Source organism: Leucopleurus acutus (assembly GCF_964270905.1).
Source record: "Leucopleurus acutus genome assembly, chromosome: 18".
In the NCBI taxonomy this organism is placed as follows: Eukaryota; Metazoa; Chordata; class Mammalia; order Artiodactyla; family Delphinidae; genus Leucopleurus; species Leucopleurus acutus.
In genome coordinates, this window is record NC_139160.1 from 77,637,937 (window position 1) to 77,782,115 (window position 144,179).

A 144,179-nucleotide genomic window follows, 5' to 3' on the forward strand; every position below is an offset into this window, starting at 1 on the left:
CACCGGAACTGAGGGAGGACCACCAGCTGTGAGGGCCTCAGATCTGCAGGTGAGAAGCTCCGAAAACCTCCGGCACCTGCTTTCTACCATGAGACGCTGTCACCGTCTCCCTGCTTCCCAGTCCCTTTCACCACAGGTGGCAGCACCGTCACATGTGGCTCAATAGCAGTGCCCGCACAGCTCTGTGCTCAGGCGTTGTGCGTGGTTGTGGACGGTGGTCCTTGATTGTGGATGGTTCTATATGGTTGTGGACGGTTGTGGACGGTGGTCCTTCATTGTGGATGGTTCTATATGGTCTATATGGTCATGGATGGTTGTAGACGGTGGTCCTTCATTGTGGATGGTTCTATATAGTTGTGGACAGTTGTAGACGGTGGTCCTTTATTGTCGATGGTTCTGTATGGCCGTGGACAGTTGTAGATGGTGGTCCTTGATTGTGGATGGTTCTGTATGGTCGTGGACAGTTGTAGATGGTGGTTCTTGATTGTGGATGGTTCTATATAGTTGTGGACGGTTGTAGACGGTGGTCCTTTATTGTGGATGGTTCTATATGGCCGTAGATGGTTGTAGATGGTGGTTCTTGATTGTGGATGGTTCTGTATGGTCATGGACGGTTCTATATGGTCATGGATGGCTGTGGATGGTATATGTGGTTGTAGATGGTTGTACATGGTTGTGGAAGGTTGCAATGGTGTGGATGGTTGTATATGGTTGTGAAAGGTTCTGGATGGTTGCAATGTCTGTGGGAGGTTGTCCATGGTTAGAGATGGCTGCCCATGGTTGTGAATTGTTGTCTTTGTTTGTGGACAGTTGTATATTGTTGTGAGCAGCTGCAGTGGTGGTATATGGTTGTCCATGGTCGTGAATGTTCTCACAGTTCTGGAGGGAGCAGGGTGCATCCCGCCCACTTCAGGTGGATGAGCCTCTACGAACTCTGCATCTCCTCGGCAGCACCTGGGGCCACAGGCTTTCACCCAGAGCAATCTCAATGTCGCTTCACTTCTTAAACTCAAACGGACTCATTCGAAAGAGGTGCAAATCTTGGTCCCTTTCATTTTGCTCCAGGATTTACATGTTGAAATGGAAACTATTATAAACTAATTTCCTTTTATTACAGTTTGTTTTGATTAATTTCCCATTAAGCACGATATTGGTTTTCAGGCGCCTAGATTACTATATTAGCGAAGACTCTCATTCCAGGGAAAGGGAGGTTACAGACTGTTTGTTATAAGAATGGTGGCATTGGTTTGATGGGGTTGTAACTGCGGGTGTGGACGTGTGGCCTGCTTGGGAGCACCAGCTGACAGACTGGGCTCAGGCAGGCAGCTCTGTAGGCGCTCAGTGGAAAACACACTCGCTTTCTATGATAAATAAATAAGTAACCCTTTTGGTAAAGCAAGAAGGCCGTCTACAGTCTGCCTCTGCCCATACCCAGAAGCTGCTAGAGTCATAAATCCACCAGAGGTCTTGCGTTCTGACCCAACCGCACAGGGCCAGCAAACAGCTGGAGCCCTGAATTCAATACCAGCTCTTTCAGAACAAGGGCTCTTGGAGCCTCGTAGCTAAGCCGGCCCCAGTGGCGCTCGTCCTTCGAACCAGGGATCTGCCAGCTGTTCATGGGGAGAGTTGACCAAGGACGATCCAGCTTCTTGCTTAACCCCCACAGCAGTCACTGTTTTCGACCAAATGACAACCGAAGTTACTTCAGAAGTTTCTCGTTAGCCTCATCCCTTGAGGACGCTCCATCTCAGAAACTCCCCTTGACTTTCAGTCTCTCGGACACTCCCAAGGAGCCAGGGACCTTGCCTGGCTGCCAGAGCTCCAGGGTGCAGTGGGTGGATGCTGGGTGGTGTTTTCAGAGGAGGAAATCTTAAAACGCTTCCCGAAGTCCAATCAGTGGGCAACAGGCTGGAATAAAATGAGAGGCCGAGAGGAGAGTGAGGACAGTGGGTGAAGGAGAGACGAGTTCACTTAAATCCCAGTAGCATGGACAGGTCACCGAATGTCCAGAAGCCTTTGAAGTACTTGGCGGGGCTGATGGCTTCTGTGCCAGTGGGGGGCACACCGGCTCTCTTGAGACCGAGAAGCAGGTGGCATCGCCCTTCCACAGCTCTGAACACTCCAGAGTCAGGAGGCGCCGGGAGCTGGGCCAGGAGGAGGTCATCCACCTGAAGGAGCCCGTCCTGCTGGGCCCGGCAGGGGAAGGGTGGGGAGCCAACCACTGCGGGAGCCCCCTGGAGCCCGGGGTTGGTGAGGACTGTGGTGGAGGGGCGGAGGGGCTGGCAGAGTCGGACCCTGACCCCAAAACCCCGGGGGGAGCGGTGCCGGGCACCCACCTCGGAGGGGCCTTGGTGAGCTTCCAGAGCTTCCAAGAATGGCACCTGGGGAGGTGACCGTGACCTCTGACCCCTCCATTGCCCCTACCACTCGGCCACAACACCCAAGCTAACACTCAGGTCCCCTCCTGCCATCTCTCCTACCTCCACCTCCTGCTGCACCAGAGAGGGGAGCCCACCCCTGGACAAGGCAGCTGACGGGCCTAGAGCGGGGCTGGCCCTCTGGGGGTGGGAATGGCCCGGCCTCAGGTCCCAGGTGCACAAGAAGCCCCCGGCCCCCGAAGCTGGCATGGCGACTCAGAGGTCCCCCAAAGCCAGCGGGCTCAGCACGGCAGCCCTGGGCCCCCCGGGGCCAGAGGGCACCTTAGCAACCACCCTTGACGCTGTGTCCTGATGGGAAATCTGGCTGCAGAGAAATGCATCCGAACACATAAGACCCAGCTTTGACTTCCTTCCCTTCAGAGTGAGATAAAATTTGAGATGTTCAAGTTCAAAACAACCCTGTTGTTCAGGTTTTTAATGCAGACATGGCCTCGTTCTGCTCAGTCAAGGTTTTCCCCCTCTGGCGCCACCTACCCACTGAGTCCGTAAAGCGATCATTTGCAAAGAAAGAACCTGTAGGGACTTCCCTGGTGGCCCAGTGGTTAAGACTCCGTGCTCCCAAGGCAGGGGACCTGGGTTCGATTCCCGGTCAGGAAACTAGATCCCACATGCAGGCCGCAACTAAGAGTTCACATGCCCCAACTAAGGAACCCTCGAGCCTCAACTAAGGAGCCCGCCTGCTGCAACGAAGACCCAATGCAACCAAATAAATAAATACTCTTCTTAAAAAAAGAACCTGTAAGCATCCAGCCCAGTGTCCCCACACATGAAAGGACGTGGCTCTGAAGCAGAGCGGTCACTGGGCCAGGGCCAGGTTTGGTCCATTTGGCTTCCCAGGCTAAGGAAAAGGCATCTTTCTTTTTAAGATCAACATTAATTTTAAAATCTCCCTCAATTATTTCAGATAAAAATCTGAAGAGACGTGCCAACAACATCACTGGTCGTTGAATTTGTGATAGATCAGGACAGTGCTTTGGGCAGGAATCTTCCAAACCCGCCTCCTGCTGTCCACAGAATTACGCTCCCTTAGTTGTGTGCGCCCCACGAATATTCAGAGGGTGCATTCACCTCCTTGAGCCCCAGCCGCAAGATTTTCTGTACTTCAGCCACGGCACTGGCCTGTGACCAGCTAAGCGTTTGGCATGAATTTGATCTCAGAATAAAATTAGCCCTGGATTCCCCATTCCAGTGGAAATTGTATGGCCTTCCCTCTCCACTTTCTTAATGGCTCCTTCACTACAAAGCCTCAATTGAATGGCCAAGTTGGCCATCCATAAGATTTGGAATTAGATGTACCGAGCGTAAATCGATAGAAAGGAAATCAAAACGAAAAGGCCAGAATTATTTTTGCAGCTCGCTTTGTGCAAAACAACTTTGCATTGAACCTCGGGGCCACCTGGTGACTCCAGAACAACTCTGCGCCCCCGCTTCAGGCCACTGATGTAATAAAGCAAGTTTTATGAGCAGACATTAATGACAAGGTCTATTAAAATGGGATTACATACCTGGCTCATTCACCTCCAAGAGCTGCTAGATAACAAAATTAGAAAATTCAGAATTCCAAGTGTTTGATTCAGAATTGAAAGGGACGATGCATTTGCAAGGGTTTCAGCGGTCTCTCCATGGTTCCTGACTCAGATTTCCACGGAATTTCACGCTCTTGTGAATTTAAGATGCATCGTTTCCTGGATTCAACAGGGGGAGATATAAGGAAGCCCCTCAGGCTCATTTAGCATTGAGAGGAAGTTATCATCCTCCCTCCAGGACACCTCCCCAAGAGCTCTGGTCGTTCTCCAGCAGGGCACACCAGGTAGGGACCTTCATCCGTCTCTGCTGGTCCACCCTGGTCCTGTGCCTTCAGACTTGCCAACCCTTTATCACATTAGGAAAGTCATTTTCCAAGCTAATCAGCTCTTGGCTACCAATGGCTGGTCAATTATTAACATGTTATCCCTTCCAAAAGTATTTCATCTTACATGGTACCCCCAATAGCATAATATTTTAAGTAAAGGAAGAACTCTCTAATGGTAAAAATCCAACCACCTGAGCCAATGAGAAGACAAGTTTGTGTCTTTATGGTCTGAAGGAGCTGCGTACTGTGTCGCCATCTATGGTTGGATCTGTGAACCGCAGATCCCTGTTGTATTTCCACAGTGGGCAACCGAGCCGTAAAAGAGAGCAGAACTAACTGTTCTATTCTGAACCTTTATTAGTCAAAAGAGAACCATGTCACTTCCACCCTTCCTTCTAGTTCCAAAGCATGGAAACTTTTATTTATTCTGCATTGTTATAAGAAACATGAGTTCTTACTCACAATGAAGCGTAAACTCTGACGAACGGGTGTGGGGATGTGTGATTTCAGGGTGGAGAGAGACAGCAGACCCAGCTGCTTCAAGGCTGTGGTGTTATCTTAAGAAAATCAGCACCTAGAGGCTGTCATACAGAGTGAAGTAAGTCAGAAAGAGAAAAACAAATACCGTATGCTAACACATATATATGGAATCTAAGAAAAAAAAAAAGGTCATGAAGAACCTAGGGGCAAGACGGGAATAAAGGCGCAGACCTACTACAGAATGGACTTGAGGACACGGGGAGCAGGGGGAGGGTAAGCTGTGACAAAGTGAGAGAGTGGCATGGACATATATACACTACCAAACGTAAAATAGCTAGCTAGTGGGAAGCAGCCGCATAGCACAGGGAGATCAGCTCGCTGCTTTGTGACCACCTAGAGGGGTGGGATAGGGAGGGTGGGACGGAGATGCAAGAGGGAGGGGCTATGGGGATATATGTATATGTATAGCTGATTCACTTTGTTATAAAGCAGAAACTAACTCACTATTGTAAAGCAATTACACTCCAATAAAGATGTTTAAAAAAAAAGAAAATCAGCAAATGAGAAAACTCTTTTCACTCATTCACTGCAAAATTTAACAGCAGGCAGCATGAACTTCTCTGCTAAAGTTGATCTTACCTGTAGAACACTAGAGTGACAGAAAGAGATCTCTGCACTTTTTTTAAACTGACAAATTCTACCTCTTTTCTAGAATCTCTGAGTTCTGGGATGCACTTACCGACATGAAGAATAGAAGAGAGAATTTCTATGGGAAAACTTGGGAGAATGGAAACAAAACATGAAAAATTGGTGCTAAAAAAGAAAAAAAAGTGAATGTGTGTGTATATATATATATATATATATGTGTATGTATGTATGTATGTATGTAATAAATAAATAGCTGATGGGATCTGCATGTTTTGAGATAGAACTCAATTCTATTTTGAAAGTGAGGTTCTTCCAGTACCCAGACAATGAGCGGTGATTGATGACCTTTGATATTTTTCTCCAAGAGTGATTTCAGGTTAAAAACATATGTTCCATGTTAAGGTGAAGTTCTCACCAAATGTGAAATTTTACTGCCAGTTCACACATTCAGCCAAAAGTTCCTTTAAGTTAATTATACATTATCTGAACAAGTGTATACACGTTCAGTCTCTTCATATCTGTACACATTTTCTGGTACTTTTGTTCTGATTTTTAAAGAACCTTGACTAATTCACTTTAGCGTGAAGCTAATCCTACACCGTGGAGCTAAGTATAAAACAAGTGACATTCTCAAATGGGTGACAAAAATGAACAGACTGGGGACAATTAAGTCTCATTAGCTGCGTGTTGTCACATTAACTACGGGCTGCGGCACCAATTTTCTCTTCTCTGTCATGGGCCAGCGCTCCCCCCGCTTTTATGGAGCAAACCTCTTGGTGATGAGATGCCCAAAGCAAGCCCTGGTGCAGCTCTGTTCATGTAGAGCCCTCTGGACTTTATTTCCATTGCCACAATCTTAGACGTTCACCCCTCAGGTCTGTTGGTCGCAGCGATGAGTCACTGAAATGGTCAAGCAGCAGAAAAAAGTTCTTTCCCTGGTGCTCAGTCCGCACCGCAGTTAGAGCCGTGGGTGGGAACAGAGTGATTTTATTTCAAGTCATGATTTTAGAACCTTAAAGGCGGTCATGAGACCCAGACCTATAGGATGCCCAGTTTTAATTCTTAGTCACTTAATCCCAACAATCGTAGGACTGACAACTGTGGATTTGTGAACGCACCCAGGGGGATGAACCGTCGTCTGCTTTTCCACAGTGATGGGGAAGAACAGCAGTTAGGCTGAAGCACGCGCATTAGTGGGGGTGTTGCTGGTTTAAAAGCATCTTTAAAGTTTCTTTACCCTGTTTCCCTTTTTGTCTCTCTCTAGTTAATGATGTCCTTTGGGGAAAAAACCCTGCAGTTAAGCTCAGCTAACAGAGGTCCTACTCCATAGTGGTGTGTTTTGCAAGGAGTGGGTCTGGATAAACTTTTCTAGCACAATTTTATATCTAAGCCCTGATGGCTTTTTCTTTGAATTTTTCAGTTAATACTTAATTCTACGTAAGCAACTTTTTTCCCCCTTTCATTGTAAGGTAAGCCCATCCTCAAACAACAGTGTGTTTTGTATAATATATTGAATTTTGCCGAAATTATTTCTTAAAGCAATATTGGATTCTTTATCTGAATTCAAGAGAATGATACAAAACAGAACCTGAAAATGGAAGTGGTCTCAGGGAGCACGTCTGCCCAGACGTTCTAGGCCTGTCTTTGCCATCCTGAGGCGCTCACAGCCGAGCAGCTACACTGACCAGCCATTTTATTACACGTAGAAATGTGTAAACAATCTGATTTCCTGTAACAGCAACACTGAAACACAGTCTTCTCAGAAAACACAGCCCATGAGGAGACAAAGAGGATGAATGAATGAAGAGATGAATTGATGAAAAGATGGTTGGAAGGATGAATGAAGAGATGAATGGATAAATTGATGAATGAATACAGCGGTGTTCTCAGGGGTCCCCTTACTCAGGCAAATCCTCCCTGCTGCTTCCTCAGCAGAGGTGGCATTTCACTTTTCTCTCCCACGCTTAGAATTCCCTGTAGAGGGGTCCTGGGAATGCAGAGCTATTTTGGCCCATTGAGGTCAAGGTTGGGGTCCCCAAACGCAGCACCCGGCACCACCAGCAGCCTCGGGCTGGGCAGTCGCAGGGCTGGTCTGCTCGGACTCGCCTCCCGTGGACCCTCCCCAGGGAGGAAGGGCCACTGGCCACGGCCCACGTGGCCTCCGTGCGAGACCCAGGTCCCTTCCTGCCTTTACAGCATCCACATAACCAGTCCCTACAGTTAATCCGTGAAGCATCAGAACTTGGTGACTCTGACAGTTCATCTTTCCCAGCAACTCTGTTTAAAGCTTTCTGAGGACAAAAGTAAGAAGACAATTATACAGATTGCGGAGACCAGAGAAAGAGCAGGAGAAAGAGAAGCTCGGAGAGACACAACCACAGTGGAAAGTGCACAGCTCAGCAGTTAACAGGGCAGCGTCCCAGCTGATAGGACGACAGCCCAGCACCTGAGCGCATGCACGCGCCTGATTAAACGCAGCCACACACACCCGGAAGAAGGCTGTAAGCTGGGACACGTCTTTGCCAGAAGCAGCACGTTAACCGCTGCTCGTGCACTTCTCCAACTGCAGTCCTTTAATTCTTTCATTTAGAGAACAGTTTACATTATAATAGCCAGCATCACTTCTTTTTAAAACAATTGATTATATGGCTATTGCCAAATTATGGACCCACTGGACATTTTCATAAGTGAAAACAACTGCAAATGTGATTTGAAAATGACCTTTAAATAGGGAGTCTGGTGACACACAGAGGCATGGCCTAAGGGTCCTGGTGCCCCTATTCCGAGGCCTCCCGGGGGTTGAAACATCTCCTCTTTCCTCTCAAGTTTTCTGGGAGCAGAGGTCTGTGGACTTGGCAGCGGGAAGCCCGTGAGCTACAGCCCCTGCTCCCCGCCCTGGGGTCTCTGCCCCGCAGACCCCAGCCCTTGCAGACTGTCACACTGCATCGGAGGGCCACATGCTGGTGACTCCACGCGTTCATTCTGTGGCCGAAAGTGCCTCAAACAAATCTTTCCGGAACCTCAAAATCCTGCCAACCCCACCGGCTCAGCACCCGGCCAGCAAGGAATCTTCCCAAGTCCTAAACATCTCAGAAGCCAAGGGGGTTGGGACATTACCCCCGAGGCCAGACCCAGCCCAGTGATCTCAGCATTAGCCAGAGACGAGTGACCCAGCCCCCCGGGGAGGGCTGTCCTAGTGGGATCAGTGTTAAGAGGCTTGTCTGAGGTCACCACCCAGCACGTGGCTACGCTGGGAAGTCAGCCAGCCCCTGCGACTGGAGCTGACCTCTTAACCCTGGTGCCCATGGCTGCTGCAAACTTGCCCCAGCTGGACACGTGCCCCCACGTTTCACAGAGAGCCTGCACGCTCTTCTACTGCATGAAAATTGGAGCAGACATCTTTTCCCACTAAGCACCACGAAAAGCCCTGGTCGTCACGGACAAAGCAAACATGGGAAGCCTCTGGAAGGTGCAGAGGCAGCAGAGGTACAAGGATCACGAGGCCCAGCCTGGCCGGGAGCCCCTAGTTCGTGGTTTGGCTTATGCCTCCCACCAGGTGCTGGAGAAACTTGGCAGACCTGGAAACACCCACAGATCCATACGAGAAAGCCTGCTCTCCAGCCTAAGGACCGGGAGACCAGTCGGCCTCCCAAGACCCGCAGCGCTTCCACAGTGATGGTTCCACCCCAGCCAAATAGCACAGAGGAAATTCAGGCCCTGTCCCCAGCCTTCCAGCAGAAGTTCAGTGGCGAGTTGACACCCGCACCATCGTGGGGCTGAAAAGAGGCGGCCGGGCCATGTTTGGGGTTGTGGTGGAGCAGGCTGTGTGGGGAACATGGGCTTCCACCCCAGCCGACAATAACACAGTGCACCAGCACAGGGTCAGGAGCCTGCCTGCTCGAGGACAGGCTTAAATGAGATCCAGAGTCTTATAATAACACATACACCACCCACATTTCCATCAAAGACCATCCGCCACACCAAGAACCAGGAAAATGTCCTATGGAACAAGAAAAGAAGCTCAGTAGAGGCCAGCACTGAAATAACAGACGGTAGGATTATCTGATGAGGACGTGAAAGCAGTGACGGTAAGGATGCTTCAGCAAGCATTTACAAACACACCTGAAACAAATGAAGAAACAGAAAGTCTCAACAAAGACATGAACCTTTCAGCAAATAAATAGAAAATACAAAGCAGAACCACCTAGACATTTCAGAACTAACGACTATTGTATATGAAACAGTGTCAGATACAAAGATTGTATCTGACCCACAAGGTTGGCTCAACAGCAAAATGGAAAAGACAAAAAAAACAGTGAAAAAAGATAAAACAATAGACATTCCTCGGGGTCATTGACCATCTCAGCCAGCTGATGAAGAAAGAGTCACACAATCATATCAATTCATGCAGAAAAAATATTTAACGATTCTCCTCAAATTGATGTACAGGTTTCACGCAAATTCCATCAAAATCCAAGGAAAATATTTTGCAGATTTAGACAAGATTATCCTAAAATCTATATGGAAAGGCAAAGGAACTAGACTAGCTAAAACAATTTTGAAAAAGAAAACTGAAGTGGAATTACTCTACCTGTTTTCCAGACTTTTTATGTAGCTTCAATAATCAGGGCAGTGTGGTATGGGTTGGGGCATAAACACATAGATCAATAATACAAAAGAAACAGAATAGAGAACCCAGAAAGAGCCCCACACAATGATGGCCAACGGATTCTCTAAAAAAAGGCAAAAGCAATTCAGTGGAAGAAGAACAGCCATTTCAAAACATGGCGCTAGAGTAATTTTAAATCTTAAGGCAAAATAATGAACCTTGAACAAAACCCGCAACTTATCAAAAAGTAACTCAAAGTCGATCATAAATTTAAACGTAAAGTTATAAAATTTTTAGAAGACAGGAGAGAAGCTTCAGGACCTAAGGCTTGGTGAAGAGTTCTCAGACGTGACACCAAAAGCACAGTCCATAAAAGGAAAAAGGCAATACATTGGGCTTAGCACAATTAAAAACAGCTGTCGTTCTACAGAAGACTTTGTAAAGAAGATTAAAAGACAAACTATGGACTGAGAGAAATGTTTTGCAGACCAAGTGTCTAGCAAAGCACTCATAGTTAAGAATGCATAAAGAGCTCTCAAGATGTAACGGTGAAAACCCCCAAACAATCCAGTTGGAAAATGGGCAGAAGATGTTGTCTGCAGAATAATGGTTCCCCAAAGATACCCATATTCTCAGGCCTGTAATCTCTAGAACCTGAGGATATCTTGAGTTTTATGGCAAAGGATAACTAAGATTGCAGATGGAGTTAAGACGCTAGTAAACTGAATTTGAGGACAGAGATTATCCTGGGTCATCCACATGGGCTGTGTTAGGGTTCTCCAGGAAGCAGAGCGGATGTAGTAGGGGATGTAGGTATATATATAGGTGGAGGTGGTGTAGGTACATATATAGGTGGAGGTGGTGTAGGTATATATACAGGTGGAGGTGGTGTAGGTATATATACAGGTGGAGGTGGTGTAGGTACATATACAGGTGGAGGTGGTGTAGGTATATATATAGGTGGAGGTGATGTAGGTACATATACAGGTGTAGGTGGTGTAGGTATATATACAGGTGGAGGTGGTGTAGGTATATATACAGGTGGAGGTGGTGTAGGTATATATACAGGTGGAGGTGGTGTAGGTATATATACAGGTGGAGGTGGTGTAGGTATATATATAGGTGGAGGTGGTGTAGGTATATATACAGGTGTAGGTGGTGTAGGTATATATACAGGTGGAGGTGGTGTAGGTATATATACAGGTGGAGGTGGTGTAGGTATATATATAGGTGGAGGTGGTGTAGGTATATATACAGGTGTAGGTGGTGTAGGTATATATATAGGTGTAGGTGGTGTAGGTGTATATATAGGTGGAGGTGATGTAGGTACATATACAGGTGTAGGTGGTGTAGGTATATATAGAGAGAGATTTATTTTAAGGAATTGGCTCACACAATCGTGGTGACCAGCAGAGCCCAAATCAGCAGGGCAGGCGGGAGGGCTGGAATCCCAGGGAACAGGTGGTCCTACCCTCTGCTGGCACAAGTTCCTCTTGCCCAGGGGACGCCAGTCTTTTCTTTCTATCCAGGCTTTCAACTGATTGGGTGAGGCCCACCCACAATCTGCTTTACTCAAAGCCCACCAATTTTTTTATTCCTTTGATAACTAACATTTACTGAGTGCTTAATGCGCGCCGCGGGCTCTTCCATGCACTTTATATTTTTATATTTTTCCCTCCTAATTTGAAAACCAACATAACGTAAAATTTACCATTGTAACAACTTTTAAGGGTATAGTTCAGTGGTATTAAAAGCATTCATATTGTTGTTCAATCATCACCCCCATCTATCCCCATAAATCTTTTTTAGAAAAAAAAAAGACATTTATTCAAAGAACAGAATGTACTTAGAATTGTTTGCTTCTAAAAAGCCCATTTTCCCCAAGCTTTAACTTTATGATTTCATATTAAGCAATGAAGTTATTTTACACAATCTAGTTACACAATTTTACAGAGATAGTCCCATGACTCTTTTCATCTTGTGAAACATAGTCTATACACTCTGCCTTCACTCTGCTCCTCGCACCTACCCATCCACTTTCTATCTCTGTGATTCTGACAACTCCAAGGATCTCATATAAGTGCAATCAGACAGTATTTGTCTTATCGTGACTGCAAAGCCCACCAATTTAAACCTAAATCTCACTCAAGACACCCTCACAGAAACACAGCCAGGATAGGAGTCAGTACATGTAGGTACTGTGGCCCAGCCAGAGCGGCCATTGTAATCACAGGGGTCTATAGACGTCGCAGCAGAGAGTCAGAGACAGGACAGGCTTTGAAGATGGAGGAGAAGAGCCACAGTCCAAGAATTGGTGGCTCCTGGGAGTGGGAAGAGGCAAGGAAACAAATTCCACGCAGCTTCCAGAAGCCACACGGCACTGCTGACACCACGATTTTAGGCCAGCGACGCCCGGCTGGGGCTTCTGGTCTCCAGAACCAGGAAGATTATAACTTTATATTGTTTGAAGTGAGCGTGGAGGACACACCTGCCCAGGGTGGGTCTCTCCGGCTTTGCTGTCCACACCCTTACAGGGAAACGTCCAGAGCGTCATTCGTGAGAGCCCAGCTCTCTCTGCTTCGTCTAAATTGGAAGCGGAGACAAAAATGAGGAAAACTGTCAGTTACTGATCAGATCCCGGCAGGGGCTGTTGTTTACCTTCCTGGACCTACCTGGACGGTTCCTGTGGTTGGCACTCTTTGCTCCTGGAGGGTCACCACGGACACCGGTTTCCCTGCCCGGGCTGGTCACTGCAGACTGTGGGTCGAAGTTCTACATCCCTTCATGGTGCTGTTTTCCATTTGAGGCTGCTGGTCAAAGGACCGCACTTGAGTGGAAAGTGTCCAGACCACCGGTCTGTGTGTCATCAGACCATTAATTAACTCAAATGGGACACGGAACCCAACATGCTACCTGCAAATGTAAGCTGTGCTTAAATTCAACATGTCCATGGACACTGCAAACGTTTGCAGTCTCCTCCGTGGCTATCCCTCAAGGTAGACTGCTTTCCACTACATCTACCCAAAGAAAATCCTTAAAGCATCTGCATTAGTTCCCCATAACAGCAATAAAAACATAAAAAAGCCAAAAGATCCCTGGTGGGCCTGCCACCTTTCGGTCCTCCCCGGGTTTAGGGGGCACCGTTGTTGTGCATCCAGGACCACCCCCCTGTGGTTGGAGGACTGTCCACCTGGGACCCAGCCCTGCTCTGGGGTGGACCAGCTACCCCATTCTGAGCCCCACAATCAGTCCGGGATTGGGATATGGGATGCGATATGGCCCAGGCAAGCCAACCAAAATCCTGTGGGATTTTCTCACTGGTGTGAATGGAGCAAGAATCTGAGGGGTGGAGCTGGGAGGCGGTGCGGGGGGACAAGCAGCCTTGTTCCTGCTGAGATGGAGGGGGGACTGGTGAAGGTGGGGAGACAGGCGTCAGCCCCGGCCCCCCTGCTGGCTCCAGCACCTGCTCTGTAACTCAGTGAGCTCCCAGCCTTTTCCCAATGCGCCTCTTTTCCCCGAAGCTGGCTTTGTTGGGTTCTGCCAGGTCTCAGGGTCTGCAGGACCGAGGGAGGACGGGAACGGGCAACAGAAGTAAGGAGAGGGGATCCCCGTCCCCCAAGGCCCCAGGGGTCTCCCGCATCTTCCTGTCTCTGCCACCCACACAGGCAGGACGCTGTTCGCTTCCTGCCGTGATGTCACACACCCTGGACATTCCACAGTGTCCTGGAGACCACGCGGGAGAATCTGAGGGGACCTCAGGAGAGCGTCCTCCTTCCGCAGCTGGAGGAACATGGCGGCTAATACAGGAGTGGCCGTCTTCGTCCTGCTGCTTTGCTGCGGGCAGGGAGCTGAGTTCCAGCCGATAAACATGACCACGGGTACAGTCACGGGGCGTTGCTGTGGGCGGGAGAAAACGGGTGCCTCCCTGGGCTGAGTCAGGCGGGCCATGGCCTTCTCCTGGGGTCCCTCCCCTTCATGCCTCCCCAGATTTACCGTTTGTTGCTGGGGGAATGGAGCAAGTTGAAGTGTGTTCTATGTTTGAAGCTTGTTCAGATCCAATACTCCATGGGAGAGTAGCGTACATTATATATTTTAACTTCTAATTACGGAAAATTCCTAGCTCACCCAAAAGTGGGGGAATCGTGGAAACTCCATCACCCGGTTTCAATCGTATACGTTTTGCTATCTTGTTTTACACACACACACACACACACACACACACACACACACTTTAGTTGTTACAGGAGCATTTTAGCATCGTCCAAGATGTCTTATGATTTTATGCAAACGCCTTCTTGCTAAGATAAAGGCATTTTTCTCTTACATACCTACAGTGTCATTGAAACACTAACGAAATTAACAAAACTCCCGTGCAGGGCTAGTACTGGCCCACACTCAGGCCTCCCCCCAGGTCTCAGAATGTCCTTTACAGGCGGCTGGTTCGAACCCCACCCAAGCAGGCCCCACCTGGCTCCGGCTGCTGTGTCCTGACCTCTGAGTTGAGGAAGGGGACAGTGGACGCGCCCCCCTTGCTGGGATGTGACTCGCTGGCCGAGGAGGCCGCAGGTGCAGACAGGGGCGCGGCCCCCCGACCCCCTCTTCCTGGCAGGAGGCTGCAAGCCCGGGCCCCCTGCTCCCCCCTCCCCTTCCTGCCCCCCTCAGAGGTCACCAAGGGCGAGCTCGAGGAAAGGGGTCCCGACAGACCCCCGGCCCAGCTCCCAGGCCGGACGAGCAGGCCCTGGAGAGTCAGCACAGGGCCCATGCGGCTCCCCTGAGAGCAGGACGTGGCCCAGGCCGGGCCCAGAGTTACCAGGGGGGCGGCCCAGCCCAGCCTGGGTCTGGAGGTCCCCCTGCCTGACCTCGTTACGAAGAAGCTACTGCTTCCAGCTGCTTTCCTGCAAGAAACTTTGAGTTTTGAGGCGCCGACCAAGGATGGCATCCTCTGGGTGCTGGGGTGTCGAAGGGTCTGTGACAGGTGGGGACGTGCCGTCACCCCACACCGCTGGGTTCCCCCGGCTGCCCGTTCCTTTCACGACTGTCGGGCCCCCGGTGCCCGCGGGAGCTGCTCGCACACAGGCTTGACCTAAGCGCTCCTGACGCAGCCCCAAGTCGGTCCGTCCCCTCGTGCAGACAGAGACGTCCGCAGGTGACCGTCAAGGGCTTCCCAGCTCGGTTATCCTACCGCGGGCACAGGGCGGGTGGAAAACTGAGAATGTCAGGGGGAGGAGGCGTCAACAGGCACAACAGGCGAGGCGGCTACACTTGACAGTGCGCTCCGCAAACCGGCCGAGACCACAGAACGTAAATATTCTTCTGCTTGCGCTCACTGGCTGGCTGGCACAATGGCTCCGCTATAATTGGGGACAGACACAAAATGAGAAGAATATTTTTAACAAAGTGCTTGCACGAGCAGCTGTGCCCGTTCGTAATGACTCGTTAGTGTCGCAGCCAAAGAGGACTGTACTTTTGTTTGCTGCGTTTACGGAGGTCAGCACACTGGGAAGCCATTGTCATCACAGCACGGCCCTCTTTATGCCGGTTTCCTGTGTTGTTCGAAGCCGCGGGCGCGCAGATGAGCCGATCGGTATGCAGATTGCCCATCATTAAAACTGTTGGAAAATCAGCGTCGTCCCTGCTTTAGTGCTGGAACTTGAGCGCCTGCAGGCGCCACCTGAACGCTCTGTGCGCCCCGAGGGGACGGGGGCCCTGCCCGGCCGGCCCCTGGGGGCGGCTGTCTGCTCTCTGCTCTCCGCAGGGGCTGGAGGAAGGGGCTGACCCTGACCTTGAATGGAGGACCTGGAGCCGGACACCCAGCCCTAAGAAGAGGGGGAGGAGCCCTGGGCGGTGCTGCCGGGGGGCCGGCACTCAGTCCCCGCCCACTGCCCGGCCCGCGAGGCGGCTTCAGGTCGGCCAGGCCGGGGAAGCCGGCGGCCAGGAGCCCGGGGGCCCCACGGAGGACTGGCTGCCGGCGGTCAGCTCCCCCAGGGGACTCGGACCGCCCGGAATCGCTCGCTTACGGAAGAGGAGCCGGCGGGGCCAGTGCCTCTGCCCCCCGTCCAGAGAGGCACAGGGCAGGTGGCCGTGATGGTGTCCCTTCCGCACGTCACATCCTCAGCCCGCCGGTCATACGGGAGCCGCGTGGGCTTTTTACGGAAGGACGTGCGGGTCCCTCTTCACCCGCCCGGCGCTCCTTCCCCCCGCGAGGGGCGGCGCCAGTGAGCGCGGCCCGGGAGCGCGGGTGTGTCACCTCCAGCGCCCGGCGCGCCACCCGTCCTCACCCCTCCCTCCCGGCGGGCCCCGAGTCCCAGGAGCCCCGTGCAGGGCCCCTCCCCCTCGAGCAGGTGGTCGGCCCCGCAAAAGCCAGTCGGCCGACGGACAAGTCGGTGCAAATTCAGGGAACGTTGTTAAACTATTGGGTTTTTTCCCCCCAGTTTCAGGCACTGAACAGCCAGCAGATTTAAGAAATCTGGATGACGATATGGATACAGGATTTGGTAAGGAGGCTCCTCTTATCACACATCTGGTCCATGCCTGGAGCGGGTGGGTGACCGTCGGTGGGTGTGTCCCAGATAAGCTGGGGCAGCCGCGCAAGGTGGAGCCAGGTGACTTGGTTTGAGGCTGGGATCACGTTCCCACGGCCCGCGCAGGCCTGAGCTGCGGCGGAGTGAGACCCCCTTCAGGGTGCTGCTGGTTAGGACGCGCAGCTCTGGGGCCGGACGGTGGTCAGCTGAGCTCTCGGGGAGAATCCGGCTCCACCAGGTCAGGGAGTGGCTGGGACGAGGACTCACACTTGCCCGGCGGGTCTGACAGTTACTGTAGCGGAGAATTAGAGTCCGACACCAGCACCCGCTCCGTCCGGGCGGCCCACCACCCAGAGCCCCAGACAACCTTTGGGAAAAGGTCAGAAACAATGGAGTCACCGGGATTTCTGATGACTTTCTGGGCTCGGCAAGCTAACCCTGCAGGGGAACTGCAGCCCCTGCCCCGCCCTCACATCCCAGGCGGAAAGTGGAGAGCCTTGGAAGTGGAAAATCCTTGTGTCTGGAAATCAGCCACGGGACCCACATGAGAACAGCAGAGGTGCTGGTTGAGAGCTCGCTGCGCAGCGTCAGCCACCGTCACTGGCGTGTGGCAGAGACTCAGGCAGATGGGGAGGGGAGAGCTCATGGTGGGAAAGGGGGTTCAGGGGTGCCCTGGGGGAGGTGCTGGGAGGACAGCTCAGGGGTGTCCTGGGGGAGGGCTGGGGGGACAGCTCAGGGGTGTCCTGGGGGAGGGGCTGGGGGAACAGCTCAGGGGTGTCCAGGGGGAGGGGCTGGGGGGACAGCTCAGGGGTGTCCAGGGGGAGGGGCTGGGGGAACAGCTCAGGGGTGTCCTGGGGAGGTGCTGGGGGGACAGCTCAGGGGTGTCCTGGGGGAGGGCTGGGGGGACAGCTCAGGGGTGTCCTGGGGGAGGGGCTGGGGGAACAGCTCAGGGGTGTCCTGGGGGAGGGGCTGGGGGAACAGCTCAGGGGTGTCCTGGGGGAGGGGCTGGGGGAACAGCTCAGGGGTGCCCAGGGGGAGGGGCTGGGGGGACAGCTCAGGGGTGTCCTGGGGGAGGTGCTGATCAGAAGCGGCTCCGTGTGATGGGTTAGGGGAGCACGTCTGACTCTCTCGCATCCTGAGTTGGAAGCAGGGAGGAGCACGGGAAGCCATCAGTCACTGATGAGGGCCGGCCGGCCGGCAGGGGGGCGCCGATCCCTGCGGGCGGGTGTTTGGCCTCCAGCGTCAGCTTCCTGCGATGTCTGGGTGGCCAGCTGGCTGCGCTGCAGGGCGCTCACGCAGCGGCCAGAGTGTTTTCTGTTATGTAGGTCATCGTCCGATTGCACGTTCAATATCTCATTTCTCAAAAAGGAAAATTTTAAGTAGCAAAAGGACAAGGTTTAAAACCACAGCGCTTTCTCACCTTGCACACCTGGTCGGCTCATGTCTACCTGAGGGTTCTTCCAGCTACGATTATACGCACAACTTACAGAGGTGTGGAACTTTCCGGCAGCTTTTGGTCTTGGTTTGCCCACCTTTGGGGCGTCCCCAGCCCCCAGCCCTGAGGGCGACTTCGGCCCCTCTCACCCGAGGTTGTCCCTGCCCGCCGGCAGGGAGTGTGTCCTGCTGCAGCTGGGCTGTCACCACCCGCTCCGGGGACCTCTCAGGATGTCTGCGGGTCATGGCGCGGGGGGTCCCCGGAGGCCACCCCAGCGTCCTGCGCGTCACACTGACCGCAGGAGGCCTCGCTTCTCTGCGCTGGTCGGCCGAGCCCTGTCCCCTGCCTGGCCGCCGCGCCAGCCCCGGGTAGGGGCCCTGTGACAGCCGGAGGTCTGTGCACACCTCATCCTGCCCTCACACACGGCTGGATGCCTCGCGACAGAGACCAGGGACCAGGGCTGGGCCGTCCCTGACCCTCCAGCACCTGGACCGTGTCTGGTACACAGTAGGTGCTCAGTAAATGCTTGTGGTTCCCTTGAGTGTCCACTCTTCCCCGTGACCCCCGGTCTAGCCTGACGCCATGACGTTTTCGGGACTTAGCGGTGGTCCTTCTGCACAGTAGCTCCCAGCAAAGGGGCCGAGGCCGGCTCGAGGTGGGGGAGGTACTGCGGAGCAGCTGCAGCGTCCGCTCGAGTAGAGCCCGGGGGTGGGGGGATGGGGGGTGGGGAACCCCGCCCCGCGGGGTCCTTTCCTGTGTCCCCAGCAGCCCCACCAGGAGGCCGCGCCCCTCAGGTCGCCCTGGCCGGCCCTCCAGCTTGTGCCCCGGGGTCCCGGGGGGCGTCCACAGCTCCAGACGTCAGGGCCGCCGCCAGGTCATCGGAAAGAAGCAGGGCTGCAGGTCCAGACGCTCCGCACATCCTGTACCCCCCACCCCGGCTGCAGGGGTCTCAGAGCGCCCCTGGGTGCACACAGCCAGGCCCTGGCCAGGCTCAGGCTCTCTGGGGAGGGAGCCACAGAACTGGGAGAGCCTGGCCCCGTGTGTGGGGCGAAGTCTCTGCTTCCTGTGGTGCTTGCGGGCTTCTCCCCTTTTCGTGTGTCTCCACGTGAGCTGGAACCGGGGCACCAGCCGACAGCTTCAACTTGGCTGGGACTGAGGGGCTCCCGGGACTTGGGACTTTCATGCTGAACCAGGAAAATCAGGGCTTGAGTCAATACAAACCCAGCACGTGGATGGCCAGTCACGTGACCACCGGGCTCACAGCTGGGGCTCAGCGCTGCCGTGTATTCATTTAGCCTCAACCCCATCCCAGTCCATATTAAGTGGTCCCTACATGCCCTGCTTCATTTGAACCTCGTAAAAATCCCGATGAGATAAGCACAGACCCCATTTTACAGACGTGAAAACCCAAGGTTCAAGAGAAACATGTGTAAGAGCACAGCCAGTGAGAGCAGAACCAGCGTGTGGTCCAGGGCTGCCCGACACACAGTCCAGGACGCCTATGTTAGAAGCTCCCTGGCAGAGGTCAGAGGATGTACAGGAAGGAAACCCTGCCGCATCAGGTAGAAATCAGGAAAGATGCTCGTGCCTGCCTGCCGGGGGACGGCTAGAGGGAGGAGTCTCAGAGAGGGGACAGACGGCAGCAGGGGCGGGAAGGAGAATTACGACGCTGCCCGGGACGGGTTTCCAGCATCGTATCTCCGGGGGCATGTTTCTTGTCCAGGGTACCTGGATGATCTCAGGTTTTCAGAACTTATTTAGGGAAGCGGTGGTCTCCCCACCGAGACAAGGTTCTTTAGAAACCAGGTCCATCTCCACGGAGCTCCTTGAGTCCCTGTGTCCAGTCCAGCATTTGCCGCCTGCCTTAGGTCTGCGTAGAGCAGAAGCATGTAGGTAGGGTCTTGCATTGCTGGTTTAACTGTCCTTGTGTGCTTTTTCCAAGATGAAATTCTGGTCCGAGAGATGTTGGAGCCAAATAAATCATCATTTCTTCAAACACAAAGGCTCCCACCAACATCAACAAAGACTCTGACAAAGAAAAAAAGCAAGTACACATTTCTTAAAGCCTAATTACATGTGTTCCTAGAGGTCTGTGGTACATATGCACAATCCCATCATGGTCGCATTCTTTGAGGCCAGCTACTTCTGGGGCAAAAGCAGATGGAGATGTGGATGAAACAGTCGTCCCAAACATCTGCTGTAATCTCCCCTAGACTGGGGAGGTCACACCTAGACAGGCAGAGACAAGTCCCTTTATCCCGGCTGGTCTCTGGGTGCACGTGCAAGAAGGGCCTCGTGCTTGGGATGCAGGTGGCGTTTAGCCACTGCGGGAACCCGGGGCGTACGGAAATAGGAGCTTTCGACCACCCAGCACGTTTGATGCTCACCTAAACCTCTGAGAGCAGGGCAGTGACTACGACCCCATCCGACAGGGGATAAAAGTAAGGTCTGGAAGAGGACTGGCCCGAGGCCCCAGAGCTAGTAGTGAACAAAACAATGTGCTTTCCCAAAGTGCAGCTTCCTGTGGTCCAAATGCACACAGATAAGTCAAATAGCACCCTGAGACCCAAGACGGAGCATTTGACCCTCGCTCAGGAGAGAGCAGCATGGCAGAAATCTACACGCAGCGCGTGAAAACGCATTCAGCAGCAGGGACGTTCAGCATTTTCTTGAAATTTTACATCCAGATGGAAGTTCCAATAGCTCATGGAACATCTGCTGAACAGCTGGGTTCAAGGAGGTCAGATGAAGCCTGACTGTTTACATACTAGGTGGCCAGAGCACGTTTTCAGTAGAAGTTGAAAACTGTGTTAGCATCCCAAGCTAATGTTTTAAAGTACAGTATGGATGAAAACTTTCGCGGGAGTGTACATTTATGTTTTCCCTCATTTTTTTCCCATGCTGTTCATCAAAGATGCAGACCTTGCTGAGAGCTATCAAGTTGGTGGTCCTGAGGGTTACTGTGAGCTCTCAGATATTTCATCATTATCTCCGGACCCTGAGGACGAAATTCTCAATAACGGTAAATGCAGCCTGGCAGGTCCCAGCCCGAGCTCAGACGAGGTGGGAGGACAGGAGGATGTAGGCAGAGACGCCTCCTTCGTGGGGGATGAACAGCGTGGTTGGAGGGTTGGAGAGCGATGCCGCTTCCGCCACCGTGACACCTCCCTGGTCAGGCAGATTTCCTCCCTCCTGGGGACGGAGAAGACAAGAGGTGACTCAAAGACACATTCCCGGGCCCATCGAACGTCTCTGCAGGTGGCGCCCGGGAATCTGCATTTCAGCCCATTCCCCAAACAGTCTTTCCAGTGAGCCGGCGGGCGTCTGGTGTTTGGAAGATTGAACAGGAATAGGGCTGCAGTTACAGTTAATATTTCTAACGCCTCTGGGTGCGTCCCACACATTGACCTGTGCAAATTGCCCAATGGCCAGTGTGGTGTTTGCTGAAAGGCAACTTTTTATTTCTATCATCCTTCTCTGCTATTAATTGAGATTCTGGTTTAAGGAAGCGCTTGCCCTTTATAAATATGTATGTATGTGCATATTTAAATGTTTATTCGTATCCATTCGCACTCATAAATATTTATTCTATCGATTTTAGCATGCTAATGTCATTACTGTCGTGTCCAAATTGCCCCAGATTTGCTTTGGGGAATCCTTCCATTTGGTTCTTCTGTCCTGCTAATGCCTCATCCCTTTGGAGCACTTCCTTACGTTCTGGCACCACAAGTACTGCACCTGCCCCAGCCTAAGAATCTGGTTTCTTTTACTGGAGAACTGAACTTAGAAACCAAAGGTGGCTGCCAGGTAAATTCAGTGGAATAGCATTGCTTCCAGTCCCTCTCGGCAGACAGAGCTGGAAAACATATGAAGACACACAAACACACATGCAGATGCAGACTGAGACACATGCGCACACACACACAGATGCACACGTGCACGCAGACACGCACAGACACCTCTGTGCTGACTTCTCAGCCTCCCTCCCTGCTTTCTTTGTTTCTCTGTATAAACCATGAGTTCACACTGGCACCTCTGGTTCCACTCCAGTATCAATTTCAGGGGCTCTTCTCGAAGCTCCTTCTCGGTACCACTTTGTTAGGAACCTGGCTCCCACTTTCCACGCAGATTTAACTGCGTAGTCCTGGAGTTCAGAATTGCTATCCCCACCCCTGAGAAAATCCAGTCACCCCACAAGAGAACAGTATTTTTCATCGGTCCTTTCATCTCTAAGTGTCATTGTTTTCCGGTGTCGCCAGGGCCATCCTCCCTGCCCACCGGGCACCCTGCATGTGGCTCATTTCTAATACGTAAGGCTCCTTGTTACTGTTTGCTTTCCCTTGTCGGTTCCCTCATCCTGTTAATTATAAATACTTATTTACATCTGACTCTGAAGCATCACTATGGTTTTGAAAGTCACACTCTAGAAAAAGGAACACAGAAACCCCCCCAGTCCATCATCCCACCTGTATAGGGGACCAGTCTCCTTACTTCCATCTTCCTGTGTCTCCTTTTGCACAAATGAGGAGATGAGAGATATTCGTGTATCCCTCCTTTGTTGCATGAGGGGTACACACCATAAATCTCCTCTAGTCTTTTTTTCCACTTAACAATGAAAACTGAAAATCAGTCCACATCCGTTAATACAGATCTCCCTCTATTTTTCACAGCTGCAAAATATTCCACAACGTGTGTAAACCATACTTAGCGCCCTGCTATCTGTCTACAGTGTTTTCACTTGGTTCCAACCTTCTGCAGTTACAAACACTGCTGCAATGAACAGCCTAGTGCATAAGTATTTTCCTATTGTTGGAGATGTATCACCAGGGTAAATTCTTTTTTTTTTTTTTTTCTTTTTTCTGTTTTTTGCGTTACGCGGGCCTCTCACTGTTGTGGCCTCTCCCGTTGCGGAGCACAGGCTCCGGACCCGCAGGCTCAGCGGCCATGGCTCATGGGCCCAGCTGCTCCGCGGCATGTGGGATCCTCCTGGACCGGGGCACAAACCCGTGTCCCCTGCATCAGCAGGCGGACTCTCAACCACTGCGCCACCAGGGAAGCCCCTCCACGGTAAATTCTTAGAACTGGGATGGCGGGATCAAAAAATGAGTGACTATGTAATCTGAATAGTCAGATAATTCTATATTTACACAATAACTTTCCAAAATGCTTTCCAATAAAATTTGAAAATAACATGAGTGTTTCAACCCAGCCTTTTAAAATAAAGTGTGAGCTGAAATGTTCATAAGTATGTAATCAAATGCTCCCCCATGTTTTCTATGTTCTTCATCCAAGAACCCCAAATTGATGAGAGTTACCAAGTCTGTGGTCCCAAGGTTTACCATGGATCACAGCTCTCCTCTGGCCTTGAAGACAGGTCTCGCAACAATGGTAAATGTAACCTGGTGACTACCCCGGCCGGCATCCGCGTGCAGTGGAGGGACGGGGCGTGGGCATTGAGCACGGCTGGGACAGCAGCCTCACCCTCAGTGTGTGCTCACACTTGTAAATTATCACCAGTCTGATGGGGGAGGAGGGTGTTTCTGTCTTAATTTGCAATTTTCTAATTATGAGTGAGTCTGAACATCTCATATTTTAAAGGCCATTTCTTTTATCATTTCAAAATCTTTCCTTTTATCCTTTCCCTTCAGTCTTTTTTCAAGGCTTATTTTTAAAATAGAGTTGGAAACATACAATATAAATTCTGTACCTTGCTTCTTTATGTCATATGATAATGATTTTCTTTTTTTCTTCCAGTTTTATTGAGATAGAATTGATACACAGCACTGTGTACGTTTCAGGTGTACAGCATGATGACTTGAGTTACATACATCACAAAATAATGATCACAATAATTTCACTGAACATCATCTCATTTAGATACAAAATTAAAGAAATAGGAAAATATAATTTTCCTTGCGATGAGGACTCAGGACTTATTGTCTTCACAACTTTCATACATAACTTGCAGCAGGGTTAATTACATTTATCATGTCGTACATTACATCCCTAGTACTAATTTAGCTTAGGACTGAAAGTTTTTACCATTTGACCACCTTCACCCCATTCCCCTCCTCCTTAGCCCTGGTAACCACAGGTCTGATCTCTTTATCTATGAGTTTGTTTGTTTGTTTTTGAACTATAATTGACCTACAACACTACGTTAGTTCCTGTTACACAACACAGTGAATCAGTATTTCTATACCTTTCAAAATGATCATCACAGTAAGTCTAGTTACGATCTGTCGCCACACAAAGGTATTACATAATCGTTGACTATACTCCCCACACTGTACATTTCATAGCCATTACTCATTTAGTTTGCAACTGGAAGTTTCTACCTCTTAATCTTCCTCAACTATTTCTTTTTTCTTATTATTGAAGTATAGTTGATTTACAATGTTGTGTTAGTTTATGGTGTACAGCAAAGTGATTCATTTAGCTAGCTAGCTAGCTAGATAACTAAATAAATAAATAGCTATACATATATATATATATTCGTTTTCAGATTCTTTTCCATTATAGGTTATTACAAGATATTGAATATAGTTCCCTGTGCTATACAGTAGGTCCTTGTTGTTTATCTATTTTATACACAGTGGTGCGTATCTGTTAATCACAAACTCCTTATTTATCCCTCCCCCTCCCTTTCCCCTTTGTTAACCATAAGTTTGTTTTCTATGTCTGGGAGTCTGTTTCTGTTTTGTAAATAAGTTCGTTTATATCATTTTTTTAGATTCCACATACAAGCGATATCATATGATATTTTTCTCTGACTTACTTCACTCAGTATGATAATTTCTAGGTCCATCCATGTTGCTGCAAATGGCATTATTTCATTCTTTTTTATGGCTGAGTAATATTCCATGTGTATATGTACCAAATCTTCTTTATCCACTCCTCTGTCCAGTGGACATTTAGGTTGCTGCCATGTCTTGGCTATTGTCAATAGTGCTGCAATGAATATAGGGGTGCGTGTGCCTTCTCAAACTGGAGTTTTCTCCAAATATATGCCTAGGTGTGGGATTGCTGGATCATTTGGTAGCTCTATTTTTAGTTTTTCAGAGAACCTCCATACTATTCTCCATAGTGGCTGCTGTAATATTTATAAACCTTTGGATTTGAATGCTTCCAGGTTGGCAATACTTCTACAGGTAGTCATCATCCTCAATAACCCCTGCTGGCATTCATGTAAAGTAAGTGCCCAGGAGAAGCAAGGATCTAGGTGTTTAAATCCTGACAGTGAGAGAATGTTCTAATTTCATTCTTTTCCATGTAGCTGTCCAGTTTTCCCAGCACCACTTATTAAAGACACTGTCTTTTCTCCGTTGTGTATTCTTGCCTGCTTTGTTGTAGATCAACTGACCATAGGTGTGAGGGTTTATTTCTGGGCTCTGTCCTCTCTTCCATTGATCTATGTGCCTGTTTTCATGCGAATACCACACTGCTTTGATTACTGTAGCTTTGTAGTATAGTCTGAAGTCTGGGAGGATTATGCCTCTAGCTTTGTTCTTTTTCCTCAGGATTGCTTTGGCAATTCTGGGTCTTTTGTGGTTCCATATAAATTTTAGGGTTATTTGTTCTAGTTCTGTGAAAAAATGTCATGGGTAATTTGGTAGGGATTGAGTTAAATCTGTAGATTGCTTTGGGTAGTATGTCCATTTTAACTATATTAATTCTTCCAATCCAAGAGCATGCGATATCTTTCCATTTCTTTGAATCAGCTTCAGTTTCCTTTATCAATGTTTCATAGTGCTCAACATATGTCTTTCACCTCCTTTCCTTTATTTTCAATCATTCAGCATCACTTTACGTATACAGCATACTACATACACTTGGATCTTGCTTTCTAAGGAGTATTGCCAAAAAGAAAATAATTTAATGCATGAGTTAAGCCTACATCCACTGTAAAATCCTAAGAGTTTCGCACTGATAGAATTTTGTTTTAAAACAAACTGATAACTGTGGGGTAAATCCAAACAAGGACCCCTGGGTGAGACAACAATCATGAAGCAATTCCCGCCTCCTCATCGTCATGCAGCCGTGAGTGCTGGTGGCCCCTCTTGCAGGCGCTGGTCGCCCCCCAGCCTCAAACAGACGTTCCTCCTCCCCAGCCAAACCATCCAGGCCAGTTTCACTGCCTCTGCCTGATGAGGAGTTGGCGGGAAATACTCCCCCATCTCCACCGCCACCACGTTGATACTCGTTCAGTCTTTTTCGCTGCACGAATGTAATGTGTCCTATTTCCCGATCAGACATTGATTCCCCCTCCTTTTGCTCTGCAGGCATCCATTTTTGATTTTTCAGGGCATCTAGGATGATGGGATACCAGGGCCAGGAGGGGTCGGGATGACCCACCAGGACCTGCTAGTTTCCAGGAAAGAATGGATCGGCAGAGGGGCTACACAGCCAGTCAGTGGCTGGTGACATCCTGTTAAGAGGTTCAGCCCATTTAATTAAAGGGAAATGGCGTCGTGAAGCCCACACCTGCAGGGTAGGTGTCTGCAGACTCTGAATGAATGGACGGGCAGATGAATGACTGAAGTGTCCCAGCTGGAAGGGAACACTGAGCCCTGGAGCTCATCTGAGCAGAGGACCGGCTTCTACAGGCATGTGTTTTCTTAACACGGAGAAGAGGCGAAGTCCCATCGTGATCTAGTAACTTCACAAGCAGCTCAGATGCAACCTGACAAGAGTTTCTGCTGTGGCCGAAGGGGCGGGTTCTGGGGTCCGCAGGCAAATCCACCGAGGGCCTCGCCGAGGTGCTCACTGACCTGTCGGGATCAGGCCAGGAAACTGCCAGAGAGAGATCCTGTGGTCACAGAGGAACTGGACTGGAAAAACAGTGGCGAACAAGTTAAAGGAATACTCCTCCGTGTTCACTGAAGGCAAAGGGCAAAGAAAAAGTGGCAGAAACAGAGGGAAGATCAGACAACAGCACGGCTGTAGCTGGAGAGGAACCCGTCTCCGTGCTGGGGGTCAGGACACAGCTGGTCCCTTCAGCCCCGCCTGGTGGGCTGACACCTTTCCACGGGAAGCGGGGCTCCACCAGGCCAGTGGTTTCCAAGCCACTGGGTGGGTCCTGAAATCAATTCATTGGGTTGGCACCAACATCCAGAAGAGAAAAACAGAATAAAAACAATGCACGTGTTGATGAAGCTTTTGTTTCGAGAGACAGGAGGTGGTCACTGGTCACGGGACAAAGCGCCTTCCTAGCCGTGTGGGAAGATTCAAAGACTGAAAGCCGCAGCTTCCGGGATACGCTCACCCTTCTGTGAGTCTGAGATCTGGGCCGTGTGTGCATCACGGGTCTCCTCGCTGCCCTGGCTGGAGCCAGGACCCACCTCCTGCTGGGGGGCCCGCGGGCGCATTCCGTCTACACTCGGGCCCCCTTCCCCGGCAGACGTCGGTGCTTGAGAGAACTGCTTGCTTTCAGCTTCTCATCCTGAGCGAGGATGAGGCCCATTGCCGGCACCTGCGGCCAGTCCATCCGCCTGTGTCCGGAACAAAATAACGCAGACCTGGCGCCCGAACACTAGGAACCACCCGCCTGTCGGCTATGCAGGCAGAGTCCAGACCAAGGGGGGCTGGGCCCTTAATCTGCTCCATGCCCCCTGACCCCGGTTCTGGTGGTTTGCACGGTTCTCGGCTTGTAGAGACATCACTGCATCTCTGCCCCTGCCGTCACCTGGCCTCCGTCCCCGTGCACGTCTGTGTCTGCGGCTAAATTTCCCCTTTTCATAAGGACACCAGTCATGTTGTTGGATCAGGGCTACCTTGCTCCAGTGGGGCCTCACCTTAACTAGTCCCGTCTGCAGCGACCCTATTCTAACTAGGTCACCGTCAGAGGCACTGGGGTCAGGACCCCAACACGTGAACTTCAGGGCGACCCCTGACCCCACCTGCCGGCAAAGACCTTCCATCCAGCGCCCAGGAAATTGTCAAGCCAAGAGGAGTTTCCCCGCTGAACGTTGACTGCCTTTTTTACAAAGTAAAAATAAATACTTCGCCATTGTATTCTGGTTAAGAAGCGGAGTGGGGCTTTGGGAGCCCTGTCTTCTTTCCTGTGTTATTTCCTCCCGTGATGCCTGGGTCCCAGGCACGTGGGGATGGCGCCCATGTCTCCAAGGAGACTGCAAGGGGGGCTCCCAGGGCTGCTCAGGACAGGCCCGCCAGGACGACTGGAAGGCGGTTTGGGGTGATCAAGCCCATTCAAATATCAAGTCCAGCCCCGAGCACCCTCCGAAGAGGCTGTGGCCCAGGTGCGAAGCCACGACTCAGATTCTCCCACGTGTGAGCCTCGACTGACGTGTGCTCAGGTTGCCCGTGGGCCACACCAAGAGCGTTTGCTTTTCTCATCTGTGGGCTCAGAGTTTGTCTCTGCCTTGAGCCTGGTTGTCCTGGGCAGGAACGTGGACAGAAATTCACCCAGCGCGAGATTGCCAGGAATGGAAGTAATAGGACGACGACGTCAGCCCTTCAGCGCCTCCTACTGACAGACGCAGCCCCACCAATCCGTGGGTCCCGGGACCGCCCTTGGGCCACGTGTGGACGGGGCTGGCGTGGCCTCGGGCATCCCCTATGCTGTCTTCCCGCAAGCTCACGGGTGGGCGCGTGTGCCTTCTGCGGAACAGGAAGCTGTTGAAGAAGCAGGCTGGCGGCAGCCCTGACCGCTCGGGTACGAGGCCACCGGGGCTGTCTTGTCTGTTCTAGAACAGTGCAGCAGAGAAAGCAGCTCCCAGAGGTGCCTGCTCCGTGGGAACTCAGACATGCAGACTGAGAGCGGGAAGCGTCGCCACGGAGAACAACGTGGCGGGTCTGCTTTCCAGGTGTGTGTTCACTGTAGAGCCCCGTCCATCTAGAAGCCGGCGGCCAGCGCCCCCTGCCTGCCCCTCGTGACACTGCGAGGACCCCGAGCCCTGGCGCCCCACCGAGATCGGCTCCCCCGGAACGGGCAGGATCCGTCCCCCAGGTTGTGTGGGCAGATTTATCTAGAACCTCCTGCTGCCGAAGATAAACTCACCTCCACGGAAGTGCTGCTCTCGTTTCTGCTCACGGGAGGCCGCCTGGGTGCTCAGCACTGATTTACGCACAGGACCGACTTCTGTTCTTGCGTCGTCTAAGACCCCAGAGTTTGCAGTGATTCGTCTGAACTAGGTTAGAGATCAACCCCATATTCTCTGTAGACAAATGATCACCTAGAAGACAGTCGTCATACGTGTCTCTGTTTGGGGGACTTGGGGCCTCAAAATTGGAAGGAATGAGTCGATTATAACGCCTCCTGAGGACCACGTGTTAGGTTGAGCCGTTGGAAATTCCTGTTTGTGCAGATCAAACATGGTCCAATACCTGCAGCGTCACCGGTCCCACCCAGTCCCTGGTGCCTTCCAGGCCCCCGCTCCAGGGAGGGCTCCCGCCCCTCGGGGTCCCCGCAGGGAGGCACACCCTCCTCTCTCCATCCTCGGTCCCCCAGGCACCCACGCTCTGCTGAGCAGATGCCGGGCCTCCCGACCCTGTCACCACAGGCAGAGCCTTCCCTTTGCTCGACGGCCTCCTCTCCAGACAGACACACAACCCCTAGCACACAGGCTGCCTCACACCCTCTGGGGGTGTGTTCATTTCTTCCACGAGCAGAGCAACCCCACGCTTCCCAGACTCACTGTTCGGGGCTACACTGAACCCACCACTGACCCCCCAGAGACACAAACGTACAGGCTTCGTAACATCGTCCTCATGAGCCAGACCTCGGAGTCACGAGGCAAAGCGGTTCTCGAGGAGGGCTCCCAGGGACGACTCGCTGACGTGGAGTCCAGGCTCCGCGGCAGGGGAGCTGCTCTCACTTCCCTTCCTGGGCTGGAAGAGGCTCCTCACCACTAAGGGGCGTGGTGCCCCCTAAGGGGCGTGGTGACCATGTAATATACCACCTTTCCCTGACGTTGATCATGTTAGCCTAGTCTTAGATTCTTATTGGCATCTGTCATGGTCCAGAGGAATCCAACCTACCCTCCTTCGTCTTTCTCTGCTGAACAGGAGCGGAAATGGAAACGTTTCTGTGGGACATGGGGGCGTGGGAAACAGTGCAGGGTAGAGGCCAAGAGCTGGTCAGATCCTGGCTCTGCCTCTTATTAGCTGTGCAACCTTGGTTAAGTTACTTCACCTCTCTGAACCTGTTTTATCGTCTGTAAGCTATGGAGTTACTGTGAGGATTAAACGAATTGACAGAGGTAAACAACTTGGGGCAGACAGAGTCTGGTTCATACGAAATGTCAGGCGTTATTACAAGACTTTTTGGGTTTTATTAAGGTATAATTTACACACAGTGAAATCCGTCCTTTTTACCGTCCAGTCCTGCAAGTTTTGACAAATACATAGGGTCATGTCGCCATTGCAACGAACAAGACAGAACAGGTCCATCACCCCAAATTCCACGCCTCCATTGTAGTCAATTCCTTCCACCACCCCCAGCCCTAAAAAGGACAGACCTGTTTCCTGTGCCTCTAGCGCTGCCCTTTCCGGAATGCCGTCCACGCGGTGTCGTTCGCTGTGTAGACCGTGAGTCTGGGTTCCTCCGTCGGCCAATTGCCGTGTCGCATGTGTATCCGCCATCGCCCCTTCTCGGTGAGTGACGCTCCGCGGGAACCAGTTTGTTCATTCCTCACCAGCAGAATGACATCCAACCTGTTTCCAGGTTTGGGAACTACAGATAAAGCCACGGTAACCATCTGCGTAGTAGTTTTGGGGTGGATACAGATTTTCGTTTCACTTAGGTAAATATCTAGCGATACGGTAACTATGTTTTACTTTATAAGAAACTGTCAAGATAGATTTTTGCATTGACTAGAAGGATTCGAGTTGCCCTGGGTCCTCCTCAACATTTGACATTTTCTATTGTTTAACCAATTTAATGAGCCTGCAGTGGTATGTTATTGTACTGTTAATTTGCATTTCCCTAGTAACTAGTAATGTTGAGCGTCCCGTCCTGTTCATTTGCCACCTGTATATCTTCTTTGGTCAGATGTCTGTTCAGACATTTTGCCCATGATTTATTAGTTTGTTTTCTTATTATTGCATTTTGAGAGGTATTTGTACATTTTGGATACAAGTCCTTCACCAGATATGTGATTGGACAATATTTTCTACCGGTCTGTGGTTTGCTTTTTCATTTGCATAACGTGGTTTTTCAAAGATCAGGAATTCTTAATATCGATCAAGTCCAATTTATCCATTTTCATTTTATGGATCATGCTTTCGGTGTCGAATATCAGAAATCTTTGCCTAGTTCCAAGTCACAAATATTTTCTATGTTCTTTTCTAGAAATTTTACAGTTGTAGATTTTGCATTTAGGACTATGATTTACGTCGAGTTGATTTGTGTCCGTGACGAAAGGTAGATATTTTGTTTTGGTTTGATTTCTTGCATGTTCTGATGCTCCATTGTTTCAACACCATTTGTTAAACAAACTCAGCTTTCTCTGTTGCGTTGCTTTTGCTGACACTTTGCTCTTTGAATTGCCAGATGGTGACAATCAGTTGATCACATATGTGTGGGGCTATTTCTGGATTCTTTCTTTTGTTCCACTGACGTAAGATCTATTCTTTTTCAGATTTCACATTGTGTTGGTCACTGTATGTTTACAACAAGATTTGAAATCAGGTAGCATGAATCCTCCCACTTTGGTCTTGATTTTCTAAATTGATTTAGCTATTCTGGTTCCTTTGTCTTCCCATATAAATTGAAGAAACAGCTTGTGAATTTCAACAAAAGAAAACTGGGCGGGATTTTGATTGGGGTTGCTACAGATCTGTAGATCACTTTGCAAGACGCTGACATCTTGACATATCCAGTCTTCTGCCCTTGCAATGATTTCGTCTCTTTAGGTCTCCTGTGACTCCCCTCATCAGCAACAAAACCCTGCATAATTAGATTATACATAAATATTTCCTATTTCTTGGTGCTACTACAAATGGTACTTATTTTAATTTCCAACTGTCTGTTTCTAGCATATCGCAATGTGATTGTTTCACACACTGACTCTGTAACCCACCACCCTGATCAACCTGCCTTCAGTTCCAGCAGTCTTCCTGTGGATTCTTCAGGATTTTCTACAAAATTATATTATCTGTGAACAGTTTTGTTTTTCCTTTCCAATATATACACCTTCTATTTATTTTTCTTGCCTTATTTCACCAGCTCTGACACAATGCTGAATGTCAAATAGGAGTGGTTAGAACAGACATCCTTTCATAGCTTAGAGTGAAAACGTTAAGGGTGCTTTTACTAAAAGCTGATGTTAGTTGTGGGCATTTTTAACAGAATCCTTTTATTAGGTTGAAGGAGTTACCTTCTTTCTACTCCTAGTTCGCTGAGCCTTTTGACCAGGAATAGATGTTGAAATTTGACAAAGTTTTTTCCTGTTATCTATGGCAGGCATAGTGAACTTTTTGGTAAAAAGTCAGATAGTAAATATTTTAGTCTTTGAGGGCAATATGGTCCCTGTTGTAACTACTTAACTCTGCCATTGTAGCACAGAAGCAGCCAGGGACAATACATAAAAGAATGGGTGTGGCTGTATGTCACTAAACTTTATTTACTAAAACAGGCGTTGATCCTATATCTTATGGCCCATAAGCCATCGTCTGTCAACCCTGATCTTTTGAAATCATCAGCTGGGTTTTTTTAATCCTGTTCATATGATGAGTCACATGTGATTGATTTTGAGTGCTGAACCAGTCCTGTATTCCCAGGATAAACCCATTTGGTCATGACATAGTTTCTTTTCTATATTTTTGAGATTCAATTTGCTAAAATTTACTTAACAATTCTTGCATCTATGTTCATGAGTGATATTCGCCTCTGGATTTTTCTCCTTCTGATGTTTTTGTCTAGCTTTGGTTTCAAGGTAATAATGGCCTCCTAGAATGAGTTGAGAAGTGTTCCCTCTTCTTGATATGTCTCTAGGAAATGGAAATTATTTCTACCTAAAATGTCTGGTGTACACACACACACACACACACACACACCTCTGGAATTCTCTTCGGACCCCATCTTTGAACTCCAGCTGCTTTGGCCTCTCCCTGCCCCCAACCCCATCTCCTCCGCACATTGAGACCTCTGGGCTCTGCTGTGTCCCCCATCACTGTCTGGTCTGGAAAGTCTCCAGGCAGTAAACTGGAGGAACCACAGGAAACCCTTCATTAGTTTCCCCTCTCAGGGATTTCTATCCTTTGCTGCCCATCTGGTGTATGCGAAATCATTATTTCATATATATTTTTTCTAGTTTTTAAATTACCTTGGGAGGATAAATCTGTTCCTTGTTATTCCATCTTTTCCAGGCATGAAAATTCAAATACTAGGATATACTGACGTGGTTCCATTGGGAATCCTGTAGCTATGAAAATCTCCGCATTTTAGCCCAGAGAGAAGATTCAGGTGACCTGGGAAGAGCAGAGGCCAGAGACCCCAGCCCCCTGGGTTCTTTCCCAGCTAGGTCACCTGCGGCCCCAGTGACCTGAAGCAAAATCTGCCTCTCTGGGGTCTCACCTGTAAAAGGAAAGTAAACATCATTCCCGAGCTTCGTCAGGTGCATTGATGGTCAAATGGAACCCCACGTGCATAGGGACCATGTGAATGTTGTCATGATATGTGCTCCCTTGGGACTCCCAACTCCACAAATAAGCAAATTTAAGATGTAAATTTTTATATTTATTGATGAATTGTATGTTTTTCCATAAATTCCCAGCCTGAATTATCTGTCAAAATTTCCTATACGATTTCCTCTTAAAAATACAGGTGTGGTTTTAAATATTCAATGAGAGGATGATGTTGGTAATAATCTCTATGATGTGGAAAATCCCTGGAAGGACAACACACAGGGACAGGGAGGGCATGACAGCTGTGGCTCCAAGAGGAAACTAGAGTCAATGATTGGAACGGCCTGACTTATTACGGACAGACTTTTTCAATTTAAAAATTGTACCATTAAAAATACAAATGTGGTACTTAAATACAATTTAGCTTAGTTTTTTTTTTTTTTTTTGCAGTACACGGGCCTCTCACTGCTGTGGCCTCTCCCGTTGCGGAGCACAGGCTCCGGACGCGCAGGCTCGGCGGCCATGACTCACGGGCCCAGCTGCTCCGCGGCATGTGGGATCTTCCCGGACTGGGGCACGAACCCATGTCCCCTGCATCGGCAGGCGGACTCTCAGCCACTGCGCCACCAGGGAAGCCCTTAGCTTAGTATTTTTAAAGCCTGAAGCATCTTGAAGGATACTGAAACTGCAGACATCTTCCCTTCCTTGTTGCCAGCGCAGCCAGCTCTGCCTCTGTGATTTCCGGGGTGTCTGAAAAGTCTTCTTGGTCCCCGACACTGTCCCTGACATCCTGACTGTGCCTAAATGCCCGGTTTAGACTTGGGGCTCTGTTGAGATCAAAGTGTCCCACGGGATAGATATAATTTTATGCCATAATCATTACTTTCCTATTAACATTAGCTTTAACAAAAGATTCATTCACTCACTCAGTAACTATCTACTGAGCATCTGCTCAGAACAAGGGGTTCTTTTCCAACAACCCACAGGGTAGCCAACGACTAGTTATTTCTCATGGGTTCAACAAATATAAACGTCTAAACCTGAAGGTTTTTCTTAAGTGTTCCAGGCTGTACTTATATGGGGTTTTGGGAAAACCGAACGGAGGCAGGTCTTCTTGGTGAGCTTTGTGAGTAGGGCAGGTGGGAAGGGCAGCTTCCTGCAGGGGAGCTCGTCCCCCGGCAACAGGGACCCTCGTGGGCAAAAGCTGCCTGAAGTGGCCCCCACCCCTCACGCTGCTCCCCTTTTTTGGCAGCGCGACCAGCGAGTCCCATGCAATTATGCGTGCAAAGGGGTGGACAGGAGGGAGGGTGGAGAATCGCCCTTTGGAGGAGTGAAGCATCTTATAAAATGTGCGTCCAGGACCAAGGACAGCAGCCAAGCGGTCAGGAGCATCGTCCATAGAAGGAAGCAGTGCCAGCACGCACAGTGGACGACACAGATGGCGCTAGCGTGTGCTCAGAGCGAGGAGAGGCGCACGCGAAGCAAGAAGACGTGGCCTCCACCCCGTGCCCGAGTGCCCAGCACGCACAGTGGACGACACAGATGGCGCTAGCGTGTGCTCAGAGCGAGGAGAGGCGCACGCGAAGCAAGAAGACGTGGCCTCCACCCCGTGCCCGAGTGCCCAGCACGCACAGTGGACGACACAGATGGCGCTAGCGTGTGCTCAGAGCGAGGAGAGGCGCACGCGAAGCAAGAAGACGTGGCCTCCACCCCGTGCCCGAGTGCCCAGCACGCACAGTAGACGACACAGATGGCGCTAGCGTGTGCTCAGAGCGAGGAGAGGCGCACGCGAAGCAAGAAGACGTGGCCTCCACCCCGTGCCCGAGTGCCCAGCACGCACTCTCGGCTCTGGGCTCCTGCAAGGAGGGATGTTTCGACAGCCTCACCCGAGGCCATGTCACGTCACGTGCTCTGCGAAATACTGCGTTCTCAGAGCTCGTGGTTGTCTGAAGCTGAAAAGACGTTTAGAATCCTGCCTGAACCCTTCACCAAACCTTGATCGTTACACTTACTGCTCCTCCAGGAAAGAACTCAGACAATGGTCAACATGTGAAACAATCGGTTCCGGACACAATCCTTCAAAACACTGGAAAATCTCCAGGTAAATGGGAACAACCATTTGGCTCTAATAGGGATTCTCTTCCCTGGTGAGAAGGGACGTGAGGTGTCCACTCGAGGGCCCCGCGTGCCCTGAGAGCAGCTCTGGAGGAGCAGGCGGCGCCGTCCCGGGGGCACCAGTGTGGGCACGCAGGGGTCTCCTAGCCCACCACGTGCGCATTGCAGGAGTCCCGGGCCACCTGCGGGCGTCGCCTCCCTTCCCGCTGAGCCCAGAGAGGCCGTGCCTCTTTCCCAGGAAGAACAGGCAGCGAAGTGCACACGCGTGTACAACATGCACGTAGACACACACACAGACGTGCACGCACACCCGATGCCACTGTGTCCTCACGTTTGCCGTGCTGGGGAAATGCAAACTGGGTCTCTCTGGTGTGGGAGGTGAAGCCGTGCTCCAAGTGGGGTTTCCGACCTATAGTGCTTTCTTGGCGAGGCGACTAGAGCACAGCTTTCGGCAGGTTTTTTTTATGCAAACCCATTCGGACTGTGGGCAGGTTGTACCTCTGCCTGACTTGTGGAAAGAGTTCCTTAGGACAAAGTGGGGTTGTCTCATTTCTCCAGAAAGGCGGGTCTGGAGAAGGTCGTGAATCCTGCCTTAGAAACAACCATGGAGAGAGAACTTCTGTTCCGAGGTGCAGACCTGGCAATGGGTTGGTGTTGGGTCTAAAACCCCGCTGTTTTTTTATAAATTTATTTTTATTTATTTATTCTTGGCTGTGTTGGGTCTTCGTTGCTGCGCGTGGGCTTTCTCTAGTTGCGGCGAGCGGGGGCTACTCTTCGTTGCAGTGCGCGGGCTTCTCATGGTGGTGGCTTCTCTTGTTGCGGAGCACGGGCTCTAGGCACACGGGCTTCAGTAGTTGTGGCACACGGGCTCAGTAGTTGTGGCTCGCTGGCTCTAGAGCTCAGGCTCAGTAGTTGTGGTGCACGGGCTTAGTTGCTCCGCAGCATGTGGGATCCTCCCGGACCAGGGCTCAAACCCGTGTCCCTCGCACTGGCAGGCGGATTCCTAACCACTGCACCACGAGGGAAGCCTTGATACTTGGTTTTGACGACTATCACGTCTGGAAAAGATTCCTCACCAGGACACGTAGATCAGAATGAGAAGCGCATCACTGGCTGGACTTCTTCATCGCGTTGGGGGTTAGTCCAACCTGTCGACCGATTCTACAGGGGATTTGGTTAAAGTTTGGGCAGTAAAGCTCTGTGCTCCGTGACCATCAGTTGCTGCTCCAGACCACTTAGAATGTGTTGCATTTTGACAACTCTAATAAATGGGCCCAACCAACCGAAACCCTCCACTTGGAATATCTTAAAACAAGTTTAAAAGTGGATTCCCGGGGCTTCCCTGGTGGCGCAGTGGTTGAGAGTCCGTCTGCCGATGCAGGGGACACGGGTTCGTGCCCCGGTCCGGGAGGATCCCACGTGCCGCGGAGCGGCTGGGCCCGTGAGCCATGACCGCTGAGCCTGCGCGTCCGGAGCCTGTGCTCCGCAACGGGAGAGGCCACAGCAGTGAGAGGCCCGCGTACCGCAAAAAAAAAAAAAAAAAAAAAAAGTGGATTCCCAAGTTTTTTAAGTGTTTAAGCCCAACTTACAAAAAAATAAGGGATACATATCATTCTTCACCATAAAATCCCGTAACGATTATGTAACATTTCTGGATGTTCATTTTCAAAATGTTTTCTCTGCAGAACGGTCACACCGACGGGCACCCAGCTCAGCATGGGCAGCCGGGAGCCTGGCCAGAGCCACGACAAAGACGCCCTCTTCCTCCCACACCTTCAGCCTGAACACCCGCGATCCAACAGCCCTCCCGGGACCCCCTCCCCCTCCAGCTGGAGACCCTTAGCCTCTGCGTCTTCCACCAGCAACGCGAGGACGCTGCCTCGTTATATGATGTTATATAAGACACATTTCTTTTGAAAAGTAGCTGCTTCCTCACTTGTCACTCGGGAGGGTCCCCTCGCGGCCGGCTGCGCGTCTGAACGCTGTTGGAAATGTTTGCTCAGCGGCCACTTCTCCTCAAGGGAAGACCTGAAAATTGGACATTTATTCTTCAGTAAAATCGAACATCTGACTGTGCGAAGGCTCAGCCCTGAGGTTACAGGGCATCACAGAGGACTTTCAGGGCCTCCTCCCATCTCCTGGCAAAATACTGTGAAGATTCCACTACTTAAAGGATAAACTGACGCTTCTGCTTCTGCTTGGGCTGCGAAGGTCAAGTGGAAACGGGGGCAGCCCAGCTCCTTCCCAGGCAGGGCCGTCGCAGGGGCCCATGTGCTGTGATGTCCCGGGAAGGGGGGCAGCGAGGAGGGGGCACATGCGAGACGATGCGAGGCCTGTGGTCCCGGAGGAGCCGTGCCCTGCAGACCCCCGCGGGGCAGCTGAGACGCAGGAAGAGCAGCCTGGAGACCCCAAGAGAAACGCTGGGCCCCTCACTCCCCTGGGGACCGGCGTGTGGGGTCCTCTGTGCCCCTGCTGGGGACACGCAGGAAGCAGGCCCCCTCACCCGCCGACCGCAGGGCGGAGGCTTGTCCACGGGGACCCCTTCCCCCACGTACGGCTGGTGTCCCCGGCACACGGGCGGCATCGTGCCGCGCCCTCCGGCTGTGCTCTCAGGGTTCGGAAAGCTTTGCATTCCCGTGTTTCTAAGCGTCCCTCCTCCTCCTCCGCAGCCCCAGGCTGTGACCCCTCCGGCCCCGTCAGGGGCTCCCCGCTCCCGCCTGTGGTGCCGGGGTCACCGGGGCCCCCAGGGCTGGAGCCTTGGGTGGACCACATCAGGCTTCAGGATGCCCTCAAAGGGCCTGGCGCTCCCTTGAGGGGCCCAGGGGTCAGGCGCAGCTGCTCTGGGCGCCCAGCCTGGTGGGGGGACCCCAGCCAGCCCAGGCCTGCAGCCCGCAAAACAGAGCGGCCTTCCCCCAGCCCCACCCTTCACGTCAGGGCATCTAAGGGAAGGACCGCAGCTCTCCGCCAAGTAGGGTGGGCAGCACAGGCTGCAGGACAGGGCGGCCCGTCAGGTGTGGGCGGAGGCTGAGACAGGCCACCCCTGGTCCAAGCATCCCCGCGGGCAGCGGACCCGCAGGCCCTGCAACGACACGAGCCCAGCTTTGCGAGAGAGGGATGAGCTGAGGGCTGCTCTGACGGCAGAGGCTGGTGCGCACGTCCGGTGGGGACAGATGCAGGCTGTCGGGCTCTCTGGCGTCCCCCGGGGGGGACAGGGTTAGATTTCCGGTGGAAACCGGAGAACGTGTGAGAAAGCCAGTCGAAAGTGCTTGTGAGCAGCATGAATCTGGGCTCCACGCAAGTTGCTACGCGATTTTCCCTGGCTGCATTTTTATTAAAACCTTAAACCGGAATAAAGGCAGAGAGATACAAATTTATTTCTCTTCTTGAAGAGACACCTGGCAACACATCCACAGAACAATATGCATGATCACTCAGTCAAATTTCCACACCATTTGACTCAATTTTCTGGAAAGCAGAGGCACATTTTCAGCGCAGAGAGTCGTGTGTGATTCACGCCCCCTGCGCCCCAAGCCCCTGCGGAGCTGGGCGAGGCCGGCGGGGAGGCTGCGGCGGCAGGGCCCTGGCCCCGAGCGCCTTCTCCAAGCAGGCGGCGGGATCTGACCCAGTGTTCCCGGGGGCCCAGGTCCCAGTGCACAGCTTTAGCACCTGGCGGCCCGCTCTGGCCGGGCCTGGCGACCTCAGCCACCTCAGCCCCTGAACCTGGGTCACCCCGCAAAACCACAGCAATGGAAACACCTCTGGGGCGGCTGGAGGGGAGGGAAAGCGAAGCGCAGGCGCTGCCCGGGAGCCCCGGGGTCCGTCCCAGCCTTCCCGCCCCACACCCCTGCTGCCGCTGCGGTTTCTGTCGCGCTCGCCCCTCACGTGGCTGTGGTGCCTCGTGACCGTGGCTATTTGATCAAAGGGCTCTTTTCCCAACAAGTGGGATTTTCAGCTTGGCTGTGCCCTTCTGCCCTGCAAAGCCTGCAGGACGCATCCTCCCCAGTGACACAGAATCACACGCTGGGAATTCTGCTGGCGACGTGGTCCAAGGCTAAGCCAGCAGGCGGGAGGGTGGCAGGTCCTTCGAGCCTGAGGACGGCCTTCGGCCTTCAGCCTCGGCAAGTGGCCTCCTGCGCCGGGGGAGGGCTGGGCCTGCGGGGGTCCGGGCAGGGGCTTCTCTCCACTGAGTGCACGGCCACAGGCCCGCGGACCTCGTGCGCCGGGCCCTGCACGCAGCTCCCCAGCCACGGCTCACAATGATTACCACCTTCTGGGTGAAACGGCGACCCTGCCCTCCCGGGGCCACGCGGGGCACCTGCCTCCAGAGATGGCTCAGCCTGCAGTGGGCTCTCCCCTCCCCACCCCAGCACGGAGCCCCCCGCTCCCCGAAGCCGCTGCCGACTCTGGTTGGTGAGACCCTGCTCGGGGGTGACAGGCGGCCTGACCCTCCGCAGTCAGCGCCCCCATCTTCCAGGCCCACAGCCCCTCCTGAGTGAGCCCCTCGACCCGGCCCGGCCCGGGCTCCTGTCAGAAGCGACTCCACAGCCCACGACTCAGCCTGATTACCTGATGGCTCCTGAGTCAAAGGGCATTTCTGTCCCCAAATCTAGAGTGGCGTTTTCTAGAGTGGCTTCTACTGAGGAGTCACCTCTGGAGAAATGCTTCAGATAAATTAAAAGCAGGCTCCAAGGTCAAAAAGCTTCGGGCAGTTTCTCCGGGAGATACACATACATCGTCATTTCTGGGAAGCTCTGCAGCACAGAACCTGCTTCAAATTTCTGATCGTATGAATCTTTAAACTGAAGTTAAATGTATATCCTAAGAAGTTCCGACCTTCGCCCTGGGTCCATCTCTGCACAGCCAGCACCCCTGATGCCCCTTTTCTTCTACAGGGACTCTGCACCCAAAGGAATCGGACGTGGGTAAAAACTGAGAGGACGCATCACGCAAGCGGCAAGGGGGGCGTTGCCTCTGGATCTGCACCGGAAGTTGCACACGGTCTGATGTCTTGGTTTCACTGATTCAATAATTCATATAGTGAAGCACGAACTCTGCCAACCCCCAGCCCCCGAACCTGGCAAGTGAACTATGTCTCTTCATAGACAATCAGGAAAGAACCAACACATCGGAAAGATAATCGCTTTTAATTTTCTAAGTTTTCACTTACGCAACATGATAAAGGCAGATATATGCGACTCGATATGACATTTTTACAAAAAATGTCCCCCCAGCATCTGGGCAGTAGTATATAAATATTTACAATGAAAAAATAGGCAAGGAAAAAGGAAATCTTCATGGTTCAAGACAATTTCTTTCCAATGCTTCTCAGAATCTTGAAAATAAAATACTTCATTACCTTTTTTAGTCATCCATATTTACATGTTGATTCAGCTGACGGTCCAAGAAATCTAGGCTTAAGGATGTTTTGTTCTGTGTCACTCCTGCTCTTTTTCTACACTATTTTCCAAGTTATCTGAGAGTAAATTAAATATAAAAATGTAAACTTTGAAGGAAGAGAAAAAAAGAACACGTGTAAATGCACTGATAGAAAGGTCCTTACAGAGGTTAATATTTTACAACACTAAAAACCAAAATAAAATGCTCTCTATATTTCTTTAGTAGGGACATTTGGTTTCAATGTAATTTGATGAGATTAACAAAAATTGCCTCTGAAGAGGAAGCCAAGAAAACAGCAACGATGTTACCATCCTCACTGATGAATATCCATCACCCTAATTTTCTCTAAAAGAAACTGTGGTTTTTTTCAAAAAGTGACAAATATGAATTATATCACGGAGAGCTTAAAAGCCTCAACAAAGTGTGGTATCTTTTAAATATGAAGACTTTGAAAAATAAATTTGAATAGTGCAAGCCAGCCTATTTAACGTAGTGATATTACAAATATATTCAACTCCAACGTAGGAAAGCATGACTCTGCCGCCGCCCGACGCCGGGCTGTCGAGGTTGCCAGGATCGAGGGCAGCAGGCGGTCCCCGAGGATGCGATGTGAGTGTTTCCATGACGACGCCTCCAGCGGTACCTGCCGCCCTGAGGCAGGGCCGGGGCCTCACGTGTGGGAGCTGCGCCGGCCCCTGGCGCCCAGGGACACGCGGAGCCGCGGCTCCCGGGCGCGGTAATGCTCGTTGAAATCCAGCCTGAAGCTCAGGAAGCGCAGGCTCTCATCGGGGCTGGTCGTCAGCAACACCAGGAACTGCTGCACGATGCCCTGGAGAGACGCAGGGGACACACGCCCATCTCAGGTCCAGGAAGGAGCTGCCCACACAACCGCCCCGCCTTTAACCCCCTCCGGGGTTCTTTCCACCAACACCCACCCTAGCGGTTGTCCCTGGGACCAGAGTTCACCCAGTCAAGGGCAGCCCCACGGGGAAGAGATGCTCATTTCCACAAATGCAAATTCACAAAGGTAATTTCATGGAAAAGAACTAACCAACAGATTTTTCCTTTCTGCCGTTAAGTTCTATAAGAATTAGCAAAACAGCAAAGCAACTGGTGGGAAAACATCCTATTTTTTAAATTTTGAATAGATAACTTCAGTGTGACACTTTTCATCTTTCACATGAGTTATGAAAGAGTATTTAATCATACAGCCCTGACGGGAGGACAAACTGAGAACACCAAGAACAGACACGTGATGTAAACCATGGCTCGGGGCCCTGGTGCCTTTGGGGGTGTCGGGCTGCGGCTGCCCCCGAGGGCGGGCAGTGCGGCCACATCACCTCCTCATTGGGGGGTTTGCAAAGACGACGACAGGGTGTGAGAGACGTTCACTCAGCTTTAACAGAACAGAATTCCCAACTGCTTCTGTCCGGGCTGAGTCACTGAGGACACCTCCCATCCCTGCCAACCCCCCCGCCCGTCTCACGTCAGCTGAGCGTCACCTGCTCAGGGGAAGCGCTCGGGAAAGCTCTGATCGGCAGAGAAAAGGTCACCGACACACCCTTGTCCATCCTTCCCGAACTCTCGAGGTGGACACTGCCCCCCACCCTTGCTTCTGGTGGAGCTCCTGGGAGCTGGGACGCGTGCAGATGCATGTATGCGACACTAGTCACTTTACACTGAGCGAACACACGGCCTGCGTGCGTGTGCGCGTGTCACCATCTCTCTGGGTAAGGAGGACTTGGGAGAAAGTCCCTAAGGAACCGCGCTGCTCAAAACTCCGCCAGGGCTTCTCGTGAGCGTGAAACTGAAACATGCCGACGAAGGAGGCCTCCACCTGGACACGTGAGGGCATGTCTTCCCGCGGGGCCGGGCCCAGGGCCGCTCACAAGCAGCAAAGCACGGATGGCTGTTAAGACTCTATATAGTGTTTCAGCCACCGACACAAGGAAGACAGCAAAGGACTTACGTGATCAAGAAAAGAAGTCTGAACGGTAGTGATTTACAAAGATCAAGGCTGTAATGTTAAGTAATGCTGGGATTACATTAAGATTACTTTTTAAAAACTGTATTAACTCTACCGGGAAAACATGTAACCACCACTGTCCTTTTAGAAATCAGCACTTGGACACATTTTAAGTTACTGAGTACTCCTCTGCAGCTGGGCAACTATCTTAATTAACAGCACGAACGTAACCATGAGGCACCCATTTCTGAGAATTATGAACCCACACCACATATAGGACCTGGGTCAAGACAGCGCTTCATCATCAAAACACCTGCCCAATAGATATATTTTTGCATTGGACATAAACCAGTCATTACCACCATTTATGAAACGTGTTTTCAACAGAAAGGTAACAAGAGGCCAATGCCAAAGTGAGGCCACTTACAAAAGGGACAAATTTACCCCTTAGTTATGCAGAAGAGAAATTCAAAACTAAAAAGTGTGAGGACCTTGGGAAGCAAACTAGATGCCTACGGAACAGGGTCGTGGCGTTTCAGTCAGAATTCTGAACCAATGAATACATGGCACGGAAACATAAGTTTTCAAGGTCTGGGGTTCAACGCCTGATTTGTCTAATTAGTTACCAGAACTGAGGGGAAAAACTCTTCATAAAATCTTTTCATCTCTATTTCCAGCACTAACATCACCTTGAGAAACATGAAATCAGAAACCAAACCCTCAAAAGAGACAAAGCAGAGCAGAGCGTGTGGCCTCCGCGGCCCAGCAGCCTGAGGCCCGTCCCGCACGCTCCCCACACACTCCCCGCACACTCCCCGCCTGTCCGCAGAGGAGGGGGCCGCAGAGCCGCGCCCACCAGAGCAGCCACGGGAAGGAAGGGCCACCAGAGGTCGGACAGCACCGAGGGCAAGACTCCCACCCAGCGGCAGAGGCTGGACCGGCTGGAACGACGCCCCTTCCGTCATCTGGCGTCGAGCGTCAGTTACTGTGACGCGGGCGGCACCCTGTCGCTGGACACGCACCTGGTAGAAATGCGTCAGTATGCGCAGCTGCGAGCACAGCCTTGGTATCGACTCCTGGAACTCCCGGACCCTCTGGCTCTCCTGCTCTTCTTCTGCGGCTGTCACCCCCCACTGGCCCTGAGAGGGAGAGAGAAGCAGACGGGTTAGACTCTGGATGGAAGACGCTGGGGGGCGGGGCTGAGGTGCGTGCTAGTGGCGGGGCGCTGACTTCCACCCCTCTGTGTCGCTGGAAACGTCCATGATCTTTTTCTGATGCAAACTGCTCTCTAGCTTACATTTTTCAATTAATAACATACCTCGGAAGTATTTTCCATCAATACACGAGTACACGTAGAACTCCCTCACTGTTCTTAGTAATGTTCACCAGCCCCAGTGTTAACATTCTGTGGCATCCCACAATTCAGATGATTCCTCACAGCTCACCAGTCTTCTGCTACTAGAAACAATGCTGTAATAAACAGCCTTGTATCTGTCTGTCATTTTGTACGTATTTCAGTGCAGATACTTTACGTGTCTGTAAACTGAACCCGACGGTTCAAAGCACCGGCACCCTCACATGTTGCATTAACTCCTGACTTGAACGAGAACGGTTCTTACCGTTTCCCTTAGCCGTGGTGCATGTAAGAGACTGTTCTCAATCACTGGTGCAGCTGACTAGCTGCTTTGCAGCCAGCACACGCAGGAATTATCACAGGATCACTTCTTATCAATTAACATGGTAAATTACATGAATAGACCTCTTGAACCCCTGCATTCCTTAAATAAACCCCAGTCTTGGTGAATTATTCTCTCAATATTCTGTTAAATGTTTCCGCTGTATTTTCTGTAAGACTTTTTCCATCAACACGCACAACCTAGGTCTGGTATAAAGATTCTCGCATCTGGTGTCAACTTCACAGAGCTTCCCAAGCAGGCTCTGGACACTTCCCTCCCTGTGATTGAACTGGCGCACGAGCACAGCGCTCTCCGCTCTCCACGCCGCCGAGGTCCGGCCGCTCCCTTTCCTGTGGCAGAGCTGCTGATAAGCAACTTTGCTCCTTGCTGAGCCACTGCTCTGCCTAGAATTTGCCCTCTGTCCAGAGAAAGCCCTTCATCTCCCTCCCGTGTGCAGGCTGACTTCACGGGTCCGAGCCAGACAGCAGGCGGCATTTCCGCACCGCCTCGGTGTGTCTGTCTTCCCCCCACGGCCTCCCACGAGGTGCCCAGCTTGTTCTGCTCCCCCTGGGCCGGGGACACCCTCCGTCCATGCTCACCCTCATCTCACCGGGGCCCACCTCCTGCTGCCCGGCCGCCTCCGGGTTTCGCTGCTTCCCCAGCGGCTTCAGCGGGCGTCTGGGTGACTCTCTCCCCATTTAGTTCCGTCGGCATGAGGGTTGCGCATTTTCAGAATCCCGTCCTGGGGCTCCGCGGCCTGAGAGACACGGGCCACCTCTAGCGCCCCTCCGGCCCTCCGTCCGTGGCGGGACCTCACCGCAACCCCATCTTCCATCACAAGCTGGCCCTGTCCTCTCTACTGCCTTGTGCCCTCGACGGCAAGCTGCTTCCCTCTGGACAACTTCGGTGCCCGGTGCGTCGTCCGTCCTTTCCACTCTGTCCTGTCTCTTCTGTCCCAGAACCTCCCGACCAAGCAGGTCTGCCCAGACGGCGAGCAGGCGACGGGTCCAGAGGGCAGCCCCAGCCCAGAGGTTACCCAGAGGCCTCTCCTTTCATGCGGTGGGCTTAGCCCCGCTGCCTCTGTTGACAGGACAGACACGTCTGGTCTCACCGTCATCTCACCAGCGAGACGCTTTCCGGTCTCCCTGACGGTGGTCGTCTTTTACCACATGGTCTGTGTTTCTTCTGACAACCAGGAGGCTTCTAAGTCTGTTCAGCGGCTGCCTTTGAAAGGACAGCTTCCCAAAGCGGGCCGTCCCTGTGCTCTACTTCTTCAGACAGCGTTAACCAGCCTGAGCGCGAACGATGAGCGCCCCCTTCTTGCTGCCTGATTTTAGGAGACATTATTTTCACGTCTGTATCTTTTCATGTATGTACACCTGTTTTACTTACTTCGTGAGCTTTAAAAAGTATCTCTTGATGCTGGGTTTTAAAAGATGAAGTAATTACTAAACTTATATTACTTTCTATCCTTTCCCTACCACCTTTTGTCTTTTCGAACACGATTTCTAAATATTCTATTTTACTGTAGTACATACATATAAAAAAGCACAAGAATTCTAAGTGGAAAGCATGATGCAGTGTCACAATGCGGTATACGCGTCACAGCTGGGCTGACATGCACGTTCACATCAGCAGCACAGCGGCTGCGTCCAAACACTTTGTCTTGTACTTGCAGCCAGGTAACGATTTTACATAGTTAAATTCAATTTTGTTTTATAAATAAAAGCTATCCCTAATAATTAAAAGCAAAAATGAAACCAATTAATCTAACTGGGTACTGAGCTGGTGGCAAAACCTTACAGGAATAGCTATTTCAGGGAGGTCACCTTGCAGGAGCAGACACGTGGCTGGGAAATCGCATGGCTGCTGCACTGTGGGGGGAGGGTCAAGATGCCTGTTCTGAGAGAGTGGTGTGTACAGGTGTGTACAGGTGTGTACAGGTGTGTGGGGGGCAGGTGGAGTCAGAGAACAAAGAGCTGGGTGAGCTCCTGCTAGAAAACAAGATTTCCAATTGTGAGACAGAAAAAAGAAGAAAGAAAAGGCCTTTAGCCCTAAATTTGAATTGGACATATTATCACACACGGTTTTGAGAAGTGGGAAGAAAGCAGAAAACTGAGGGCAGGGACTGAAGGAGGAAGAGGCGCCCGGGAGCCCTTGCCCAGCAGCAGCAGTGCAGAACGCTGCGGCAGGGGCGGGCAGAGGCCCCCGACCAGGCGCCCTGGGCCCTCCGAGCCGTCCTGCACAGCCCCTCCAGCCCGCGGGGGCCTCAGGTCTGATGACAGTGCGCAGATCACCCTGCCTCGCGAACGTTAACCACTCCTTGGGTACACTCGCAGCTCTCGCCTCTCCCGCGTATCCCGAGCACGTCTGAACAAACACGCTGAATAACCTGCCTTACCAGGCAGATCTGCTCCGAGGCGCTGACGGGTAACAGTCTGGGGAGTGAGCCTGGGCGCCCCCAGAGCGCAGACTCCCAGCTCAGCGATTCCCCAGAAGGGCAGAGCTCTGGGCAAGTGGGCAGTTTGAGAAACCACGGCCATGGCGGGATTCACTGGACACTTAACAGCTGACATACACCAGCACATGAAAGTGAGGAGCTCCAGGGGAGTCTGTTTGTTTATTATCACTCCCGTTCTACAAACCAGGAAACTGGTCTCAGAGAGGTCAAGTCAGCAAAGGCACAAAGCTGGTGACGGGGTCGTGGCCTGCAGTCTGCCTGGTGCGCAGGCTTCCTGGGCGGGCCCGGCCAGGAGGCCCCGGGGGCCGGGGGTCGCCAACTCTGACATTTCAGCCACAAGCCCCTGCTCCCGGCAATGCAAACAATGTGAGCAGTACACCCATCTCTAGAACACCCTGAAGGCACGACACGCACACGATGCGCTGTGTCCCTTCCAAGTTAACGATCCTCTAACGCAGACTGTAAGGGAATACTCAAAAATAAAACTAATCCAACCGCATCAACTGAACAATCTGTCTGTCACCACCCCAAGAATAAGCATCTTGAAAAAGTGAACGACTGTACAGATTATATCCAATACAAGAAATCCCATAAAGACTCAAACTCATTCAATAAATCTTTGCACTTCAAGGTCATGAAGGACATGAACCACTCAGTAAGGTGACTGAAAACAGCCGACGCGCACAAATCCGGCTCCCACGGGTACACATGTGCCCGCCGGCTCCAGATGAGAGCGACGCAGAGTCGGGCACCGCCCAGCGGAGACACCGACACAGACGAACGTCTCGACACTTGACTGAGGGACGCTGGCAAGAGACCAGAGCTTCCCGTGAACTCTGCCTTCGCTGATTTTTAGAGCTGAGGACAGTGATGGTGCCCGCTCCCTGTAAAGGAGTCCAGAGCCGCTCAGGACCCCAGCCGGACGCGGCTACGACCACAGCCTCAGCGACGTTTCAGCGGCAGAGTCTGCTGCGCTGGCAATCACTGCGGCAACAGCTCACTGTCTAAGCGGATGAGCCCCACCAGCTCACTGTCTAAGCGGATGAGCCCAAGCCCACCAGCACCAGAACCATACCTCGGCTCCACGCTGCTGCTTCTTCTCCTCGAACTGCAGGCGCCTCTGCAGCTCCTCCAGGGCGGCTCTGTAGATGGCATCTTGAGTGTTCTGAAGCTCGATGATTTGATCAAACACGGCCCTCAGCTGGTTTAAAAGTGCCTGGGGAGAGAGGACAAGTTTTTTTCTTTTCATGAACAGAGCCCCCAACACGCTTATTACTAAGTTTTTCAAATAAAATATTGACACTTAGTGAAATTCTCAAGGCGCTCTTTAGCTGTTCATTCATGCATCAGCAGACACTGACTGAACACCCGGTCCTGGCAAATACGCGAATTCTGAATCACCATAGCAACAGCAAGCAGCCAGAGCCCAGGCTCTCGCTGAATCACCTCCCATCCTCACTGAGACCTGGCAACCCAAGGTGCTGCCCGACTCCACAGCCACAGTGTGGAGCGCGCAGCTGCGCCCGCAGCGGGACTGCTCGAGGATTAGAAAGCGAGGGGAAGGGATGGAAACACTTTTTTTTTTTTTTTGGTGGCACATACCAAAACCAGACATGGAGAATATGAGAGAGGAAATTCTTTAAAAAGTATAAAAAACAAATCCTGCAAGGTTTTTTAGAAAAAGGTATCATGCTTTACACCAGGAATGAAAGGATGGTTTTAAACCAAGGGCGACAGTGCGTCTCCCTAATTCACAGGGTTCCTCAGGGCACACACCTACCGCAGGTCATGCATTCTTTCTCTAGTGCGGCACGGAAAGGAGACCACAGCACACAGTCTTGTATGTACACCAAACGATATCCACGCACCATACACATCCTAACCCAAGGCTGTACGGCGAGCACCACGACACCGGCGGAGGGGAAGGGGCAGGGGGCTGAAAGGTACATGATAGCCGACACCCACGGGGCCTTTCGTGGACAGCAAGCAGTGCGCTTGGCTCAGAGCTGCCTGTTCCTGGTGGGGCCTCAGCCGTAACACAAAATCAAAACAAAAGCTGGAGACGACTTTTTAACGAGGATTTATTTCCTCTAGTTTGTTTCTTTATTGTAGTCAAATAAAAATTGACTATTTTTGGAGCTGGGGTGACTTACTGCTGTTTACTCCAAGCTAAGAGTGCAACATGTGCTTCTGCTGTCAGCAATCTGTTCAGACAGGGCGGCGACGGAAGTGCCTTCTGTGCTGACACCGGTTTGCGACAATTTAGTGTGACTCAGGATTTCTCTCAAGAATGCACAAGCAGAAATTACGAAAATGTACACACATACCTGTCACAACCTCCAACTTCAAAATTACGTGTATCAAACAGCCTTGTTTTTCTTACTAAGTGACGTAAGAAAAATACATTTATGTCAATAACAGACTGCCTTAATTTGTTTTATATATTGGGTTTCTTAAAAAACCCTCCAGTGATTACTTTAAATAAACCATCAAATTGAAAGTAAAACCCTCAGCAGACGGACCATTTCAGAAAAGATCATTAAGGCCTTCAGCAAACGACTCCTTCCATGAATTTAGCCAGGACCAACTCACACGTAAACATTTCCTATCATGAGAAAATCACGTTACAGGCGAAAATATTTTCTCGCTTGGATTCTGTTCATCCCCGTAGACATCTTTAGCAGTGAGCAGCGTGGCCTCTAGCTGTTTACAATGGAACTTCCACATGTGCAAACGGGCAGAGACACCGCCACTGGCAGGTACGTGTGCTCCTGATTCACCAGCTTGGGGACAACCCCCAGCCCTTCACACGTTTTCTAAAAAGCATTAGATCTAACGATCGTAAATCTCCCTGCAAAACACACACACACAAGATGACTTTTAATTGTTTAAAAACAGTAGCAACTGACATGTGCCAGGCACTATGGTGACGGCTTACGAGCAGCACACAATTTAATTCTCACAAATGTAGGGAAGAGAGAGGGGTGTCGTGCTCTTTCAAAACACGGGAACGCCGGGGTCAAAAGCTGAGAAGTAGGACGGAGCCTTAGGTCCACCTGCCCGCAGTGCCCCGCGCTGTGCGAGTGGACAAGGACATGGTGGCAGCGAACGCCCGCAGCCCATCAGGTCGGGCCCTGGACACTCATCTACCCGGACTGAACATGAGCGTGTCAGCAGGCAGATCCCTGACAGGACCTGCCCACAGCGCCAGCCTGATACAGACGAGGTGCAGTGATCGAGGCTGAAAGCCCTGAGGTGTGCGCTTCCTAAGTTCTCCTTACGCTCCAAGTATTTTAAATTACTCCTGTGCCACTGTTTCAATATATTTATAAAACATTCTATATAGAAGCATCTTTGATCTGAAGCATCTATAAAGAAGCACACATGATCAATAATTCTCTAATAATGAAATCTGGCATATCAAAATACCTGTTTTCCCAGCCATGGATGGCTAACCAGATATACTAAAAAAATCAGACAAGTATAGCTGATTCACTTTGTTATACAGCAGAAACTAACATACCATTGTAAAGCAATTATACTCCAATAAAGATGTTATAAAAAATGATTAAAAAAACAGCACTAAGATACAATTTCTCAGCTATCTATCACACTGGCAAAAATTTAAAAGTATGACAACATGTTCTGTTGGCGAGGCTGCAGGAAAACGGGCTCTCACGCACCTGCTGCTGGGAGTGCAAACGCACACACGCTTCTGGCAAATATCTACTAAAGCGTCTACTAAAAAAGAAATCAGACGAAACAGCGTGTTCCCACAGAAGGACCCCTGCAGCGGGTGGAGGTTTAGTGGGAAGCAGCCCTCTGCAATCCTGAAACGTCTTTAAAGTCGCACATTTAACGTCAAAAATGTACTTGAAATTTTGCTTCCTACTTTACATTTGTCTCAAGTGAAAGCAAAGTGTTCCTTATTTTCCCAGATCTCTGAATAAAATCTAAGCTCCGGGAAGACTTGCCACATGGAACATGCAACTTTCAGCAGGGCCTACAGGAAGGAGTGTCAGCAAACAAGCAGGGGTTTATCCAGACAGCCTGTCCTGACTCTGCCGCCAGAGGTTCCGGAAGGCCTGGCCTCCGCCCACACCCCCTGAACCGAGGGATGGGCTCTGAATGCTTGTTCTCGCACTGCCATCCCTCAGGACGACTGCCCCCTGAGCAGCACGCAAGGACATCGCTGCCACCCCAGGAGGTGGATGGGCGCCACCAGTCTTCATCCTTTCATGCCCAGTTCAAGGCACGTTCTCACCGGAGCACTGCTGCTCCAACCCTGAGGGGAAACATCACACTAACAGCAAGACTGTCCCGGCTACCAGGGCTGTGGCCGCACCAGGGGACGAGCCCAAGGGAAGGACTGGCTGACCGTCTGTTCTCGTCTTACCCTGGAGTCGGCGTCCAGCAGACAGCGGGAGATGACGGTGTCCAGGAAGGCCTCGTGCGCGGCGATGATGTGGTCCAGGTCCTGGGCCTGCTGCACTTTGTTCCAAAGTTCATCCCAAGAGCACTCAAGCACCTGGAAATGACGAGAGCCTGAGGGAGGCGCTGACGCCACGCTGGCACAGCACCTTCTACGAAGCACAGCACGACGGCCTGAGACAAGATGATCTCAACCAGAATCGAGGGCTGATTCGAACGTACCTCAAATGTAATGTAATACTGCATCTGATGGATGAAATGGACCATCTCGGAAGCCAGAATGTGACAGTGGTGCAGCACCCCAGAGAATTCTGCAAGAGAGCCAGACACCGCCGTCGGACACCAGCACAGCCTGCCCTCCTGGCCACCTGCAAGCTGTCTTCCCCCAAACGCCCTCACTTTCACTCTCGACCCCTAAAGCAGAGTCCATCTCTGTGCTATGTAAACACGTACTTAGCCACCCAATCACGCAGTGACAGATTACTTTACGGAATATAAGGATCTAACAAGAAATGGCATAAAATGAAATAACTGTATTTGAAAAGTAGAGAAATTCTGTTTTACAATGATGCAATATCTTGAATAAATATAAGCTCAATTTTATGGTTTCTTTACAGTCAGTCAGTCTGCCTACTGTGCGTGAGACTTTTACTATTCCCTAGCTATTTGGCGACAAAAATGACATTTCCTTAAGTACCGAATGTGACCTTGTCACCTGAGAGAAGCATGAACTTGGAGGGGGTGGGCAGGGCCCAGACTCCACTCCTGTTCTTTGTGAGATTATAAAACCAGGAAAAGGCTGGAGGGTCACCAGGGAGCAGCATTCTCTGCTTGGACTTTTCATTTTTGTTCAGAGACTCCGCTGGACTATTATGGGATACTACTGTCCCTGAAGGCTCCATTGGGGGAATGACTTTAATATGGGTCAGACTGGACATATTTCTGTTACCGCTCCAAGGGCCTTCAATTAGCTACCTGGATAACTCACTTGTCGCTGCATGCGGTTATCTGAGAAATCATTCTTGTCCCTTCCTCAAAGAGTAATGACGGAGCGACGTATAAACAGGTGTGAAAAAAACAACAGTGGTGCTGTATACTTGAAAAACTACTGCTTTCTACAGGCTGAGGACTAAGAGACACTTGTGGGGATTCCGGCTTGTCTAACAGGCCCTCCTCGGCCAGGGAAGAAACAGCACGGCCACCTCAGAAGATCGGCACAGGCTCCAAAGCCTGCCGTCCCCCGTACCATCAGGAATCTGCAATCCATGAATATGGTAAACGTTCTTCTGAAAGACAGCTATAAGCTTCCTATTTCATTTGTAAGTCCAGAGTGAAGGATGTACTTTTCCTACTAAAACCATCAGAGGGGCTAAGACTTCTAGTCTAGCACTCAAAGTCTATTTAACTAAAATGACTTTTCAATGTAAAAAGGCGTAAGAACATGCTGTTTTAAGCCATATTCATCTGCATTATGGTTTAGGTAAGCTTCTCAGAGAAGTAACCCCAGTGTGCAACTCCATCTGGGGTTTAACCAGAGCTGGAATGGCGGGCTGTCGCCCCCCCCCCCCGACGCCAGGCAGTCCCCCTGGAGAGCCGTCCGTGTACATTCAAACATCCCACAGGCATGTTTCTTCGTAGAGCGGCAAAGTTCCATGAAACGGTCTGTGATACGAAATAGTCTAGAAACCCCGCGTGGAAGGGTCTGTTTGTTTACTGTTCTTCATGTCATCACAGACCTCAGGTGGAACTTTCCCAGAAGCCCAGCGTCTCTGCGGCCTCGTCCAGCACAACCTCACCACTTCCGAGGGCACGGCTCTGCCCGCACTCACAGCAAACGGGGCAGCCTGTTTCCCAGCCTCGTGAGACGGGTCTGCAGTTTACACTAACCCAGCCTGACATTTTCCCACCAAAGAAAGTTTAAGATCGCAGGCAGAACGGTAGGTCTCATCCCGGCTCCCGGCGGATGACGTGAGAACGCTGAGCGCTGCCCGGGGGCCTGGGTCAGTGCAGAGGCAAGAGCACATCTGCGGCCACTTGCCAGCCTCCGGCTCCAGGACAATCTTCCACACATCAGGGAAGAAGTGCGACTCCAGGTTTCACTGCTCTGTGCAGTCTGGGTCTCCTCTAACTATCACCTAAGCTGAAGTCTTTTCCTCCTGCCCAGATCTGTCTTGGGCTGCAGATCCATTTACCCTTAAAAACATCTCACACAGGTGAGCCTGACCTGGCAGCCCGGCCCCGCTCCTCCCGCAGTGCCCGGAATCAGAGGCCCAGGGGTCCACCCTGGCCACACCTCCCACCCCACGGCTCTCAGCCCTGAGGCTGCAGGCTCCCCGGGCTGCGTAACGCTTGCACACTGTCATGGTGGGCCAGTCTGCTGGCCTCCAAGCTCAGCCCTCGGGGCGGAGCCTCCCTGGCCCCTGCTGCACTGAAGTCACACTGGCTCACTGGGCCTCGAGGCCCTTGCACCTGGCCCAGCCCCCCTTCTGAACACACTCTTCTGCCGGCCCCCGGCCCTCCCCCACTCCCCACTCTTCCCGTCTAACGCACTCACCTCCAGATGCCAGCCCGGGAGCCCCTCCGTCCTATGACACCACCTGGTGGTGGTCTCCCTCCCATACTCCCACAGCACCTGGTCTTCCCCACTTCAAACGACGACCAAAGCGCTCTAAGTGCCTGCTGACACGTCCAGCTTGCCTGCGAGACAAGATGCTTCCTGACCCCAGGGACCTTTCTGTCACATCCACCACTGGATACCAAGAACGGGCAGCACCGAGTAGGCCAATCGTTATTTACTGAATGAATCATTTCGATCCTCAAACTTTAAGGAGACAATCTGCATCATCTATGTCTTGACTATTTCACTCACATCCTTTTCAAAAGGTTTCCGTGACCAAAGGCAAATTTGGCAACAATGGTAAAATGAGTGTTATTTTCTTCATAGTCTTCAAGTACTACCAAATGTATTTTCACTCTAGAAAAATTATCTGTTCTCCAGTCTGAAGGGAGCACGGAGGACAGCATCTTTAATGCACCCTCCTCCTAAGATAAAGCCTCTGAGAGTGAAGGGGCCCGAGGGCACTGCCTCCTGAAAAGGGATCTGGTGAAATAACCCACGGGTAAAGCCTGCCATCCCTCTACCACCACAGTGCTTCCCTTCCGCACGGGAGAGAACAAGCGCTCTGAGCTGACAGATTCGGAACTGCTCACTGCCCAGGTAAGGCTCCAACGACTATGAACCCAATTGATACGGAGACTGAATTCACAAGGTATACTTTGGTCCTTTAACTCCTAAAAAATACAACTTACACCTGAAACAGCCCTTGAATCTCTTTACCCAGAACCTTGAAAATACACTTAAAACATACTTAAAATAGAAGTACTTGTGTTTTTATAATTGAACCACAAATAACCATATAATTCTAAAACTTCCAAAAGCAAAGCAACATTCACCCCGAGGTCCAATAAATACATAAATACAGGACATCTCCCGCTGGACTAGCGTGGCGGCAGACAGCTTTACAGACACCAAGAATGACCATCTCCCCTCCGGCAGACTCAGGTGTGAGACGTTAGACCTGTCTGCAATCCTCTACTGCCCCTCAAGGCTGCGGGAGGGACTTCAGGGCTTTAAAATACACCAGCAGCTCTCACAGGCTTGACCGTGTGGTTTGGACATCTTTCCCAGAAGCTTCTGCCCAACTGGAGATGCTGTTGTTAAAAATTACAAAAGTTTCTTTCCAAAAAATACCCTAAAACAATTTATTCACAATTTCAAAACCACCTCCTAAAACTTTTATCTACAGCTGAAGGGATGATATTTAAAAGTGACTTCACCAAATTACCCATGAGATTCATTTCTCAAGGCTATGGAGTCAAAGGACGTTGGTAAGACCCTGGGTCTTTCCTGTCTCCTGGGTACAAGACCTCTGGTCACCGGTCAGGGCCTCCTGCAGACACCGTCTGGCGTCCTCTGTCTACCAGGCAAGTGTGAGGACACCTGTCCACGTGGGGCTCCCCGAGGGGTACTGGGCTGAGCGCTGCGCAGATTCCATCCTGGCAACCCTTGAAGGCAAGTGCTGCCAGCCAGCCCCGACCCAGACGAGGCCTCTGAGGCAGAAGACTAAGAACCAGCCCGAGGCCACAGCCCAGAATCCGGGCAGAGCGCTAACCACTCAGCTTAGCAGTCTGGCAAACAAGAAGAGAACACGTCACAGGCGTGTACTCACTGAGGACTACCTACTCACCCACGTGGACAGAAACGACAGACACAAAAGGGAACTTTCAAAGAGAAAAACATCTACTCATCTTTGGGCCACCGTTCCACTAAGTCTAGAAGCCAACTGTAAGATGAGTCATTATCATGTCAATCACCAAGAAAGGAGAACAAGCCCCTGCCAGCGGGGGGCCGACCACTTCCCCTACCTCCTCCTCCTTCACTTTTATTTCCAACGAGGACCAAAAACCAGACTATTTTAACACCATTCTTTGGGGAGGGGAAGCTCCATGCACTCCCTGCCCCCAGGACACAAAGGCTGAGAAAGAGGCAGGAAGCTCATTTACCTGTAGTTCTGTATTTGTCTATTTCATCTGTTAAATGTTATCTGAAATACACATTTAGTTGCCACTAATAGCAACAGTTTTTAGATTAACTGAATCTAACAAAAGAACTTCCATTTCTTTTTAAAGGAAAAAAATCTTTAAACCATTTCAGATCAATAATCTTTTCTGTCTAGCTAAATGGCAAATATATATAAAAATGGGTTTAATCGGCTTGGCATACCATTATCAAACTCTCTTGCTCTGAGCAAATCATTTTCAGGTGTAACTATTTACTCCAAACAACCTATTTTGATGAATATTATTAAAATTATATCTGGGATGATGATCATGGGTACTGTGTACATGACCAAACACACACATGCATATGTGAAGGACTCCACGGGCTGCTTTCAGAAGCATTTTCTGGAATCTTCCCATATTTTTGCCTCAGATTTATGGTTGGTGGGAAATTTCTAAATCTGCTGTGTTAAAAAGACTAACTTCCTGGTTGATCTCTGTTCATCAAGTTGCCTGGCCGTTAATAACTAAAACACTTCCTTATAAGTTAAAGGTAAGAAGGCTGCACTCCAACAGAAACATGGGCAAAAAAACAATTTCCTGAAAAAACAAACACAAATGACAAAAGAAAGTGTTTACATTCAAAGATAATTTAAAAAACATTAAAAGGAATTAAAATGAACTTCCAGGGAATTCCCTGGTGGTCCAGTGGGGAAACTCCCTGGTGGTCCAGTGGTTAGGACTCCACGCTTCCACTGCAGGGGGCATGGGTTCGATCCCTCCTCAGAGAACTTAGATCTCGCATGCCATAGGGTGTGGCCAAAAAATTTTTTTTAATTCATACACAACAAATAAATAAAATGAACTTCCATTTTCACCTATCAAATTGACTGTTTGAACATAATATCCAACAACTATCAACCAGTGACAGCTGCGCTTACGGGGATGTAAATTAAATTGGTACAAACTTTTCAGGTACAAACTTTCCTGAAAAGTAATCTGACAATGTGTACCAACAGAGTTAAAATATAAATACTAAGAAATAAAAGTATTAGTAAATGTACAGTAAACCTAAGATTCGTACCTGTTAACCCAGCAATTCCATTTCCAATTCACCTATTCTAAAGAAATATCCAGAGGCATATAAATATATATTTACACAAAGCTTATGGCATTATTTATATTAGTGGAAAAATAGTAAAAAAAAAAAAAAAAAACCACAAAAAAACTATATGCCCAACCGAAGAGAAAAGATAAAATGATATGTCCACAGGAAGCAATATTATGCTATTAAAAATATTTTAGAAGAAGTTTTAATGACAAGGGAAAAGGCTCAGTGAAAGAAGCTGAAACTGAACACGATACAGTAGGATCAAGTTATGTTAAAATTACACAGAAAACTGATCAAATAAATGCATTAGTTATCTTCAAGTAGAAAACAAAACTCATTGCTGACTATTCAAAATAAGAGAAAAGCCAATTCACATAGACATTGCTGATCCAAATCAGAAAAACGTATCAGAACCAGCTAATACTTAGATCTGTTACAGAGCTCAGATTTCCCACAGCTAAAAATAATACAGTTGTTGGGCTTCCCTGGTGGCGCAGTGGTTGAGAATCTGCCTGCCAATGCAGGGGACACGGGTTCGACTCCTGGTCTGGGAAGATCCCAAATGCCGCGGAGCAACTAAGCCAGTGAGCCACAACTACTGAGCCTGCGCGTCTGGAGCCTGTGCTCCACAACAAGAGAGGCCGCGACAGTGAGAGACCCGCGCACCGCGATGAAGAGTGGTCCCCGCTCGCCGCAACTGGAGAAAGCCCTCGCACAGAAACGAAGACCCAACACAGCCAAAAATAAATAAATAAATTTATATTAAAATAATAATAATACAGTTGTTTATTTCGAAAGGAGAAGAGTGATACAATGACAAATATCTGCACTGTGCTGAAATGATCTCGATCAGACACTGAGGAAGATGAGACCCCTGTGCTCGCAGGGAAGGGGAGAGGGCAGGCCCAGCGGACACCTGGCAGGCGCACCGACCGTGTGACTTCCGACCGCGTGACTTCCGGGGAGGGCGGCAGAGGCAGAGCCAGGAGCCAGCGCCTCCGCCCTCATCGACTAGAAAATGGACGCTGAAGGCATATTTACCATTCACAACCACGAGAGGCTTTCAAAGAAAACGCCCCCTCTTGAGTCCTTCTCAGCTACTTCAGAGGGACCCTACCATTAATCGTCTCGAAGTGAGTCCGGAGGAAGCTCGGCCAGGAGCCTAAGAGCATCACGACCACTCGCCGAGTCCCGCCGGGAAGACAGAAAGCCTGGACGCCAGTAAACCTGTGATTCCGCGTGTTACCACGTGGACAGGTGCCCACCAGCCCCCAGCTTCTGGGGTGTCACAGTTCTGGAACTCTGGGAGCTGCCCAGGGAGGAGCCTCGACCTAGTCAACAAGCAGAGCTCATGCAGCCTTTCTGCAAACAGCTGCTCCTCTTTTAGGAACTGCTTTCACCCAAGCATTAACAGTGTGACCGTGTGGTTCTTCTCTGGAGACATAATTTGTTGAAATACTTTCTCAAACGTTTTGACCAAATCACTTCCAATATAAAGATTTCAAAATTATTCATAATTCAAGTCACTCAATATTTATAACATTAAAATGAACTTGGGGCTTCCCTGGTGGCGCAGTGGTTGAGAGTCCGCCTGCCGACACAGGGGACACGGGTTCGTGCCCCGGTCCGGGAAGATCCCACGTGCCGCGGAGCGGCTGGGCCCGTGAGCCATGGCCGCTGAGCCTGCGCGTCCGGAGCCTGTGCTCCGCAACGGGAGAGGCCACGGCAGTGAGAGGCCCGCGTACAGCAAAAAAAACAAAAAAAAACAAACAACAAAAAAATGAACTTGACTACATGACATGAGAGTTTTATTATAGCTTTTAACTGTAAAATATTGTAAAATCTTCCCATGTCCTGGTTTATGAACCAAAACGATATTAAAGCAATTCCCAAACAGACTTTAATTAAAACACTTAGTGAATTTTAAATGAGCCAGTGATTTATTAAACAGCTTTCTTTCCTTAAAGATTATTTTTTTAAAAAAATTAAAGTACATATATGAACACTACACGATTCTGAAAGAAACTTCAATGTCTAAAAAAACCTAACTTGACTCCATTTCTTTTCCTGATCTGCACTGAAGTCAAGATAAGCATATTACAAATGAGCCTCTTCACAAAAGACAAATCCAAAAGCACAAGAAACCACTTTTCAATTGCGTTAAGAACACTTTTGTTCTTGCGAAGCTGCTAGAAACCAGGGGCCAGGCGGGGACACGCCCTCTGCTGGGGTTTACCTGGCATATTTCTCAGGAGCTTGGCGTTGCACATGTGCCCCTTCCGGATGTCAGTGAGGATGTACTCCATCCGCTTGGCCCTCCAAAGGAAGTTAAACACTCTCAGGTAGTGGCTCATACACTCTCGAGTGAACACCTGGAAAGAGCAGAACACAGGCTGACAGGATCCTGTGAGGTGAGGGTCCTCCCAGGGCAGGGCTGTCTTTTTTTTTTTTTTCCTTAAACAAAAAGCCAGAGAACACACAACCAACTCTAACACGTTCTAAGTAGTATGTAAGCAACCATCACAGCACACTTTAGGAAAGCGTCATCACACAGCAACCACGCTGATCGTTTATATGTCGGAGCACATTCAACGGACCTGATGTACAAAAGTTCAGTGTGGCCGAAATTCCTTACAACTATGACCTGTCTTGAGGGGGACATTCACATCCCACTGCATTCACACAGGGAAACAGCACCCACAGGACATGGTCCCTCAGTCCATCACTTACTGCAGAATAAAGTTCGGAGGAACATTCAACAAATAAGCTCCTGACACCTCATGTAACACCCTGGAGACCAAGGGTAGAAATACATGGATCTTATCCTGCCCACTGTCAAAATGACATCTGTCCTTCCAAATCCTTCTTCACAGAATTTGTAAGAATCTAAAATAACGCTGTGTTATAGAAGACCTAACTATGTAACTAAGATATGTACCCATTCTAATTAAATTCTATACAAAAAATGACAATCTCAATGAGAATAGAAAGGAAATAGAGATTAATATGGTAAATTAAACAGGGAAATATCAGGAAATCCATTTGCTTCTAAAATCTGATTCTAAAACCATAAATCTTTAAGTAAAACAGCCCTTTTTATCTTTCTAGTAACTTCTGTATCCAACTGCACAGAATTTAATGTGATAGTTAAAAATTATTTCAATTTCTAACGCTAGTCTGATTATCTGCAGCTGTATAATAAAATGGTTACAGGTACAGCCACTCCACTGAGAACATGCCAACCCAGGACATATGCTGACCCTGGGACTGGAGGGCAAAGACCGGACAGGGAAGAGGCCACTCCCTGTGTGAGTCCTGAGCAGACTGCACCAACCAATTACAAGACCTCTTCTCCTTCCAATCCAGCCTCTCCCGTCGGACCATCAATGCACTGGAGTCGGCAAGGAAATTGACACCTATTAGCCACAGGCAGGGATCTATCTTAAATTTCTTTTTAAATACATCTATGATATAAACTTATTTTCTTGACTCTACTAGAGCTTTTAAAAATCTAAAATCTTGAAAATATAACATTACGTGATCAATTATTTATGCACAAGGTATGCAATGCATAACTTCGATACTCTCATAAGATGTGCAAAATCATACAATAATTAAGTAACCGTGTATACAGACCATGCTCAGTGTATCTATCACTCCAGGCACCTACATTTTGTGAAATAATCGATGCAGCTGCCTTCACTATGGTATCATTTATTCTACGAAAAAATAATATGTAATATATGCAATATTAACAAGTAGATAATATGAAAGTTTCTAACATAAATAATTTGTTAAAATATCCTGTTTTATACATTATAATTACTTAAAACTATTTATGACGTACATCTAAGGAGAAAAAACTAATTTGAATATGACCAAAAATTAAGTCTGAGCCCAGCTGTCTATTGAAGATGTAGTAGCTTTGGTCTGGTAAAATTTAAACAATGGGAGTTTCCGTGTGAAAAGCCTGCCGCAGTAGCTACCGCCTCACAGGAGACAGGCAGGGCCTCCTGCAGAGCAAAGCTGTCAGCCCAGAGGGGATGCACGAGGGCCGGCTTCGGTGCAGGCTCTCCAGCAGATGGGCGCACATCACCCCTGGAGGGGAAGGACAGCCATGGACAGCCAACTCTGCAGAGACCGCTAGGGAGACACAGTAGAGCCAAATCACACTACTTCTTAACAGAATATTTTCCCAAGAATTAGAAGAAATGCATGTCCTTCTTCAATATTTCAGATAAGAAAATGACTGAGATAAGTTCAAAGAGATACCTTAGTCAAGGAGAATTCACTCAAGTCTGAATAAAGAAAAACTGAGCACTAAAGAGGGCATTTTAATTGCAGACACACAAGAGAGCTGTGCTGGTCAATCCTTTATGACCTGGGAACCATTCAAGGAAACAGAGCTTTTCTTTAAACACAGTGGAAGAGCGCCGTGAACAACTGCGCAGCTATTTTCTCATCAGCTCAAATGGATACTGAATATCAAATTTTATCCAAGGAGTAAAAATACAACGCCACTAAAATACTTTATAGTTCCCTTCAAATTATCCTAAATTAGTCACTACAGTCCAAGAATAATGGAACAAAATGAATAACCCATTTGTTAAGTACTTGCTGAAACCTATGATGAGAACAAATGATATTAAGAATTCTTAAAATAATCCAGCACTTCAGCACTCGTTAGCGACTGGTGCACACACACATGCACACGCACACACACGACTCTGGCTCTGATTCATTCAATGGACGCATCGGGGATGCAAGCAAGCACTTCACGCGGAGCTCGAGAGAGACCGACTCTGAAGCAACAGGGACGTGCAGCCACCCAAACAGCTACGACGGCGCCCAGCGGGACCTTACGGTTGCAATGGGCCCATCGACGTGGTAATCCAGGCTGAAGACGTCCCAGCCGGTGTCACCTGGAGAGACCTGGGAGCAAAAACAAACACACAACTGCAGGGCTTCCCACCACTGTGAAGCTGTCGAGTCCTCAAAGGAAAGGCATTAAAATAAAGCCCAATTTTTAAAAACCACTCAGCAGTTCTGAGCGAGAGCTGCCTGAGAGCAGAGGAGGGCATCTTTTTCCCACTCCTGTGCCCTCAGCATCTAGACAGACAGGCACATATGAGGTGCCCTGCAAATATTCTGGAATAAAGAGCGTATTTTTAATGAATATTGTAAAATCAGTTTTAACATTCATCAGCATTTTCTTAAATGACAAAAACCCACTGCCTTTTGTGTTCCTAATCCATAAAAGTAAACATTTTTTAAAAACCCACAGGTTCTGCTAATGGTCCTTCATCATAAGTAAGCAAACAGTGTATTATGTTTATGAAATACTCATTCCCCTAAAAAAAGCCATCTTCTCTCAACTAAAACTAAACACCTCTGTTTGTGATCAATGCTACTGCGATCTGTCACCTCTGTGCCCGGTGTCGTCACCAGCAGCAACAGCGGAGGTGACTAAGCACCCACGTGGCCAGGCCCCAGGACAGAGCTGCACGTCCCCTGCCCGCAGACCTGGCGGCCCTCTGTCAGGAGGACACAGAGGTGCAGGGACCCATCTGAGGCCAGCCAGGCCACCGGACAGAGATTCCGACGCACGGTGGCCAGCTCCCCCCCACCAGAGCGGAGCAGCGTGGAGCAGCGAAGAGAAGAGAAGAGAAGAGAAGAGAAGAGAAGAGAAGAGAGAAGAGAAGAGCAGAGAAGAGCAGAGAAGAGAAGAGAAGAGAGGAGAGCAGAGAAGAGAAGAGAAGAGATAGCAGAGCAGAGAAGAGAGGAGAGCAGAGCAGAGAAGAGAAGAGAGCCGAGCGGAGCGGAGCGGAGCAGCGGGGCCTCAGGCCACACGGAGGGCGCCAGCGAGGAGCCCCGGGTGGGACCAGAGCTGCGGTACCTCCAGCAGCCTCACATCCAGTCTTCTGAGGGCCTCAGGGCTGTCAAACTGGGCGTTGGTGGCTCTGACAGCTGTTTCAAGAATTCCAGTCAGGTTGTGTTGGTACAAAGTCGTAGCCGGACGGACAAGCTCTGGTCTTAACAGAGTTTGGTAAAAGCAAAAGAGGATGTTACTTGGATTCTCAATGCGCTTCCTGAAAACTTCAGACTATAGAGTTCAAGTGACAAAACCTAACAGGACAAATGGAACCGATACAACACGGCAACAAAATGACTGTAAAATCTGAATGCTACAGAATTAACTATAAATAAGATTTCATCAAGTATTTTGGGGAGCAAAACACTTCTTTAAAATTAATTTTGATTCAGCTTAAAATTGAAAATCCTTAAGTGAGCCACGCATGTTAAAAAATACAGTTTTCAAACTTAAGCCTGGCCTACAGTAGCCTGAACTACTGTAACTTCCTGTACAGATCCAATGGGCAGAAAGGACTAGATTAAATCAAAACAATTGGCTGTGTGGACACCATGATTCTAAAGGCTAAAAACTACTGTGTTACCAGCAAACACTTAAGGGTTACTGACATCTGCATTCCTAAATATGAAACTGACAGCTGCGTTCCTAAATATGAAGCTAACATTTCCGAGATCCGCCCCAGGTGTGCACAGGGTGAAAAAGGACCAACAACGTCAGTGTCGCTCAAATAAATCTGAGGCAAGCTAGAGACTGATGACATTCCCCTTTTAAAACCGGAAACTTAAAACAGGCCTTTGAGAAGAAATAAATTTTTCATTTACTATCAAGGATGAGACACTCTAATTATTAAAACGCAGCATAAGGCAAACACGGGTAAGTCAGCTAAATGATGCGATCTGCAACACGGCCATGGCCTCTGAACGTTCACGAAACACCTGCTCTCCTCCACCCCAAACCTGCACACTTGGCCCCCACCCCCTGGGCCACTGAAAGAACATCTCCCCCTAAAAACTCATCTCCACCCACTCCCCACAGGTGCTGCCCTGGGACCAGTACCTAAGTCACCAGTGACCCCCTTCCTTACAGAGAGCAGAAAGGCTCCTTCAGGAAGTATAACCACCAAAAATTCATGTTCAGCAGATCATCAACTCTTTCATGAGCTAATACCTCAGACAAGGTTACCCCTGAGCCTGCTTGCTATGTGTGCCCCCAAAACTCAATCGTCTTTCGTACTGAAGACGGCCTTCTGGTTAGAGGTGGAACTACGGAGTTTCCGTGGCTGAAGCGGCTTCTCAAGTGCAGTCCCCATGCCGGCAGCTTCCCCTCGGCCGGGACCCTCTAGGGACGCACCGTCCTGGCTCCAGCCCAGAGCCACGGAGCCGGGCTCTGCGGGCAGGCCCGGCCATCCAGTCCAACAATCCCTGGAGGGGATTCCGACACACATGGAGTCTGGGGACCAAAGGCCTGAGACACTACTGGACTCACACAGGCATGACTGAAGTGTCCCAAAGGCAGCGCCAAGAAGCCACATGTCCAGTCCTAGGCGCCCGAGTCCACGCTGTGCCCACCCTCAGCTGCCCGGGGCCCGGCTGTCTGCTACAGAGCTGGCCCTCCTGTCTCTATGGCAGGAAGGAGGGACACACACTTCCTTCTAGAAGGGACGGTGCCAGGAGGAACGTCATGGAACTAAATGGAAGGAGCAGTCGTATTTGCTCCATGGAGTTGTTTTGCTCTTTGGTTTTTTAGCAAGAAATAATGTACAGTAAAAGCATGGAGGAAGAAGTTCCATCTTGAAACATACATTTTGCTTCTCAGACTACTCTCAAACTGAAGCTGAGCTAACCGACCACACCGCGCACCCCTCATGCCCCTGCTGGCCGGTGCCGGTGCCCAAGAGGCGCACGAGCCCCGCGAGCGGAGCGCAGGACCAGCAGAGCTAAAGGGACATCGGCCTGACGATGCGACAATGTTCTCTCCTCGGATTTCACCTTCCCAACGTTCTGTGAGACTTCAACACATTTCCTCTAATGTCGCTTATTCTTTTAAAGAGAAACTGTAAAGCTCTTTATCGTGCTGAAATCTACTGCACGTCTACAAAAAGAACCCTCAAGAGCCTTCTTACTTGAGCAAGTCCATTAAGTGCCTGATGAAGTCTCCTTGACCGAGCAGCAAGTACCGCCGCATGGCCTGCATGTGGTCCAGCAGGCTGTACTTCTTATTCAGAACATCCAGTAGGTACTTGCTGGTCTCAAAATAAGCCGCGTCGATTTTCCCCTGAAATGCATTTTCCAAATCTGTGAAAAAATCTGCAGCTGTAAAGAACAAAAGGGAAGAGTACACATACGTACATAATCTGCATCTTACGAGGAGGAATGAGACTCACACACACAGAGTCACTCTACACCCGCTCACAGCTTCGCTGACAGCCGAGGGCGTGGTCAGGAGGGCTTGTTTGTTCTTCAGAATAACGGTCCCATTAAGAAAAACCTATTTCAGTACTGCTGCTGTTCTAATTATACATCACTGCGGAGAAACTAAGGTGTCCACAGTGAGGAAAATGTAGTTTTCTGTAGAAGCGGAGGTCTGATGGTGCAGTAATGTGAGGACGCCAGGCGCCGAGCTGACCACGGTCATATTGCGGGGATGGGGGAGGGGGAGGGGCAACATACATTTCTGTTGATCTACGTCATTTTAAAAATGTCCATATCTCCCCCCGGAAGTGTTCTTACTGTACCAGTGTTTGATTCAGGAAGGGTTTTCACGCCAAAGAAAAGGTCTGATGCCAACCAACGGCAGCCAAAGCGCCTGTCAGAAGACACACGACCCAGAGCCTGCTGGCCAGTCTCTGTTCCACATGCTCCCACAGGAAAACATTTACCCTTAACTCTCTAGGCTCACTTTTAAATTTCCAAAATTTTCCACATATGAGAAATATAAATGTGACTTTTCCCATTGCTTTTTGTATCATTACCAGCAGCCTTCCCGAGTCCGCATCTCCCATCCTCCCAGCGGTACTGACAGCCAAACAACCTTCCTCCACAGAGGGTAGCAGTGGAGGGGGCAAGAGCGGCCGACTGAGGCCCAGCGGTCTCCTGCACACCCGCCACGTGCTGGGCGCTGGGCGCTCGGTGGTGCTGGCCTCCCCCGCGGGTCTCCACAGCAGGCCGGGCACGGCACTCGTCCTCCCTAAGTGCTATCTTCTCCGGCCACTAGGGAAGCGTCGAAAGGCATCAAAACAACTCTTCACCTGGCTCTTCCTCCTTCTGCTACCTCTTCAGCACAGGTGTTTCCAAAAATTCTGTACGGGGACCTCCATATTCTAAGAACTAACCTGGCATCTCTGAATCCCTAAAAAGTTTACGCAGAATAGTGCGTGTCAAACACACCTGAGACGGGGAGCCAGAGGGGTGAGAGGGAGACGTGTGTGGCCCGCGGCTGCAGCCGCCGCCTCGCTCTGGAGCCCTGGGGCCCTGGCCTTAACCGCATGGCGACACAGCTGCAACCACATCTCCCGTCAGCCCTGACCTTGCTCTGGATTTTCAGTACAACTCCAGCACATTCTGGAATCTCCCCTAGCGAGTCCTCTCAGATGCTGAAAATCAAGCTGGGCCCAAAGGAACACAAGAAGGTGCTCAGCATCACTAATCATCAGGGAAATGCGAATCAAAACCACAATGAGACGCCACCTCAGGCCTCGCAGAAGGGCCACCATCGAAACGTCAAGAAGTCACAAGTGCTGATGGGGGCGTGGAGAGAAGGGAGCCCCAGTGCAGCCACTGTGGAGAACAGCACGGCGGTTCCCAAAAAAATTAAGAACAGAACTACCACACGACCCAGCAATTCACATCCAAAAAGGAAATGAAGTCAGGATCTCAGAGGAATCTGCACTCCGTGTTCACTGCAGCATTACTGACAAAAGCCAAGACATGGCAACAACCAAAGTGTCCACGGACATATGAATGGATAAAGAAGATACAGTGTACATATCCAATGGAACATAATTCAGCCTGAAAAAAGAAGGTACTTCAGCCATTGGTGACAACGTGGATGGACCTGGATGACATCATGCTGAGTGAAGTAAGCCAGACAGAGAAAAGAAATACTGTATGATCTCACTTACATGTGGAATCTAAAATAGTCAAACTCATAGAATCAGAGCGTAGAATGGTGGCTGCCAGGGACGGTGGAGAGGGGGAAACAGGACGGTGAAGGTCCAAGGGTACCGAGTTTTGATTATACAAGATGCATAAGCTCTGGAGACCTGTATATACCAAATGGCACAGTGTCTACAGCTAGCAGTACTGCACTCTGTACTTCAAGCACGTTATCTGTACACCTCATTTCATATATCACTTTCTACCATTTACTACTTATTGATTTTTTCACTTTTTTGTACGTTTAATCTCCATTCCTAGATCACAGTTCATGAAAAGCATCATCATGGTGAATTCATACCATCTCCCCTATAGCTACCACAATGCCTCACACAAAATAAACTTGAATGAGTCAAGACAACAGTATAAGTAACAAATGTAGCCAAGGCCCGACAGCTGTCTGTGTAAGTCAGCCACACAGAGAATACATGAAATTACTGAGGATGTGGCAGGCAGCAAATGGGGGCAATGGCAGAGAGGACAGTAGTAAATGAGGGAAAACCACAGAGCGGTTAACACGGTGCGGCATTCTGAATACATAAACGCTGGGAATCCACGCTGATTTCTGAACAAGTCTCTGAGTGCATTAGCAAGTGTTTCCTTTATTTCCTTACTTTGGCATACTGTCACTACATCATAAAAAAAGTAACACAAGTTACCAAGGAGAGTAAAATAGCCACACCTAGTTATTGTTTAACTGTATAAGAAAGGAAATTCAAAATTTACACAGTAATAGATATTTTATATGTGTCACACTGTGTATTAAGGTATCCTGGATAATAATTCAGAAAAGCTGTCAGTCCTATTGAACGAAACGTACTTCAAGCAATATATAGCACTGTCACCAGCACCATCACCAACGTCACCCCGACATCACCACTATCACCACCACCACCACCATCATCACCACCATCGTGCCATCACATTATCACCACCATCCCTATCACCACCGTCATCGTCATCATACCGTCCTGGGGTGATTCTGCAGACTTGGTCACAGCTATCATCTTTGTAGTGGGCGTCTGGTCATGACAAACTTGGTGCAGGAAATTTATTGATTTTCCTATCAAAAGGACCTAAAAAAAAGGAAAATATTCTAGTTACCTTTATTCAAAATTAAAACAATCAAACATCCAAGCACTACAAATATTCATAAGCAACAAATTATTCTATTGACTAAAAACTAAATAATAAGAACATCTGGGATAGTATCAAGTGAATTCCAGGAACTGAAAAAATTGTTATTAACAAACACATATTAATGCGTTGAGGCAGTCAATTAACATATACTTCACCTCAAGAATGTAAATCCTAACATGCCACAAAACTGTAACTGAAGACTGGTTTTGTCACCGGATGCAGGTAAATACAGCATTAGCACATCACAGTCACAGCAGTCCCACCCTACCTTCCTGGACTGGTCCATCGTCATGAAGGATGGGATCATTGATTTCCTCAGGGTGTACTTGTCGTGCCACAGCCGGTCTGTCTTCACTGTTGGATCTGATGCTACGAAAAACTGAAAGGAAAGAGGCAGTGAAACATTAAAAAGTGATATTTATGGCGAAATATTAGCTAACAGCAACATCAAGAAACAAGTAATTCTAGGAAGCAAAATTCTCCAGATATTGGGAGGCTTACCATTTATACAATAAATCTTATTTTAAGAGGCATTTTGATAGATCCCTCTAAATGGAATCACTTATTCCCCACTTTTGAAAACCAAAATATAGTGAAAATAAGATAAGCTTTTTCTTAAAGACATGTGGTCGCCCGTGTAAATATAATATCAATCACAGCCTCTGCTGTGTACATCATGGATCTGAGTGCGAGGCCTGCCTAATCCACACGGACTCTTCCCACCACCTTAGGAAAGGCACGCAAGCCTCTGGGGCTGTTTGAATATTCAATTCAAGCCAATGCAGAGTCTTCCTCTCCTCCTTCCACCAATCAGCAGCGTCTCCTCCTGCCGCTGTGCACCGCCTGCAGAGGCCCCAGGTCCACCCGCAGCACTGCAGGAAGCGACCTTCGCGTGGCGCCCTCCCCCAGAACCACTGCGCTCAGAAGCTTCCCCTGTTCACTTCCTCCCCGTCCCTAACCCCGCCCCGCCGCCTGTTCCCTGACATCCCAAAGGGCACAGGTGTTAAGGAGGAAGCTAAGCTGCTATGGTTTCCAGCTCGTTTGCTACGACACTGAGGCCACTCTCCTTTTTCAGTCATAGTCCTAACAGACCTGTGCTTTTATTTCTATAAACTCGATCTCTAAAAGCAGAACTGCTGAGTCAAAGTAATTTCTAATTTTTATAAACGACGCCAGATCTCCCTTCCAAACGGCCCTGTCAACTGACCCTCCCACCGCAGGAAGCTCCACACTTCTGCATCCTTGCTCGGTTTGAATTCTGCCAATCAGGCAAAATCACGGTTGCTTGTCCTGTTCTTTCACTGACAACAAAGGAAGCTGGGCCCATTTTCATAATGCTGATTACCACATGATTTTCTCCTGTGAATTGTCTTTTTATATCTTCATCCCATCTTTCTACTGTCTTTTTCTTACCAATACACAGAGGCTCTTTGTTATATAAGGCAGAGTGACCATTTGCGAATCATTAGGAATTACAAATGTTTCCAAGTTAATGATCTGCCACTGTGTATGGTCTGCTCCATGTTTTGTCTTTTTCTTTCTGGGTCATGTTGGTGACTGTCTTCCTTTATGGCTTCTGGGTCTCCTGTCTTCCTAAGAGCTCCCATCCTAGATTACGGAAAGATTCTCCACTATTCTAGTAAGCACACTGGGCCCTCCGTATCCATGGCTGGGGGCATCCACGGATGCAGAGCCCAGGGATGCGGGTAGGGTGGGCACCACACCACTTTACACAAGGGACTTGAGCATCTGCAAACGTTTATCTGCGAGGGTCCTGGAAACAATGCCCCATGGATACCGAGGGACAGCTGTATTCCCGCTGCACTGTTTTAGTTCCTTAGATCTTCCATCCCTGGACACAGTACACACTGGGGTCTGTTTCCTTCTGGGCTGCATTTTCTCTTTACTGGCCAGGCCAGCACCCTTTCCTCTGAGCTAGCGTCCTCACCAGGAGCGATCATTACAGTCACTTACATCGAAAGATTAAAGGGAAAAACTGACTCCACCAAGAGACGCTGAGGAGTGTCTGATAGTATGTTTACACCCGTCCACGGCGACTAGTTAGATGGACTGGAGCGCATCTGGTGCTTTGATCCATCTCGGTTACTATCCCTCCCGGCGTCCCGTTGCCCATCCTGGGAGGGCGGAGTGCCTTGAGCTGACGCTGCATCCTTCAGACTCCACGCAAGGTGCCTTCCCTGCTGCTGGCCTGATCCAGGCTCTAGGTTCCTAAGCGTTCATTTCTCCCCCGACCTAGAATCAGCTGCTTCTCCAAGGAGCCCCAGTCCCTTTTAGGGAGAAATGGCATTTGGACCACAGTCTGAGTACTTGGCAGTACTTTAAGTCAGCAGCTGGATGTCTGAGACGCAGCAATGGCCACGTTACACATGGCAGCTCGGTCCTCCCACTGGACTGTAAGATCCATTGAAGTCCTAACATACCTAAATGCCTTTTTGTTGATTTTTACGTAAATTCCAAATCACCAATTGGTGAATAACACACAACCCTGGCTACAAAGGTGTGTCTGCAGATACAAAATGGATTTAAAGAATTTTTAAAATATTTTTAGCAAATATATAGCAATACAAAATTAATAGTTTCCTAGCAAAAAGTAAATAACCAAAATAAACCTAAGGAAGGGGCTTGAGAAACAGAGGAGGGAGGGAGAGAGAAGACTCTAAAAAGAGCAGTATCTGTAGAAGAAATCAGAAATGTAAACTGCTATCACTAAGACATGGGGCCTACTAAACTGTAAAAAAAGGTATCTTTCTTATATTATTCTAGACCACAGAAGAATGTGCGGTACCTGTTTATTTAATGAATCTCGTTTAACACGAGCTAATCCTGATAAAAATAATGCCCCAAATGGAAACTACAGACCACCTTCCTTTGTGAATACAGATGAAGAAACTCTGAGTGAAACATTATCCTTGCGTTACTGGAATAAAGTATTTTGGGGCACAACATACTTCTAATACACACTAAATGTGTAAAAATGAATTACAGAATATTATCATGTAGTCATTAAAAATGAAGTATGGGAATCCCCTGGCAGTCCAGTGGTTAGGACTCAGCACTTTCACTGCGTGGCCTGGGCTCAATCCCTAGTCGGGGAACTAAGATCCCGCAAGCCACGTGTCATGGCTGGAAGAAAATTAATTAATTAATTAAAATGAAGTCTGTTAACTATCAGAAGCCATTCTGAGAATCTGACAAAAACTACAGATTTTCTTCCCAGGAAAAAAATGCTTATATCCACAAAATGCACAGTTTTATGTGCTATTCAGGAGTTTCAGAGATCACATTTTATGAAGTCTTGGTATAGAAGAAGAAGGTTTAATGGCATGAAATTATTTTCTTTATTTACTTCAAATAAAAATAGAGGTTACAGGACTTCCCTGGTGGTGCAGTGGTTAAGAATCCGCCTGCCAATGCAGGGGACACAGGTTTGAGCCCTGGTCCGGAAGATCCCACATGCCGTGGAGCAACTAAGCCCATGTGCCACAACTACCAAGCCTGCGCTCTAGAGACCCCAAGCCACAACTACTGAGCCCACGTGCCGCAACCTACTGAAGTCCACGTGCCTAGAGCCCATGCTCCGCAACAAGAGAAGCCACCGCAATGAGAAGCCCGCGCACTGCAACGAAGAGTAGCCCCCGCTCGCAGCAACTAGAGAAAGCCCGAGAGCAGCAACGAAGACCCAACGCAGCCAAAAATAAATAAATTTATTTTTAAAAAAAAGAGTTTACAAAATACTATGCGTGGTATGATATACACACACATAAAAATATATAAGAATACACTGTAAAAAAGGGATATACAAAAATATTAACAGAGGTTATAGGTTCATGATGAGATTCAATAAATTTTAATTTTCCCCTGTGTTTACATACTCAGAAACGTTTTAATTGCACATTTTTAAATCAGAAAAAAATACTGTTCAAAAGAACTGAGTAATTCAAGCCAATGAGTGAACATATGGTACAAGTAAGAATTTTTTTAGAAACACTGTTTTCCCAAGGCGATCAACTAAAAAAGACTTTTTTTTCCTGTTCACAGAAATCTACTCCCAAGGGTAACTATTAAAGGAAACAAAATTTCTAATGATGTTAGGGTCTTATATTTGATCCTTGTATTTGATCCTAGATGGTATGGAGCCAGTTCCCTTTAAGTAGGCATCTGAACAAATGCCAACACTTTTATCATCATGAGGATGAGACTGCTACATTTATTTCCAACTCATATTCTTATCTTTAGATATCAATTTAAATTCTGAAAGTATTTATTGATATTCCTTTCTTCAGTTTTTAAATTTATATTCCCTTTCTAATTTTAAACACATAACTAATGACTGCTTTCAGTACTATTATAATGAGGCTATCACCACTTTAACATAAACTCAAATCAGCCCTGATAGAAACTGAAGTGTCACAAGCTCACCATGAACAATCTAAGAGGTTACCCAGTCACCACAGTGTGTCCGCTCTGTGGCTTGCCATTCAACAGATTAGATTAACTGCATATAAATTGTTATTTATCTGTTATTCACTTAAACAGAAGAGCTAGTTTCTACAGACAACACACTAATTTATTCTGATAGTTGGAGTACAGCTGGATTTTTATCAGTATGAACAATAAGAAAATTTAATTTAAAAGATAAAGAACTCAGGCATTCAGTCACCTTTAGAAGTTATGAAAGCATCACTTCATCCGAGGGCAAAGCAGCACTCAATCACCTACTGGCAAACATCTAGACGCAAACACCGAGAGACCTGGGCATACTTTAGGATATAATTAATCTTGCGAAAAATATAGCTACGGAGGAAAAGAATCAAGGTCAGAATATAATTGCAATATGCTTTTATTTTACTGATGCACTTTCACTTAAGGTTCTTTAATTTTCACCACTATGTCAAACACAGAAAGAAGTGAGGGAAAAATAAAGCATAATTGAACCATGATTTCTCATGAAGTGCTGGACGAATGCCAAGGTCTTCCTGCTAAGAACAGAAATAAAGAGGGTAATTTCCTCAGCAAGCGACTTATCTTCTAAGACCAGATCCATTCATTCAGACCACAAAGGACCCCAACTTCAACAGGTCAACAGGCAGGCCGCCACCAAGAGACCCCGGCTCTGGCCACGCGGAGAGAAGCCGGAGGCTCTGGACCAGGGGAAGGCCCTGGAGCCGACCAGGCAGCCTGGCAGACGACAGCTTTCAGGGGCGGGCGTCAAAGTGCCGAAGCGTAAGACAGGTACACGGTCAACCTTTAAATCCAGTAATTCCCAGCAAAAGTGTAAGCGGAACAAAGTAAGGAGAGGGCTGAAGGCGTCCAGAGAGACAGTCCAGAAAGCAGCCCCTGCATTCTCTCTAGTTAGTGCCCCGACCTTCCGATCCGAGGATGCAGGTTTGGGAGCCTCAGCAGAGCGTTTCAGCTAACACTTGAAGCAAGTGGAAAGCAAGAGTGCTGACTTTCAACTTTTCCCTTATTTTCCTGTTCCTAGTTGAAGGCCCCAATCCTTTATAGCTCTGACAGGTTTATCCAAAAGGCAAAAATATAAAACAAATTAGCATTGAGCTATCATGTTCTTACCTTGAACACACTGGCGTAATTTGTTTACCTCTCAGTTTACAGGGGGGAACCCACGTGAGCCACTAAATGTCTCACGATAGAGCTTCCCTGGATAGTCATTGTAGCAAAATGAAAAACTCTGGTTTCCTTTTACAGTCCTACTCTGTAAGAACCAAAAATAATTCGAAACTTCTCCCCAGACACTGCAAGCACTTTCTACACTAATCATTCAGTGCGTCTGTAAAATCTTTTTTTTAAACTGAGGTATAGTTGATGTACATTATAAGTTCAGGTGTACAACATATTGATTCACAATGATTAAAAGTCCATTTACACTTATTATAAAATACTGGCTATAGTTCCTGTGCTATACAGTATATCCTTGTAGCTTGTTTTATACATGACCAATTGTTCCTCTTAATCATCCACTTCTATCTTGCCCCTCGCCCTTCCCTCTCCCCGCTTGTAACCACTAGTTCGTTCTCTACATCTGAGTCTGCTTCTCTTTTGTTACATCACTAGTTTGTTGTATTTTTTAAGTTCCACATATTAGTGATAGCATACACTATTTGTCTTCCTCTGACTTATCTCACTTGGCATAATGCCCTCCGAGTCCATCCTCGTTGTTGCAAATGGCAAAATTCCATTCTTTTTATGGCGGAGTCGTGTTCCATTGTGTGTATATGTACCTCATCTTCTTTATTAATTCATCTGTTGATGGACACTTAGGTTGCTTCCATATCTTGGCAATTGGAAATAATGCTGCTATGAACATCGGCGCGCATGTACCTTTTCAATTCAGTGTTTACGTTTTTTCAGGTATATACCCAGGAGCGGAATTGCCGGCTCCTATGGTAGTTCTATTGTTAATTATTTTGAGAGCCCTCCACAGTGGCCGCGCCAATTCACACTCCCAGCAACAGTGCCCGGGGCTCCCTTTCCTCCGCGTCCTCGCCGACGTTTGTTATTTCTTCTTTTTGATGATGGCCATTTCTGACAGGTGTGAGGTGATATTTCACTGTGGTTTTGATTTCCATTTCTCTAATAATTAGTGATGTTGAGCATCCTTCCATGTGTCTGTTGGCCATCTGTATGTCTTCTTTGGAAAAATGTCTATTCAGAGGACATCTGTAAATTCTTACAGGTCTCTAGTCTTGCCTGCCTTTGCACTTCATCCTAATACAAGATAAACAAAATAAAAGCTGGATACTAATCCCTGCACCACTGGACTAAAGGATCATATCTTTTTAACAATTAAAAGAAAAGTCCGGTCTTCCCTGGTGGCGCAGTGGTTAAGAACCCACCTGCCAATGCAGGGGACACGGGTGCAAGCCCTGGTCCGGGAAGATCCCACATGCCGCAGAGCAACTAAGCCTGTGAGCCACAACTACTGAGCCTGCGCTCTAGAGCCCACAAGCCACAACTACTGAGCCCATGTGACACAACTACCGAAGCCCGCGCACCCTAGAGCTCGTGCTCTGCAACAAGAGAAGCCACCACAATGAGAAGCCCACGCACCGCAATGAAGAGTAGACCCCATTCACCGCAACTAGAGAAAGCCCGCGCACAGCAACGAAGACCCAACGCAGCCAAAACTTAATTAAGTAATTTAAAATAAATAAATAAAATAAATAAAATGAAAGTAAAATCCCAACTGGTGGACGCAGAGGCAGTTTTAATGACGCCACAGAAATAGCAAAGCTCAGAGGCCACCTGGAAGTTTTCTTTCAGATAAAAGGACTGAAAACTCATCCTTGGGCTGCAAGTCAGTCAAACCCAGAGGCAGCCAAGGTGGGACACTGTGAGTCGCTCTGCAGCAGGAGGGGGAGAGAAAAGCCTCCCGGGAACCAGGTAAACATGGGCGTTTCAAAGAGCTTCCTGGAAGGACCACAGGATAAAGCCACGTTACACAGGAAGTGAGCTCTGCAGAGCCGTCAACAAAGACTGACAGGAGCTGCACGCAGGGAAGTTACTGGGGAGGAGTGGACGGCGGGCCAGAGAAAGCAGGTCCAGGAGCCCCACCAGGCAGACAGGGGCAGACATGGCCCCGGCCCCACTCTGGTCACATCCGCCAGTGAAGCCATCTGGCCCTGGACTCTTCTTTTCTGGAAAGCTTTTTAGAGCACTGATTTATTCTCTTTACTTGTTATAGGTCTATTTAGATTTTCTATTTCCCATGAGTCAGTTTGATAGTTTGTGTTTCTACGAACTCTCTCAGGTTTTATCTGGCAGAATGAACAAGCTAATTCTAAATCTATATGTAAGTAGAAATGTGCAGAAACAACAAGGACGATTGTGAAAAGAGCTGCTCCCACCAGATATCAAACTTTAAAGCTATCTTTAAGTATTACTGACAAAGAAATAGCAAACCGAAAAAAATAGTCCAGAAACAGACTCGGGTGTAAACGGGAATTCAGTGTAAGATAAAACATGGCAAAACCAACATCTGGAGAGCATCCGTGAAGCCTATGATTCTCGGTACTATTCTTACACCTCTAAGTCTGAAATAATGTGAAAACAAATGGTTGAAGAAAAATAATTAAAGGAAAAAAGTGCAATTACAGATACAAGATATCCAAATGTATAAACCCATCCCATGATTCGACTCTTAAAAAGTCAGACAAATCCACAGGACAAATGGGGAAACAATACAAACAGCAATTAGTAGGACAAATAAAAATAACCGATGCACATGAAAAGCTGGTCAATCTCACTAGTAACCAGTGAAACACAAATACATAAATACCATAGGAGACGCCACATCTCATACATTAGATTAAAAACACTTTTACTCAGGTCGGGTAACATGAAGTGCACACAGGAAGGAGGAATAAGCCGAAGGGGGCGCATGGAGTGTGGGGACCGGGAAAGCCACCCAGCGCTCGGGACGGAGTCAAACCTACAGCTGTGCCCTCCCCGCAGCCGAGCCGGCCCATCTCCCAGGACTGACTTCAGAGAAGCTCATAAACACTCCCAGGGAGGCGCACGAAGTGGTGCTCGCTTTATAATGTGGGCGGGATTTAAAACTGGAAGGACACAGTCTGTTCGGGTAGGAGAGCAACACGTTGGGCAGAAGGGCCGAGCCCAGGCAGCAACAGGTGCGGCCCAGCCCTGCACAGGGGCCCACAGGGCACCCTGGGGGCCTCCACAGCACACGCGCACACGTGGGTGCCGTGTGCGCCCCCAAAGCACAAAACAGTACCACCTACGGTCAGGTCTGCCTCCCCGGTTGCTTACGTGCAATTTCACCCGCGAAAAACTAGGTGCAAACAGGAGCCCAGCCACGTGGCCCACAAGAACATCCCCACAGACGCACCTGAAACTGTCCTGCCGCCTTCACCCACGCGTTCCAGCAGCCATGACCGTCCATCCTGCCTCCACCCAGGCCCACAAGCTAATACCAGGGCTTTTTCAAGGTCAATGCCATATTTACTCTAGAATTTGCCCATTCCTTAACCGTTTAATATGTGTTAGAAACTGTGCTACAGCTTCCACTTAATTCCTATCCTTTTTTAATGTAACATAATGACAAGGTTTTTGAGTGTGATGCCCCTCACTCTACTTTTTGTCAGAGTCTGGTTTTTACCATATGATTTTGCATAGCAGTGATTTTTAGGGACAAATATGTTACATTCTGGGGGAACTAACTGTATTTCAATAGGTACATATACACATATACAGATAACTTGTCTCATTAAAATTGTCAGCACCACAGTTAACCAGATGAGTTCAATTCACCCAGTAATGGTGCAAAGCACGAGAACACGTAATACCCCCCCCACCGCCAGCAAAACCGGACTGAGACGGGGGACCCCTCGTCCGAGCTTTGCCGCCAGCTCGCTGCTCAACAGGGACTAGCGATCTGCCCTCGCTGAGTCCCCACCGCTCAGACGGGGGCGACGATTTCTCACTGGCCAAGTGCGGCTCTGACTGAGGCAAAGCAGGCCAGGCAGGCCAATGAGGTGCGGTGGCACCGCTGTGAGGAGGAAATCATTTCTGGAAAAAATCAAGAAAGGGTAACTGCTCCCACGCTCCTCAAAGCCGCGCCTGAGAAGGGGCCGCGTCCCTTACTTCGTGGTACGTGTCCTCAAGCTCGCCGTCGTAGATCCACCGGTAAAGGAAGCTCAGGACAGGGTGCGACACCAGGCTGAGGATGTGCTGCACCAGGGACCTCATGGAGGGGTCCCCCGTCTTGGTGTAGGCGTGGACGGCTGAAGCCAGCTCACCTCCCTTCCTTCCTGGGGACACAGCAGAACATCCACATTGACGCTCACGGCAGAAACCAGCCACTGAACACTAGTGCAAACGGCCAAGTCAGAGATAAAGTGTCGCTGCTCTCTTAGTACCGTTTGGACGCAGAAGCAGCGGCCAGCACGTGACGGACCAGGAGCCCAGAGGCCTAGGTTCTACCTGGGCTTCACGTGAGTCAGAGCGCTTCACGTGACTCTCCACGACCTCCATGGAAAACGTGACTCGAGATACGATCGAGAACACAATTCTTCACCTTCTCTTGACTGAGACCCACATCAAGACTCACACTTTATACCGCAATCCGATACACAAATAGGCATATATAGAAAACAAGAGTTTTACAAACAATACTTACACTTTAAGATTTTCTATTTTTTCCTTTTTAAGGAAAAAGATTTTCTTATTTTTTCCTTTTTCTCTTTCGGTAATAATACACTGGTCTCAACTCATTAAACTGATGTCATAACCCATTAACTAACTGGTGGCCCTACAGTTTGAAAACATGGCCCTGTGTTAATAGTGCCCGGTGTCCCAGGAGCACAGCTCAGCATAAAATATTGGGAGTGGCAAAAACCAGATCCAACAGTATAAGCACACGAAGAGTTTCCCATGTGAATAATTCTGGAGTTCGTTAGATTGCATAAAGTTTGTTTTTTTTTTAACAGCTTTATTGGAGTATAATTTCTTTACAATGGTGTGTTAGTTGCTGCTGTATAACAAAGTGAATCAGCTATACACATACATATATCCCCACAGCCCCTCCCTCTTGCGTCTCCCTCCCTCCCGCGTCTCCCTCCCTCCCACCCTCCCTATCCCACCCCTCTAGGTGGTCACAAAGCACCAAGCTGATCTCCCTGTGCTTTGCGGCTGCTTCCCACTAGCTCTCTATTTTACATTTGGGAGTGTATGTATGTCCATGCCACTCCCTCACTGTGTCCCAGCTTACCCTTCCCACTCCCCATGTCCTCAAGTCCATTCTCTCTACGTCTGCGTCTTCGGATTGCAGACAGATTTTAAGGGAAGGACTGATGTACTCTGACTTTAGTGAGATCCCTCTTGGCATGTGTGCACAAACAGAGACAGAGCCAGTTGGCAGGTTATGAGGACAGGGCATGAAGAAGGCCCGGAGCGGGGACCCCAGCGCCCCAGGGAGGGCAAAGCCTGGGGGCCTAGGGAGGAGCTGGAGGCGCCAAGACCAAGAAAGGGATGGGGGTCAGCAGGAAGACAGTTGGGGGGCTGCCGGTAGCTGGAGAGAAAGGAGGCATTTACTCACTGTATTCGACTCCTTTCTTCTTTTGAGGAAGGTGCCCCCCACACCGTGCCCTTGGAGTCAGTGGCCCCGAGAACCATCCCGCGGGAGGGGGGCAGCGCACGCGCAGCCAGAAGGGCAGGGTGGTCACCAGCCCCCACATCTCACCTGGCCCTCCCACCCCGAGGGGGCAGGGATCCCCAGTGCCCACGGTTACAGATGAGGAGAGACAAAGGGCTTCCTGGCCAAGGGAGCACACACAGTGAGAAAGATGCTGAGAAGCAACTAGAAACACAGGCTGAGAGCCCAGGGGAGGCCCCACCCAGACACGCAAACAAGGGAACTTGTGACGCAGCTGCTGAGCCCCGACGTGGGCCAGAACCTGGGGTGGAGTGAAGCGCTAGGAGAGGCTGCTAATTGAAAGACGAATAAAAGAGGAACAGAGATAAGCAGCTGGAACACCATGGGCCAGAGGAAAAGGCGAAATCGCTGAAAACTAGACCCCGCCCCCTTCCCCTCAAGGAAGTCCTGAGCCTCCAAAGCATAAACACTGGGCTGCGAGGGCAGCTGGTCATCCTCCCTATAATCTCACGTCTATTAATTCGTATTTAATCAGCATCCTTCCGGCTGTTAAGCATACAAAAGGGGCAGGCACAAAAACAAACCTCGGCGACATTCCCTAAAACCTGCTTGGAAATAAAGCAAAATGACCTTGGCAGTGGTCCACCAGCGCCGCCAGGGTCTTCAGTCTTATCTTGGGGTCGTACGTCCAAACCAGGAGACGCCGGAGCGTTAAGCTACTCTCAAGGCCCATATTCACACCCTGATCATCTTCTAACTGTAGCTGAAAAACAGGAAAGACAGAATGTGTAAGTACAGGTCACCAAACAGGCCAAGCATGTCTTAATCCATGTGAAGTAGACACGGGGAAAGGATTATCCTCATAAAAATGAAACAGAAGGTCCCTCTGAGACAGTGACAGTTCCTTCAAGCTACAAAGGAGGTCTGTTTCAATGGCAGACAGGACCCTGAAAATTAGCAATGAACTGACTCTAGGACACACTGAAACTTTACAGATATCCAATCCTTCCCAACAGGATTATCAGATTTTTATCTTTCAAAAGTAATGTATGAAGAAACTTAAAAATTCTGTATAGTGGCATTTCCTAACACTTCAAATCCTGAAGAAATTAAAAATAAGGTATTTACCTGGGAATGTAAAACAGAGAGTAATCGGTAGTATTCTTTGAGTTCCTGGTGCAACGCAGCACAAAAGCTCTGTGGAGAAAGGACGGAGCACAATTAAAGTAGGACACGGTCACTGCACACGACGGTCACTACACCGCAACACACGGGGACCTCGCAGGACGACGCCTTGAGACAAAGTTCGGGTGTCCGCGAAATGAAAGTCTGCTTCTGTCCACAGTCCCCACGCAGGTGTACCCACCACGATATACGCATTTAATAGCATCCGGAAAGGGCTGTCCCTCAGCGTGAGCTTTGCAGGAGGGAAGTGGAGAAACACAGTGCATTTTTCATAAGCTAAAGGGCATTCACTTTAGACACTGATGCTTTATTTTCAGATTACGTCCCTTCTAATTTTTTTCATTGAAGTATAGTTGATTTACAATCTTCTGTTAGTTTCAGGTGTACAGCAAAGTGATTCGGTTATACATATATATGTATACATCTATATTCTTTTTTTTGGACTCTTTTCTGTTATAGCTTATTACAGGATACTGAATATAGTTCCCTGTGCTATACAGTAGGCCCTTGTTGTTTACCTATTTTATATATACACAGTACCGCGTATCTGCTAATTCCAAACTCCTAATTTATCCCTCCCACCACCTTCCCTTTGGTAACCACGAGTATGTCCTTAATGTCCTTGAGAAACCTGTCTGTCCTTCGCAGGTTCTGTCGCAGGTTCTCCTCCTGCAAATCCCTAGCCTTAGGCCCAGAGTTCATTCCAGAGTAACAGGAGTATGTGAAGGTCCTTCTGATACCTTTTCAGAATTTGAGATTGAAAAGGTACAAGGCAGTTTTTAATAATGTGGATGGTACAACTCCCCTCACCAAATTGGGGGGAACTGGCATGGAGTTGCCAATTTAAAAATATCACTAGTGAAGCACGTTAGAGAACATAAAAGAAACATTAAGTGTCTATCAACAGATGACTGGATAAAGAAGATGTGGTGTGGGTGTGTGTGTGCGCGTACATACACACACACACACACACACACACACACACACATACGCAATGGAATATTACTCAGCTATAAAAAAGAATGAAATAATGCCACTTGCAGAAGCATGGATGGACCTAGAGATTACCATACAAAGTGAAGTCAGTCAGACAAAGACAAATACCATATGATACCACTTCAATGTGGAATCTAAAAATAATACAAATGAACCTATTTACAAAACAGAAACAGACTCACAGACAGAAAACAAACGTATGGTTACCAAAGGAGAAAGGGAGGGAAGGGAGGGAGGGATAAACTGGGAGTATGGGATTACAGATGCGCACTACTATAGTGAAATAGAGAAACAGGAATTTACTGTATAGCACAGGCAACGATATTCAATATTTGTAACTACAATGGAAGGTAATAAAAATACATACATATATACGTATAACCAAATCACTCTGATATACACCTGAAACACAACACTGTAAATCAACTATCCTTCAATTAAAAAAAGGTTTTTTTAATTGAGAGAATCAAGTCAAAGGGAAAATACACTAAAATATGTAAAGTGACTCATACATGGTCAGTGTTGCTAAGTATTCATTAAACATTTTTAAAAATCGCTATATTTGATTATCTTTGTCACTATCCACTATGTTTTCTCTTTTCTTGAGTTGACCGTGACTGACACAGTCCATTTTCAAACCTTCTTTATGTAAAAAGAACCCTCTTCAGAATGCCTTTCTTATAAGATTCTAAGGAGATTAAGCATTTCCCGAGGTGAATGTCACCCCAAAACCCCACGTGTCTCCGTAACAAAGAACATACCTGGCCTACAAGTCCAAATGAACGGTCTAGGCTCCTCTGGTCAGTGTATTTTCTGATTTTATTATGTAACCATCCCAACTCAGCAAGTCTGACTGTCGTATCCCTCAAAGATTTATTCAGGTTTGCCTAAAAAGTAAATATATCCAGAGTTTAAAATAAAAAAATTTTAACACTAGGATTTTAATTATTATTATTGTTTTAACCACTTGTACTTTTATAATTCTTAGGCTTCAACATAAGAAACTTAAAGATAACTCATACCCCAGCACTCAAGTGAAAGCAGTGAGACTCTAGGGAACAAGCAGCGTCACAGAGCAGGCAGAGAAGTAAGACAGCTCTGAGCAAGTGTGAGGCTTGCGTCCCGCCGCCCCAGGAGTGACTGGCCGGGGTGCCGGCGTGGCAGGGACAGTCTGTGGCATCAGTGGCCTCACGACTCGGCTAGGAGTCGCAAAAGGACAGAGGGTCAACAAGAAGGACTGTGGGAAAGGCAGGTTCTGGAAGACAGAAGCAAAGATGCCAGGATACCTGGCCGTCAGGTAACTTGGGCACCACCGCCACAGGAGGAAAGGGGGCAACGCGCTGAGGATCAAACCAGGGCGCAAACCAGGGTTCCGTGGTGCAGGCTGACCAGGACTCCCGAATCTGCACGCCAGCCCTCGTGACCCTAGTACTGCCTCACAAACCAACCGTGCCTGCCTGGTCCTGATGCCATCTGTCTTGACTTCTGAACACTTCAGACGGGGTTTCAGTGACTGTACCTTTCCCTCCACTTTGTAACAGTTGTCAGCGTTGCTCATCTTGACATTTCTGCCGTCTATGCCCTGGAAGACGTACAGAATATCTCTGACTAGGGCTGCCTCGGCAACTTCCACAGCACCTGTAACACGGTTTTTACAAGGTGAAATAAATCGCACAACACAATTCGCTCCAGGTAATATATTTGCAACCAGAACAAAATTTAAAAATTAAATAAATGAGTTTAAGATGAGAAAGAATATGAAGTTATAAGAAAAAAGGATTTTCTGAAAATGATATGGAGATCATATAATTTCTCTTCCAAAAGTCTTTTAAAAAGACAAAGCAATATGTGGGAGTTTAATATATGATCAAGGAGCAGCACAAACCAATCACAAAAGGATGGATAATTATTTCATACGACGTTTAGAAAACTGGCTACACAGCAAGCACGCAAACCTGGTTCCATCTCCATCACCATGACGAAAGGAGTTAACATAGCAGAAACTGATTTATGATTTCCACAAACCTTGGAACAAAAGCTAACTCAGAATTCAGGTGTTACCCAATGTCATGACAAGAGGCAAAGCCCACAGATCCAAGGTCTCAGTGGGAGGAGACACAGTGAGAGCCCAGTGGGGTCAGGCTCCCACTCCAGGCTGCAGTCAGTTGTGGCGATAATGGTCTATAAATATCGGATTGCAGCAAACCGGGCCTATCGTCACTGGGGAAGGGAGAGCAGACCCAGGAAAGCACTCAGCAAGGACCTGAGGGGTGGGCGGCTCTGGGGAGGCACAGTCAGGGTGACAGGGCGGCAAAGCCAGCCTGGAGGACTGAGGCTCCTGAACCCCGTCACCAGAACGAGAAACCAGGCCAAGGTTGTGAGTGTTTAAAACAAGGGGTGCATCCCTACTCACCACCTGCATCCCCTTCTCTCCGTGGCCTCGTCACATTGCGAGAAACAGCGCTGGGGACACCTTTCGAGGTAGTGGTTTGTAAAGAAGGCTGGTTTGCAGTTAAAGTCCATGCAAGACGTGAGCTCAGCTGCTGTCGAAGACAATCTCCCATGCCCGGAGCTGGGTGAGACTGTCTGAAAGAGGAAGGGACCGTCTGTGTCTTCAAATGCCCGGCTCTTCACGGAGGACACTGAGACAGCCGAAGACACACCACCACCGCGCCCCCGTGTCCCAGCGACGACGCCCAAGGCCTCCTGGGCTCCCGCAGTGGCTCTCGGGCTCTTCCTGCCACCTCCACAGACTTCTCAACACACAAGTCACAACCTACTGGACTTTTCTTTACAAATACATAACACACACCACCCAGCTAAAACCACTTTGAGATTCACTACTGGTTTTACCCTGAAAGTTAACATCTTTCATCCAGTCAACATTGTTGAGTTAAAAAAATCTGAAACACTGTCCCCCTTCCGTCCTCCCTGTCCCTCAGTCTTCACAGCACTTGATACGAAAAGAAATGTCATAATCTGCAATTAGTTTTAAAAATGCACAAATATAAAATACAAGGCAAAGGCACCTCCAAGGTCAAGACAGCTTCTAATAGTTTGGAGAACATGTCAAAGCTGCTCCCTGAAGATGCAGGAAGCTGACAGCTGATTTCTAATGACATGTTTTGACAACCGCAACAAAAATAGCGCTTCCTGGGACCGCAAAATACAGAAACGAGGATCTCAGTGGCACTACTGCTTCCAAGTGGTGAGCTCTGGTTTTAACTGGTCGAGTAAGAGAGGACAGAAAAACCTGAAATGGCCCTGACTTTTCCCTATTTTTGACGGGGGGAAAAAGTCATCAACAACACTAAATTAAAACTATGTTTTTGAACAGTCCTAAATTTAAGAAAAAATTCTAAAAGACCACTTCAGTTCAAAGTTGTCTATACAGCTTTTTCTATATCATGACACTAATTATTTCAAATACTTATTTTAAAGGTGAAAATATGAACATCTGTTTATTCTTTTAGCCAGAATATGAGTTTAAGATGAAATTTTGGGATGTATTGTGCTGTCTGTCTAAAATACTAGACTCCATTTATTCCACACGTGTGGTACACACATTCTATCTTCTGATAACTTTAACAAAATCTGATTAAGTCGCACAGTGACTTATAACTGTATTGCGCTCATGTGGAAAACGTCATTTGATGGTAAATCCTTGGTCACTGTTCTCCTGGAAAAATACCCACTTTTTGACATTTTAGAGCACAGTCTGCGTTAATGGGATTTCTAGGAACGTGCGTGGAAAAACACGCAGGAGAGCAACGTTCCAAGTCCATTCCGGCACTGGCACTCGCTCTATTCTCAGCCATGGGCTCTGCGTGTAACCGGACGTGACAGCACGTTGATATAAAAGCACCGTAAGGTGCCACACTCCTCAGTCTGAAGATCTCAGCACTTGAGGATGAGACAGCTTTATCTTATGTTCCTGACATTTTAAATAACTGAGGAAGAGAACAGCACACCTATGAAGGGGACAACGTGCACTGAGAGAAGTACGAGAGCCCAGCAAGAGCCTGTCGCTCAGTTACGGCCAGAGAAGGCTCTGCACGCCGTCGCGTGAGCGGGCCCCCTGCTATAACGGGCCTGTGCCTTAACAGGCGGGAGTCGGCCCAAACCCTTCACAGTCAGCTAGGACTAAACGCGGGAAGAGCTCCCGTCTGAAACGGAGGGAGTGCTTGGAAGGGAACATCCTAGATAAAGCACCTCAGACCCGGCGCCTAGAACATCCCTGGCACATACGAGGCTCTGGAGGTCGTTTCGGTGAAGACGAAATGCCTGATTAAAGGCCGAGCACGCCCCACTCCTACTGTGTGAGGACTCCCGCGCGCGAGCTGGGTTACCCCGGGAGGAGAGGCTGAGGCGTCGGGGTCGGGCCGCTGAGGGCGCACACGCCGATGCTGCTGACGCCGCTGCTGCCCAGGCTGCCAGAGCTCTGGGCCGGCGGGACGCTGCGGTCCTGGTAGTTCAGGGGCAGGGTCTGAGGCCTGGCGTAGTAGTAGGGCGTGGAGTGAGCGTCTCGGGGTAGCGCTTGAGCAAACAACGTGGCATAGCTAGAAACCTGAAAATAAAAGGCGTCACGAATATGGGTACGAAATTACAGAACGCTTTCCCACACCCGCAAAGATAATTTACATTCAGACTTTGGTTCTATTCTTGTAACTGGATTTTGTGCAGGCAGACCTCAGAAATATTGTGGGCTCAGCTCCAGAGCACCGCAATAAAGTGAGTAGTGAGACAAAGCAAGTCACACGACTCTTCTGGCTTCCCAGCGCGTGTAAAAGTTATGCGCACACTATACTGTAGTCTACTGAGTGCAACAGCGTTTTGTCTAAAAGCAATACACACACCTTAATTTAAAAATACCTCATTGCTTAAAAATGCTCACCATCGTCTGACAATGTAAAGTTGCCTTCAACTTTACACACCTTCAACTTGTAAAAAATGCAGTATCTGAGAAGCACAATAAAACGAGATGTGCCTGTATTTATTAAACGATAAATCAGTTATTATAGTTTTGAAATATGCCTGAACTGATAAAGTTCTGGAAAGTTTCCTGAATCTCAAAACTCCCACATGGTCTGATAACTAAACACTTTACTCAGAAACCAAGCAAACTGAAACTCAAATAATTACTCAAATATTTTTAGAAGTCTGGCATTATTATGTAATGAAAGAATGCTCATTACTCAGACTAAGGCTTTAAAGGTCAATATGACTCTTTCACCCACATTCTTCAACTCTCTAAACACTCAAATTTCTGTGGTCGAGCATCTTATTACACCAGACTCTCTGGGACTCCGGGCGGCAGCCCAATAGCTCTTTCAAACACCACACAGGTCAAAAACTGAACCCACTGACAACAAACTTTTCATGGTATAAGAGTAATTAATGTTCATCATGATATCTGAAAGCCCAAGAAAACCCTAAAAGGTCTTCTAACCCAAAGAATAATGAAGCTGTGCTAATATTAATAACTTCACAGAATAAAAATCTGAAAACTGATAGTTTATACTCTATTTAACCAGACATTGTTATATTTGAAGTAATAACACGATTCTCAAGAAACATCTTGAGGAAACACAGCATACTGACTAAAAATGCCCTTAAAAACAAAACAAAAAGAAAGAAAGAAAAAGAAATCTCTTGACCCTCGTGACTGCCCAGAAAACTATACAGAATTTTTTTGCTTTTCTCCTACTATTTTCTTAAGTATGGAAGCCAATTCCTATCAAAATTTGGTATAACTGTCCCAGCAAAAGACACTGTGCTTTAAACAGGCATCGAGGTGTGAAAACAGAGCCTCTCACCTTGTTAGGCTGCTTGCGCGGATCTTCACTAAGGCTTAGCAAGAGGTAGAGAATTGACCATTTATTTTTCAAAACTCCCTGTTTAGAAAGAAAACATTAAAAGAACAACTTTGTACTAGTTCCCAATTTTATCTTCCTCTCTCCTAAATTACCCTTATTTCCAAAATAGAAAAGCATTTTAAAATTCACCTGGTAACATCAAACCTAAATTTGTTGATTTTTCAGGCACTACCATAGTGCTATCCATGAGAAGGCAAGAGAACGTTCTCAAGAGGTCAAGACCCTTGGAACATTTAACCCCCTGAAATCTAACTCCGAAGTCCCAATGCGAACATTTTTTCAATTACCCTATTCCTGTCTAACGGTATTTCCTCCCTGAAATAATTCTTGTAATAACCAACTTCCCAAACACAGTGATTATAAGAATAATACCATCACAAAATGTGTGAATGCTTTCCCCGCCGTAAGTCCAATTTAAGCCATAAAAAAAGAGTATTAGGAAAAAAGAAAATAATTCCGAAGTATAAGACGTAGGTCTCGGCATCATGCACTCTTGGGAAATTCAAGGTTCTGAAGCACTTAGGTGTCAGGATAACTACGCCTAGGTTTCTATGTAGGGTAATTATAATGATTTCATTAATTTCCAAACATGTATCACTCCCCCCGATTCACAACCGTTAACAGCAAGCAGCCCGCCCTCGATACATTTTACCCCAAATTTACAGTGCATTCCACTCTATTCCTGGATTCCTACCTTTCCTATGCATAGGCTAGAAACTATAAATACTTTATTTACAAAACAAATTATGGGGCGGTTACTCACGTTGCACAAGTTCTTCATTATATGTATAAAATATTCCTAGAAAGTTTCTTTAAAGAATAAGCTCATTCCAGGTATTTAATTGATTCACACAGAATTTTTCAGAAACAGCCAACTCCCCAGCTGGGACAACAGCAAGGAAGAAAGAGGCCAGCCCTGACCGAGGCCTCAGCCCAGTGGTAAGCAGACGTTCGGGCAAATACACTTTGGTATCATGAACTACCCTTCCAGACACAGGAGGATCGCTCAGTGGTCCAGGCTCACAAAAGGACCCCCCGAGGAGACGTGCATCTCTCAGAAACAGAGACGTGTGTCCCTGCAGCGCGGCAGGAGGGGCTCACTCTTCCCTACCCTGCCTGTTCCAGGGGAAGCCAACCAGAAGCAAGGGAGCCTAGGGGCTGCGATCCACACCCGTCAGCACCCCGGAGCCCGAAGCAGCAGAAAGGGGGAGAGAACAGAGCTGGTGGGACCACCAGAATCAACAACTCCAGCAGCACACACGTTTCAGATGATTCTAAACCACTTCAGACCCTGTTGCCTTAGACTTTGAAACTGAAAGGACCTCAATTCACACATAAAACGTTAAACGCTGCGCACACACCGAATTCTAAATGTGGAAGCGCGTATCAGGTCCCCGTAAGCCCTAGAGGAGCATGGGAACAAGCGTTGCGCGCGCAGTTACTTCGAGCGGCGCGCACCCCGGCCCACCCCTCCCGAGGCCCCGGCTCCTCTCGCACAGCCCCGCCTTCCTCCCCCCCCCCCCCCCGCAGCCCCTCCTCGTCTTCAGCTCTGCCCCGCCCGCCATGGTCCAGCTTCTACCCCAGGACACCCTGCCCACACCTCTGCTCCCTGGCTCCCGCCTGGGGTCTAAGGACACAATGGCAAACGGCAAAGGGCCCCTCGGACCTGCCCTGGTGCCCACGGGCACACTGCTGGAAGGCCCTGACGGGTGGGAGGGAGGACCAAACACCGACCACGGCTGTGGTTCCAAAGAAGCAGACGTTTCAGCAACAAGAAGGGACGGCTCCCGCCGCTCGCTAACGTCTTCCACCACGCTTCAGCCTCCAGCCCTAGGAAGCCGGCTACTATGTAAAACATCGCCGCTTTAGGAATAAGCATTTGGTGTTCCAAACTGAACTGTGGGAAACAGCCATTTAAATTAGAAACGCCTTAAATATGTTTTCGCCTAATGGCCGGTGTTAACAGACATAACAGCTCTTACTGATGAAATCTCCCTTTGGGGATCTCAGGAAGGCTAATCAGCATTTTGGGAATGTGACATCTGATAAGCAGATCTTGGTAATATTCAATGCACAAGTGAAATTGTTTTTAAAAATAGAGAAAGATTAAGAAAACCAAATAATACAGCAGTTTGAAACTACCTGCCTGGAAACGACTGTACAAAAAAAGGTTCCTCTTTTTCTTTGGATTTTATAATTTAATGTTAGATTATATTCATATTGAAAGGTTTTTTTTTAATCATATCTCTTGCAAGGTCATTTCTTAACTTCATAAATATCATCAAAGATGGAAAAACGTACTTAAAGCAGTGAATCCAAGTAAATCCAATTGAATTAAGGAATCAAAATGGTCAGCAAGTAAGGTTAGGCTTCTTTTTAGGGGCACAACAGACGAGCAAAGAGGAAGACTTGAAAGAACCACGAGTGCTACCACTGGCAGCATCAGGCACTGCTCCGTGATGTCACCATCGCGAGACTAACCCGGGATTTTTGAGCAAAGCAGTAAACTTCTCAGGATTTCACTCTCTTCTCTGTAAGAGAAGGGAGACGGCTACCTAGCTGTCCAGCTTCCTTTATAGTCTGAACCACAAAAATCTCCCCCTAGGATTCAGTTAGTTTACTGGAGTAAAGGCCAGCAGAGTCTTTTATAAAAATAACAGGTTAGACAAACCACTCACGTGCAAGGATCAACATCCAAGCACAAAATGTTCAAATCAATTTTTTATTTATTTACTGTGACAGTAATTTACTGTCACTTATTCACAGTAACAGCAGGAATTGCACGTGATGAACAATGAGATGCACCAACAAGCTAAGCCTCTGCTGTCGTGTGTAGACAAGTCAAAGCTTCTGCTGACGTGCTTCCTCCCAGGGACGTAACTAAGGCTTCGGTGACAGCTCACTGCCCAGGAAGTCTGATCGCTTTCTCACTGCAGCTTCATTCATCTTTAGAAGCAATTTCACATTCAACCCAGCTAGAAGCTACTTCTAACACCGAACGTCTTTGAAAAGCAAACACTATCTAGAGTTGAAAGCCACTACCCAACACACGTGACCACGTGCTCCCAGCCACACTGACTGCCTCGCCAACGGCAGAGCAGCTTTCAGACACGTGCGTGATACCTGTGAGTGAAGCTTCCTGTGGAGTTCTGAAAATAATGCAGCATCTGCTTCTCTTCTCTGTCGGGTAACTGGAAAGTCAGAAAATGAGCATGTTAATGACACACACCAAAGTTTATTCTTATGATACTATTTCACCATTCACAGTAATGGATAACTCTGACGTCTGCAACGAATCTTGAGCTTAAGAATCAAAATAACCAGGCAACGTCACTTCAGCTCCATAAATTTCGTCAGGTCACTGGATCTGAGATTTGTAAAATATGGACAAAATTAGGCTGGAATCAAAGAGTTTATGTGAAAATTAGCTAAAGTAACAGAAATGATGGGATTTTTTTAGATCCTATCTATAAATAGTAACAAACCGCCCAGTGAGGCAAAGTACCATGAGTTCAGCTAGTTAATAAAGGCCACCTGGAGGGAGGGATGGGAAGTGAAAACATCTCTGGGATCCTAACTGCAAAAGGCAATAACAGAGAAGTACCCCATTCATGACAGTGTGACTTAAAACCACACCTTCTAAGCATTTTCGTTAATATATACGCAATGCTTCATCTTGCTTTGGTGTAAGATATAATAGTCAGTTACTGTTTCAAAATTGAAATCGAAACACCTAAGGGGCTAATCTTCACCCAGGAATTCGTTCCATGCCTGCGTGTCCCCAGGGCTCACGGCCACAGCACACTCTCTAGAAGCCAAGGGAACCAACGAGAAGCTCACTCGCCGCTCGGCTCCGTGAAGGAGGACGTGGGCCTGGGAAGAGACGCTCACCCACATCCACCACGCTGCGCGCACCGCCTGTGCACAGATGCCTCTCCGAGGCATCCCGTTGCAGCCGAGAGCGAAGCGCCGCCCTCAGAAGCTGGCTCAGGGGATCCGTGTCTACCCACCCCAGCGTGGCAGGACTGCCTTCTTACAATCTCATCAGCCAAGCTCACTTAGTTTAAATGCTCGAATTCTCCTCTAGAAAGACAGTGACTGACTTGACAGCCAGTACCTTTTCACACTCATCACCTAGGAAAGGGTCCCCGCATCATGTACTGACCATGTGGCCCAGCATGTCTCTATGGACATGCCAGAGGCCGCTCCATCCTGATCAAGCGGCACCTCCAAGTCTCCCTGTGCAGAACGGTAACTCTCTCTTTAAAATGCACTATTACAAAACGCATTCAACAGAATGAATGCAGCTAAAAATTCAATATAATTTACTTTTACATGTTATTTCTACAGAATGGGACTAATGCTAACTCAGATATAAAAGTCACAGGACAATAAAATATAGTAAATGATATTAATAAAAATGAACACAGAATATTCACCCCAAAAATGATGTTTTATCTAATGGACTGCTAAATAAAGCAAAACAAGCCTTGAGTTACAATGTACCTCACTTACCAATGTGAAAAATGAAGACACCGATAGGTGTGAAATTTTGTCACACACGAGCTTTGCAATTTGTGCCAATATAAAACATACTAGCATTTTATATAAAATGGCAAGTTAACATTTTTGTGCTATTCTAGACAGCAGAACTACCATAACTCAGCTAATCTAATTCACCAAAAACAATCACCGAATTTCAAAAATATTAAAATGTAAAAACTAAGTCTAAGAATGAATGAAAGATGATAGACCACTGGTGACCACTCCATGCACCACCACTGACACCTCAACCACAGCTGGGCCACGTCAGGGATGGGGACTCGGGCTGGAGGCCCAGGAGCAGCTGCGGACACCAGGTGATAATGGGCAGAAGAGACGCACCGCGTCTACACAGCAAGCCTCATTTCAAGGGTACAGAGACTACGCAGAACAACAAACTGCACACGGTTACAGCTTTCTTCTTAAAAAAGGACCCTTCAGGACCCACCCAACAACGTGGCTGCCAGTCCTGTAACTCTGAGGACAAACTATCTTCAGCTACTCCAAGGATGTGCAGTGCTCTCACCAGCGGGCCTGGATCTGGACATCCATAAAGGGCGTGGTCTGTTAAATGCAGTACCCAATGGTTGGGGTTCCCACTAATGATCTAAAATGTAACAACCATCAGGGATCAAGAAGCGAGTACAATGTTCTCAGGCTCAGTTTTACAGACAAGAAAGGAAAATAGTCTCTACAGTAGGCTAAACAGTCCGTCCCCCCACCTTACACAGTACCTACATGCCAGGTAACCCCAAGATCTGAATCATCCCAGTCCTGCGCTGCTCACCAAGCCTCCCCCAGACCAAGCCGCTCACACGCCAGGGCCTCAACCCTACCCCCGGCTGCCACACCACCCAGCTCTGAAACAGGACATCCACCCAGAGCCCTGGCCAAACAGTTAATAATGCAACAGCTGAGGCAGGAAACGGTGCCGTGAGGAGCTACCTCCGAGAAGGTGGCATTAACACTTGCGACAGCCCGTTTCACCTGGGCGGCTTGAGAGCCGGGCCTGCAGGGAGAACGCACCTGCTTTCTTAGGTGCCAGGCTGCTGCTTAGGTGGCTGGGGCCAGGCTCTTTAGTCTGGAGAACTGTGAGGAAAGGGACCCAGCCCCTGGGGAAGAACCACCCTCCAACCAGGACAGGGGCGGCTCTCACATGTGGGCCCTGGTGCTCAGAGCCCCTCCCTCAGATGCTGCTGGGACGCACAGTCGGGGGCTAATACTTGGAAAGCTTCCTTCTCTAAGGTAACAAACACTGTGTATGAAATCTTTCAGGACCATCTCAGAATTAAAACATTCAACAGTAAGCTCTAAAGTACTGCGAGTTAACTCACTGAGTTGTTTTAACTGCCAAGATAATACCCTCTGTCAAAGGGTGCATAAGATTAAATACTTATCTTATCACAAGATAAGCAGCAAGTTATATGAAGTCCTTTTATCTTTCTCACATTCTTAACCCAGATTATGTTGTTATAATAGTATTTAAAACAACCCCCTTCCACTATGTTCTTGTCCTTATTTTTAATATATATTTTTATATATTTGTAATAGTACCTATAATTAAAATGTGCTTGGGAACTACATATATACATACAAAGAAATACATACATATATAAAGAGATACACAAGTATACATCTCTGTGTGTGAGTGTGTGTGTGTATAAACTTAAGCTTTGACAAGTTTAAGAATGCAACACATGATAAGAAGAATACGTACGTTCTTTCTTGATTTTTTCAGCTACTAGAAATTCATCTCTTTCAACAGTTGGGGCAAAGTTGCTGCCAATAACTCGCACGGCATACTGGAACTGCTGGGCCACATCGGCTGAAAGGCAAATAAAAGGAGGCAAGTTATCACCATCACATTACGTTGTGATCCCCTGAAGCTCCAGTTCAACACAGCGCACTGGGCATGTGCATCTACCGTCCACCTTCCCCAGGGCTTAACTGAGAGGACGGAAGAGCCATAAAGAGGCAGAATGAATGACTAAATGAGCAGAATGACAGTTTTACAGACAAAGTGAGGGAGACAGCAACACAAAGTCTGACAACTCCTAGGAGACAGAAAACAGACTGGACTGATAAACATAAAAAAAGGAGCAGGAAAAGCGCCAGCCCAAACCATGGCACCTGCTCAGCAGAGCCTACGAGGAGCCAGGGCTCACGTGCACACACACACCAGGACTGGCGGCGGGCAAGCAAAACGGGCAATAACGTATGAACCATGTGTGCACTTCCAGGTAAAGAGGGTGGCTTAAACACAGACACGTGCCTCCACGCCCTTCAAAAACCCCATGAAACTGAGAAAAGGGGATCTTGTTTTTTCTAAGGCATAAACCTACAAGAGCAAAGAAAACAAGGCAGATCAGTAAACCCTGTTGACTCGACTTCTAAAAGTGGATCCCACTATGATCACTCCATAGCCACTAGCCCATCTCAACAAGTCTCCTGAGTAGCTGGTGACCTACTCCTCCTTTTGCCCCTGGAGTGAATTACCCACACGCAGCCAGGCTGATCCTGAGGAAGGCCTACAACACTGGGCCCCTTGCCACCTGCCACCTCTCCTGGCCCAGCTCACGACACACCAGCCATGCTCTGCTGTCCTGCCCTTCCTTGAGGACGCCTCACTCACATCCAGCTGAGAACCCTGACACACCCTCCCCCACCTAGCTCCTCAGACCGCCTTCCCACCTCCAGCACACGTACACGCGCGCGCACACACACACACACACGTACACACACACGCACGCACACACACGTACACACACACACGTACACACACACACGCACGTGCGGAGTCTTCCTTAAACACCACTGCACCACAACACAGAAGGTGAGTGTATACACGGGGGAAAGGAGCAAACAGAAGTAACTCACACGGTTTCTGTGGAGTCACAGGATTAGAGGGGAGACCTTCTTCCTCATGTTTTCCCACTTTAAAAATTTTCTACACCAAGTATACATTAATTTTATAAATATTAAGTGTCACTGAACATCACTTATTTAAAAGGAGTGTTTGTATAACTATTTTAGTTAAAAGTTATTTTTGGATTACCATGATCCTGAGTTCTACAAACAACAGTTCATTAACAACACACCTGAGGGCATGACAGAAAAATCCCCACTCTGAAAGTTTCATAAACTTTTGAATTTTCTCCCACCCAAAATTCAAACCTCCTCAGTGCCAGACACCCTCCTCTTCCTTGTCTTCACATCTTCTCCACGCCTCTGTACGTCTGCCACATCCCTCCCGCCTCTGCAGCCACACTGCAGTTTCCCTATCTGCCTGCCAGCCAAGTTTCCAGTCTATCTTTCTTGTTGATGAGAGTATTTGAAAAACCCATCAGCTATTTCTTAAACCGAATCCACCTATCTTGTGCTTCAAAGGTGGACGCACAGAATCCAGACCGTGAAGGAAGTTAGCAGAGGCAGTCATTCTCTCTTTAATAGTGACTATCATCAAAGATTACAATGCAAAGTGTCAAACAACGCCAACCACAAATTTCTCCTTTAACACCCCCAAAACAGCATTCAATTTTTAAAGTATAAGTAAACTCAATCAGTAGTTCAATGAATAATTGCAAAGCACCTACTACGTGCCAAACAGTAGAGGCCCTAAGAATAGAATAGACAAGAAATAGTGGCTAACAAGGCAGCCTTTGTGAGAATACAAAAGAATGAGGCCAATACACAAGGTAATCAGACTGTGACAAGAGCCACTAAGAAATAGGACATTACGACGGCAAATAACAGGGAAGACTGCGTGACACAGGCTGGCTACGCAAGGCCCCTCCGAGGAAGCGACCTTTAAGACAGGCAGGAGCCTGCCAGGTGAAAAGCCAGAGACCCAGGTGGAAAGGACACAGTAGTGGGATTCAGGGCTACTCAGGACACTGTTCCTCAAGGAGGCCAATGACACTGGATTCTAAAATCCAAATCATCAAAGCCAAACGCACTCCATCAAGAGTCCCAGACAAGGAGGCCCACACGGCAGCTCTGTGATGATCTGGCTTAACCCAAGACTAAAAATAGGAGTATTCAAATTTTGGACCACAGAGTACCGGAGCACTCTCGCCTCCAATCTGCTCTGGGTATGTGCCAGGGGTGGGCGGTTTTCAGGAGCGGGGAAGGGGAGGTACACCCCCCGCCAAGCCTCCCACGGCATTTCTTTGAGAAGCAATGGCACCAGTGAATTCAAGGATATGCTGCCTGACGAGTGCCAGAGAGCCGCTGCAGTGCTGCTGACACACACACTTCCAGCCAAGCAGGTGAGAGGCCACCCCACAGCAGGGCCACGGCTTTCCCGCCTCTACTCAGCGGCAGGAGCAGGAATGAGTGAGTTCAAGACAAGACGCTCCAGGATCAGAGGCCTGGGCTCCCGGCGTGGCCCTGCCCGCCGCAGCCGGAGGGCAGCGGGCCGGTACTTCACCTCTCCAGGTCTCAGGGACCTCGGCTCTAAAACGAGGCCACTAGGAACCACTGCCACCTCCCAGAGGGCGCGCAGAGCGTCTGGCACACAGCAAGGACTCAACAAACGTTAGCTACCTTTCTTATTATTAACCTGAAAATATCATTTAAATGTACATTTTGTCTAGCACAGCCATCAAAACTACAACTCAACACAGCACCCCTAGTTTTTAACTTTAAGCAAGATAATGGGGTCTTCATCCTGTAGGTTACAGACAGGCAACAAAATCAGCCTTCAATAGAAATGACCCTCTGGCTGCAGGGTGGGAGAGAAACTGGGAGGAGGTGCAAAGCCAGGGCCGCGACACCGTGGGACCACAGGATCTCAATCCGACATGAGAAGGCCCAGAGAGCACGCAGGTGTGGGCCCAGGAGGTTTCAGATGGAAGACAGCTGCCTCTGCATCCTGAAAGGGTTATTATCCACACGTTCAGGTAAAAGACAACCACTGAACTTCAAGGTGCACAAAAATAAGCAAGTCCCCAGGAATGACAAAAACTCTACAGTCGTGTGCTTCCCAGAGATTCAGAAAGTGACGGAGGACAAACTGTCCAAGTCGTAAGTTCCTGCCTTCCTGCACCTCTTCTACCTGTGGGCTTGTGCGCACGTGACATTGCTTTCGTAAAGGACAGGCCAACAGGTCAGTAACCTGAACCAGCAATCCCCACCTCAGACACAGGTCGGAATGACTGTGTTCCAGACGCCAAGCTCCAACAGACACCGCCAGGACCAGTATCTCTGGAGATGGGTCCACAGTATTAGTTGTGAATAAGTGCCACATTTAGAGAATTCAAAGTGAAAAGACGTAACACTGCATACAGTAAAGTCCTCCCCCTCCACTACTGTCTGGCCACCAGCTCCTCTCCCCAAAGCAGCCAGTGTTACCAGGTTCCCGTGAGATCACATGCTGATCTGTGATCAGATGACTCTGATCACAGCGCTGGTTGAAAAGCAACGCTCTAAACGAAACCAAAATAAAACCATTGCTCTAGTTTGTGGTTCTCACACTTTCTGGTCTCAAGGCCCCTTTACACTTTTAAGATTGAGGACCCCTAAAAGTCTTTCATTTATGTGGGTTACATCAATCTATACTTACTGTATTAGAAACATAAACCATGATCATTTTTAAATACTAATTCATTTTAAAATAGCAATAATAAACCCATTAAGTACAATTTTCAAATGAAGCCTAAACCTTTAAAATTTCAATATACACATTAATAAACATTTAGAGTACATTTTAACATACACATAATAAGTTTTTTTTCCCACATAATATGTTTTGATGTATATTTAATACACACTGATTTTCCCCAAGGTAAAGACTACACTTTGTTTGGAACTTCATCAAGAACTCTTCACAATTTTCAAAAATCATAAACCCCACAGCAACACCACTTGTGGTCCACAAACCAAGACGGCATCCTTTCCCTGCCTGCACCATGGCTCACGCTGCCCTCACAAAGCCGTTCCCAGTCAGGGCCATCGTCTGACCTCAGTATGTGGGCTACTGTAGTCCTACCTAAGCGTTTGTGCTAAAACACTTACCTAACAAAAACTCCTGTATTTCTTCTTAATCTCTAGTGAGAAAGAGGATTACAAAGTATGAAAAGGAATGTGGCCTCTGGCAGAGCTGAAACACTATAACATCAAGTACATTGTTTCCAAAGACAGAAATAATGACTATCCAAAGATATAATAATGAGTAAAATGTTCTCCAGGAGAGGCTCAAGGATGTGGAGAGAATTCTGCTCTCACTGACTGGCACTGTGTGTTTCAAACAAATGCACAAGTGTTATAAGCTGGGAAAGGTGGGAAATAATGGTTCTACTAACTTTATAAGTGTCAAGCATCATTATAGCTAGGTGCTTTGCTTCTCAAGGTCCCTTGAAGCTAACTACAAATTAAAAAAAAAACTTTATGAAAAACTGATTCATATGAAATTCACATTAAAGGTAACAAGTGTCTATTATGCCTCAATTTCACAGTATTAAAAAAGCAATATTATAAAAGCATAAGGCCAATTGTTTGTAAGCTCACTAGAAAATGTAGTTAATCAAATGTTCTACTAAGTTAACAGATAAAATACCCACCAATGAGAAGAAAATTTTTTTAAATCTCAAACACTGTAAAGGCAGCAATAACATTGCTCCTTTGTTCACTAAGGAAGAATAAATTAAAACAGACCAAGGCAAGCTATTAAAGACATATATTCTTCAGTAAGTAGTAGCATAATTTGGAATTACGAAAACAACTGTTTGGCAATCCTAGCTGTCCAGAACAGAATAAAGAGAGCATTGTTTTAGTGGACTTTGTGATATATTTTACTCTGAGAGGACCCCTCAGGATCTCACAGACAGCTTATTTACTTTTTTTTTCCTTCCAGTTTTATTGAGATATGACTGACATGCATCACCGTATAAGTTTAAGGTGTGCGGAAGCCAATTTACTCTTAATTTAGACACAACTCTACACGGTGCAGAACTTTCTGGAAGTTTTTCAACCTCCTGGAATGGGTGAAACTAAGTCAATCAAAAGGAGCCTCAAATGTTAAAAAAAATTTGAGAAACATGATGACACCTAGCAATGAATGAGTGGTCTTCAAAGTCTAGTTGTGACAATGGAAACGGATGAATGTGTGGTTTATCCCCGGAGGAAAACTGAGGGCCCACGGGTGTAACGCAAACCCTGACTTTAACATGAGTGAATCATGACCAACATCAGTTCCCTGGTGTCTCCTATGATCAGAAACATCAAATCAGAAAGGCAACTCAGACACACACAGAAGAGCTGGAGATAAAAACAGAAAACAGCCAGGCCCCGCCCTCCTCAAGACCTTGGCACAGGTGTTCCAGGGCCCCTCCCTCTCTCCACCCAGGTCTCTGTTTAGGTATCCTCAGCTTTCCCTCAATATACCTTTACCCTGGGCTTCCCTGGTGGCACAGTGGTTAAGAATCCGCCTGCCAATGCAGGGGACACGGGTTTGATCCCTGGTCCGGGAAGATCCCACATGCCATGGATCAACTAAGCCCATGCGCCACAACTACTAAGCCTGTGTTCTAGAGCCCGTGAGCCACAACTACTGAGCTTGCACTCTAGAGCCTGTGAGCCACAACTACTGAGCCTGCGTGCTGCAACTACTGAAGCCCATGTGCCACAACTACTGAAGCCCGTGCTCTGCAACAAGAGAAGCCACTGCAATGAGAAGCACGTGCACCGTAACAAAGAGTAGCCCCGCTTGCAGGAATGAAGACCCAACGCAGCCAAAAGTAAATTAATTTTTAAAAAAAGATTAAATCTAGTCTAATAACTTGTAAATTAAAAAAAAAATCCCTTTACCCTACTTTATTTTTCATCACAGCACCACTAAACAACATTATAAGTTTACTGATTTTTTTTTAATAAGGAACGTTTCTTCCACTCTAACGATGAGAGAAAACCTTCTTGTTTTTCATTTTTATTTATTTAACTTTTTGGCTGCGCCACATGGTATGTGGGATCTTAGTTTCCCCGACCAGGGATCAAACCTGCGCCCCTGCATTGGAAGCATGAGTTTTAACCACTGGACTGCCAGAGAAGCCCCTAAGTTTACTGATTTTATCACATATCCTCCACTAGAATGTAGGATCTATGAGAGGAATTACCTGTCTCTCTACCTCTGCATCACCAGCGCCTAGCACAGTGCCTGGAGGTGGGGGGAGCCCAAAGATTTCTTAGATGAACAAAGAGAAAGAGTGAAACTTCAAAAACTGGAGCAAGAACCGTGTGAAGTCAGTGTCATTTAGCAGACTGACCAAATAAAATTCATCTTTTTGCTCCTAAGACCATCAAATAAATTATGTACGCTAATCATGAAAAGTCAAAATGCAGTCTCAATTCTTTAATTTTAAGTCTCCCTGCAAAAACTGCACACTTTCTTTCCCACATTATGGTGCTCAAGGAGTAAGTAACCCAGTTGCTTCAATTACCCAAAAGATCCCTTCGTAGTGCATCCCCTCTTCCCCCCTCCATCCCGCCAAAACAAACATCGAGAGACGACAAACTGTGCCGTGTTCTACGGTTCCAGAACTACACAATGGCTTGACCTACTGCACGGGACTGGTCTGGTAGCAGGACTCGCCATGTGAACCCTGCAGAAATGGTTTTACATCAAAAGCAACCAACCCTCAGCCCTTCGTCGAAGGAAAACGTGGCAGGTAACCGTCAGAGGCACCTTTGCATGATCCTCAAATCCGCTCCTTTGCTAACGTTAAGGGGAAACTGTGTGGCTCCACCACCCGGACCCCCTCCGCGGCGTCGCCCCCGCGCAGTCACGGGCGTGTGACCCGGGCCAGCCCGCCGCACTCTCCATCCGGATAAGCACGGGAGCGCCCGCCGGGCCCTGCGGCCGGAGGAGGCGGACGCGCGACGGCTGACCGTCCTCCGGGTTGCACCCCGGCACCGCGCCGGGCAGCGGTGACTCAGCCGCCCCGGGGACCGGCCTCCTTCCCCCGCCCAGGGGGCTGCAGCGCCCGCAGGCCCGCCAGCCCCGACCCCGCCAGCCCCGGGGACGCCTCCCAGCCGCCCGGCCAGCCCCGCTACCTTCACTCCTGCCCAGGATCCGGCAGCACAGGTTCTGCAGCAGGACGTTCGGCGACTTCTGGTCCGGGGTCGCCATCCTAGCCCGGGGCTGCCCGCGGGGGCCCCGCGAAGCCCCGGCGCTCGCCCGCCCCGCCCCGAGCCTGGCGTGCTCCGGAGGCCCGGCCGCCCGCGTCCGCCCCGCGTCCCGCGGGCTCCCGGGTCCCCCACAGGCTAAGGGCTCGCGGACAGCGCCGGCAAGAAAGGCGCCATTTTGACGGAACCCGCCGAAACGCGGGCCCCTCCCACAATGCCCCGCTTCTTCCGGGCGCTCGGGGCCGCAGGTGCGCCTGCCTAAGGGTTCCTCCCGATAACTGCGGCCCAGCCAGTAAAGTTCCGGAACCAGGCGCCCCAGCCGCTGGTGCTCGGGGTGCTCAGACCCACAAACGTCCCCAGGTGTCCTCGAGGGTCAGGACGGCACCGACCCCCAGACGTCCTCAGCAGAGAGTCAGGACGGCCCCTGACCTGCTGTAAGAGTGGAGGGTGCCCTGCAGCGCTTTCACAGTACATAATTTTTTTTAAAGGATCATTGGTTCTACTTACACTTTGGGTGGAGAAGTCTGTTTATAGAAGTACAAGGGTTTTATGATTTTCGACACGTGGCTGACCATCGACACTGGCCACATTGTCCAGCTTTTCATAAGAGTGCTGTTTGGCACCTCCCCACACCCAGCCCCAGGTAACTAGTCAGTCAGACAAGAGCGAGAGAAGGGGGCAGGCTCGACCACCAAAATGTGTTGCATGGTCACGTGTGGCTACCTGGGGAAAAGGGCTGGCTGATGGCAAGACTTGGGGAAATTAAGCAGCTGCTGCGGTTAGGGGTAATGATGGCTACAGAGAGTACAGGGTGGGGTGGACTGTGCTGGGGTACATGCGGAAACCTAGGGTCCTTGCATTTCTAGCTAGAGGCTCAGCCATAGGCAGAACCAGAGGGCGTCTATAACAGCCCTAAAAGAAATCTCTTATTCTTGTACCTGCTAAGTCATCAGAACTGAGGACCAGACTCCAGTTATGATGCAAGTTCAACACACAGTCCTTCCAAGTCTCTCCTGTTAAGGGTGGATGGTTAATTGAGAAGAAGTGGACCCTGAGGTTTGAGATGGAGACGTTTGGGTAAAACGTGAAAACCCAGGTCACCTGAACCTTCTTAAACACAGCAGGAAACCCCTCCTCGTGTGTGTGTGTGTGTGTGTGTGTGTGTGTGTGTGTGTGTGTGTGTGTGCAGAGTCTGGCCTTTTCTCCATTTTCTGAAGAATCAGGTTGGCTCTTCTCAGCAGCAAGTGAAGCAGAATTCCAAAGGACTCAAGTCATCCTAAAGAAGGAGTGAAAGAGTGGACAGAGAAACAAAAAATCAAAGAGGACAACAGAAAACAAACTTTTAAAACAGTGTGCCTAAATCCAACCACTCTAATGACGGCAACAAGTGTTAATGGATGAAACGCTCCATTAAAAGGCCAAGATTGCCAGAATGAGTGAAGGAAAAAAGCAGGACCTAATTACAGGTTAAGACATATTTTAATATAAAAAGTTGCTAGACAGTAAATGGGTGGAGAAAAGATATACCAAGAAAACAGTGAGGATAGCAAGGCTGGAGTGGCCACATTAACATCAGGTAAAATAGACTCAGAGACGGGGAGTGTCCAGAGACAGAGAAGGACATCTCGTGCTGATAAAAGGGTCAGTTCCTTAGGAAGACACAACTGTAAATGCGCATGTGCCTGATGACAGACCCTCAAAATACATGAAGCCAGAGGGACTTCCAGAGATGATGGGTGAGGATGCAAGCAACTCCTTTTCACCAAAAAAAAAGCAGAAAACTGGACCAATTTGCCAAGATGAACCAAGCCAGGGCACTGGAAATCAACCAAAGATAGACCACAAATTGGAAAGCATTCAGTCTTGAAAAAATGATGGAGCTTCTAGGGAGAAAAATGTGCATCTGTGGTTTTCTTGCCAGGACTGTTCCAGTCCCCACCACACAGCTTGACCCAGGAGAGCCCTGGTACTCCCAGTGCACGGTGGCTGCCCGACCATCAGCTTTGGTCCCAGAAGGGGTGGGTTCAATTTGGGGCAGGAGGTGAAAAGCCATGGCTCACCAGCTAAAGGGGGCTTGGTAGGAAACGAACAGGGTGACACTCCAGCTACAGTAGCCCAAGGTTGGGGGCCTACTTGGTACAAGTGGCAACCCCGCCAGGATTTTAATGCCGAGTGTGACTTTTGTCACCTTGACTAGCCATGGTGCCCAGATGTGTGGTCAAACATTGGTCTAGGTGTCTCTGTGAGTGTGTTTTGGGATGAGATTAACATGTAAATAGTAGGCTTTGAGTAAAGCAGATTGCCCTCCGTAGTGTGGGTGGGCCTCACCCAATCAGTTGAAGGCCTGAATAGAACAAAAGACTGACCTTCCCCAAGGATGAGGGAGCTCTGCCAGCAGGCGGCCTTCAGACTCGAGCTGCAGCATCAGCTATTCCCTGGGTCTCCAGCTGAAAGCTCACCCTGCAGATTGTGGAATTGCCATTCCCACACTCATGTGAGCCAATCCCTTAAAAGAACTCAATCTCTTTCCCTCACTCTAGATAGATGATAGTGTAGAATATAAAACAATGAAAAATTTTCATCCACTTAAAGAAAAAAAAGAAATAAAAATGAACATAGAACAGGAGGGACAAGAGAAAACCTATTAAGATGGTATGTTGAAACCAAAGTAGCTCACAAATTACATTAAATATAAACGCACTAAGTCCACAGAGGTGAAGAACAATTCTAATCACATCCCATCGAGGCTGCAGTCTATTGACTGGATGTCTCACTGCTGGTGTGGACCTTGGTCAGCTGCCCTCCAGTGGTGTTCGTACAGTTACTCCTTTTCTCTTTCCTTTCTTGCTCTTTGGAAGAATGTCACTGTGCAGCCCACACCTAGGGAGTGGGTAGTTATGGTCCCCTTCCCTAATTGTGGGGTATCTACACAGATTTATGTAAAATTTTTTGGCATGGAGATTTGTTTATTCTCCCCCATTTGCTTGTTTTTCAACAATTTACTTATATCAGTATGCATTTGTGGGTATTTATTTTTATACTTTGGGTCATAATCCAATAATGCATCACTTATTTTCTTGCTCAAATTGTTCCAGCCTTGGCTCTTGGGAGCTGTTTCAGCTGGCTCCTTGGACACTCCCTCATGGCCATGAGTTCTTTAAAAAATAGTGAATAGACTTAATGGGTTTTAGTATCTTTTTTTTTTTTTTTTTTTGGCTGCACTGGGTCTTTGTTGCTGCGTGTGGGCTTTCTCTAGTTGCACTGAGCGGGGACTACTCTTTGCTGCGGTGTGTGGGCTTCTCACTGCAGTGGCTTCTCTTGTTGCGGAGCATGGGCTCTAGGCACACGGGCTCTAGAGTGCAGGCTCAGTAGTTGTGGTGCACGGGCTTAGCTGCTCCGCCGTAGGTGGGATCTTTCTGGACCAGGGCTCGAACCCGTATCCCCTGCACTGGCAGGCGGATTCTTAACCACTGCGCCACCAGGGAAGCCCAGTATCATTTTAAATTTATAGAAAGTTAAGTAAATAGTACAGAAAGGCTCATACACCCATCCACCCCAGGCACAGCTTCCTCTATTATTAACATTTTGCATGAGTGTGGTATATCTGCTACAATTAGTGAACCAATATGGACATGATGTTATTAACTAAAGTCCGTAGTTTATGTTAGTCCAGTGCTTCTGGGTGGTGGGTTATTGTGGTAAGACAGCGAATTCTGTGGTCAGGTGCCCCCGTCTCAACTTTCCTGTAAAACGGTGAGGCAGTCATGTGGGATACCACGGCAGAGAGTTTCCACATCTGGGTATTCGCATTCCCTCCTTCCCCATGTGATCTGCTGCTCTGTCTCACTCCTCCTTGATATGGGCTACATTTAAAATTCTTTCATATTCTATCTCTTATGTCACATTTGATATCGTAGGAAAAAACCCATTCAAGTTGCCTCAATTGGAAGCTTTGTGATTAAGGGCCTTCAGTACCCAACTCAGTAATTATAAAGACCGGTAATGATTGATTGACTAAAACTAGTGAACAGTCTTTCAAATTACAATGAATTTTTAAATTGATATTCACTTTTCTTTTTTGAGACCATAATAATTTACTGTTCTGACATCAGATCAACAGAAAGAAACTCCAATTAGACTTTGAAAACTCATATATTTCAGGAACATGTCATTTAACCCTAGTAAGTGGATGGATAAATTACTTTAGAAGTCAGGAAGTCTTTTGAGCCACTGTCCTTTCTGTTATCTTGTTTTGTGAGTATGTAGTGTTTCTTCTCATACTTTAAAAAAATTGTAATCAGTTTTCAAAGGCTGACATCTGACACAGCTTTACTTTTCACCAGTTACTTTTACTTTTCACACAGTCCTTTTCACCAGGACTGAGTATTACCTTTGCCCTTCTCCCCGGCTTAGGAAGCAGGAGCCCCTACGCCCCTCTTTCCTAGCATTGTTTTTGTCAGAGTTCTTTTATCTTATTTCTCAGGTCTATATTTACAGGTTTTGAAGTATATCACGTTTTTTAGTATGGTGTTCAACCGGCACGTTGCTTCTTTGATTTTAAAAGTATTTTCAATTAATTTTTAAAACACTATTTTAAAAGAATACAAATGACTTTTCATAATGGGGATGAAATATCCTTGTTTGGGTACAAAATTCTGTGACTAGCATTTCCATCCTGCCCTCATCTCTCCCCTCTGACCGTGGATTTACCAACTTTACCTTCCCAGTTTACTCATGATCTGGTTGAATGTTCTTATGCTGTTGTCTGGGGGTGGCTGGGAATAGGCGGATTCTCTTGGTAGAAGACTGAACAGAGTTTTAGAGATTCTTCAAGCCTAAGCAGAGCCGTTGTGAGGAGGAAAGAAAGAGAAGGTGCACAGTGGGGCAGGCTGTCCGCGTAGCTGGTGGGCTGCGTCTGCAGTGCTCAGCACGTGGTGCTGGCGTCGGATCTTTGGAAGATAGAACCTGCCTCCGGGACTAGGGACCGGACGCCCTTTTCGAGTCAGGTTAAAGGTGACAGCTGGCCTGCCTCCTGCGTGGGTCCCTCCGTGCCCTGTGCCCGCCCCTCACCACCCCAGGCACGTGAGGTGGGCTGAGGGTTCCTCCCCTCCCGGGGCTGAGAAACCTGGGTTAAAGCCCTCGCCGGCCCAGGCTGGCCCTAGTACAGTGTTCGATTCCACGGCAGGGTATACCCCGTGCCCCCAAAGTCTGTGAAGCTTCTGGGACCCAGACCGCCTTTGTCCATTCATCACTCCCAGGCCCTCGGGGCCCATCCGCAGGGGCTGCGGGGGTCACGATGTCCACCAGGCCACCACGGCCACCTGGCCCAGCATTGCTAGGTTACAGAGCTGCCGCGATCTGCTCTTTGTGTGCAGTGTGGACTAGCCCATCTCTAATCATCACAAGCCCAGTCCGGTTCTCCCCGTTGCAACCTGAAGTTATCGATCCCTTGTCCAAGTTCACGGCCAGGGTCAGACCCATGATTCAAATCTGGGTCACAGGACCCCGAGACGGTGCGTTTCAGCCGCTCCTCCAGACACTCGTGATCACTGCTGAGCTGCTCTCCGGGGTCTTCAGCCCTTCGGTGCTAAGGAATTTGAGGAACGCTGCAAGGAGAAATCTGATAACGCCTTTGAAAACAGAAATTGATTAGTTTTCCAGATGATTAGAGCACTTCGTCCCCGTTTGCTTGAACAAATGCTTCTCCGAGTTAACAATGGGCAGACAGGGAGCCTCTTTGAGCCTCTTCAAGGAGCCGTCGTGGCCGCTCAGGTCTAACACTCTTTCTGCCGGGCTCGGGGCTTTGTGCTCAGGGATTGATTTGAAGCACGTGAATGACTGGACCGCTCGCTTATTTCTATAAATATCTATCCTATGTTACCTCGGCAGCGACAGAATTCAGCTCATCTCTGCATCGTGGAAAAAGACATTTGCTGTTTGTCACGTTTTTATATTTGCTGTGCCTCAGACGACAGTGGGATGGACCCGTGACCCATCATGCACACCCAGCACTGTTTGCTCGTTTTACATAAAATTTGCTTGAATATATTTTTAAAGACACAGCTGGAATATATCAACACAAGGCGAGTCTGTATAATATGAAGCACAGAATCAAAGCCAAGAAAATCCCCCCATCTTGTGTCTTACACATTAACTCTTTGTTTTTTAACATCTTTATGGGAGTATAATTGCTTTACAACAGTGTGTTAGTTTCTGCTGTATAACAAAGTGCATCAGCTATACGTACACATATATCCCCATATCTCCTCCCTCTTGCGTCTCCCTCCCACCCTCCCTATCCCTCCCCTCTAGGTGGTCACAAAGCAGCGAGCTGATCTCCCTGTGCTAACACATTAACTCTTCAATTTATACCAATTACACTCTCCCACAATCCCTTGCTGCCATTCACATTCAGTGTATAATGTAAATATAAAATTACCGTGTAGATATTCCCAAGGCAAGGTCTGCATTCTAAAGTCTCCCTGTGCACAACCTCAACTTACAGTTTAGGAGCAACAGACTTAACGCAAATTGTAAATCAACTATACTTCAATAAAAAAATTGATTAATTTTTTTAAAAATGCAGCAGCCTTACTAAAGCAGAGGAACAACACCAAAACCAGAGGTGGATGACCTGACGGCCCCGGTCCTTACGCGGGCGGATCGCCTAACTTCTTCTTGCCTGCCTTCTGATCTGAAAAATAAAAGCTGCAGCATTTTATTAATTTCAGATTCTTGTTCAAAGAACGGAGTGGATCACACCCTGTACACTCTGGCCTTGCCTGACCGTGACACCTCAGGGTCCCCCATCAGCCTTCACAGAAATTGCATCCCAAGAATGGCTGCAATATCTTTGTAGCTTTCAAGGCTATCTTTGTGTTATAAGGGGGTTGTTTAAGAATTTTCTCCCCCTAAAACCGGGTCTTTCTTCTTTGGGGGTGATTTTATTTAATTACTAATTCTCTATGTTTGGTAGCTTTGTTTTGCTTTGTTCTTAAACTCAGAAGCCGTTGAGAATTCAGTATAACAATCTTAAATGTTAATAACATCCACAAACGTATCGTGCTTAATTTTTTATCCTTGGTTTATAAAATGGGGTCAAAGGTAACATGTACATGAAGGAAAGCAAAGGAGGGAGGAAAGGAAAGAGATTTTTAAAAATAATTTATTTATTTTTGGCTGCGTTGGGTCTTCGTTGCTGCACGCGGGCTTTCTCTAGTTGCGGCGAGCGGGGGCTACTCTTCGTTGCGGTGCACAGGCTTCTCATGGTGGTGGCTTCTCTTGTTGCGGAGCACGGGCTCTAGGTGCGTGGGTTTCAGTAGTTGTGGCACGTGGGCTTAGTAGTTGGGGCTCACAGGCTCTAGAGCGCAGGCTCAGTAGTTGTGGCGCACGGGCTTAGTTGCTCTGCGGCATGTGGGATCTTCCTGGACCAGGGCTCGAACCCGTGTCCCCTGCGTTGGCAGGCAGACTCTTAACCACTGCGCCACCAAAGAAGCCCCAAGAGATTGACTTTGCTCACTTTATATCCAGAATTTTGTTATGCTGGCTCTGCTTCAAATCGACACTCCAACTCTCTTGTTTTAACTGTAACTGTAACTTTAACCGTCCACCTTCTCTATTCAGATCAGTTTCCTCCCTGGGATCTTAAGAGCAGATTTCTGGGCAAAGACGTCACTGCTTAAGCCCTATTTCCAGAATTCCCAAAAGCATTTTGGTGGTAAAGTGATAGGATTTCTTACTGTCCTGTGAGAAAGCAATCCAATCATTTTCAAATGCTTTGTTCTAATTTCCACCAGGTCTTATCAAGTTTTACCCCATTTTCCTTAGTGTCTTGGCATTATGGCCTCTTATTTTCAATTTATGCATTCATTCTATCTTACTAAGGTTTTCTTTTGGCATCTTTTAGTTGGGGAGATGGCCTTCATATATTAACTTACGAAATTGTTTTTATTTAATGGCAGTGTTATATATACACAATTATTTTAAAATAAACTTTTTTCTGCCCCCAAGATAACAAATGTACATGGGAAAAATTGAGAAGCGACAAAAATACCTAAAGGATAAAAATCAGGCATAATTGCACCCATAGGGACAGCCCCCATTAATTTTTTTCCCCATTAATGTTTTAGCGTCTATACACCCAGTCTCCCTCTGTGTGTGTGCACGTCCATATACATGCAATTGTACTACACGTACTATTTTGTGACCTCCAGTTTCACTCAATATCACATCTTGTGTTTTTCTGCATCATCAAATAGGCTAAAGCCTGACCATTAATGACTACAGAATATCCCGTCACAAGGATGTGTCACAATTTATGTGATTGAGCTCCCTCTTCATGATCCTGGATGTCCTGTTTGTTTGCACATGTTTTGTTATTATATGCAAAGAACATTAAAGCCAATAGAGACAGCTTTGGACCGCAAACACTGGCTGAAGTCCATTTGTAAAGCCATCCGTTTGGAGCAGGCGAGCACTCTAAGTCTTCATCAGAGCTGTTTCCTTGAGGGTGACGTTCTCTTAGCCCATCTCATCAGAAGTTAGAGCGACCTGGGAAGGATTCCGGCCTTTCCACCTCCGCTTGGCCCTTCACAGATTTGACCAGGCAGTGCCACGAGGAAGAAAGGGAGCAGGGTTTGGAGCCAGACGGGAGCTTCCCATCCTGGCTCTGCTGTCAACGGTCCATGTGGCCATCGCAAAGGCACAGGCACACTCGAGTCATGGCTTCCTGGTCCGTACAGAGGAGGCAGGCACACTGCGAAGGTAAACATACTGCGAAATGCTACACAAACTGAACCTCTTAGTGACACGGAACAATGTCTCATTATACCTATGCTCCTAACCAGGAGCTACAGATAAGACAGTTTGCCTCACCAAGCCTCCCTGAAGTGGAGGTTATGATCCCTATTTTAGAAATAAGGAGGCTGAGGCTCAGCGAGGTTGAGTGTTTTGCATAAGCTCACACAGCAGTAAATGGCCAAGCAGGGACTAGGATTCATGTCTCTTCCAGGCTGAGGCTGCTTCTGCTATTAGCACATTACCTAATAGTAACTTTGTAATAGAAATTTGGATTACCAATTAGAATGTAGTTTTGAAATCTCTGTTTGATTATTGATGGTCTATAAAATGCATTAATACTTCTTTTTTTTTAATTTTTAAATTTACTTGGTTGCACCAGGTCTTAGTTGCGGCAGGCAGGCTCCTTAGTTGTGGCATGTGAGCTCTTAGTTGAGGCATGCATGTGAGATTTAGTTCCCTGGCCAGGGATCGAACCCAGGCCCCCTGCATTGAGAGCACAGAGTCTTAACCACTGGGCCACCAGGGAAGTCCCTAAAATGAATTATTAGTTCTTATTTTAACACTATTTAAAAATTAGGGGGACCGCAATGAGAAGTCCACACACAGCAACAAAGACCCAACACAGCCAACAATAAATAAATAAATATTTATTTATTTTTAAAAAATTTGGAGATAAAAACTCAGTACAACATCGTGTGTTAAAAAAACCTTTGCAGGAATTCCCTGGCAGTCCAGTGGTTAGGACTCCGTGCCTTCATTGCCGTGGCCCAGGTTCAATCCCTGGTCAGGGAACTAAAATCCCACAAGCTGTGCGGCGTGGCCAAAAAAAAAAATCTTTGCCAGTTGACATCTACTGTGTCAAAGCTGCTGTCTCTGTACGCTTTTTAAAAGCAACGTTTTTTTTTTTTCCCCAGTGAACACTGTTTCCTTCCCAAAATTCCCTGGTGGGTTACATGGAAATTTAAGCTTCTCTGTATCTTGTTATCTAGCTCCTGGGAAATCATTTGGAATTCTTGCTGCAAGAAGTACAATCAGAAATATTTTGGAAGATAGCATTCAATACATTTGATGCAGAAATCTGACAGGATCACTAGGTGGGGAAAATGTGCATTTGGTTTAGAACTTTCTCAGCTCTTCTCTCCATTCTGTAAACCCACAGAGGACCAGAGAGGAATCCCCTCTTCTGCCATTAGGCCCTTCACGACTTAATAGCGCCAGGTCACCAGTGCCCCGCAAGGGGCCTGGGATGGGCTATACCCAGGTAATCAATCAGGAGAGCGAGGCCAGGTGACGCTGGTCACTGCTGGACCGTCCTCCGAGTGCCGGCCTGGTGCTGCCCTCTGCTGGCCGGATGGGCCGAATTGCTCTCCTGAGACCCGGGAATTGCAGCTTCATCCCATCAACTGGTTTTAGAGAATAAACCTAGTAAGCATTGTATCCTTAACTTTTCTATCCTGGTCCACAGTCTTTGCCTTACTGCAAAAAGCGAATCCGGAGTGTGTTTTTTCTGCATCAAACGAATTAAATGCTATCTTCAAAAATGGTGTTGAAAGAGTCTGTCTCATTTTCAGAATGCTTGAGACTGTTCCATCTGCCATCAGTAAGAGAAAGTGGGAGACATCGAAGTGTACCGCAGAGTCCTTCAGAAAGACTGCGGCTCAAACCCTACCACCAGGTGTGTGACTCAGAGCAACTTATTTCTTCCAGCTTCAATTTTCTAATTTTCAAAACAGAATGAACATATTCACCTTGCCAGACTTTGAGAGCATTCAACAAGTTCATGTTAAAAAAAAACCCAACCTGGTAAACATTTGAAAATTACAGCTTGTAAGGGAGGTTATGGAATGTCTACTAGTAGATTTCAGTATTTGAATTTTTTCAAGATTACATTAAAAGGACCAACAAAGAGATTTCGTTTTTATCACATGGAATCTATTTAAAAATGAAACTAATTCAGCATTACACATATGTATTAAAAATTAATCAAAGATAATTTGAAAGTAGCCAAAGGCTTAAATATATAAAATGATTTCAATAGTCGTAACCAGTGAGCAAAGGCGTGGTCTGTAGAGATTATTGACTTTATCTACATGGTACACCGGTCACTGTCAAGAGCACTGCTGTCCACTTGAATCACATGAGACAAAAATGAGATCACATAAATAAGGTGGAATCCCTATAACCATGTTTTCAATGTGGAAAATTAACTCATTTGTCAGTTACTTAAGATTGTGTTGTCTTTCGTCTTACTTGCTGAAAGAAAGCATTCTGGCCTCAGAGCCTGAAGCCCTGAATTTGAATCTGAGTCTGGCCGCTGGGCAAACCCCTCCCAGATGCTGGAGAGCATCTCTGAGATGGACGCATCTTAACCCAGCGACCACAGAGACCTCACCCCAGCAAGCCATTGCTCCCTGGGATACAGTCAAACTGGCCTCTCTCCTCCAACCCCAGAACTTCTCATCTGCTTCCTCTTTTCCTGGCCATGACTCTCAGCCATTCCTTTGACTCTTTGTTAACTTGGACTTGGTGTCTTCCATGCTAATACATGGGGTAGAAAATACATGTCCACATTGAATTTTCACTTTTCTAATTACAAAGTGAATACATGCTTAGTAAAATTTTGAACTTTGATGAAATATAAGCAGACCAGAATAGCATTGAAAGGGCCCTGAAAACTACATTGTCACTGGAATTACAGGTCTCAGAAGCAGGCTAGGCCTTACACATGAAACATAACCAGAAGCACTGCCTGATAAAACAGGAGACTTGAATAGGATCAAGATAAGATACTGATGAAAGAAATCAAAGACAAGGAGCTTCCCTGGTGACACAGTGGTTAAGAATCCACCTGCCAGTGCAGGGGACACGGGTTTGAGCCCTGGTCAGGAGGATCCCACATGCCGTGGAGCAACTAAGCCCGTGCATCACAACTACTGAGCCTGCACTCTAGAGCCCATGAGCCACAACTACTGAAGCCCATGTGCCACAATTACTGAAGCCTGCTCACCACAACTACTGAAATCCATGCACCTAGATCCTGTGCTCCGCAACAAGAGAAGCCACCGCAATGAAAAGCCCTCACACATCAACGAAGAACCAATGCAGCCAAAAATAAATAAATAAAATTTATTTAAAAATTAAAAATTTTTAAAAAAGAATATTAGGTGATAAAATGTATTAAAAAAAAGAAATCAAAGATGACACAAACAAATGGAGAGATATACCATGTTCTTGGACTGGAAGAACAAATATTGTGAAAATGACTATACTACCCAAAGTAATCTACAGATTCACTGCAATCCCTATCAAACTACCAATAGTATTCTTCACAGAATTAGAACAAAAAATTTTACAATTCATATGGAAACACAAAAGACCCTAAATAGCCAAAGCAATCTAGAGAAAGAAAAACGGAGCTGGAGGAATCAGACTTCCTGACTTCAAACTATACTACAAAGCTACAGTAATCAAGACAGTATGGTACTGGCACAAAAACAGAAATATAGATCAATGGTACAAGAGAGAAAACCCAGAGATAAACCCACACACATATAGTCACCTAATTTATGACAGAGGAGGCAAGAACATACAATGGAGAACAGACAGCCTCTTCAATAAGTGGTGCTGGGAAAACTAGACAGCTACATGTAAAAGAATGAAATTAGAACACTACCTAACACCAAACACAAAATAAACTCCAAATGTATTAAAGACCTAAATGTAAGACCAGACACTATAAAACTCTTAGAAGAAAACATAGGAAAAACACTCTTTGACATAAACCACAGCAAGATCTTTTTTGAACCACCTCCTAGAGTAATGAAAATAAAAACAAATAAACAAATGAGACCTAACTAAACTTAAAAGCTTTTGCACAGCAAAGGAAACCATCAAACAGATGAAAAGAGAACCCTCAGAATGGGCGAAAATATTTGCAAATGAAACAACAGACAAAGGATTAATTTCCAAAATATACGAACAGCTCATTGGGCTCAATATCAAAAACACAAACAACCCAATTAAAAAATGGGCAGAAGACCTAAAGAGACATTTCACCAAAGAGGACATACAGATGGCCAAGAGGCACATGAAAAGATGCTCAACATCACTAATTATTAGAGAAATGCAAATCAAAACTACAATGAGGTACCACCTCACACTGGTCAGAATGGCCATTATCAAAAAATCTAGAAACAATAAATGCTGGAGAGGGTGTGGAGAAAAGGGAACCATCCTGCATGTAAATGATACAGCCACTATGGAGAACAGTATGGAGGTTTCTTAAAAAACTAAAAATAGAACTACCATATGACCCAGCAATCCCACTACTGGGCATATACCCTGAGAAAACCATAATTCAAAAAGAGTCATGTACCAAAATGTTCACTGCAGCTCTATTTACAATAGCCAGGACATGGAAGCAACCTAAGTGTCCAACAACAGATGAATGGATAAAAAAGATGTGGCACATATACACAATGGAATATTACTCAGCCATAAAAGGAAATGAAATTGAGATATTTGTAGTGAGGTGGATGGACCTAGAGTCTGTCATACAGAGTGAAGTAAGTCAGAAAGAGAAAAAAAAAATACCACATGCTAACACATATATGTGGAATCTAAAAAAAAAATGGCTCTGATGAACCTAGGGGCAGGACAGGAATAAAGATGCAAATGTAGAGAATGGACTTGAGGACACGGGGAGGGGGAAGGGTAAGCTAGGACGAAGTGAGAGAGTGGCATGGACATTTATACACTACCAAATGTCAATTAGATAGCTAGTGGGAAGCAGCCGCATAGCACAGGGAGATCAGCTCAGTGCTTTGTGACCACCTAGAGGGGTGGAACAGGGAGGGTGGGAGGGAGGCTCAAGAGGGAGGGGCTATGGGGTTATATGTATACATATGGCTGATTCACTTTGTTGTACAATATAAACTAGTACAGCATTGTGAAGCAATTATACTCCAGTAAAGATGTATTTTAAATAAATAAATAAAAATAAAGGTCAGCTGAAATGTTAAAAAAAATAAAATTATAGTTAGAGACTTCATTCAACACCATATTCTGTGATATAAATAGAATTTCTAGACAGGAAATCAGTGAGGATATAGAAAAACTAAATACATTCAACCAACAGAATCTAACATTTTTAGAACACTGCACCCAATAATAGCAGAATACACGGTTTTTCAAGGACCAAGATAAACAATAACCTTAACCTAAGTCACAAATTTAAAAGTATTGAAATCATACAGAGTGTGTTCTCTGACCAAATGGATTCAAACTAGAAATCAATAACAGAAAGACAACAGGAAAATCTCCAACATGTGGAAGCTAAACAACACACTTATACATCATCTTTGGACCAAAAAGGAAGTCTCAAAAGAAATGTTGAAAATATGTAAACTCTAGGGAGATGAACCTACAGCATGTCAAAATGTGTGGAATGCGGCGAAAGCAGTGCTGACATGTAAGCGCTTAATCAGAAAAGAAGAAAAGTTTCAAATCAATACGTAAGTTCTCAACTCAAGAAATTAGAAAAAGAAGGCCGAAATATATCCAAAGAAAGAAAAATGAAAAATAATGATAAAGGCAGTAATCAATACAATTAAGAACATAAAAACATCAAGAAAGTCGATGAAACACAAAGTCAGTTTTCCCAAAAAAAATCAACAAAATTGATGAACCTCTAGAAAGTCTGAGAAAGATAAATAGAATACACAAATCAGCAATATCAGGTATAAAACAATAAATATAACTACAGATCCTGGGGTCATTAAAGGATAAAAGGGGAATTCTGTGAACAACATGCCCTCATACATATGACAACTCAGAAGAGACGGACCAATTCCTCGAAAACCACAAACTACCAAAATTCAGCCAAGATGAAATAGGTAAGTTGAATAGATATATAACCTTTTTTAAAAAATTGAAAAAAAATTAAATTTAATTTAATTTAAAAAAACAAGAAAAAAGGGCTTCCCTGGTGGCGCAGTGGTTGGGAGTCCGCCTGCCGATGCAGGGGACACGGGTTCGTGCCCCGGTCTGGGAGGATCCCACATGCCGCAGAGCGGCTGGGCCCGTGAGCCATGGCCGCTGAGCCTGCGCGTCCGGAGCCTGTGCTCCGCAACGGGAGAGGCCACAGCAGTGAGAGGCCCGCGTACCACAAAAAAAAACAACAACAACAACAAGAAAAAATTGACCTTGCACTAAAAGCTCTGAAAAAGTAATATCCAGATCCAGATGGTTTCACTAGAAAATTTCACCAAACATTTAAAAAATGGTTACACAATTGCCTCTAGCAAACGGCAGAGAAGGGCATGTTTTGTGAACCCAGTACAACCAAATGTCATCCAGGATATATAAGGAGCTCCTACAACTCAATAGCAAAAACACACAAAACTGATTTTAACGTGGGCAAAGGACCTGAATAGATGTTTTTCCAGAGAAGACATGCATAGGCCAACAAATACAAGAAAAGCTGCTCACTAGTCATCAGGGAGATGCAAGTCCCACCACAATGAGAGACCACCTCATGCCTGTGAGAATGGCCGTCATCAGAAAGACAAGAAATAACAAGTGTTGCCAGGTATGTAGAAGAAAAGGGAACCCTTGTGCACTGTCGGTGGGAATGCAAATTGGTACAGTCACTATGGAAAACAGTATGGGGGTTCCTTAAACAATTAAAAACAGAGCTACCATGTGATCCAGCGATCCCACTTCTGGGTATATATCCGAAGGATCTAAAGGATATAAATCAGGATCTCAAAGAGATACTGCACCCCGTGTTCAATGCAGCCTTATTCACAGTAACCAAGACAAGGAAACGACTAAGTCTGCATCAACGAATGAGTGGACAAACGATGCTTTTCGGCCAAGAGAAAGAAGGAAAGCCTGCCATTTCCAACAACACAGATGGAGCTTGAGGGCATTGTGCTAAGGGAAATACGTCAGACAGAGAAAGACATATACTGCATAATCTCACTTATTTGTGGAATCTAAAAAAGTGCAGCTCATGGAAACAGAGAGAAGAATGGTAGTGGCCAGGGACAGGGGGACAGGGGGAGCGGGGTGGGGAGGTGGTGGTACTCAAAGGATACAAGCTTTCGGTTGTAAGAGGAATAGGTTCTGTGGATCTGATGTACGGCATGGGGACTGAAGTTAACGATACTGTGTCGGATATTTGGAACTTGCTAACACAGTAGATCTTCGTTGTTCTTGCCACACATACACACAAAAAAGGTAACTGTGTGGCGTGACGGATGTGTTAACTAACCCTGATGTGGTAATCATTTATATACATATGTATGTATCTCATCACGCTGTACACCCTAAACTTACACAGTGTTATTGATCATTATAGCTTAATAAAACTGGAAAAAATGAAGGATACGCAAAATGAGGCAAAAATATGTCCTTCTGATTTATTTTTATCATTTAGAATCCTGCTGTCTCAACACACAGCTACAAGCTCCTTTCTATATATATATAAAAAAAATGTGACAAGATATTTCAAAGGCAGGAAAAAAGATGTCTTTTATTTTAAGTTAACGAGCATTACCTTACTCAGGAAGTGTCCTTTCTATCTACCTCAAGTTCCTTTTAGCATCTGGTAGAGATGAAGAGAAAATGGTACTCTGATATTAAATCAATATCAAAGCAGGATAGAAGGGCTGTTTTATATCAGGTTTCCATTCGCCAGCGTTGGCCGTGTGATAATTCTCAGAAATGGTGCTGCGGTCCCTGCCAACAACAGACTCAAAAGTGCAATTTTGGCAAAATAAATAAAATGATGGTTAAAAAATGATTTTCTTCTGCAGTGATCTCATAGGTCACACCATTGTAATCAAGGACGCATTTCTTGCAAGTCTTGTAGAATACGTGGGAGATGGTTGAAAAGAAAAGCCGTTGTCATATTTTTCAATGATGTAGAAAGAGGTGAAAGAGACAAGAGGAAACCGGAATTCACCGTGTGCCTACCAAGTGCAGGTGCTTTACGTAGATGTAAATCACCTTCCCAGAAATGCCCGAGAACGCACTAGCCAACACCGTCTGTGGTTCCCAATCCCAGCTGCGCGACTGCGTGAAGAATTCTCCGAAACCCTGTCAGGATCTCTGGGGCCTGGGCGCAGGATGGGTGTTTTGTGTGCAGCCACGGCCTCCCCGCTGGGACAGCACAGAGATGAGTCCCATCCTCCATGGAGGCCCAGCGCCACCTGCTTCTCCTTCTTCGCAGGGCTTTGCTCTTAACCGCCTCCGGGTCTCCATCCTTCTTTTTAATCTCTGACTCCTGTTTCACTAAAGAAGAGCCTGCCTGCCTCTGGTCTGTGTACACCTGCTGTGCGGTCTCCCTAGCTGTCAGCCCTGACCCCGAGTCCTGAGCCCTGACACTGCAGCTATCTGAGGCCCACACCTCCCCAGGATGGCTGAAGCCAGCCTCTAACGTCACACCATCTTCACCTCACCCTGCCGTGTCTGGGCACATGGTTGATATTTCATCGGGAAAGCAAATGCCAAATGCAACTGAAATGATAGCAATTTTCTAAAACTCAGCACTCTTTTGCACTGTGGACACTTCTGTGGAGCTGGGGAGAAGAACAGCTGCCTGGTCTACCTCACGGGGTTGTGAGGAGTAGTCCGTACAATCACCGCAAAACGCTTTCCAGGTGCTAAGACGCTGAATCACTGAGTAGCAGCCACCGCTCCCGCGGACAGGCCTCAGGGCGGCTTGTCACGGGCGGGTCCGCGTGTGCGATGCTTTCCCAGAGCTCTTCCTGTCCTCTGGCACCCTGGTCCGGGTCCCGCATCACCTCCTAGTCGCCCAGGTCACCAGCCATGTTCAGTTCTCGCCCAGTGGGACTAGTCCCTTTCCCTGGAGTCAGGACAACTGTCCTCCCACCCCAGTCTGTGGAGCTCACGCCTCCCTGCTCTCGCCTCCTGCAGTGGTTCCTGCCCCGTCAACCACCCCTTAAGGCGTAGATCGCCCAGGTTTTCACCCTCCGTCCTTGTTTAGCTTTTACGACCTATGTATACAGAGTATGTTCATTCCCCCATCCACCAGCTCCGGGGTGGAGCTGTGCTTCTGGGCGTCAGAGGAGCCCTCGGGAAGGGGTCTCCGGTGCCGGAAACGGTCAGCGCAGGGCTGAGGGAGCGGGGACTGAGTCCGCCCTCTGCACAGCACCCTCACCTCCCAACGTGCGGCTCATCCATCGGACCGGGAGCTCCTGGAGGGCAGAGGCCACGCTTTATTAATACCTGTGTCCCAATACCGACGTATTGCCTTTCAATAAGTATTTGCTATGAATAAATAAATGAATGCTGATTCAATATGATTCAAAAGGCACTTAGGGGAAAGACCGTTCGTGAATCATAAACATTTAGAGGAAGGGCCAAGTAGGAAGCATATGTGAGCACTTCAGGAGCCTAGAAAAGGCAGCTTTTCCCCTCATTTTGTCCTCGTGAGATGACAGAAGTGATGTCTGATATTCATTACTTTGGCAAATAACCAATAACTTGAAAATTGTATTTCTTCAAATCAACAAGGCCTTCAATCTGCCTCAAACGCATGCAGTTTCCTTGGAGAAGGAGGCAGCCTCTCCCCACGAGGTCCCTTAAAAGTCATCGTCACAGCACCCCAGGGTCCACCCGCCCAGGGCGCCGTGCCCTCGCAGTCATGGCACAAGGGCTACGTCGTGGGCCACGCCAGCGTTCTCACAGCTGCCAGCAGATGGTGAAAACCCCGCTTTCCTCCATGGAACTGTGTGTCTCGATCGCCAGTTCATCTCTTTGAGTCCTCTAAGCCTTCCTAGTGTTAACTATAGGATCGGGAGTTCCATGAATTTACTTATTGTGAAAAATTAATGCCTTCTTTGAAAAGTAGTAAATTTGTCTCTTCCAAGTTAAAGGAAGCTTCCCCCATCCATGTTCTGGGCTCTGGGTTTAGCAGTCAGGCTTTTCCCTCTGCCTCTGGCCCTCACAGTTTTACAGAATTCAGTCTTGCCCTTGAAGGCCTCCTATTTCTGTCCTTCCAGCTTACTTTTCCCCAAGAGGTGACTACTGACACTGGTCTTCTCTCAGTACTTCTCATGCTTCTTCTGTGCCTCGGGCTGTAGTGTCTGAGCTTTTCCCGGCACTTCTAGAGTGGAGTTAACGCGCTTTGTCCTAGAGGATGCTGGAGTTGTACATCTACCTCCAGTACCTGTGTGGATGACCTACAGAGTTTGGCTGTTCTCATAAACCAGTGTCTAGAAGAGACCAGACAGAGCATTTTCCTTCATCTGAATCACCTCCACACGTGCAAACAGATCACATACGAGCTCTGGCAAAGCCCGCCCAGACTTTTCAGTTTTCCAAATGCATTCGGAGTTGTACCTTCCTTACTTCAAGTGGCGGCGAGACCGCGGAATCACGGAGCTAGGAAGGACCTTGACCATCACTCGGATCCACTTCCTGCCCCTCGGAAGGACCGATTTCACCTGCCTCAGACGGGGGAAACGAATCCTCCCTTTAAAGTGCTTCAGCGAAGGTGACCCCACATACTCGCCCAGAGATGGGTTCTTGCCGGTACAGCTCCTGCCTGGGACCTGGACTCATCAAGCCCGTCCTGAAGAATCGTTCCTTCCAGGACACCTCCCACCCGCAACCTGAATCCAGGCATTTATTCCTCTCCTCCTCTGCCAGGTCAGGGCGCTGAGCTGTTGCCTCCTACCCAAGCCCAGCCGCTGGGGGCTGCTGGCCACCCGCGTCCCACCCGCCCCGTCTGCCTTTGTTGGAAGTTACCCAGGGCTGAACGACGTCCACCACCCCTCCTTCAGGTGTGAGCTCCTCTCTCAGGCCCCCAGATTTGGGGAGATGCAGAGGGACCTGCACCTCCCTGCGGGACCATCTGTCTCCTTCTGAAAGCGGAAACAGACTAGAGAAGAAGCCACGAGGAGCAGACCCAGCCCCGCTGGGGGAGAGCCAGACTCTGCTCCTGCAGAGACGGGCCAGAGCCTTGCCTGCTGGGAGCCGGGGCAGATGCCGGTAAATACGGGATGAATGGAATGCGTAAATTCCCTTGACTCAGGAATGTAAGTTTCAAGAGTCTCATGAAGCATTAAGATCTCTAGTTGCTCTGAATGGAGGAAGGGACAGAGCCTATTTCTAAAATACGTTGTACAGATGATATATTTTCAGAACTTTCAACATAATAAGATGGTGATTTGTTATTTGTTGATTTAAGTGTATCACCTTTTATGGGGCCCAAGGAACTTTTCGACAAATAACTAGAACAGAGCCAAAGGCAGTAAAAAAGAGGAAGGGCACTGTTATCCGCTCTCTGCCCACGTTTAGTGGACATGTGTCTGTTTCCACGCGCACTGCTCAGGAACAGGAACAAGCCCATTTACAGCCACTGAAAGGACCCTGCACGTCGGGCACCGGCTTCACCCCGCAGTCGTCCTGCCCGGTGCCCAAAGTATTAGGCGTTTGTCCCACTGGTTTCTGATCTAATCTGCTCAGCAAGTCACTTATAAGATTATGAAAGACCTCAGAGAAGACTGAGCCACGGAAACGAGGCGTCCCCGTAGACCGCGTCCCCTTCCCGAGTTCACGTTGAACCTCTCCATCCGAAGCTTTAGTCCCTTTCCTGTCCCGCCCCTGCTCCCCTCAGGGTTGAGGAGTGTCACAGAAGAGGGGGGATTGGAACCAAGCGGGTGCAAAATCCCCTCCGTGTCCCCTGTTACTTGTTTGTAGAAAAAAAGGCTTTAGTCCCCTAGGCCTTCCCCGAGTTCCAAAGAGAGGATTCAGCAGTTAATAGGACAAGAAAGTCACAGGCCTCCTGGGTCCTTCTGAAGGGACAGAGATAAGACACTGATGCGTATCTCTGAGTTGTGCTCTAGAAACTGAGAGCCCCACCCAGGTGGAGGATGGTAACCACGTGCTGACCACACGCGCGTGGACCCCGGAGTGGTTGGGACCAGAAGGTTGAGATTCCCGAAACGTTACCTGCTGCCTCACCACCAGCCGACCTGAAGAAGGTCCATGAGCTGATCACACACCCTGCGACCCTCTCCCCCTAGACTGTCTTGTAAATCCCTTCCCTGAAAGACTGCAGGGATTCGGGCTTTTGGAACATGAGCTGCCGTTCGTCTTGCTTGGCGCCTGACCTTGCCGCAAACTCCCGCGGTCAGAGTTTGGCTTTTTGTGTTGCAGGCACGTGGACCCTGGCTCAGCTACAGCCTCACACATTGGAGGAAAGTATGTCATGTTCCTCATCCATCCATTTAAACGCCGACCTTCTCAAACTAGCTCCGCAAATGAAACAGAATCGTGGAAAACCACGCCTTCGTCCCACAGTAAATGATACGGAAGGAAAAAGTGGGATAGAAAATGCCGTGTGTGTGTGTGTGTGTGTGTGTGTGTGTGTGTGTGTGTGTGTGTCAGAGAGACGGTCCTCAGAGAGAGATTAAAGTTCAGTCCAGAGATTCTAAACGACTTTATTTGGGAAACCTGCAAGCTTACAGATTTGCAGAATCAGCGCAAAGAATGTCCAAAAAGCCTTTGTCCAGACCCACTTATTGTGAATGCTTTGCCCCAGTTGCTTTGCATTTGTGTCCGCTCTCTCCCTGGCACGTACGATCGCGTATAAGCACGCGCCCCTTCCCCTGAGCTGTGTGACTGTGGGCTGCGTGCGTCGCCGGCCCTCTGCTTCGGCGCGGGTTTCCTTAGACTAAGGACCTTGTCTAACGTAACCACAGAGCAGCCGCCTCAACATCAACGCGATGTTTCTATCTAGTCTACTGCCTGTATTCCAGTTGTGTCGCTGGCCACATAGCGTCCTTCACCCTATTTTCCCTCCAAGACAGGGTCTCTTCCGGGGCCACACGTTGCTTTCGGATTGCTCGTCTCCTGGTCTCCTGTCTCCGGCCTTCCCGTCTCTTAGGGCGCGGAAGCGGAGAGCTTTGGTCACAAAGCGGCAGACGGTTTGGGTGGGTAATGTACACGGCCCGGGCCCGCCCCCTCCAGCAAGGCAGACCCAAGGGCATCAGCAGCCCTCAGCTGGTCTCCCCCAACTTGTCCCTGGATTTCCACACGTTCTTTCCGTTCCCCAGGCTGCTGGGCAATGCCTGCAGGCAGGCGCGGCTCATCCCAGGCCCTGGACAGCCTCCGTGTAGCCTTCCTTTTCTGCCCTGGGAGGACAGGAGTCTGGAGGAAGAGAAAGAGGACTTCAGGGACCCCATAACTCCCACCCCAGGCCCAGGGAGGCAGCACTGACGATGCCATTCCCAGTGGCCGAGGGTCCGGAGAAAGCTGAAGGGCTGCGCAGTGGTCCCACGTCACTGCCCTGTGGTCTCCGCGTCCGGGGGTCACTGACTGAGCGGCGGGAAATGCACACCTTGCTTTGGGCTTGTCTGAAAGGCCAGGTAGAACCGTGGGGCCTCTGATAGATGAAAACCTCCAAAACCTGTTTTTAGGTAACATGTAAGCACTTTCAGGCTATCTGAATGCTGGGCTAAATCCAGATATTTCAGAATTTGGACATCTTCAAAGGAACAATGAAAACCCTGGAAGCGTTTTGGATTACGACAACAGAACATGAGTGCCTTTTTTAAAGTAAAAAGAAATGCTTAAGGATCAACATGTTTGAAAGGAGAATTGATCTAGCTGATACTGGTTATTCGCTCCAGGGGGATTCCAAATACACTCTGTCCTTAAGTTTTTCTGATAGAAAAAAAATCAACATCTGTTTCAAAGATCAGATCCTGTTTTCCTTAATTTAGCATTTAAATTCCCATCCTTTCAAGTGGGTCCCTTTCTGTCTGCGGCGTTTGTTTCTCATCCGTGCACCCCGCTAGCTGTCTCTGTCAAGCCTGTGCTCACAGTTTGTCAACCAGTTATGCAAATTGACTAAGTTGCCAATCCAGAATTAGCAGAACTGGGTTTCCCTTTTTATTTTAAGACTGTGATGGCGCAAAGACACAGCAGCTGTACCGTCAGGATGCTTTCAGCCGCGGTGAAGAGAAAAACCCACTAAAGTGAGGGCGCTGCATCACGGGCAGGTCCGAGGCCAGCTGGGTGTGCGGCGCCCACTCTTCCCAGCTCTGGGATCCCGGCTCCCCGCAGCGGGGACGGCGGCTGGACCGGTCCATTCCCGGGCTGGGGGCTGCCCGTTCCCTCCCGGAGGGAAGGTGGCGGTTAGCACGTGCAGGGGCCCGTCCAAGGCAGGATTCTCACGAACTATTACAATTTCCGTGTCACAGGCGAGGAAACCGGGAACGCAGAGACGTCCAGCGACGTCAGGGTAGAGCCGGGGTGCGAACCCCCCGCGGCCTGGTTCCCCCGCCGCTGACCACGGTCTGCCCCACCCGAGTCCATGCGTGCACAGGGGCGATGCACTCGTGTCATCCCCACGGGGCACAGGCCAGCACACGATGCTGTCATACTGCCCCCGCCAGCCTTCTGAGCTCCCCGGAGTCTGCCTGTGGCCCCAGCTTGCTCCCAGGGCACCAGGAAGCCGGGGCCAAGTGCTCTGGGGTCTGTCGATGACAACGGCCCACGTGGGACCTCCAGCCTCATGTGGCCACTCCCTCCTTGAGACCCATATCTCAGGGGCCCAGAGCCCTGTGAGTCTTCCAGGGGGAGGCCTGGGAGGCTTCAAGCAGCCTTACGGCCAGCCTGAAACCCTTCACCAAACTCAGCCTAAGGGTGCTTCTCTCAATTGGCACGCTCGGTTCCAGCGAGAAGCACCGCCTCTTAAGAAATATGGGAAACATGGGAAAGGCCCCAAAGGAGAAGCCGAAACAATTCAATGCTGCTTCTGCCACCAGCACAGCCAGGCTCTGTCACGTAGCAACAGACGAGGGCTGCTGCAGGCCGGCTGCAGAGACCCGGCCTTTCCCCTCCCCGCCCTGGAATCAGAGGAGCCCCAAGGCCCCAGAGGAGTTGGCTAGATCCCAGTTCCCCTAGCACGGCTCACACTTGACACGTCGTCAGCCGCCTCTGCTTCAGGAAGCTTCTGCCACTAATTAACCCCCAAAAATCTCATGGAGAAACCGGGTGGAGTCCTGTAGGAGCTCTTGAAACACTTCATTCAATTACAGGGAAGAGCGGCAAGCCCTCGGCTAAGTCCCTGACCCGGTCAGTTCCTGGAGAAGGAGGCTGGCCGGGCCACTCGCTCCCCCGTGCCCCTGACCTGCGCTGTGTCCGTGTGATGACCCCGAGGCTGACCCTGAGCAGACGGCAAGGACAGGCCGAGTCTTCTTCCTTCCCCTGAGGCTATCTGAGCCTGCGCTCTAGAGCCCGTGAGCCACAACTACTGAGGGGGCCTTCCAGACCAGCCTCGGCCAGGGCTCCACCACCAGGCTTCTGAGTCCATCCCGGTGACTCTGCTGGGAACACGGGTGAAAAGCCGTGCTCTGAATCTTTGTCTTGCAGGTTGGGGTAGGAGCATCTGCTCAGTTCAAGGAAGCACCGACGCAGCGAACCCCTAATTTGTACCCAGGTCTGTGTGAGGTCCGAGCTGCCCCGGGATTCTGCAGCACTTGGTGTGGCCGTAGCCTGGCAGGGGCTTTGTTACCTGTCCCCAGGTAACCCCAGGTGGGGCCGAGCCCAGGAGCCGCTGTGCCCGGCAGGTGAACATTCAGACTCCTCCTATGGGATGTTCCTGGTACGTCCACCGCTTCAGCCGCTCCAGAAACCACTTGTGCTGCGAAGGGGCTGGAGTTTCGGGAGGGGCTGGCTCCCGAAACAGCAGAGTCGCCCTAGCTTGATGTCAGCACATCCATGCACTGTGCTGCAGCCCCAAGCTCACTCTTTCCTAGAACCAGCTTCCCTCTCGTCCATCCTGACTTTGTTGCTGAATCAGCACAGCATGAAAACGCAGTCACGTCAATTAATTGCTACTTGATGTTATGGCCTTGTAGGCAGGTGGCATCCACCCCATCAGATACGTGGCCGTGGTCGCTTCGGATAAAATTACCCCAGAGGCAAGAATTAGGTGTAGCAGCCCATCCTCCCATTAGCAGCCTCTACTCTCCATCCATCTCCCACAACCTGGGGACCCCAAATGCTCCCCCTCCCCGTTCTCTACTTTAAAGCTTAGCTCATTTACCTCCGAAAGTGGTAAAAAGCAGATACATTCATTTTCCTTAAGATATAAGTGGATGCGTAAGGCTTAGGATGTTTGCTTTCTTAGAGATGTCTCTATTCCACTAGCAAAGGACCTTAAAGTGTGAAAGTTAATTCCCCACCATCTCTCACATTCTGCACATCCTGCAAGCAAGGCAGCAGCTGCCCTTATCGCCACTAGTTCTCCCAGAACGTCCGTGCAGCTGACAGCCTTGGAGGAGAGCAATGGCCGGGCGCCCTGGAGCGGAGGGCAGGCGTGCTGACTGCCTGCAGCAAAAGATGCATGTTTCCCGAGCCCAGGGACCCACTGTGCGTGCAGGCCCCCGTGTCCCCCGTGGGGCTTGGACAAGGGGACCACACAGCCACGCCGATGCCCCTGCTGCCTGCAGGGCCAGGCGTCACCCAGTCCTCTGTCCCCGACGGGGGTCTCCTGCCTCCTGTCAGATCTGTGGACCTGACGGGCTAACATGAAAGCTTGCATGTAGGGTAACACCTGGTCATGTCACGGTTCTGGGCGCTGTATTCCTACGATGGCAAAAGAACTACAGCAAGGCGTGGTGACACAGGGAAACAGCAATTTAATAAGTGAAAAAGTAAGTCCAGAAACACTACGGAAAGGGCAAGACCCTTTTTACAAAGTTAAAAACAATCACACTCACACACATACTTTTTAGAAATACACACGAATGCAAAACCACAGAAAAATGAAAGCAAGGCAACAACGAACATGAGATTTAAGACGGTGGTTGCCTGGGATGGGAAGCGAAGGGGCTGGCATGGGGCAGGGTTGAGGTGGAATTACACAGTTCAAGGTAGGTTATGGTACAAGTTCTAGCTTTGTTTGGGGTGTGGGTTTATAGATGCTTATTACATTATCAAAGATATCTAACGAGTAACTCACCCACCATCCATTGGCCAATGATGAAACGTGCTAATCCAGCTTGTACACCTGAGTCTGGTTAGATAGGGATAGACAATACATTAATTAAATTAATAAATGGATGGGTAGATGGATGGATGGATAATAAATAATGGAATAAAACTTGAGCCCCCCAAAATCTTCCTCACTGAGGTGGTACCTGGAAGATGAAATGAGAAAATATTATGGGGGACATTGATTGAAAACAACTGAGAACTGGTACCACTGCAGAATTGTTTTTACACAAACACCAATGGTATCAACATCTTATACTGTGGAGGCCAAAGACATCCTTCAAGTTCCCACTCTAGGCCTCCCTGAACTTTGCTAGGTGTCCACATCGACCCATCTGCAGCATTAATTGAACTCCTAGAAAAGTATTCCAGGGCTTCCTCGTGGTGCAATGGTTAAGAATCCTCCTGCCAATGCAGGGGACACGGGTTCGAGCCCAGGTCTGGGAAGATCCCACATGCCGCGAAGCAGCTAAGCCCGTGCACTACAACTACTGAGCCTGTGCTCTAGAGCCCGTGAGCCACAACTACTGAGCCCGTGTGTCACAACTACTGAAGCCCGCATGCCTAGAGGCCGTGCTCCGCAACAACAGAAGCCACCGCAACGAGAAGCCCGCGCACCGCAACGAAGAGTAGCCCCCGCTCGCCACAACTAGAGAAAGCCCGCGCGCAGCAACGAAGACCCAACGCGGCCAAAAATAATAAATAAAAATAAAATAAATTAATTTAAAGAAGAAAAAAAGAAAAGGCTTCCATTTGGGGAGCGGCCCCCTAGAACCCCAAAGGTGCTGAGGGAGCCCAGAAACAACACAGAGCTGTGGTTACTGGTCCCTGTGGAGCATCGCTGGGCCACGGGCGGGCGTAGAGGAGAACCCAGGCGCCCCGCACGGGACACTCAGGCCGAGACGTGAAGCACCCTGGCGGCAGCTCTGAGCCCGGCCCAAACCCACTGGGGCCGCCCTGCTGACCTGCCTGGTCCAGGCGGCCCTGAGCGTGCTCTGCATGTCAATGCCTTTCTTAGGACCTGACCCTTCGCCCGGATCCCCCAGCATGGCTGGTTTCCTCCCCCAGAGGGGCACTGCCTGTGCTAACACACTTGGAAAAAGGATGCAAATTTACAGACTTGTCTAGGTCTCCGGGCTTGAGGGCAGCCTTCCAAGGGGATTTTCCTGAAAGACAGAATTGTCCTGGGCTGAGAAAGGCTTGCATGGTCCCCTAGCAAGGAATTATGTGTGTGGCTTAATATTACTTCGTAGGAAATAAAAGAATGACCATCCGAAAGTGGAATTCCGAGACCCAGGCGACCCAGAACCTTGTGAGAGGCTTCGCCGTCAAGGAGGTTTGCATCCTCATACGAGCCTCCACTTTTCTAATCTCCCCATCAGTAAAGGGCAGACGCGGTCCCTCCGTGCGCTGAAATGCTGCGCGTCTGTGCTTGGACATCACCCCTGCGCCAGACAGGCGTCGCTTCCCGGCCCCTGGAAGAGGAAGACCGCCTGCAGCAGGGGCGCCAGCTCCTCTCCTGCTCTTGCACCTGCGAGCTTGGAAGAGTCACTGAAGCTCCGGAGGTCATTGTTTTCCTTCTGTGGCCTCCGGTCAGCAATACCCGCCCCACCAGTCGGGGAAGGTTCAAGACGTAATGTCTGTGAAGCTCCTGACCTCATCGGAGAAGAGTGCTCTATGAATCCAAGGAATTAAAAATAGAAGTGAAGCCAGCAGACGTTTAATCGAGAGGGCAGAATTTCCCGTGCAGCTCAATACGCTGGACACTCACGACTGAAGGTGAAGGACAGCGCTCTGACGCGGGGCAGTGGGTGGGGTGACGGCGAACGAGGCATCAGGAGCTGGCAGCGCAGCAGGCAGGGCCCGGCTGCCCGGGAGAAGGCCTGTTCTGCGGCCAAACACGCAGCTCTCAGGAAGGGTCATGGCCGCCCGGAAGGGTGGTTGCACTGAGCACCGGGGGGTCGGGACACGGTCCCAACCCTTCCCCAGACCCCGAGCAAGCCTCCCCCTGCCTGAGCCTCATCCCTCGGGGGAGGGGTGAGCAGAAACTTCTCAGCCTCCACCCAGGCCTGCGATGCTTTTGCAGCAAGGATTTGGTCAAATCCCTTAAGCATCTGGGGTCCAAATCCTCCTGCCTGGGAGGCAGTGGCGCACGGACGCCAAGAACCTCGACCCTGGAGCACGGCGGCCTTGGCCTGAAATTCAGTTCTGCCACTTTTAAATGTTCTCCCCAAATTTTCTTATGAAACGTTTTAAACTCGGCAAATCTGAATGAGTCGTCCAGTGAACGGCCCACCGCCTAGACGCTGTGCAGCCACCGTTTGATCCATTTGTCCTTCTCCCCACGCCTCCTTGCTATTTGTGTATTTCAAGTCAAAGCTCCCTGACGGGACGGCAGCCCCTCGTCAGCCCAGCTCTGCCGCACCTTGGCCGTGTGATCTCGGGCCAGGCTCAGCTGCTAATACTGTGCTTTGTCAGATTATTTTCATCGTAAATGGTTTCAAATATAGGGGACATTTGAAAAAAGTAACCCATTGCCCTTAACTATTGCTTTTTTTTTTTCTGATCCATTTCATGCAGGCGTGGTGGCCATTCATCCCCAGTCACCTCGCCCTGTGTCTCTCACACAAGCCAAGCCTTCCTGTCATACAGGGAACTCCATCCATCCTGTCCCAAGGCCTCTAATCACAGAACCCGGTCAAGATTCACGCCTTGTGTTTTGTTTCAAATGTCTCTTTTGTCTGTTTCAATCTAGAACGGCCTCCCAAAATGTTCTCCCTCCTTTATTTACATAATATTCTCCCACAAAACATTCATTTCTCTTCCATTAAGAAGCACACACGGGCTTTCCTGGTGGCGCAGTGGTTGAGAGCCCGCCTGCCGATGCAGGGGACACAGGTTCGTGCCCCGGTCCGGGAGGATCCCACATGCTGCGGAGCGGCTGGGCCCGTGAGCCATGACCGCTGAGCCTGCATGTCCGGAGCCTGTGCTCCGCAGCGGAAGAGGCCGCAACAGTGAGAGGCCCGCGTACTGCAAAAAAAAAAAAAAAAAAAAGAGAGAAGCAGCACACAGACCCCTCACCCCTTCATACCGTTTGGGAACTCAGAGCCAGTTTTACTTTCAGGTGGAGAAGGATGTTCCTCAGACACGTCTACCTTCTCTAAAAGTCAGGTGGCTTCCTTCTTTTACTATGAAGATCCTGCTTTCTCGTCATTTTTTTAACCTCTAGACCCTCAGAACAATTAGAAAAGGAACAACAACTCGTGTGAACTGAATTCACAGGTTGGGTCTTCTCCACAGAGTCTCCGTTGCTGCTAAAAATAACTGACTCTTGAAATTGGATTGGATTTTATCAAAAGTATCTTGACGCCTCTGAAATGCATCCTGTTTAAGAAGCAGGTCGGGAAGCTCTGGAGTCAGTTGTGTGAATGCTACTATGCACTTTATTGAAGTTGGAATTTGCCTTTCATTACCACGTGCAAGTCTTGCACAAAAGCTAAAATATAAACACGTTCTTTACCTGAAGGGAAGGAGTCCTGTTTAAAATTGGTACAAAGTGGCCCGATTGAGGCTGTGCCGCCTGGCTCTGGCCCAGCTGCTCCAGAAGAAGGTGCAGACCCGGCCCCCCGACCCTGGCTGGGGCAGTAACATCCTCAGCCCCCTACCCGGCCCGGTCGGCGTGGGGTGCAGGGCTGGGGCATGGCGGTGCGGGAGGTGGCTACGAAGCGTCACCCAGGACAGAAGTGAGGTGGGCGATGTTTCTTCTCTGGGCTCCTGCCTCCCTGTCATCCTCTCCTGAACCCTGGACCCCCGGCCACCCTTCCCCCACACACAGAAGGCCTCGGCCGTCCTGTTCTACCGTAAGCGGCGTCCAGGCCCCGACCTCACAGCCTGCCTCAGGAATCCCATCACGGTCCTTGGCGGTCAGACCGGAGGACAGTGGCAGGTGCTCAGGGACGGACAGTGTGCCCCCAAAGTCACGCCCAGCAGGAGCCTGTGAATGCGGCCTCACTGGAAACAGGGTCTTTGCAGACATCATCGAGTTAGCTGAGGTCACCCCGGGGTAGGGCCTGTCCTATAGTCCAACAGGACTGGAGTCCTTATAGGAAGAGGGAAACTTGGACACAGACACACAGAAGCCACGTGAAGACGGAGGCCGAGACTGGAGAGCTGCACCCGCAAGCCAAGCACTGCCGGCCAGCCACCGTCACCGGGAGCTGGGCGAGCCCGGCCCCCCGACTCCCGGCTTCCCGACTCCGGCCCCCAGACTTTCTGTTGTGCCAGCTGCCGGCCGTGGTGCTTTGTTGGCCCTGGCAGCCACCACGGGAGGTGTTCACGGCCGGTAAAACTGCCCTTCTGATGGCGGGATCATGGCTCAGCCCCGAAGGGGACATCCCAAATGGTGACAGCGTAGAATCAGCCTCACGCCAGGGAGGGGAGGGTGGGGTAGGAGGGCCTCGGGGGCCCCGGCCTCACCTGGGCTTCAACAGGAGTCGGAGGAGGCTGCCTCACGTCACTCTTCTAAGCAACTGTGTCAGGACGGCCAGGTCAGCCCGAGGAGTCACACATCTTTCTTTCCAAGTGAAGCTTAGGCAGACGTGCCTGACGTGCCCCGCCTCCCCGCCGAGGAGACGCGCGGCCTGGGAGGGGGCAGCGCACCCCACCACCCAGCGGAACAATTCAGTCACTTTTCAAGGATGAAAGGTGCTGTGTGGGGTTTCTGGCTGGTTGTTTTTCCAGGTCAAATAGAAAACGCAGCCAAGCCCGGTCACGCGCCCTGGGCGGGATCCTTCACATCCTCAATAACACCAAAAACACAAAAGCTTTCCCGCCACTCTGATCTCACTGTTTACACACTAATAAGGAGAAGCACAGGACACAGCACTTCGGTATAACCACACCGCTTCTTCCTCTTTTCAACAGAGACCCCACCGATGCCAAACTCTTTGGCAACTCGTTGATTCAAGAATTGGCAAATGAAGTAACCCCACCCGTGTTTTTAAATATGTGGACCACTTATATGTGGAATCTAAAAAATGTGATACCAGTGAACTTACATCCCAAACACAAATAGGCCCACAGACATAGAAAACCAACTTATGGTTACCAAAGGGGATAGAGAGGAGATAAATGAGGAGTTTGGGATTAACAGGTACACACTACTAAATATAACGTACATAGCCAGCAAGGACCTACTGTACAGCACAGGGAACTCTACTCAATCCTTTGTTATAACCTACAAGGGGAAAGAATCTGAAAAGGAATAGATACATGTATAACTGAATCACTTTGCTGTACACCTGAATCTAACACAACATTGTAAATCAAGAATATTTCAATTTTTTAAAATTATTTTTTAGAAAAGGCAGAGAAGAAAAGAGCCTGGAGAAGTGTCTCCTGACTTTTCCTTTAAGGGGGAGGGGGTCTCGAAAACCAGACCCAAGATCTGCCTCCAACATTCCAGGCCTCCTGTGGGGTGACCACAGAACACAAGCTGTACTCTGTGGAAGCCTGGAGTATACATTTTCTAACGACCTACAGTTTGGGGTTGAATTAAATATTGAAGCAAGCTCCAGAAATATCGACAAGGAAACACAGCAGCAATATTGCATCGATTGTGCTGGACTGCTTAATAATTAATCCACTCACCTTGGGGTTTGAATGTCTTTCTGTTTGTACCTCAGCATCACAGACAAGATACCGGGCGAGGGGCTGCAGCTCAGAGCCTCACCTGGTGTCTCAAGTTCTGAGCAGAGTGTGGGGAGGAGAGGGCTGACCTCATGTCCCGACATCCTGCTGACCCAGGCGAGGGCTCTTCAGCTCGGCCCTTCTAAGTTCAAGCCTCGTAGGAAGCTGGTAGGAGCGTTGGATGAACCCCTGAAGGGACCCTAGTGGATTTTTGGTGATGCTGCTTCTGTGCCCTTGCAGCAACCTGATCAGTGTTCTGAACACAGTCAGAAGTAAGTGAGCTCAGCTCCGAGGCCGTTTCTGTTGTAAAGCTGGGCCCCCACGGCTTGTTTACATGGCCCCATGGGAGATAAGAACCAGAAATACCGGTCTCGCGTCTGTGTCTCTGCCTCTTCGCAGGAGAGACCTGCGTTTGGCAGCATCACACCGGGCGCTCTGAATTCGGGGTCAAACCCAGCATCCCTGCGTATCCCTGCTGGTCCTCAGCGCTGAGGTTCCGAACGGGGCTCTGGGAAGCTCCGGTTCCGGGAGTCTCACCTAATTCTTAAAAATCCTGATCAAGTTATGAATTTAACAGCTGAATAGGTGAAAAGAATCTTGCTCCGAGGATTTGCCAACAGGAAGTTCCCTAGATTATCGGTCAGTGTTTTTGTGTTTCTTTTCTCAACAAGTACAATGAGATGGTGGACTTCTTCATTCCAGGAGAGCGATGGGTGTCAGGTCTCAGTGCGGACACAGAACCCCCCACCCCCCTGCCAGGGCCAGCTCGCCTGGAGGGGAGAGGGGCCGGCACCCAGCTCAGATCCCACGGGGATTCAGAGCTTCCAACAAAGGTTCTGGGGCCTGGGTGGAGCTGAGGGTGCTGGCCTCCAAGCTTATGTCAGATGATTTAGACAATCCAGTGGTGTGGGAAAGGGTGATGGATCCGGGCCCACGAGGTGAGGGGTGACGGTGGGTGGACGTGACCATCAGGGCCCGAAAGGAGCATAGGCAAGGCATGCGGGCGCTGACAGGGGCCCAGTCAGGCGAGGAGAAGGACCACAGGCCCTCTGCCCTTGGGCCTTCATCTGATTCTCTAAATGTGTGAGTTTCAGGACTTAAGAAGCATAGATATTCAATTGCGTCTTCACTGCATCACCTGGGACTTTGGAGTTTAAGCAAGTGGAACACAGAATGTGGTAAACGTCGGGCCAGCAGGCCCGGGAAAGCACGCTTCACACCTTCACACCTTCATTCACTCATCCATTCACACCTTCATTCTTTCATTCATTCCTCTGCTCCACAAATATTTCTCAAGCATCAACCAAAGCAAGAGCTGCCTCCTACTCTGAGCCAGGCCAGTCCGTGCTCCTTCTAGACACACTGGACCCTCAGTTTTGCGGTGGGAGGGGACGAGTGGGGGCGGTCCCACCGTTTGCCGGTGAAGGATAACGCGGCGCTCGCTGTCAGCACTGTGTGGTCTAAAATTAGGGAAACATCACGAAGCCTCAGGGTTTCTACATCTGTTGCAAATGTGAGGGGTCCACATGGACGAGGGTGTAGGGGGCTCTCTGAGTAGGCAGCCTCCTCTCCATCCATCATGGTCTGGAAACGCGCACTTCCCTCAGGATGGGACGTCGTGGCCACGGTGGTCTCACCCCCACTGCCGCTTCTTGGGCACCTCCTGAGCCTCCCGAGCGAGAGCCAGCGGCGGGGCTGCATGCCCGTCCCCCGCGGCTGAACAGAGCCCCCGGCTCTCATCCTGCTGCCACCCTGAGGCCACTCCCAGCCCCCTCTACGCCCCTCCCCCACGGACAGACCCAATATCCAGCTCATTAACGAGAAACCTTTTTACGGAAAGTTCGACGGATGAGAATTCACACTTCTCGCCATGAAGCAGACATTTCACACAACTCCTCTTGGCCAGCCATCTTCCTTCCTGAGCTCCCCTCTGCCTTTGCTCATCCCGGGCAAAGTCTCACCTGAAGTCCCCACCTGTCTGTTCACCCTGTGAATCATCCACCTCGGACCTTCTCCAGGCCAGGCAGAGCCTTAAAAATCAGAGGGTGTTTCTTCAAACGCTTTGAAATTCAAAGAACAATTCAAGGTAGAACTCCAAGATAATAACAATAACACCCAAAGGCACCATGGCTAAGCATGTAAGCAGCTCAGAGTGACCACACGGACCCCGTAAGCACGAGGAAGGAACAAGTTTCCCTTAAAGGAGAGGTGGTGCAAAATTTCCCATTTTAGAGCAAGAAAAGTGGGAACCCAGTAAGATGGAGTGATGTGCACAGGCCCACCCTGTGACCGAGATCTGGGAGATGGCGGGTTGGACCACCACCCAGCTGTGTTAGAAACCCTGTGGGACTTCCCTGGTGGCGCAGTGGATAAGAATCTGCCTGCCATGCAGGGGACACGGGTTCGAGCCCTGGTCTGGGAAGATCCCACATGCCGCGGGGCAACTAAGCCCGAGAGCCACAACTACTGAGCCTGCATGCCGCAACTACTGAAGCGCACATGCCTTGAGCCCGTGCTCCACAGCAAGAGATGCCGCCACAATGAGAAGCCTGTGCACTGCAACAAAGAGTAGCCCCTGCTCGCTGCAACTACAGAAAGTCCGCATGCAGCAACGAAGACCCAATGCAGCCAAAAATAAAAATTAATAAATAAATAAAAAAACAAACAAAGAAAAAAGAAACCCTGTGCTCCATCCACTGTGAGGCCCTGGGTCCTGAAATGTTCCTGAACTTTCCAGGGTCCCATGTCACCTGCCACACAGCACTCTGGCCAATCTTGATTCTAACGTTTGTCACGCAGATAAGGCCTGGAGAACATTTAGAACAATGATTGGCATTTTGCCATTCAAAACCTCACATGACCTCCAATTTTAAGACACCAGCCTTTGAAGTTTATTATCATGCAGCCTCCTTGATTGTAAAGCTTCCCCGTCCTGCTGAAATCTTGGGCTGTACCTGGTGCACAGGAAAAGCACAGCTATTGTAAAAGGAAAGTCAGAAAAGCAAAAAGGAATATAAAACGGTTGCAAAATGCCCTCCTCGATATTCATGTTTTATTCATGAACGGACTTCATCAACACTTAGACCACAAACTTTGTGCTATAAGTAGAATTTCTCAGGAAAGTGGCTAACTTAAATTTCCTCACTTCAAGCAGCTCTTTATGAATAATGTATCATGTATTATCCAAGATGCTTGTCAAGTTGACTTAGAAAATGGGAAAGTAAATTTCGTGAAGTAAAAAGGAAAGGAAAAACTCCAAATCATTCAAGTAACAACAAAATATGACAAACACAAAAAAAAATCAACCAAGTGAAATTCCTCTCCTTAGTCACCAGGTAGATGCAGAAAAACAGATCATCACTGATGTAGAACTTCATTTAATGGCGTTGGTTTGCTGCATACAGAATGTCCTCTGTCCTTGGCCCCTGCCTGGTACCAGCTGTCTGTAAGTCCCCTCTAAGAAATAGTCAGGGGACTTAAGTCTGAGGCTCGAGAAGTCCTGCTTCAGACACCACCATGTCATGTGCGGGGTAGCGCCCACCTCGCGCCATCGGGGGAGAGGGCGGACCTGTCCCAGCATCCTTCCAGTGGAACGGGAGCTGGGCCTGGACGTGTTCCCTGCGGGGAGGGAGAGAGAGAAAGAGGAAACCCCTGGATGAGGGAGGGAGTTTTGTAGGTTTCAAACAAAGATTTTTAATTAAATTCATTTTCATTTTCTTTGGTGGAAACTAATTCAAATTTTTTATGTTGAACCAAATGCAGCTGCAATTTTTCTAGGTAAAGTGGGTCATATAGGGGTAAGATCACATAGTTCAACCTCATATGTCGTTCGTGGGGGTCATTCTGGCTCAGGCCCACACATGCTACACCTTCCCGGTCAGGGGCCGGGAGTCTAATGTCCTAACTCACTGCTTACCTCTTGGCAGGATGGGGTTTGCCACCCAATGTCATTTTTGCCAGAAGCTCGATGGCGTAAAGAGGGGGAGGCACCCAGGAGCGAAGGCTCTCCAACCTGACGCAGAGCCGTGAGCGAGGGGTTGCCAGGGTGAGCGTCCGCTTCCAGAGCCCACCCGGCACATGGACTCTGCTGCAGTGCATTCATTCGACAAGTATTGTTTGGGAACCTACTCTGTGCACTGCGAAGTCTGGGGATAGTGAACAAGATAGACATCATCCCTGCCCTCTGACCTTTCGTGACCTAAAATGTAAAATGAGGCCACGGTTTCTCAGATATGACACCAAAAGCGAACCCATGAAAAATAAACTGCACTTCATCGGAATTTAAAACTTTGTATTGAAAATACCATTAAGAAAGCAGAGAGCCCCTAGAGTGGGAGTATTTTCAAATCATGTATCTGATGAGAAAATTGCATCTGGAATATATAAAGAGGCCTCATAATTCAACAATAAAAACATTCCTATCTTAAAAGGAAATGGACTTGCACAGACATTTCTCCCAAGGAGACATACAAGGATCCCATAAGCACATGCAAAGAGGCTCAACATCTTTAGTCATTGGGAAATGCACATCCAAACCACAATGAGAAACCACTTCATACCCACCAGGATGGCGGTAATAAAAAGACACATAATGACAAACGCTAGGAGGGACGTAGGGACACGAGCCCCATACATTACTGGCTGGATGTGAAATGGTGCAGCCTCTTTGGAAAACAGTCTGGCGGTTCCTCAAAAGTTTACACACAGAGTTGCAATGTGACCCAGCAATTCCACTCACAGGTGTAGGCCCCAGAGCAATGGAAGCATATGTCCACACAAAGACTTGTATATTAATGTTTGTAAAAGCATCATTCACAATAGCCAACAAGTGGAAAGAACCCATATCTCCATCCACTGACCAATGGACAAATAAAATGTGGTGCATTCAGACCATGGAACGTTATTCAGCCATCAGAAGGAAGGAAGCAGTGACACATACCACACCGTGGATGAATTGTGAAAACACATGAGAGAGCCGGTCACAAAAGAGCACGCATTGCATGATCCCATTGATATGAAATGTCCAGAATTGGCAAATCCCAGAGACAGGAAGTAGATGAGTGGCTGCCTAGGTCTGGCGGACGTGGGGGGATAGTGAGGGCTAATGGGGAGGAATTTTCACTGGGGGTGATGGAAAGTTCTAAACTTCGTGGTGACAGTTGCACAACTCTGTGAATATATTAAAACCATGGAATTGTATACTTTAAAGGAGTGAATCTTGTGGTATGTGAATTATATCTCAATAAAAATGTTTTCTATAAAGATACACAATACGAAAGTTTATATTTGGGGAAAGAAAAAAGTACCCATCATTTCATCAAGTAAAGCAGAGAAAATAAAGTTCAACTAGATCATCTCACTGGTAGTTTCTGTTAAATCACTAGGAAGGTGATCCTGAGCCACTGATCAGAACTGTACCTGGCTTATAACTGTTGAGAAACGCAGTATAGACAGACCTCCTGATTATACGCAGCCTATAAGATAAGGAACATACCACTTAGAAGGGAGGCAATACGTGTGATGAAGTGTTTTATGGTTTTACAGGACCATTTGGCTGAACTAAGAAGTCCTCCTGGGCTTCCCTGGTGGCGCAGTGGTTGAGAGTCCGCCTGCCGATGCAGGGGACACGGGTTCGTGCCCCGGTCCGGGAAGATCCCACATGCCGCGGAGCGGCTGGGCCCGTGAGCCATGGCCGCTGGGCCTGCGCGTCCGGAGCCTGTGCTCCGCAACGGGAGAGGCCACAGCAGTGAGAGGCCCGTGTACCGCAAAAAAAAAAAAAAAAAAAGAAGCCCTCCTTGGTGAGCAGTGCTGGGAAAACTGGACCGCTACATGTAGAAGAATGAAATTAGAACACTCCCTAACACTATACACAAAAATAAACTCAAAATGGATTAGAGACCTAAATGTAAGACCAGACACTATAAAACTGTTAGAGGAAAACATAGGAAGAGCACTCTTTGACATAAATCACAGCAAGATCTTTTTTGATCCACCTCCTAGAGTAATGGAAATAAAAACAAAAATAAACAAATGGGACCTAATGAAACTTAAAAGCTTTTGCACAGCAAAGGAAACTACAAACAAGATGAAAAGACAGCCCTCAGAATGGGAGAAAATATTTGCAAATGAATCAACAGACAAAGGATTAATCTCCAAAATATAGAAACAGCTCATGCAGCTCAATATTAAAAAAACAAACAACTCCATCCAAAAATGGGCAGAAGACCTAAATAAACATTTCTCCAAAGAAGACATACAGACGGCCAAGAGGCACCTGAAAAGCTGCTCAGCATAACTAATTATTAGAGAAATGCAAATCAAAACTACAATGAGGTATCGCCTCACACCAGTTAGAATGGGCATCATCAGAAAATCTACAAACAACAAATGCTGGAGAGGGTGTGCAGAAAAGGGAACGCTTTTGCACTGTTGGTGGGAATGTAAATCGATACAGTCACTATGGAGGACAGTATGGAGGTTCCTTAAAAAACTAAAAATAGAATTACCATATGACCCAGCAATCCCACTACTGGGCATATACCCTGAGAAAACCATAATTCAAAAAGACACATGCACCCCAATGTTCATTGCAGCACTATTTACAATAGCCAGGTCACGGAAGCAACCTAAATGCCCATCGACAGAAGAATGGATAAGGAAGATGTGGTACATGTATACAATGGAATATTACTCAGCCATAAGAAGGAACGAAATTGGGTCATCTGTAGAAACGTGGATGGATCTAGAGACTGTCGTACAGAGTGAAGTAAGTCAGAAAGAGAAAACAAATATCGTGTATTAACGCATGTATGTGGAACCTAGAAAAATGGTACAGATGAACCGGTTTGCAGGACAGAAATAGAGACAGAGATGTAGAGAACAAACATATGGACACCAAGGGGGAAAGTGGTGGTGGGGGATGGTGGTGGATGAATTGGGAGATTGGGGTTGACAGTATACACTAACATGTATGAAATAGATAACTAATAAGAACCTGCTGTATAAAAAATAAATAAAATTAATTTTCTTTTAAAAAGTGGAAAACAAAGAAGTCCCCCTTGGGCTCTGCTTTGAGGTGCAGAGCAGGAATAACTTAGTTTGAGGGAAATATTATATGCTTCCATCTCAGCCCCAGAATTCTTTTGTCCAAGAGATTTGGGTCATAAAAAAGGCAATTGCTTTGCTTTTATACCAGCTATCTACAAGATGTATTAAGCAAGTACTTGGGCACAATTCACCTGGGAAGGAGGGAGACGGAGGCTTCACACACACAACCAGTCATCAGAGTTCTGGTGACAACCCCACGTCCAGAGCAGCCCGGCTGCCGGCGAGGCCTGGGGGGACTGTGGACACTGCGGGCTGCGGGGAAGGGGGGCCAGGGAAGGGCAGCGGCTCCAGATCCCTGGGTTGCCGTCCCACTGGACCCCGCTGGCCATGGACCCCTGGGCAGTCGTCCTCCAGGGACATTATCACTAGGTGGTTGGAGAAATAAATATGATAGAGCCACGGAAAAACATTCAATTCAGCGATTTAGGCCAGAATGAGGGAGAGCTACACATGCTGGCAGAAAATTGTCCGGTTCCTTAAGTGAGAAAACCATTGCAGAGTCTTATGGAGACAACAGGACACACACGCATGCACATACACACGTGTGTGTATATACACACACCCGGGGGGAAAGATCCAGGGTTTGGAAGCAAGCTTTCGATTTTTACCTTATACCTTCCTGTATTATTTTCATTAAAAACCAACCAACCAACAAAGAAACATGAACGTGTCTTATAATGAAAAGCAGTTAATAAATATTTTTCAGTCTTTTTCCCATGACAACAAGCGCGCCCGCACATCCTGCTTCCGGCCCCGTTTGCCAAGATGAGGACGTTGAGGGAGTGACTCCGGGGAGGACGGAGCTGGTGGCGGGGCTGAGTCTGAGGCTGCCGCGTCCCCGCAGAGGCGTGGCGGGTCCCTGCCCATCCCGGCTGGCACGCCCGGGGGAGGGGGCACTGGGCCGGCCGTCCTGGGGGCCTGACCCACCTGCTTCAGCAGGTGCCTGAAGCGGAGGGACCCGGGCTGCCTGGAGGCGCAGAATCGACTCCCTTCTCGACCTTTAATCACCTCAGTCTCGGTTTCAGTGCATTCAGTCCCGCGAACACTGTTCTCTGGGCCCCTTGAAAGGGACGCGGCACGGCCCTCCCCCGGGCTCTCGGGGGCGCAGAGCATCACTGCTCCGTGGGAAGGGCATCCAGCTTGCTGGTCTCCACCACCAGCTGCCCCGAGGCAGGTCCCCGCACCTCTGTAAAATGAGGGGAGGGAAGACCGTCTCTACGGCTCTGCAGCCTCAGGCGGGAGAGCACAGGGCAGACAGGAGGCTGACTGCCAAATTCAGTGTTGGGTAGGCTTTCTGGAAGGGGTTCCCATTTGTTTTATTTATTTCCAAGGCCTCCGTCTTGGTCTCTGTCCAAACCAAGAGATGCTGAGTGTGAGTCCACGGGGGCAGAGTCCGTCTCAGGAGGACCCGAGATCCGTACCTGGCACTCGGCAGGTGCACAGAAAATGCACCTAGAGTGACGGGGTGGGGGGCGTCCTGCTATTTCCCGGGGCAGATCTTGAAGCCGGTGTGGCCTCGGGACCCCAGGGGAGAACTGGAAGATCACTCTGCAGTGAGTCTCTCTGAGGACCCAGGACCTCTTGGGAACTGGCCCAGCCCTCGTGCACCTTAGGCTGTCCCCCCGACCAGCAAGACGACAGCAGTGAACCGGCACGCGGAGACACGCAAAGCAGCGAGCTGATGCTTCATCACAACCCTGGCCACTGGGGCGCGTCCCGATGAGGACGTCCGTCCCTCTGCCTCCGTGGCGCTCCCGGGCCTTTAGGATGGAAGGCGCAGCTCAGGCCTCCGCCTAGCCCCACATCTTAAATACCACGAATGCGTTTTTGGTGGCATCTTTCCTTTTACCTGACGGGATAAATTGTTTTATTGTTTCCTATCTTCCTGCTCTTTAATGATTGTAGTCTCAGGGAAATGTACACTATTTCTATAAGAGGAAGGGGAAAAAAATAAGAGCCCTAAAGGCCTAAAAATAAACTGCCTCTGCTAAGGCATGGACCTGAGTCCCCTCCAGGGGCGTCGCCAGTTTGGTCTGTCCGCCACGTCGAGTGTCCAGGGTTGGTTGTGCTCTGAACAGGTCGGCTCATGACTTCACGCTATATGTTTTACTTCCGAGCTTCCCAGGATGAAAAGGATCTTTTCATTAATATCAAGAAGAATACAGCCAAACTGAATCAAGTGTTTTATAAGTGGTGACCAAATGCAACTGAATAGTTTCCCATCTTGAATTTCTGTGAGAAAATATGTTAAACTTGGATAGCCAATTAGTGAAAACAGGAGACTCTGAGAGCAGAATGGGAATGTGTGATTCCTATTTCTCTCCTTTTCATTTTCGAAGCGTTATTTGTGGATTGCTAGCCACTTAGACTTGAAGTGATCCCAGTGTGCTATTGACTAGAATGGCTTACAGAGATTTATTACCTTTCTCTGTGCCCAGAACAAAATTCTATTCTCAGATACCATGTTTAAGCCCTTCATGCGTGTCAGGTAAATATTTTCTAATCTATCTCCTTAGACATTCCTCACAGTAATCAATATCCTTATATTGATGTGGAAAAACTCAAGATTGTAAGTAGTTTTGCCAAAATCAGTTCAGCCGTCTAGGAGAAGATGTGAACCTTTCAGACCCGTCCTTCAGCGGCTGCTGTCTGCCCGGCCTCGCACGGCAGAGAAGATTCCTCCAGATCCTTCTCGGGCGACGATTGGAAGCTGCGCGCCATCCCACGTTGGGGGGAGGGGGAGACGGAGGGGACACAGCCAGACTCAGCCAGGCTCCGCCCCGACTGGGTGGGCCCTGGCCTGTCCCATGACCTCTCTGAGGCTCGTTTCTCGCAGAGAGGAATGGAGAACCCCGCAGGGTGTTTGAGGTCATTCACACGAAAGAACTTAGCAATAATAAACTTAGCACGAAAGAACTCAAGCATCTTGTAAACACAAGGCACATTTTACTGCTCTCCAGGTTTGACCTTGAAAATGCAGGGTAATATCCCTGTGCTGTTTCAACTCCTGGAAAAAGAAAGTGTCACAGATTTATTTAATCACTCTCCTGAAATCAGAGGTTTTCTACAGTAGTAATAGTGAATTATCCTCAAAAAGACCCGAGAATTAATGTCTGGGCCGAGCGTTAGGGTGGGAAGCAGATAGCGTCTTCGCTGTCCCACAAAGCCCTGTATTCGGGACAACGCTGTATTTGTGAACCCTTCTACTTGTTCATTCATTAGACAACAGTGGTCGGCTTTGATTTACTGGAGCTGAAGTGATGCAGAGACTTAGGCTTTCCGCTTCTATCAGCTCAGCCCCGAGGAGAGACGACAGCTGGGGGGCGGTCTGCTGTTCAGTCGTGATCGGTGGGGAGCACAGCGAGAAGGGACCCTCTCCAGGCCCTGGACCGGGGCATGGGGCCCCTCCCTGAAGCTCTGGGTTCCCCCAGGGGAAGACGCTCTCTTCCCTCTGATGGTTTACGTCAAGTTCGGGACAGCACATGTGTTTCCACTGACCGAGGGGCATGAGGCCCCTCCTGGGCTCGGCTGTGAGGTTTGGGGGCAGCGTTTGTTGACTAATTTTTTTTTTTTTGTCTATTTATTTTTGGCTGCATTATATATTTTGGGTCTTTGTGGATGCACGCGGGCTTTTCTCTAGTTGCGGCGAGTGGGAGCTACTCCTCCCTGCGGTGTGCGGGCTTCTCTTGTTGCGGAGCATGGGCTCTAGGCGCGCGGGCTCAGTAGTGGTGGCTCGTTGGCTCTGTAGTGGTGGCTCACGGGCTCTAGAGCACAGGCTCAGTAGTTGTGGCGCACAGGCTTAGTTGCTCCACAGCATGTGGGATCCTCCCGGACCAGGGCTCGAACCCTGTCCCCTGCATTGGCAGGCAGATTCTTAACCACCGCGCCACCAGGGAAGTCCCCTCACATTATATATTATGTGTATATACCTATATATTTCCCTAGCACATAACAGAAATATGGAGATATTGGGACCCCACGTGGGACTAGATTCACTAGTTTGAGATAATATATTTTATACTTGGAAATAAGAGAGAACATGATATTGTATTTACCTGATATTTTGTCTAAAAGTGACCACACACATGTGACAGGGATAGAAGGAAAAACTGGAGAGATGTGCTGTAATCTGCCTCTCCACTTTTACCCCTGCCCCCTCCCTCTCCTGGACCTCCTGCCCCATGCTGGTCACCCAGGGAGGCTGCAGCCCCCAGAGCAAA

At 48.6% G+C, this 144,179-nt stretch overlaps 1 protein-coding gene across 2 annotated transcripts; it reads right to left on the reverse strand.

Moving 5' to 3' along the window:
- Window positions 1–40,822: 40,822 nt before the first annotated feature.
- On the reverse strand, window positions 40,823–101,383 carry TUBGCP3 (tubulin gamma complex component 3). 2 transcript variants are annotated; one of them, XM_082859331.1, is made up of 22 exons: window positions 101,254–101,383; window positions 93,923–94,030; window positions 90,787–90,854; window positions 87,604–87,681; window positions 86,137–86,354; window positions 84,201–84,373; window positions 83,307–83,425; window positions 82,549–82,674; window positions 80,735–80,803; window positions 80,237–80,369; window positions 78,097–78,263; window positions 68,723–68,833; window positions 68,282–68,390; window positions 65,283–65,454; window positions 63,185–63,320; window positions 62,152–62,220; window positions 59,525–59,660; window positions 51,840–51,928; window positions 51,583–51,714; window positions 48,262–48,402; window positions 44,072–44,188; window positions 40,823–41,912 (listed from the first exon to the last, which is right to left on the reverse strand). In XM_082859331.1, exons 1-22 carry the CDS (start codon window positions 101,327–101,329, stop codon window positions 41,754–41,756), a joined length of 2,706 nt encoding a protein of 901 aa, XP_082715457.1. In that variant the 5' UTR covers window positions 101,330–101,383; the 3' UTR covers window positions 40,823–41,753. The 2 variants fall into 2 exon arrangements, with proteins under 2 accessions (XP_082715457.1, XP_082715456.1); XM_082859330.1 differs by having other exon boundaries at window positions 65,283–65,472.
- Window positions 101,384–144,179: the final 42,796 nt, after the last annotated feature.

Excerpts from the sequence above, each read along its gene's own strand:
- TUBGCP3 (XM_082859330.1), bottom strand. The coding sequence starts at position 101,329 with ATGGCGACCCCGGACCAGAAGTCGCCGAACGTCCTGCTGCAGAACCTG. Across the intron at positions 94,031-101,253 it reads GATCCTGGGCAGGAGTGAAG|CCGATGTGGCCCAGCAGTTC; the intron begins GTAGCGGGGCTG and ends TTTGCCTTTCAG. Across the intron at positions 59,661-62,151 it reads TCGATGGGCCCATTGCAACC|GTGTTCACTCGAGAGTGTAT; the intron begins GTAAGGTCCCGC and ends TGCTCTTTCCAG.